The sequence below is a fragment of the Brachyhypopomus gauderio genome, chromosome 20, assembly GCF_052324685.1.
Source record: "Brachyhypopomus gauderio isolate BG-103 chromosome 20, BGAUD_0.2, whole genome shotgun sequence".
In the NCBI taxonomy this organism is placed as follows: Eukaryota; Metazoa; Chordata; class Actinopteri; order Gymnotiformes; family Hypopomidae; genus Brachyhypopomus; species Brachyhypopomus gauderio.
The window spans coordinates 3517825-3662003 of NC_135230.1; the positions used below are offsets into that span (position 1 = coordinate 3517825).

General features: G+C 42.1%; 7 protein-coding genes and 1 long non-coding RNA gene across 19 annotated transcripts in view; 2 read left to right on the plus strand and 6 right to left on the minus strand.

The window, feature by feature from the left end:
* Nucleotides 1-3937, minus strand: part of LOC143484234 (uncharacterized) — a 6079-nt gene extending 2142 nt beyond the window's left edge. For both annotated transcript variants that reach the window (XR_013122581.1, XR_013122582.1), the window contains exons 1-2: nucleotides 3497-3937; nucleotides 1-778 (exon numbers count right to left, since the gene is read on the minus strand). The exon at nucleotides 1-778 is cut by the window's left edge. This is a non-coding gene — a long non-coding RNA (uncharacterized LOC143484234). The remainder of the gene's footprint in view (nucleotides 779-3496) is intronic.
* A 2561-nt stretch (nucleotides 3938-6498) lies between these two features.
* Nucleotides 6499-9648, plus strand: LOC143484609 (uncharacterized). The gene is made up of 3 exons (XM_076983422.1): nucleotides 6499-6990; nucleotides 7377-7974; nucleotides 8867-9648. Exons 1-3 carry the CDS (start codon nucleotides 6793-6795, stop codon nucleotides 9646-9648), a joined length of 1578 nt encoding a protein of 525 aa, XP_076839537.1. The 5' UTR covers nucleotides 6499-6792.
* Nucleotides 9649-10049: 401 nt separating this feature from the next.
* Nucleotides 10050-31054, minus strand: LOC143484610 (uncharacterized). The gene is made up of 9 exons (XM_076983423.1): nucleotides 29842-31054; nucleotides 26695-27262; nucleotides 24969-26158; nucleotides 23435-23704; nucleotides 19232-19799; nucleotides 17718-18695; nucleotides 15520-15773; nucleotides 14748-15351; nucleotides 10050-14377 (listed from the first exon to the last, which is right to left on the minus strand). The coding sequence occupies exons 1-9, from the start codon at nucleotides 30049-30051 to the stop codon at nucleotides 13185-13187; spliced, it is 5835 nt and encodes a 1944-aa protein (XP_076839538.1). The 5' UTR covers nucleotides 30052-31054; the 3' UTR covers nucleotides 10050-13184.
* A 131-nt stretch (nucleotides 31055-31185) lies between these two features.
* LOC143484168 (uncharacterized) lies at nucleotides 31186-35734 on the minus strand. Of its 2 annotated transcripts, XM_076982777.1 has the most exons (4): nucleotides 35584-35734; nucleotides 33849-34102; nucleotides 33032-33704; nucleotides 31186-32493 (listed from the first exon to the last, which is right to left on the minus strand). In XM_076982777.1, the coding sequence occupies exons 2-4, from the start codon at nucleotides 34056-34058 to the stop codon at nucleotides 31301-31303; spliced, it is 2076 nt and encodes a 691-aa protein (XP_076838892.1). In that variant the 5' UTR covers nucleotides 34059-34102; nucleotides 35584-35734; the 3' UTR covers nucleotides 31186-31300. The 2 variants fall into 2 exon arrangements, with proteins under 2 accessions (XP_076838892.1, XP_076838893.1); XM_076982778.1 differs by lacking the exon at nucleotides 35584-35734 and having other exon boundaries at nucleotides 33032-33667; nucleotides 33849-33988.
* A 533-nt stretch (nucleotides 35735-36267) lies between these two features.
* LOC143484611 (uncharacterized) lies at nucleotides 36268-46590 on the minus strand. The gene is made up of 11 exons (XM_076983424.1): nucleotides 46372-46590; nucleotides 45663-46230; nucleotides 43951-45134; nucleotides 42955-43120; nucleotides 42485-42738; nucleotides 41710-42316; nucleotides 40305-41491; nucleotides 39304-39469; nucleotides 38833-39086; nucleotides 38031-38637; nucleotides 36268-37564 (listed from the first exon to the last, which is right to left on the minus strand). Exons 1-11 carry the CDS (start codon nucleotides 46588-46590, stop codon nucleotides 36372-36374), a joined length of 6405 nt encoding a protein of 2134 aa, XP_076839539.1. The 3' UTR covers nucleotides 36268-36371.
* Nucleotides 46591-51102: 4512 nt separating this feature from the next.
* LOC143484147 (integrin alpha-M-like) lies at nucleotides 51103-100422 on the plus strand. 7 transcript variants are annotated; one of them, XM_076982709.1, is made up of 31 exons: nucleotides 51103-51272; nucleotides 59352-59469; nucleotides 59611-59711; nucleotides 60312-60379; nucleotides 60732-60846; nucleotides 66448-66578; nucleotides 74209-74351; nucleotides 74489-74648; nucleotides 74820-74964; nucleotides 75062-75135; nucleotides 75711-75840; nucleotides 75938-76080; nucleotides 76204-76350; nucleotides 79607-79804; nucleotides 83176-83306; nucleotides 83607-83761; nucleotides 83870-84036; nucleotides 84375-84497; nucleotides 84950-85020; nucleotides 85164-85305; nucleotides 87778-87882; nucleotides 89676-89755; nucleotides 90122-90202; nucleotides 90915-90993; nucleotides 91135-91236; nucleotides 91763-91801; nucleotides 92937-93062; nucleotides 96925-97026; nucleotides 97177-97206; nucleotides 97403-97513; nucleotides 97669-100422. In XM_076982709.1, the coding sequence occupies exons 1-31, from the start codon at nucleotides 51269-51271 to the stop codon at nucleotides 97810-97812; spliced, it is 3465 nt and encodes a 1154-aa protein (XP_076838824.1). In that variant the 5' UTR covers nucleotides 51103-51268; the 3' UTR covers nucleotides 97813-100422. The 7 variants fall into 7 exon arrangements, with proteins under 7 accessions (XP_076838824.1, XP_076838823.1, XP_076838822.1 ...); XM_076982707.1 differs by lacking the exon at nucleotides 51103-51272 and adding an exon at nucleotides 58294-58514; XM_076982708.1 differs by lacking the exons at nucleotides 51103-51272; nucleotides 97177-97206 and adding an exon at nucleotides 58293-58514.
* A 10498-nt stretch (nucleotides 100423-110920) lies between these two features.
* LOC143484164 (uncharacterized) lies at nucleotides 110921-121373 on the minus strand. The gene is made up of 9 exons (XM_076982763.1): nucleotides 120955-121373; nucleotides 120561-120621; nucleotides 120314-120420; nucleotides 117209-117253; nucleotides 115058-115181; nucleotides 113859-114061; nucleotides 113353-113420; nucleotides 113032-113222; nucleotides 110921-112656 (listed from the first exon to the last, which is right to left on the minus strand). The coding sequence occupies exons 2-9, from the start codon at nucleotides 120619-120621 to the stop codon at nucleotides 111308-111310; spliced, it is 2148 nt and encodes a 715-aa protein (XP_076838878.1). The 5' UTR covers nucleotides 120955-121373; the 3' UTR covers nucleotides 110921-111307.
* Nucleotides 121374-127472: 6099 nt separating this feature from the next.
* On the minus strand, nucleotides 127473-139727 carry LOC143484167 (uncharacterized). Of its 4 annotated transcripts, XM_076982776.1 has the most exons (9): nucleotides 139434-139727; nucleotides 137507-137577; nucleotides 134279-136962; nucleotides 133619-133658; nucleotides 132725-132848; nucleotides 131427-131629; nucleotides 129878-129945; nucleotides 129554-129744; nucleotides 127473-129307 (listed from the first exon to the last, which is right to left on the minus strand). In XM_076982776.1, exons 5-9 carry the CDS (start codon nucleotides 132774-132776, stop codon nucleotides 127824-127826), a joined length of 1998 nt encoding a protein of 665 aa, XP_076838891.1. In that variant the 5' UTR covers nucleotides 132777-132848; nucleotides 133619-133658; nucleotides 134279-136962; nucleotides 137507-137577; nucleotides 139434-139727; the 3' UTR covers nucleotides 127473-127823. The 4 variants fall into 4 exon arrangements, with proteins under 4 accessions (XP_076838891.1, XP_076838889.1, XP_076838890.1 ...); XM_076982774.1 differs by having other exon boundaries at nucleotides 133619-136962; XM_076982773.1 differs by lacking the exons at nucleotides 133619-133658; nucleotides 134279-136962 and having other exon boundaries at nucleotides 127474-129307; nucleotides 139434-139725.
* Nucleotides 139728-144179: the final 4452 nt, after the last annotated feature.

Here is a 144179-nt window from a genome sequence, read left to right on the forward strand (position 1 = left end):
CGAACTCCGCAAAAGAAATAAAAGTAGCGAACTAGTTACTTCTTGCGTCGCTCGCGTGCTGCACGGGCCCGAGTGCAGAACCAATACTGCTTTGTTCCCGAAGGTGTGCGCACTCTTCGTCTCTAGGTAGCTACTTTGATGCAGCCAGGTAGAGAGACCGAACAAAGGGGGATCCCCCCTTTTAAAGGGGATTCGTCTGATGACGTAGTTCCACATCCGTCCTTACTTGGGCCATGCCCCTAGGGGGAGCACCCCCCCCCCCTCTTTTGTCTGTGGAGGCATGGTACCTACACTGATCTCCTATCATTTCAATAACAAGAAAAATCCAATGGCCTTTTGGGTCACTTTTTGATTCTAAAATGTTTCCCCTGAATCTACCTTTGAGGGTGGTGACCCCAGCAGAGTGATTTGATCCATGTGCCATCCATATATCAAATCAAATAAATTTGTATAGCGCTTTTCACAACACATGTTGTCATAAAGTGCTTTACAGGATTTACAAGGTTAACAATCCTGTTCAAAAGGGAACCCATCCTCCATTGGGCGGCCCGTTAACACACAAATTACACAAAAACAAATTATACAGACGAATACACAAGTTACAAACAAATCACACAATCAGGCTAAGTATAAGGTAACTAGAATGAAAGTTCTATTGATATTGGTGTTGATATTGTCAATGTAAATGTCTTGTGATGAACGCCAGGTTTTCATTCCGTGTCGGAGCGATGATACTGGTATTGTAGGCTCCAACTGCAGTGTTATTCCCCAGGTGAACCTCAGAGAAGAAAGATATGTGATGTGGTAAATGTGTAACAGATTATTCAAAGGCCATACTAAACAGATAAGTCTTTAGTCGAGTTTTAAACATTGAGACTGTGTCTGAGTCCCGAATAAAGGCAGGAAGATTATTCCACAGTTGTGGAGCTTTAAAAGAAAAGGCTCTTCCACCTGCTGTGATCTTTTTGATCCTAGGAACAGTTAATAACCCTGCGTCCTGTGAACGAAGTGAACGTGCTGGGTTGTAATGATCAATAAGTTCACCAAGATACTCTGGAGCTAAGCCATGCAGTGTTTTGTATGTTAATAAAAGTATTTTATAGTCAATACAGAATCTAACTAGCAGCCAGTGTAATGACGATAGTACGGGACTAATGTGATCAAATTTTTTAGTTTTCGTTAAAACTCACACTGCTGCGTTCTGAACCAGCTGGAGTTTGTTTATATGCCTTATCGATTTACCAGAACATCCAGCTAGAAGACTATTGCAATAATCTAGACGAGAGGATATGAATGCATGGATTAGTTTTTCCGCATCAGTAGTATTTAATATGTTTCTAATTTTAGCAATGTTGCGTAAGTGAAAGAATGCTACCCTAGTTAAATTATTAATGTATGAATCGAATGAGAGATCTGGGTCTATTGTGACACCCAAGTTCTTTACCTCTGCGCTGGGGGTTATAGTAAAGTAATGTAGATTCAATGCTACATTACATATCTTGTCTCTCGCTGCTCTAGACCCAACTATTATTAGCTCTGTTTTATCTGGATTTAGTGCTAGAAAGTTACACGCCATCCAATGTTTTATCTCTTCTACACACTTCTCGATTTTACTGTTTACCCCTAAATCATCGGGTTTAGCCAATAGATATAGTTGGGTGTCGTCTGCGTAGGAGTGGAAACTGATGTCGTGCTTATGCATAATCTTGCCTAAGGTACATGTTAAGTGTAAATAGAAGTGGTCCTAGGACTGTCCCTATGGTGTGGGACACCATATTTAACCTGCACAGATTTAGATGTTTAATTATTAACATTTACACATTGGAAGCGGTCGGTCAGATATGATCTCAACCAGGAGAGTGCAACTCCTTTAATACCTACAGTGTTTTCTAGTCGATCCAGCAAAATGTTGTGGTCTCAAGTAAGTGAAAGAACATACACGCCATCCAATGATTTATCTCTTCTACACACTTCTCGATTTTACTGTTTACACCTAAATCATCGGTGGGGTAATGATACAGTATATCATTACCCCACTGATTTTTCCAGAAATTTTGGAGGGATCATTTGGACATGAATGACATTCCTGTGGTAGAACTAGGTCTGCTTTCATTTCTTTGCAAAGAAAAAAGGCTTTCCTCTTTACTGAAGCCTGGTTTATACTTTCGCGAGCGACCGTAGCGCGCGGCTCCGCCCACCTCGCGCGACCCTGTGCGAGCTGTGTAGGCGTTTATACTTTCGCGAGCGTCGCTGCAGTGTTCTCCGAAACGATAGGTGGCGATAGGTGGCAGTGGAGAATAAAAAACCCTTGCAAAACCGGTGAAAGAACATTTTTACCTGACCAGAGACCATATATATACACATCAGGCATCAAACGTAATTATGGATTTGCAGTGTTGTCCGAAACGATACGTTAACAAATACGAACCTCTTGTAATTCCAGGACGAAACATGAGAGAACGTGAAGACGTTAGACGTCTGGGCGTTTTGAAAATAAACAACCATTAAATAATGTGATAAAAAAGCGAATTATTTCGATTCATTTCGAGTATATGTATAAATATTTAACTTAATTAAGTTTAACGTGCTGGGAAATATTGAAATGGACCGTTAAAGTGACGTACATGTAACGCTGGGCGTACAGATCGGTACACACTGCGTTATGAAACGAAGGGGAACGTGAACCCAAATGCCGTATGAAAACCAATCTGCATGCACATAAAAACACACACACACAGAAGCAAAACGAAACTAAAATAGACGCGGAAAACTCAACGCGTAAACGAAACTCAACCGTCTAGGCACGGAAGGAATAAATAACCAAGGCAACAGAAATAACGCGGAAGTATTACAATGCGTGAAAACGCAACAAAGGACTCCAGGGGAAGACTGGACACAGGCAAACGCCGCAACAAAACAAAACCTTTCCCAAAACTAAAAGAGTAACTGACAGGAAGAGATAAAGCTGGAGGAAAACTTGAGAAGGGCCAGAAGTGGTGCAGGAGGTAGATACTCGAATAAGTGACAGGTAAGTAAGAGAGATAAAGGTGATGAGACACCTTGTAACGACACGCAACACTAGAGAGAGAGAGAGAGAGAGAGAGAGAGAGAGAGAGAGAGAGAGAGAGAGAGAGAGAGGGGGGGGGGGGGGGGGGGGGGGGGGAAGAGGCACCCGAAGAGGCACCCGAGTCAGTCCTAGACTAGCTGGGCGCAATCAGCGCTGATCCGTTTCAGCCGTTTCTAAGGCTTCTTTCCTTAAGAAGCCTTAGAAACGGCTGAAACGGATCAGCGCTGATTGCGCCCAGCTAGTCTAGGACTGACTCGGGTGCCTCTTCTGGAGGTAGAAGGTGTGGCATCCGAGCCAGCCCTGACAGTACAAGTGCTTTAATTCCACCTTGTATAGGTGTATGAACCCGGCAAACGTGACTTTGTCCATCGCGCTGAAGCACGGCGCGTGCGCGAAGTTACAAAATTCGAGATATATATATATACCTACCTTTCTTCCTCATTCCGATGCATGGTTTGAACTGTAGCTGATTGTTTTGGCTAGGGGTCTACATGGCCTAAATGCATTGAGTTGCGATAGGAAGATATATACACTGCTCAAAAAAATAAAGGGAACACTTAAACAACACAATATAACTCCAAGTCAACCACACTTCTGTGAAACCAACCTGGGCCCGTATTTATCAAACTTCTTAGAATTACTCCTAAGAATGCTGCTAAGAATTGACTTATGTCTAAAATAATTCTTAGTTAAAAGCTGAGACTAAAAGTTAGTTATCAAGCCTCTCAGTCTCACTTTAAGCGAAGTGTAGGAGCAATTCGTAAGTGTCAGTCTCAGAGCTGATTTACGACACCTGGCTGTACCGCAAAGCTGATCCTGGATGACGTCGTTTCAAAACTCCCTGCAAGAACCAGTCACTGGATCGGATTTCATGTTCAAGAATATTTCCTGAGAAATGTCAAGATAAAATTCAGAAAATGTTGAAATACCTTCACATTTAACTTAATATTGTTGCAGTCATGATTTTTGTAAAATAACACAGCGTATTTACGTAGTTAATAAATAATCTTTATAAAAAAATTGTTTCCTTCTTTCTTTTGTTATTCATATGTTTTCTCTGATTTATTTTGGATACTGCATACATTCTAACTGAATCACATTCAGGCGGAGGACCACCGGGCAAGCCTCTTAGCGCAGTTTGTGAGTTTGTGAGTATTAAAGCTCGTGCTCCCGACCCTGCTGGCTTGAGCGCAGATTCTCCATCTGCCCCTCCCTCTCTGACAGCGCTTCCAAACACCACCAGTCATGAATGGCCGGAGGAAAAGTGAGGGTCTGAAGGAAGTCTGGCAGAGGACTCACTCCCAAATGACATACAATAACTGACAAGGCAGAAGTCAAAGCTTAAAATTAAAGTATGAAAATCGCAGCATGAATATTACACTCTTGCACGAAAAAAAGAAAAAAAATTTAACCCATGCTTATCTTAATGCCTAATTATTGTGCATATTTATATATCTATAAAATTGAAATGTGTACCTAAAATGAAGGTTCGCATGCGTCTCTGTCTTCTCAGTGCCATCTCAGCCCCCTAGTGGCAACTCTTAACGACTTATGAGTCCTCTGGAGCAGTCTTAACTTTTATTTGAGTGTTCCCTTTATTCACAGCATGGATGTGCAGCCGACAAATCTGCAGCAAATGTGTGATGCTATCATGTCAATATGGACCAGACTCTCTGACAATTAGGCCAGAGTACCTGTACCTTGTTGAATCTATGCCACAAAGGCAGTTCTGAAGGCAAAAGGGGGTCCAACCCTGTACTAGCAAGGTGCCTAAAGTGGCCGGTGAGTGTATATAATTATTTTAATATATTAATAATTAATATTAATAATGTCATTTGTAACCAAAATTTTTCCTCCACTGATTACACAATTACACAGTAGCTACTGAAAATTTTGATGAATAAAATATGTGTGTTGCATAATTTACCATTAAAAAGGTTCCATTTTACTAGGCACCAACAACTGGCTCATATTTTCTACAAATGTACCATATTTCATGTTCACACTTGAGTGTTGAATCAGTATTTATCTCAGATGTTTATCTGAGATGTCTTATGGTCTACATTCACACTTAAGTGGACTAATACATTAGTATTTATCTCAGATTGTACATGTAAATGAAACAGTGAAAAAAAGCTTCCCTTATTCTACAAAACTGAGGCAAATGCACTAACCACCACTATACCATGTAGAATACAGGATCTGTAGAGGGCCTTCCATCTGTAGAAGGTCTTTACAGAGATAGGTATTATGACTAGATTATGAAGTCTGTATGCGCTATATTGGCGCCCAAACAAAATTCTCCCTGAAGGTCGTCATCTTGGTTACCTGCTGGGTGGGATTCAGTTGGGGGATTCACCTGAATTTTCAGTAATGCTAGTGAAATGCCAAATTATGCCCTAACCCTTGCAAATATAAATATATCTAGCTTTGGGATTATTAAGGCTAAATTGAGGTAAATGGTTATTGTAACTCTGTTAGTCCTCGATGACGTCTTGATGCTGATTCTAAATCCATGACCAAATGAGGTAAATGTTGTGAAAATATAAAACAGATCAATATCGAATGGTGCTTTTAATGAATAGCGGTCTTTTACTGTGGCAGTGTGACATCATATGCCATATCATATGACATAGGAAAAATGGTGGCCGTAATATGTTCGAGGTTATGAAAACTGCCCAGTCGCCTACTGAAAGAACACACTGCTTTAACAGTTGAGCAGAACATACTGCATTGAAATCTTGTGCCTACTGCTTAAGTACAGCATATTGGACTCAGCCAAGATGATGACAGATGGACAGAGGAGAGGCTAAACAGAACAAAACTACAAGATTGAGAGGTGGAGGCGGAGCTATACATGACAATATGTTTGTCCTTGCTGTGATGTGTATTACACTTATGTATGGCCCTTATGGCTGCATGTGTTCATGTACTGTACAGCTGTCTGTAGCAGATTATTTCATAGTTTATGATTAGTCATGTAGCCCTTGGAGAGCGTGAGAGGTGAATGTACTGTGTGGTAGGCTGAGAGTACCCCGCCAGAATCTTCATTTTGACTGCCAAGTGAGTTAGGTCAGAATTAGCATGATCACTGTACCACTGAAACTGGGATCCACTGTCTTATAAATATAATTTCTGAAATGTTCTTTGTGCAATGTCCACTGTGCTTTCCTTTATGTGTAATTGTCAGCAAAGAAATGGAAGGAGGCATATTGCAGCCTTACTTCACTGGAGGATTTAATTTTAGATAATCTTTCATCACTTTGACGATTGCCACGTATGTCTACTGTAAGATTAATCTATATTAATTTGTTTTAAAGCTTTTTAATTGTTTGCAGCGCTAATGCTTTTATTTTGAAATTTATTTCCAAACGTTACCGGAAGAAAATGGTCTAAAAGTTGATTATGTTCCGGTCGAGGTAAAAAAAAAAAAAAAAAAAAAAAAAAAAAGCAAAACAATTTACAACCCATTTCGAAAACTCTGTATTCCGACTTTGCTTTGCCGTTATATCTCTCCACCCTTTGGCCAGCCCAGGCTACCTGGTAAAACATCTCTAGCCAAAAAAACAGACTAGATTCTTGATTTGGTTGCAGTTGAGTCGGGCTAGCTAGCACAATCTTATTTCTATCAAAGTAATAACAGCGAATGGTTTTAATGTGTGTAATGTTGAAGGGCTCACGATGATGAACTCCGACTTGATCGTTTGAGATAACTCCGCAGCGCCATGTCAGCGACTTTGAGGACACACGACGAAGTAGAGGGTGGAAGCTTAACGCCGTGTAAGAGGTCGGTTAGTCTGGAAACTGATCTTTCTATGGCCGATATTGAAAATCTACAAACAGAAATCATTGAACTGAGAAAGAAAATGGCGTTGCGGCACTCCGAATTTAGACAAATTACCGACGACGATGTTAAAAATGAGGTATGTCACTAAGATAGGACTATTTGCATTCATAATCAAATACGGTTATTAATAAGATACGTTCTGTTGTGGATTAACAGGCAAGTTCTGGTGACAAAATAAAATGGACACTTTTAGCCTTCATTTTGCACTATAGTCAAATTCAAAGTCACATTTATTTATATAGCGTTTTTACATCACGTTGTCACAAAGCAGCTTTACAATCGTATGGAACCTATACCAATTCCTATAGTCAACCCAGCTCCAGAAGTGCTCCTGACACGTGTGTGGTGGAACACTACCTCCGTTAGACTGCTTTTGAGAAGCAGAAACAAAAGGCACGAGATCAAATTACTCTGTGCTTTATGTTAAATATTTTTTTTGTTGTTGTTTCTTGGTTGTTACAGGAATCAGAGAATGTAATCTTGCCAGCATTTGCCTGTAAGAGTCAACTTGATTCCTTAGTAATCACATGGAATCATAGCCATCTAGCTGAAGCCCAACATGTGCTTCCCAAAGTGAAAGAGGAACCTGGTCTAGCCTCTGATCCCATAATAATAACATGGCACCATGGCATCCTGGGTGAAGATGAGCACCATGGCAACCCGGGAGAAGATAAGCACCATGGCAATCTGGGTGAAAACCAACACATGCTACCCAAAGTGAAAGAAGAACCTGTCCTGGATTCTGTTTGTAAAACGGAACTGAACTGTCCACAAACACATTTTGAATCTTATCTTTGTCAGGCAAAGCTGGAGAATGCAGTTAAAACCTACAAAAATGAACCAGCTCCCACAGAACTATCCCTCTCTGTCCATGATGGAGGACACCAGAACACACTGCACTGTTATAGTGACCCAAACCCCACAGAGAGTCTGGACTCTGACTGTAATGGTGGAGACCAGCACACCCTGCAGACTCCATTAAAGACGTGTTCAGTCAGACTGGTGGACTGCAGGAGAATACACGAGCTGAATGAAAACACTACACATGGAGATCTGGAAGGTGAGATGGATGATCACTGAGACTGGGATAAAGATGGTGACATGAATGCTGTTAATAAACCTTTTATTAGTTCATTAGTTGCAGTTGTAACAGAAAAAAAGAGGAATGTTTTAAAATATTTTTGCCTCAATTTTCCTCCTTAATTTAGTCATAGATAATTCCCACCAGTCAGGTCGTTTCCTGTCACACAGCAGTTGCCCACGAGGCCTGTCACATGCTTCCTCTGAGACACCGTCAGCCCAGTCCTTGAGAGTCTCATCTAACGGTTCCAGGTTCCAATCCTAATGTGCTGGGAACATGCACAGAGCAAAGCTGTGTAACAGTCAGGTGGGCCCTGAGGACTGGGTTGAGATCATCTAAAGTCAGGCAGCCAATCACCACTTCTTTTCTAGGTGTAACACACTTGAAGCATAGTGCTGTCTGGCCCCTTCTGATGCTGACGACTATGATTGGCCAGTGTCTTGGTGTTTGACAGTAGATATAGAAAATGCCACCCCTTCCTGGGAACATAGCCAGTCTGACTGTTTTGGGATTCCAACCATGAACACCTATGGCATCGTCTGGGATAGAATCTGCAGAAAATAATTTCATTTGTAGTTTAATAAAAAAAGATCAATGGTACAATCATCAATCCGTTAGCACAAAACTCAGCCTTGCACACCAAGGTCATGAGTTCGATTCCCAGGAAGTGCACACACTGTGATAATTATAAATATTTATATGTTGCTTTGTATAAGAGTTAAATGCTCTAAATGTAATAAAAAAGTGCAGCTTTAGAAATTGCCTTGAAGTAATTTTTGGTGAGTATTTCTTTTTTCTGTCATGCTTTTGTGAAATAACATGCATTTTTTTGGTTATGGTTCATATTAATTTAGAATTCTTGGAATTTCAGGTGAACCCAGTGAGTTGTCACCTGATCCAAGATGCATGCCATCAGGACAGACCAGGCGCAAGAGAAGAGCAAAACATATGAACGACATTAAAGACCTGTCCCTAACAATTGACGTTTCTTTATCAAGACCAAGAAATGCCAAGCACAAGAAACTACACTCTAAAGAAAAACTCTACAGTCCTTCGTACAGAACACAGGTTATGAACTCCTCGGGGCTCAGACCTAACCGGAGTGTTCAGACTGAAGAGATGCCCCACCGGTGCACACACTGTGGGAGGAACTTCACCACTGACTTTAACCTTCACAGACATTTGAAGCTGCATGCTGGGGAGAAGCCCTACCAGTGCTCTCGCTGTGGAAAACGCTTCGCACAGCTTTTCAACCTCAACGCTCATCAGAGAGTTCACACTGGGGAAAAACCCCACCAATGCAGCGTGTGCAAAAAACAGTTCTCGCAAGCATCGAAACTGAAGACCCACAGGAGAATACACACTGGAGAAAAGCCCTACATCTGTCATTCCTGTGGAAAACGCTTCTCTGACTCCTCTACATACCATAAGCACCAAAGAATTCACACTGGAGAGAGACCTTATGCTTGCTCAGTCTGTGGGAAGTGTTTTGGGCAGTCAGCCCACCTGCTTAAACACAACATTTCTCATAATCGTAAGACCCACTGCTGCTCTACCTGTGGGACACGTTTCTCTAAACCATTAAGCCTTATTAAACACACAGCTTTACACTCTGGTGATAGCAACACCAGTCAGCTATCAGCAAACATTTAGTTTAGAGTTTACTTATCACAGAATGTGTTCTGTAAAGTGCCTGACCAATAACTCTAAATGCTCCAATTATAATTCATCTGAAACATAAGCATGAGTCATAAGGTTATCAAAGTTACAAAAAAATTAATCTGCAATTTCCACTCTTTAAAATACTTTAAGAATAAAGTCAATAATTTGTTTTGGCTTTCATGGAAATGTACAATAAAGTTTTTTCCAAAGAAATTTATGTTATGGCTATTTTTTTCTCAAGTTATTATATACATATATAAAATATAACTACCCAGAAAAATTACTTTATTTTATTATGAACACCATATATTTGATGTCACAGTAACAACTGAAATTGCAAAACAAAAATTTTTTTTCTGGGTCAAAAGGTAAGAGGCATCATTTCATATTGTACTACCAGTCAAATGTTTGGACAAACCTACTATGTTTATTTTTATTGTTTTCAACATAAAAAATGAATATATCAAACCAATGAAAGAAGTTATTATGCTAAACAAATATTAAGATTTTTTGAAGTAACTGTCCTATATTTAGATGGCAGCTGTGCACACTCTTGGTGATCTGTTAACCAGCTTCATGAAGAAGCACCTGTGATGCTTTTCGATCAGTCCTGAAGACATTTACACACATGCACAGACCTTGTAGTGTGAGGAACTAAAGTTCTGAAACAAAACTGTTCGCTGAGGGTGCCGCTAAAATTGTGTGTGTGGACAATGAATTCATATATAACACTTTTCCCAAATTATATTTGTAATATAAACAAATTTGAGCATAAACCACTAGAGTGCATTTTTTACTATTAAGAACATGCATTTAGTCCAGTGTGTCCAGCCCTTTGACTGGTAGTGTATATACACACATTGAGCTTTTTAATGAATGGCTTTTGGACACCATTTGTGTCTCATGAGGTCACCAGAGGGGGCTGCTATCTACTAACCACTAAACTCATCCAGAAGCTACCAAATATAAAGTGAGTCCACATCACAATGTATTTTCAATACCTGAATATAGACTACTGGCAAATGTACAAAGAGTGCGTTATTATAAAACTGACTTTTTCAGCCATCCATATCAAGATTTTCAAGATTTTTTCTTGAACATATTTCTCTTCAGTGGGCAGTCATGGTGGTAGCGAACTGGTCTTGTGAACAGATGGTTGTGGGTTTGATTCCCAGGCCTGAGGCCATGACTGAGGTGCCCTTGAGCAAGGCACCTAACCCCAACTGCTCCCCGGGCTCTGGGCTAGGGCTGTCCACCGCTCTGGGCACGTGTGATCCACAGACCCCCTAGTAATCACTAGTGTGTGTGTGTGTGTTCTAACTGCACAGATGGGTAAATGTGGAGGACAAATTTCAATTGCGGTGAAAAATCACAATTGACAAATATAGCACATTTCACATTTTCTTTTTTTCCACATTTTTTTTTACATATAGCTGCAAAATGTGTACATACAGCATCTCTCTGCATTAATGGTGTCATCACAGATATGGAAGCCCCCAATGTCATGGTCACCACCACCACACGGCATGATAGGTGCTGGGCTTGGACCTGATGGGCTTGGACCCCTTTTGAGCCCTGAGAACACATCTGATTTTCAATTATCTATAAATCATTTTCTATGATCATCTCAGATGAGACTAGACCAGGTGAAGCTGTAAGTGCTCGTCCAGGGGTGACAGACAGCTTCATCATTGCATAGTGAAGTCCTCCCTTCCGTCTGCAGATGCAGCTGTGAATGGTGCCATCAATGGTCTACTGCAGTATTCATTAAACACTCCCAACATATAGGCATCACATTTCATTTGACCTAGTTATTACATCCAGCCTTAGCTTTACCCACACAGAGGAGTAGTGAAGACATTAAGCTGTATTCCCAAGGGAATTAAAGCAACTTGAAGCATGTCAAGAGGACGGTAAACATAGAAACCATTCCCGACATCACCTTTAGGACAGACAATATTAAACATATTTTGCCTGGGCCTGCTAATATTAGTTTACTTGTTTAACCTAATTTAAAAGCAGTTTAAATTATCCAGTATATGTTAACTAGCTGTGCCATGTGTCTATATATATATATACACAATACTCCACTGTACAGCTCCAAAACTCCACCATACTCCACTGTACAGCTCCAACACTCCACCATACTACACTGTACAGTTCCACCATCACCATACAGCATGTTCATGAACTTGCCTGATGTCCAATGCGTGAAAGCCTTACTGCAGTATGAGCACCTGTACAGATGTTCTGCTCTTTACAACTGAAAGTTTCATTTTCGCTCAAGTGAGCTTTAAGGCGTGCTGCACTGGCAAAGATCTTGCCACATTCAGGACAGACACAACCACTCCCTCCTGCATGTCTGCTGACAGGCACGGTCAGCTCCATCGATTCTCTCAATGAGCTTCCACTAATGAACTAATTAAAGCAAACCTGAAGCCCATTTCAAAACCTCTTGAAGCTCACTGGGAGAATTCCAAGAGTGCAAAGCAGTAATCAGAGTAAAGGGTGGCTATTTTGAAGAAACTAGAATATAAAACACATTTTCAGTTATTTCACTTTTTTTGTTAAGTACATAACTCCACATGTATTCATTCATAGTTTTGATGCCTTCAGTGAATCTACAATGTAAATAGTCTTGGAAATAAAGAAAACGCATTGAATGAGGAGGTGTGTCCAAATATTTGGCCTGTACTGTACATTCCATTTTAACAAATGTGATGAGATTTGTATTTTAAAGTATTTGTAATACATTTGTGTTTATGACAATTCAGTGAAAAAAAATGTAGTTTATATAATATTTGTAAGGAATTTGTTTTTTTTTTAAATTAATTTCAAGTGTTGTGATCAATAGAAGTCATTGTACTAAATTCCAAATATAACATGTCATTTATGTAACTGAAATATTAAAACACTGATGCAGAATGCCTATGTAATTTATATTTTTAAAACATTAGTTGTATGTGATTTACAGGACAAATGAGCCTGTTAAATACATTTAGGAGGAAACTGTGATATAGTACAAAAATGATTGAGTTTCACACTAACTTCTGTTGAAAGAAAATTTAACAGCAATGCCTTCTGACCCTCTATAAGACATGAAGAGTAGATCAAATATAACATTATACCCAAACACAATGTAATGCAACTACTTTGTTTTCAAACATATTACTGAGAACTTGTATAAAAAACAAACAATAAAAAACAACAGGAGAATTAATACATTTTAAAATAAATCTCAGCTGAACCACGACATTCTGCAAGACTATAGCCATAACACAGAGGCTATGACAGCAAGCTTATCTAATTTACTTAAAGCTGTATCACAGTGGATAAAGTGTACATTTACCACATTTGTGTGTTTGCACTTTGTTTCCAGTTAAACAGGATCTACATCCATCTGTACCATGTGTTGGCTTGTTCACATCATGCAGGTCAACATCTCACCACCACCAAAAGACAGGAGGTCACTTCACAGCTGACCATCATATTCACAAACCACGTCCACATTGTTCACTGCTGCTTATTTAGTCTGCAGGTAAAGGAACCTGCTTTGAGCTGACTGCTGCATCTCTACCATGTTTTTTCTTGTGTGAGTATAAGGAACTTAAAAAAGTAAATTTTTCCTGGCAGATGGAGCACTGGTAAGGCTTCTCTCCAGAGTGAATCCTCTGATGGGCTTTCAGAATGCAAGGCCTAGCAAAACATTTGTCACAGTCAGGACATTTGAAAGGCTTTTCACCTGTATGAGTCTTCTTGTGTCGGATAAAGTTAATATATTTATTGAAACTCTTCCCACACGTAGAGCAATGGTATGGACGTTCTCCTGTATGGATTCTTTTGTGAAAAATGAAGAGTGTTGGATTAGAGAATCTCTTGCCACAGTCAGCACAGAGGTAAGGTTTCTCTCCAGTATGAATTCTTTCATGACATACCAGATTACACATTTGACTAAAACTTTTCCCACAGTGAGAGCATTGGTAAGGCTTCTGTCCACTATGTACCCTTTCGTGAGATTTTAAACTTCCTAAACGAGAAAAAGCTTTTTCACAATGAGAGCATTTATATGGTTTCTCATTGGTATGCACACGTTCATGTATTTTAACAGATGAACTATGACTGAAAGCCTTACTGCAGTAGGAGCACTTGTATGGGCGTTCTCCTGTGTGTACTCTCTGGTGACCCACGAGAGTCCCTTTGGTTCTGAAACTCTTGCCACAATCGTTACAGCTGAAAGACTTTTCTCCGCTATGTAATTTCATGTGAACGTTAAGTCCTGATGCACTTGAAAGAATTTTCCCACACACAGTACAAACAAAACCGCTCACTCCAGTATGTTTGGTCATATGCAGTTTCAGCTCTGTGGATGTAATAAAACTTTTCCCACACACTTCACAGTGAAAGGACTTCTCACTGTGCCTTTTTACATGGATTTTGAGGTATGCTGAAGTAGTAAAACCTTTCCCACATTCTGAACATGTGAAGGACTTCTCTCGAGCATGAAGCTTCTGGTCCAACCTGGAGCCCTCTGGTGGACGCCAGTCTTGCTTGTAGTTTTGGTTCTGATGTGGCGTTTGTTGTCTGTGTGTCCTTATGTGCTTTTTTAGTGATGCTGCTGATCTGAACCTTTTTCTGCAGGTGAGGCAGGGATGTTTTCTTCTTCCAGGACGATGTTGTGGACACACAGGTAACCAGTCTTCATCATCACAAGTCAAATTATCTAAGGAGAAAGGAGAGAGCACTTTATGCAACGCTCAGCTCAATTGATTATAACTGCCCTAAACCACACGATGGTATGGAAAGAGATTTTGAGGAGATCATCATTGAATAATACCATTTCTTGCTTTAAATGCAGCATATTTCTAGTTTATGTTTTGAAGTCCCCAAAATAAACAGCAACGATAATTATAGCTAAAATGAAACCTGATTACATCAGTGTATGAATGTATTTTAGGGATCATAAAATTCTTAGAAAGATGCTTCCATTACTTTGAAAACCGAGAAAGCACAGTAGCTCATAACTACCACCATGACATGAAACTTGGGGTTAAAACGCAAACCAGAATGATCATGTCTTACACTTTACTTACTAGAGGTAACAAAATCATCATCACCATCATCACCACCACGACCATCACCCTCATCATCATGTACATCTTCATCCTCATCACATTCAGCATCATCTCCTCCACTCTGGTCTCCATGTGTTGTGGTGTTTCCATTCAGCTCCTGTATTCTCCTGCAGTCCACCAGTCTGACTGAACACATCTTTAATGGAGTCTGCAGGGTGTGCTGGTCTCCACCATTACAGTCAGAGTCCAGACTCTCTGTGGGGTTTGGGTCACTATAACAGTGTAGTGAGAGGCTGGGTAAATCCTTTTCCAACTCCTGCAGTGTGGAGTGCTTCTCACGGTTACACATAGAATCCAGTGTGGATATATACATCTGTTCAGGTTCAATAATGGGACACAGACTGGGTTCATCCTCCAGGTCCTGTGGTGTGTTCTGGTCCCCAGTGCTACGGTCTGGTTCCAGTGTCTCTATGTGGTTTGGTTCAGGTTTACACACTGGAGACAGACTGGGTTCATCCTCCATATCCTGTGGTGTGTTCTGGTTGACAACACTATGTTCAGAGTCCTGTGTTTCAGTGTCGGTGACATTAGATTTACAAATAGAATAACAAGTGGTGACATTCTGAAAGATAACAGACATAACAACAATAAAAGTATGAACAAATCCACTGAAGAAATGACCACATAGGTTTTGTTAAACAGATTAACAAAATTCACTGAATAACCAAGAAATGTGTAAGTCCTGTATGCAAACCAAATAAGAAAAGTTTAATGAGAAAAGTGAACAAACCTCTTCAGAACATTTGTATTCCTGATTCCTTATTCTTTCCTCCAGCAGTTCAATCACTTTTCTCAATTCACAGACTTCAGTTTGTAGGTTTCCAATGTCCTCCATGGAGAGATCAGTCCCTACTGACTTTGTGCAGGATGTTTCAGAGTCACATAACAGGTGTAACTCCAGCAGAACCTCTCCACCCTCCTCACTGAATAGCGCCGACATCTCCACAGTTGGGTGATACTGAGATTTAACTGCAGTCAGGTTGCCTACATTCACATTTTAAACGAAAATTAAAAACAAAAAGAAAACTTTTTTCTCAGACGTGCGAGCCAAGTTCTTTCTAGGTTCTTAATTTCATGTAAACGGACGTATCCTTGTAATTTACACGTAGTTTTTATGTGTAATTGAAACGCCCAAGTATAAACCAAAACAAAACAAACACGCGGTGAATTGTGGGTAACACATTCATTAAACTCACGCGCCTTTCCGTACGTGCTGTAAATAACGGAAATAATCCCGCGGTTTACGTCCGCGAGACACGGAGTGGATGAAGCAGACCAATATGGATGTAATTCAACTGAAGCAACAATACTGCACTGTGTTTATAACGTGTACTTGTACAATCGTATGTGCATTCGCTCTGTTTCAGCTAAACTGGATCTATTCCCGAATTTGTATCTACCTTTTCCCGATTCGCGGTCGACGTCGTGCACGAAACGTCCGATCACGTGACCACAGAAGAAGAGAAATTGGCACGTGTCTTACACTCTACTGCCCCCGAGGGGTAATCCGAGGATCAGAGCTTTAGGGGTGCTCACATCACCCCGGAGTACTAAAGCTCAACATTAGCTTGCTAGATAAAAACGTCAGGCACACCCCTAATATTCAATCATATATTTTCTATGGTGTTACATTTTTAGCTTATTAGAGACAAACGGCCGTTACAAAAACGACATTTTACTCTTATTTTTAGGAGTGCTGGGACTCAAATATAGGGCTGCTTAAACACCTCTAAAAAGGTGGTTATACATGCCTATGGTACAACCCATCGTATTCACAAACCTAGTCCAAAATATTCATTACTGCACACAATCCACTGAAGAACATCTTAACACACCGGATTAGTGATTCATCATAAATTGAGGCGCAAGTCACACTGTAACAGGGACTTTAGGGGGAATGAAACAGAACGATCAAATACCCTCCATGGTGATTGTTTAATCTTATATTCCTGGTTTCAGTGTTCTTGACATGGGCCAAGACAATGCGGTAAATATTTCTACATCTTTTAACGCTGCCTCCCCATTCCACAGTTCCACAGTTCTTGACATTCACCAAGACAATGATTTCAACGTCTATTTAAGCATCCTCCCCAGGGTGCGAATTATACAATGATAGTTGGGGGGGTCAAGTTTTTTTCAGGGTGTAAATGAAAACCAGTACAGCGCAAGTGCGTGCTTCAGTAAACTGAAGTCTTACCATTCTTACAGTGTCTTGCTTTCTTATTGTAATGTCTACAGCACGTAAATGATAAATCCATTACATCACCTGACCGATAATGAGTCAGGAAGGCAAACGCGAATGGCTATTAACACGGAATGGTATGATCCACTTTAGGGGTGCTTGAAATCGTATCAGAATATTCTTCCAGCCATAGACACTGCATTTTTTTGTAGTATTTAACATTATATGTGAGAAGTACATTTAAATGTTTTGACCCCCCCCCCAAATTATTGGTTTTGCCCCTTTAGGGGGGTTGATGCCTTAAACGGGGGGGTCTGACCCCCCCAATCCCCCCCGTAATTCGAACCCTGATCCTCCCCATTCCACAGTTCCAGCACACCAGATTAAATCTTCATAAAAAACAAAACAATTTAAAAACAAGTTAATTTCATTTACTCATCAACTGTTACAAAACTACTACATGACTAATGATCATGTCATAGAAAACTACAATCATGTTTCCAGCTGTAGTAACAAGCCTTAATAAAGTATTTAGTCTGCAGGTAAAGGAACCTGCTTTGAACTGACTGCTGCATCTCTACCATGTTTTTTCTTATGTGAGTGTAGGGAACTTAAAAAAGAAAATTTTTCCTGGCAGATGGAGCACTGGTAAGGCTTCTCTCCAGAGTGAATCCTCTGATGGGCTTTCAGAATGCAAGTCCTGGCAAAACATTTGTCACAGTCAGGACATTTGAAAGGCTTTTCACCTGTATGAGTCTTCTTGTGTCGGGTAAAGTTAAGAAGTTTCATGAAACTCTTCCCACACGTAGAGCAATGGTATGGACGTTCTCCTGTATGGATTCTTTTGTGAATAATGAAGAGTGCTCCATAAGAGAATGTCTTGCCACAGTCAGGACAGAGGTACGGTTTCTCTCCAGTGTGAATTCTTTCATGACATACCAGATAATTTGCATGACGGAAACTTTTCCCACAGTGAGAGCATTGGTAAGGCTTCTGTTCACTATGTATCATTTCATGAGATTTTAAACTTCCTAAACGAGAAAAATCTTTTTCACAATGAGAGCATTTATATGGTTTCTCGTTGGTATGCACACGTTCATGTAATTTAACATGTGATCGATGACTGAAAGCCTTACTGCAGTAGGAGCACTTGTATGGGCGTTCTCCTGTGTGTACTCTCTGGTGACCCATGAGATTTGCTTTGGTTCTGAACCTCTTCCCACAATCGTTACAGCTGAAAGATTTTTCTTCACTATGTAATTTTATGTGAGCTTTAAGTCCTGATGCACTTGCAAGAATTTTTCCACACACAGTACAAACAAAACTGCTCACTCCAGTATGTTTGGTCATATGCACATTCAGCTCTGTGGATGTTAAAAAACTTTTCCCACACACTTCACAGTGAAAGGACATCTCACTGTGCCTTTTTAAATGGATTTTGAGGTATGCTGAAGTAGTAAAACCTTTCCCACATTCTGAACATGTGAAGGACTTCTCTCGAGCACGAAGCTTCTGGTCTAACTTGGAGACCCCTGGTGGACGTAAGTCTTGCTTGCAGTTTTGGTTCTGATGTGGCGTTTGTTGTGTGTGTCCCCTCAGGTGCTTTTTCAGTGATGCTGCTGATCTGAACCTTTTTCTGCAGGTGAGGCAGGCATGTTTTCTTATTCCAGGACGACGTTGTGGAGACACAGGTGACCAGTCTTCATCATCACCAGACAGATTATCTGAGGAGAAAGGTGAAGGCACTTTTACTGTCTGTTTTCCCACCCTTTTTGTTACTGACTACTGATAATGAATAATAACAATACATACATTAGTAAGAATGTAGTAACTAATTATTTGCTGTAAAGTATCAACAGGATTATACAAAAAGGAAACTGATTTGCACTATGGAGCTTGACTGAGTTGAATCCTAGAGGTGTACAGTATATTAGCAGCCACTATCTTCATTAGTAAGTACAAGTTTGTATATGTTGATAATGGAATTTCAACACACAATTATATAATCTTCATCTTTCGAAGAGATTAAGTCTTCTGTTTAATGTAATGTTTTAATAGTTTAATAATTGTGATATCTGATTTAGATCTAACATGGACAATTAGTCACTGATCAATTTTTTTACAGTTTAGAATTTGAACTTGCTATAAAATTATGGAATATTAATACTGGCCACAAGAAGGTGTCAATACTAGTTATCGCATTTGCCCAACAAATTCAGTATTAGTGCATCCCTCATTTAAAAGCATACATGTTACTTACTAGAGGTAACAAAATCATCATCATGTACATCTTCATCCTCATCACATTCAGCATCATCTCCTCCACTCTGGTCTCCATGTGCTGTGGTGTTTCCATTCAGCTGCTGTATTCTCCTGCAGTCCACCAGTCTGACTGAACACATCTTTAATGGAGTCTGCAGGGTGTGCTGGTCTCCACCATTACAGTCAGAGTCCAGACTCTCTGTGGGGTTTGGGTCACTATAACAGTGTAGAGAGAGGCTGGGTACATCCTCCTCCAACTCCTGCAGTGTGGAGTGCTTCTCACGGTTACACACAGAATCCAGTGTGGATACAGACGTCTGTTCAGGTTCACTAATGGGAGACAGACTGGGTTCATCCTCCAGGTGCTGTGGTGTGTGCCGGTCCCCAGTGCTACGGTCTGATTCCAGTGACTCTATGTGGTTTGGTTCAGATTTACACACTGGAGACAGACTGGGTTCATCCTCTATATCCTGTGGTATGTGCTGGTTGACAACACTATGTTCAGAGTCCTGTGGTTCTGTGTCTGTGACTTTAGATTTACAAATAGAATAACAAGTGGTGACATTCTGAAAGATAATAGAAATGAAAACAATAAAAGTACAAACAAATCCACTTATGAAATGACCACATATGTGTGTTTAACAGAAACTACACTTCAGACATTTCATGGAATTAACAAAATTAACTGAAAAACTAAGAAATTTGTAAGTGTTATATTAGTGCTGGGCGGTATAGCGGTTCGCACCGAAAACCTGTGTTTATTTTTGTTATCATAAGAATTTTTCATATACCTGCCACACTGGTTTAAATAGCCTTCACGTGTCTGGAACACAGCACGATCGTTAATTGTTTCTCAAGGGAAGCTTTTTATTGCTGCGCCGCTAAGCACACATGCAACCGAGTAGTGATGGGATTTTCTGCTCTATTTTGAGATGCGGCTCTAATGGCTCTTCTTACTGTGGAGAGCCGGCTCTTTCAGCTCCCAAACAGCTCCCCATATATATTTTTTACATTATTAATTAATTAATAGCTTAAACCTAGTTTTATAACCTTTTGTTTCATTATTGACATTGTTAAGCACTTGTGATGAGTAAAAATGCTGCATAACAATGCTTTATAAATAAAACTTTTATTATAACCAAATTATCACAAAATAGCACCAAAATAGAACGCAATACAGCTTGGACAATTGCCTGCCTGTTTCCACAAAAAAAGTGGAGGAAACCTTTTTTTTCAGTGTTTTCCCACCACATTATTAACTGAAAGCTGCGTGTGATTGGTCAGATGTGTGAAGCACACGCTTGACATTCTTTGCAGTGTTCTCCGAAACGATATGTGGTAGTATAAAAGAAACACCCTTTAAAAACAGGGGAAGGAACATTTACCTGACGAATTTTAATACTGCATTGTGTTCCAGGTTTGAAAAGTAGGCTAAAAAAAGCACTGAAAATGTAACTGTATTTCGTTTCACAACAAATAACTCTGAGGCAGAGACAGCGAGGCACCGAAGGCCAAATAAAAACGACGTTGGAAAAAAACTGGCACTGTGGCTCTTCCAGAGCACAAGCGCAACGACATGGAGGCGGAGAGACAACGAGATACTGAAGGATTCCTATCGTTCAATTCAAAGAGCCGGCTCTTAGAGCCGGATCGTTCGCGAACGACACATCACTACAACCGAGCGCACATCTAGCTTGCTGAAAAAGAGGGACGTTCTGAACCACAAATTCTACCAAAAATTGAAATAAAGGATGATGCCCCAAAGGAACTCTTGCCAAAGAGGAGCCGTGTCTGTTGTAAGGAAGTACATAGGGTTTTAAAGGTCGGACGTCACCAAATAGTCACTATGCAAATGCTGTCGAGCAAAAGTTGTCGCGGCTGGTGGTAACAAGACAGGCCCGTAGCCAGGGGGGATCGAAGGGTTCGTTCGATCCCCGCCCCCCCCCTCCCCCCCCCCCCCCCCCCCGCACCCGCACCCTCCCTCTGTACACACATGCCCCTCAAGATAGGTAGGCTATTCAATGAATGAATTGTTAATCTCCGGTGAATACAGACAAACAAATAAGGACAGCAACAACAGACTCACAACAAACTTATAACAGTGTTGCCAACTCTCACGCAATGAGCGTGAGACACGCGCATTTGACCGTTTTCACACGCTCACACGCCATACATCTGATTTCTCACGCGTGAAAAAAATCTAGTTTATTTATCTTCGATCTACATCTATGATTCGGGTTTCCATCCAAACCTTTCGAAAAAATAATGCGCAATTTCCAAGTTTCGGCAGAAAAAAATGTGAATTAAGCCTTGTTTCCATTCATTACAGTTATGCGAATAAACTTTAGATCACGTGAGAGGACGCCAAACAATAGTGGTTTTACGTCCATCTGGCAGTTACGCATTTTTGCACGTTGAGGTTGTGAAACATTTTTTTTTTCTTTTCTTTACATGGAGAAGTTAAATTCAATTTTTGCTCTCTCCAGAACTGTTTTTGTATGCATTTGCCATCTTTACATCGCGATCATGTACAGAACCACTTGACTTGAGGCATGATACGTCATCGTTTATGCGAAAAACCCTTTTCCATCCAGTTTTTCCGAATTTTGGCGATGCGATAGTCTAACTTTTCCACCTCCTCCTAGCGTAAACATCTTTTTGCGATATTTGGTCTTTTTCCATCCAGCTTTTTTCATGCGCATTTTCAAAATGCGCAAAAACTCGGTGGATGGAAAACCCACTGAGTTACTAGTTCGCTCTGGCGCCAACCACTGGCGATCGATCGCTATAGGCGCAGCATAGAGGAAACATATAAGACATAACCCCCCCCCCCCCCCCCTCACTCCACTTTTGGGGGGAAAAAGATCCCCCCCATCACAATGCTGGCTACGGGCCTGCAAGATCAATCTGCTGCACCACCCATAAAGCTGCTTTATACTTGGTACATCGCGACTGGCGCAAGGGTCTGCGTGGCAAAAATTACACAATCGCAGTGGCTCCGCTGTTGCGTCGCAAGCTCGTGCACCTCTCGATTTTTGTAACTTCACGCGTTCCGCTCTTCGGTGCTGTGTTTGCGCTAAGTTACGTTTGCAGGGTTCATACACCTTTACAAGGTGGAATTCAAGCACTTGTACGGCACATTCATGGTCTATTTTCAATATTTTTCAGCAGCTTCAGCTTAATATGTTACATATTTATACAAAAACACATATGGTCGAAGTTATTCGAAAAAAATTGCTTTTTATCACATTAAAAGAGATGGTACTGTCTCCCCAGTATTCGACCACTGTTATTATTTATTTGTTTAAATATTATGTTATTTAATTAAATGTAAGACATTTGGGACTTTTCAGTACAATAGCCTACAACCATTGACAAACAGCCCTGTCTACTTTATGTCTAAATACCTCTTATTTGTTATTATTATTATTATAATTATATTATTATTATTATTAATTATTGTATTAATATTAATATTATTGTATTAATATTATTGTGTTATTGTTATTATATTATTATTGTTATTATTATTTGTTTTTGTTTTGTATAGTCTTTGTATTGTTTGTGAATGTCATAAGTTATTGTGAAATTGTTTGTATAGTCTTTGTATTGTTTGTGAATGTCATATAAGTTATTGTGAAAGTGTTTGTGTGTGTCCTTTACTGTGATCTGTTATGGTGTAACTGCTACTGGCTGCTAAATTTCCTTCGGGATCAATAAAGTATGTATGTATGTATGTATGTATCTATCTATCTATCAACAACCTGGTGTGTAATTTATAATATTATGTGTAGCTAGTTCACATAAGTTGTATAAACCTACAGTTTTGATGCTGTCTGAAAAACGTTTTAAATAAAAGGTTTTGCATTTTACTGCAACTGTCATGTGGTATGATTCATTCACTACTTTAGCGCTACCATTTAAAAACTGATCATGTGGGGCCAGGCAAATCTGTATTACATGTAATACTTAGGTGGAGACATTGTTCTAACAGTGGAATAGGGCACTCTTAACCACTCTACTGCAGTAATTCTTTTCGTAATCAATGCAGTTAACATATCATGCATGGGGGGAAAACCGTCAAATACCGTAAAACCGATATCATTTTGAAAAATACCATGATATAGAATTTTGGTCATACCGGCCAGCTATGCTGCATGCATAACAAGTAAGAGAAGTTTAATGAGAAAAGTGAACAAACCTCTTCAAAACATTTGTATTCCTGATTCCTTATTCTTTCCTCCAGCACGTCAATCACTTTTCTCAGTTCACAGACTTCAGTTTGTAGGTTTCCAATGTCCTCCATGGAGAGATCAGTCCCTACTGACTTTGTGCAGGATGTTTCAGAGTCACATAACAGGTGTAACTCCAGCAGAACCTCTCCACCCTCCTCTCCACCCTCCTCACTGCAGAGCGCCGACATCTCCACAGTTAGGTGATTCTGAAATTTAACTGCAGTCAGGTTGCCTACATTCACATTTTAAACGAAAATTAAAAACAAAAAGTAAACTTTTTCTCAGACGTGCGAGCCAAGTTCTTTTTAGGTTCTTAATTTCATGTAAACGGACGTATTCTTGTAATTTACACGTAGTTTTTATGTGTAATTGAAACGCCCAAGTATAAACCAAAACAAAACAAACACGCGGTGAATTGTGGGTAACACATTCATTAAACTCACGCGCCTTTCCGTACGTGCTGTAGCCTAAATAACAGAAATAATCCCGCGGTTTACGTCCGCGAGACACGGAGTGGATGAAGCAGACCAATATGGATGTAATTCAACTGAAGCAACAATACTGCACTGTGTTTATAACGTGTACTTGTACCATCGTATGTGCATTCGCTCTGTTTCAGCTAAACTGGATCTATTCCCGAATTTGTATCTACCTTTTCCCGATTCGCGGTCGACGTCGTGCACGAAACGTCCGATCACGTGACCACAGAAGAAGAGAAATTGGCACGTGTCTTACACTCTACTGCCCCCCAGGGGTGATCCGAGGATCAGAGCTTTAGGGGTGCTCACATCACCCCCGAGTACTAAAGCTCAACATTAGCTTGCTAGATAAAAACGTCAGGCACACCCCTAATATTCAATCATATATTTTCTATGGTGTTACATTTTTAGCTTATTAGAGACAAACGGCCGTTACAAAAACGACATTTTACTCTTATTTTTAGGAGTGCTGGGACTCAAATATAGGGCTCTAAAAAGGTGGTTATACATGCCTATGGTACAACCCATCGTATTCACAAACCTAGTCCAAAATATTCATTACTGCACACAATCCACTGAAGAACATCTTAACACACCGGATTAGTGATTCATCATACATTGAGGCGCAAGTCACACTGTAACAGGGACTTTAGGGGGAATGAAACAGAACGATCAAATACCCTCCATGGTGATTGTTTAATCTTATATTCCTGGTTTCAGTGCTCTTGACATGGGCCAAGACAATGCGGTAAATATTTTTACATCTTTTAACGCTGCCTCCCCATTCCACAGTTCTTGACATGCACCAAGACAATGATTTCAACGTCTATTTAGGCATCCTCCCCATTCCACAGTTCCAGCACACCAGATTCAATCTTCATAAAAAACAAAACAATTTAAAAACAAGTTAATTTCATTTATTCATCAACTGTTACAAGACTACTACAAGACTAATGATCATGTCATAGAAAAACTACAATCATGTTTCCAGCTGTAGTAACAAGCCTTAATAAAGTATTTAGTGTGCAGGTAAAGGAACCTGCTTTGAACTGACTGCTGCATCTCTACCATGTTTTTTCTTGTGTGAGTGTAGGGAACTTAAAAAAGTAAATTTTTCCTGGCAGATGGAGCACTGGTAAGGCTTCTCTCCAGAGTGAATCCTCTGATGGGCTTTCAGAATGCAAGTCCTGGCAAAACATTTGTCACAGTCAGGACATTTGAAAGGCTTTTCACCTGTATGAGTCTTCTTGTGTCGGGTAAAGTTAAGAAGTTTCATGAAACTCTTCCCACACGTAGAGCAATGGTATGGACGTTCTCCTGTATGGATTCTTTTGTGAATAATGAAGAGTGGTCCATAAGAGAATGTCTTGCCACAGTCAGGACAGAGGTACGGTTTCTCTCCAGTGTGAATTCTTTCATGACATACCAGATAATTTGCATGACGGAAACTTTTCCCACAGTGAGAGCATTGGTAAGGCTTCTGTTCACTATGTATCATTTCATGAGATTTTAAACTTCCTAAACGAGAAAAATCTTTTTCACAATGAGAGCATTTATATGGTTTCTCGTTGGTATGCACACGTTCATGTAATTTAACATGTGATCGATGACTGAAAGCCTTACTGCAGTAGGAGCACTTGTATGGGCGTTCTCCTGTGTGTACTCTCTGGTGACCCATGAGATTTGCTTTGGTTCTGAACCTCTTCCCACAATCGTTACAGCTGAAAGGTTTTTCTTCACTATGTAATTTTATGTGAGCTTTAAGTCCTGATGCACTTGCAAGAATTTTTCCACACACAGTACAAACAAAACTGCTCACTCCAGTATGTTTGGTCATATGCACATTCAGCTCTGTGGATGTTAAAAAACTTTTCCCACACACTTCACAGTGAAAGGACATCTCACTGTGCCTTTTTAAATGGATTTTGAGGTATGCTGAAGTAGTAAAACCTTTCCCACATTCTGAACATGTGAAGGACTTCTCTCGAGCACGAAGCTTCTGGTCTAACTTGGAGACCCCTGGTGGACGTAAGTCTTGCTTGCAGTTTTGGTTCTGATGTGGCGTTTGTTGTGTGTGTCCCCTCATGTGCTTTTTCAGTGATGCTGCTGATCTGAACCTTTTTCTGCAGGTGAGGCAGGCATGTTTTCTTTTTCCAGGACGACGTTGTGGAGACACAGGTGACCAGTCTTCATCATCACCAGACAGATTATCTGAGGAGAAAGGTGAATGCACTTTTACTGTCTGTTTTCCCACCCTTTTTGTTACTGACTACTGATAATGAATCATAACAATACATACATTAGTAAGAATGTAGTAACTAATTATTTGCTGTAAAGTATCAACAGGATTATACAAAAAGGAAACTGATTTGCACTATGGAGCTTGACTGAGTTGAATCCTAGAGGTGTACAGTATATTAGCAGCCACTATCTTCATTAGTAAGTACAAGTTTGTATATGTTGATAATGGAATTTCAACACACAATTATATAATCTTCATCTTTCGAAGAGATTAAGTCTTCTGTTTAATGTAATGTTTTAATAGTTTAATAATTGTGATATCTGACTTCGATCTAACATGGACAATTAGTCACTGATCAATTTTTTTACAGTTTAGAATTTGAACTTGCTATAAAATTATGGAATATTAATACTGGCCACAAGAAGGTGTCAATACTAGTTATCGCATTTGCCCAACAAATTCAGTATTAGTGCATCCCTCATTTGAAAGCATACATGTTACTTACTAGAGGTAACAAAATCATCATCATGTTCATCTTCATCCTCATCACATTCAGCATCATCTCCTCCACTCTGGTCTCCATGTGCTGTGGTGTTTCCATTCAGCTCCTGTATTCTCCTGCAGTCCACCAGTCTGACTGAACACATCTTTAATGGAGTCTGCAGGGTGTGCTGGTCTCCACCATTACAGTCAGAGTCCAGACTCTCTGTGGGGTTTGGGTCACTATAACAGTGTAGAGAGAGGCTGGGTACATCCTCCTCCAACTCCTGCAGTGTGGACTGCTTCTCACGGTTGCACACAGAATCCAGTGTGGATACAGACGTCTGTTCAGGTTCACTAATGGGAGACAGACTGGGTTCATCCTCCATGTCCTGTGGTGTGTTCTGGTCCCCAGTGCTACGGTCTGATTCCAGTGTCTCTATGTGGTTTGGTTCAGATTTACACACTGGAGACAGACTGGGTTCATCCTCCATATCCTGTGGTATGTGCTGGTTGACAACACTATGTTCAGAGTCCTGTGGTTCTGTGTCTGTGACTTTAGATTTACAAATAGAATAACAAGTGGTGACATTCTGAAAGATAATAGAAATGAAAACAATAAAAGTACAAACAAATCCACTTATGAAATGACCACATATGTGTGTTAAACAGAAACTACACTTCAGACATTTCATGGAATTAACAAAATTAACTGAAAAACTAAGAAATTTGTAAGTGTTATATTAGTGCTGGGCGGTATAGCGGTTCGCACCGAAAACCTGTGTTTATTTTTGTTATCATAAGAATTTTTCATATACCTGCCACACTGGTTTAAATAGCCTTCACGTGTCTGGAACACAGCACGATCGTTAATTGTTTCTCATGGGAAGCTTTTTATTGCTGCACCACTAAGCACACATGCAACCGAGTAGTGATGGGATTTTCTGCTCTATTTTGAGATGCGGCTCTAATGGCTCTTCTTACTGTGGAGAGCCGGCTCTTTCGGCTCCCAAACAGCTCCCCATATATATTTTTTACATTATTAATTAATTAATAGCTTAAACCTAGTTTTATAACCTTTTGTTTCATTATTGACATTGTTAAGCACTTGTGATGAGTAAAAATGCTGCATAACAATGCTTTATAAATAAAACTTTTATTATAACCAAATTATCACAAAATAGCACCAAAATAGAACGCAATACAGCTTGGACAATTGCCTGCCTGTTTCCACAAAAAAAGTGGAGGAAACCTTTTTTTTCAGTGTTTTCCCACCACATTATTAACTGAAAGCTGCGTGTGATTGGTCAGATGTGTGAAGCACACGCTTGACATGCGGGCAGTGGAGACATTCTTTGCAGTGTTCTCCGAAACGATATGTGGTAGTATAAAAGAAACACCCTTTAAAAACAGGGGAAGGAACATTTACCTGACGAATTTTAATACTGCATTGTGTTCCAGGTTTGAAAAGTAGGCTAAAAAAAGCACTAAAAATGTAACTGTATTTCGTTTCACAACAAATAACTCTGAGGCAGAGACAGCGAGGCACCGAAGGCCAAATAAAAACGACGTTGGAAAAAAACTGGCACTGTGGCTCTTCCAGAGCACAAGCGCAACGACATGGAGGCGGAGAGACAACGAGATACTGAAGGATTCCTATCGTTCAATTCAAAGAGCCGGCTCTTAGAGCCGGATCGTTCGCGAACGACACATCACTACAACCGAGCGCACATCTAGCTTGCTGAAAAAGAGGGACGTTCTGAACCACAAATTCTACCAAAAATTGAAATAAAAGATGATGCCCCAAAGGAACTCTTGCCAAAGAGGAGCCGTGTCTGTTGTAAGGAAGTACATAGGGTTTTAAAGGTCGGACGTCACCAAATAGTCACTATGCAAATGCTGTCGAGCAAAAGTTGTCGCGGCTGGTGGTAACAAGATCAATCTGCTGCACCACCCATAAAGCTGCTTTATACTTGGTACATCGCGACTGGCGCAAGGGTCTGCGTGGCAAAAATTACACAATCGCAGTGGCTCCGCTGTTGCGTCGCAAGCTCGTGCATCTCTCGATTTTTGTAACTTCACGCGTTCCGCTCTTCGGTGCTGTGTTTGCGCTAAGTTACGTTTGCAGGGTTCATACACCTTTACAAGGTGGAATTCAAGCACTTGTACGGCACATTCATGGTCTATTTTCAATATTTTTCAGCAGCTTCAGCTTAATATGTTACATATTTATACAAAAACACATATGGTCGAAGTTATTCGAAAAAAATTGCTTTTTATCACATTAAAAGAGATGGTACTGTCTCCCCAGTATTCGACCACTGTTATTATTTATTTGTTTAAATATTATGTTATTTAATTAAATGTAAGACATTTGGCACTTTTCAGTACAATAGCCTACAACCATTGACAAACAGCCCTGTCTACTTTATGTCTAAATACCTCTTATTTGTTATTATTATTATTATAATTATATTATTATTATTAATTATTGTATTAATATTAATATTATTGCATTAATATTATTGTGTTATTGTTATTATATTGTTATTATTGTTTTTGTTTTGTATAGTCTTTGTATTGTTTGTGAATGTCATATAAGTTATTATGAAAGTGTTTGTGTGTGTCCTTTACTGTGATCTGTTATGGTGTAACTGCTACTGGCTGCTAAATTTCCTTCGGGATCAATAAAGTATGTATGTATGTATGTATGTATCTATCTATCTATCAACAACCTGGTGTGTAATTTATAATATTATGTGTAGCTAGTTCACATAAGTTGTATAAACCTACAGTTTTGATGCTGTCTGAAAAACGTTTTAAATAAAAGGTTTTGCATTTTACTGCAACTGTCATGTGGTATGATTCATTCACTACTTTAGCGCTACCATTTAAAAACTGATCATGTGGGGCCAGGCAAATCTGTATTACATGTAATACTTAGGTGGAGACATTGTTCTAACAGTGGAATAGGGCACTCTTAACCACTCTACTGCAGTAATTCTTTTCGTAATCAATGCAGTTAACATATCATGCATGGGGGGAAAACCGTCAAATACCGTAAAACCGATATCATTTTGAAAAATACCATGATATAGAATTTTGGTCATACCGGCCAGCTATGCTGCATGCATAACAAGTAAGAGAAGTTTAATGAGAAAAGTGAACAAACCTCTTCAAAACATTTGTATTCCTGATTCCTTATTCTTTCCTCCAGCACTTCAATCACTTTTCTCAGTTCACAGACTTCAGTTTGTAGGTTTCCAATGTCCTCCATGGAGAGGTCAGTCCCTACTGACTTTGTGCAGGATGTTTCAGAGTCACATAACAGGTGTAACTCCAGCAGAACCTCTCCACCCTCCTCACTGCAGAGCGCCGACATCTCCACAGTTGGGTGATACTGAGATTTAACTGCAGTCAGGTTGCCTACATTCACATTTTAAACGAAAATTAAAAACAAAAAGTAAACTTTTTCTCAGACGTGCGAGCCAAGTTCTTTTTAGGTTCTTAATTTCATGTAAACGGACGTATTCTTGTAATTTACACGTAGTTTTTATGTGTAATTGAAACGCCCAAGTATAAACCAAAACAAAACAAACACGCGGTGAATTGTGGGTAACACATTCATTAAACTCACGCGCCTTTCCGTACGTGCTGTAGCCTAAATAACGGAAATAATCCCGCGGTTTACGTCCGCGAGACACGGAGTGGATGAAGCAGCCAATATGGATGTAATTCAACTGAAGCAACAATACTGCACTGTGTTTATAACGTGTACTTGTACCATCGTATGTGCATTCGCTCTGTTTCAGCTAAACTGGATCTATTCCCGAATTTGTATCTACCTTTTCCCGATTCGCGGTCGACGTCGTGCACGAAACGTCCGATCACGTGACCACAGAAGAAGAGAAATTGGCACGTGTCTTACACTCTACTGCCCCCCAGGGGTGATCCGAGGATCAGAGCTTTAGGGGTGCTCACATCACCCCCGAGTACTAAAGCTCAACATTAGCTTGCTAGATAAAAACGTCAGGCACACCCCTAATATTCAATCATATATTTTCTATGGTGTTACATTTTTAGCTTATTAGAGACAAACGGCCGTTACAAAAACGACATTTTACTCTTATTTTTAGGAGTGCTGGGACTCAAATATAGGGCTGCTTAAACACCTCTAAAAAGGTGGTTATACATGCCTATGGTACAACCCATCGTATTCACAAACCTAGTCCAAAATATTCATTACTGCACACAATCCACTGAAGAACATCTTAACACACCGGATTAGTGATTCATCATACATTGAGGCGCAAGTCACACTGTAACAGGGACATTAGGGGGAATGAAACAGAACGATCAAATACCCTCCATGGTGATTGTTTAATCTTATATTCCTGGTTTCAGTGTTCTTGACATGCACCAAGACAATGATTTCAACGTGTTTAAGCATCCTCCCCATTCCACAGTTCCAGCACACCAGATACAATCTTCATAATAAAAACAAAACTATTTCAAAACAAGTTAATTTCATTTATTCATCAACTGTTACAAGACTACTACAAGACTAATGATCATGTCATAGAAAACTACAATCATGTTTCCAGTTGTAGTAACAAGCCTTAATAAAGTATTTAATCTGCAGGTAAAGGAACCTGCTTTGAACTGACTGCTGCATCTATACCATGTTTTTTCTTGTGTGAGTGTAAAGAACTTAAAAAAGAAAATTTTTCCTGGCAGATGGAGCACTGGTAAGGCTTCTCTCCAGAGTGAATCCTCTGATGGGCTTTCAGAATGCAAGTCCTGGCAAAACATTTGTCACAGTCAGGACATTTGAAAGGCTTTTCACCTGTATGAGTCTTCTTGTGTCGGGTAAAGTGAATATATTTATTGAAACTCTTCCCACACGTAGAGCAATGGTATGGACGTTCTCCTGTATGTATTCTTTTGTGAAAAATGAAGTGTGATGGATTAGAGAATCTCTTGCCACAGTCAGCACAGAGGTAAGGTTTCTCTCCAGTATGAATTCTTTCATGACATACCAGATTACACAATTGTTTAAAACCTTGACCACAGTGAGAGCATTGGTAAGGCTTCTGTCCACTATGTACCCTTTCGTGACATTTTAAAGTTCCTAAACGAGAAAAAGCTTTTTCACAATGAGAGCATTTATATGGTTTCTCGTTGGTATGCACACGTTCATGTAATTTAACATGTGGTCGATGACTGAAAGCCTTACTGCAGTAGGAGCACTTGTATGGGCGTTCTCCTGTGTGTACTCTCTGGTGACCCAAGAGATTTCCTTTGGTTCTGAAACTCTTGCCACAATCGTTACAGGTGAAAGACTTTTCTCCGCTATGTAATTTCATGTGAACTTTAAGTCCTGATGCACTTGAAAGAATTTTCCCACACACAGTACAAACAAAACCGCTCACTCCAGTGTGTTCGGTCATATGCACATTCAGCTCTGTGAATGTTAAAAAACTTTTCCCACACACTTCACAGTGAAAGGACTTCTCACTGTGCCTTTTTAAATGGTTTTTGAGGTATGCTGAAGTAGCAAAACCTTTCCCACATTCTGAACACGTGAAGGACTTCTCTCGAGCACAAAGCTTCTGGTCCAACTTGGAGCCCCCTGGTGGACGCAAGTCTTGCTTGCAGTTTTGGTTCTGATGTGGCGTTTGTTGTGTGTGTCCCCTCATGTGCTTTTTCAGTGATGCTGCTGATCTGAACCTTTTTCTGCAGGTAAGGCAGGGATGTTTTCTTCTTCCAGGATGACGTTGTGGACACACAGGTGACCAGTCTTCATCATCACCAGACAGATTATCTGAGGAGAAAGGTGAAGGCACTTTTATCGTCTGTTTTCCTACCCTTTTTGTTACTGACTACTGATACTGGACCATAAAAATACATAAATTAGTAAGAATGTAGTAACTAAATTTTTGCTCTGCAGTATCAACAGGATTATACAAAAAGGAAACTGATTTGCACTAGGGAGCTTGATTGAGTTGAGGTGCAGAGGTGTACAGTATATTAGCAGCCACTATCTTCGTTAGTAAGTACAAGTTTGTATATGTTGATAATGGAATTTCAGCACACAATTTTCATATAATTTTCATTTTTCGAAGATATTAAGTCTTCTGTTTAATGTAATGTTTAAATAATTTAATAATTGTGATATCTGATTTAGGTCTAACATGGACAATTAGTCAATGATCATTTTTTTACAGTTTAGAATTTTAACTTGTTATAAAATGATGTGATATTAATACTGGCCACAAGAAGGTGTCAATACTAGTTATCGCATTTGCCCAACAAATTCAGTATTAGTGCATCCCTCATTTAAAAGCATACATGTTACTTACTATAGGTAACAAAATCATCATCATGTTCATCTTCATCCTCATCACATTCAGCATCATCTCCTCCACTCTGGTCTCCATGTGCTGTGGTGTTTCCATTCAGCTCCTGTATTCTCCTGCAGTCCACCAGTCTGACTGAACACATCTTTAATGGAGTCTGCAGGGTGTGCTGGTCTCCACCATTACAGTCAGAGTCCAGACTCTCTGTGGGGTTTGGGTCACTATAACAGTGTAGAGAGAGGCTGGGTACATCCTCCTCCAACTCCTGCAGTGTGGACTGCTTCTCACGGTTACACACAGAATCCAGTGTGGATACAGACGTCTGTTCAGGTTCACTAAAGGGAGACAGACTGGGTTCATCCTCCATGTCCTGTGGTGTGTGCTGGTCCCCAGTGCTATGGTCTGGTTCCAGTGTCTCTATGTGGTTTGGTTCAGATTTACACACTGGAGAAAGACTGGGTTCATCTTCCAGGTCCTGTGGTGTGTTCTGGTCCCCAGTGCTACGGTCTGGTTCCAGTGTCTCTATGTGGTTTGGTTCAGATTTACACACTGGAGAAAGACTGGGTTCATCCTCCATGTCCTGTGGTATGTGCTGGTTGACAACACTATGTTCAGAGTCCTGTGGTTCAGTGTTGGTGACTTTAGATTTACAAACAGAATAACAAATGGTGACATTCTGAAAGATAATAGAAATGACAATAAAAGTACAAACCCACTAATGAAATTATCACATAGGTGTTAAACATATTAACAAAATTAACTGAATAATCAAGAAATGTGTAAGTCCTGTATGCATACCAAATAAGAAAAGTGAACAAACCTCTTCAGAACATTTGTATTCCTGATTCCTTATTCTTTCCTCCAGCACTTCAATCACTTTTCTCAGTTCACAGACTTCAGTTTGTAGGTTTCCAATGTCCTCCATGGAGAGATCAGTCCCTACTGACTTTGTGCAGGATGTTTCAGAGTCACATAACAGGTGTAACTCCAGCAGAACCTCTCCACCCTCCTCACTGCAGAGCGCCGACATCTCCACAGTTGGGTGATTCTGAGATTTCACTGCAGTCAGGTTGCCTACATTCACATTTTAAACGAAAATTAAAAGCAAAAAGAAAACTTTTTTCTCAGACGTGCGAGCCAAGTTCTTTTAAGGTGCTTAATTTCATATATCCTTGTAATTTTCACGTAGTTTTCATGTGTAATTGAAACGCCCAAGGATAAACCAAAACAAAACAAACACGCGGTGAATTGTGGGTAACAGTCATTAAACTCACGCGCCTTTCCGTACGTGCTGTAAATAACGGAAATAATTCCGCGGTTTACGTCCGCGAGACACGGAGTGGATGAAGCAGACCAATATGGATGTAATTCAACTGAAGCAACAATACTGCACTGTGTTTATAACGTGTACTTGTACAATCGTATGCGCATTCGCTCTGTTTCAGCTAAACTGGATCTATTCCCGAATCTTTATCTTTTTTTTATTGAACAAAAAGTGAACATACATAGATGCAATTTACCAACAGTAAGGCGCAAAGACATTACAATTCCACCAAGAAAGAAAGAAGGATAGGTGCACACAAAAAAAAACCCAAAAAAGGAACAAAAGGGGGCTAAATTATTCAAAATTATAATCTTATATTAAAGATCAGAAAAGGCGTGTATAACGACCATGCAGCAAACAGTTTTGCAGTGGAGACTGAAGTAATTGTGGAAATGTACAAAAGTAAGGCTTGACTTTAAGATATTTTGATTTGTGTATGAAGAATTGTTCCAGGATTATGATATTATTAACAAGAAAATCATCCTTATAGTTGTCTATGCACGTTCCATAAATTATGTCATTAACTGAAAATCGTTTGAGAGAAGGTACTTTAGAAGATAACCAAGTAAACATGTCAGACCACAGTGTTTGAACAAACAAGCAGTGAAAAAATAAATGCGCAGTTGTTTCGGTGATATCACAAAAAACACAATCGTTTGTTTCAATTCCAAATCGTTGCTTAATAAAATCACTGGAGGGATAGATTCCATTTAAGGTTTTAAAGTGGACTTCTTTGGCTTTAGGAGCAATTGGATATTTGAGATATCTGGTACGCAACTTTTGAATAGATTGTATTGTGTAAATTTGAAGAATTGAGTTTTTATATGGCAGAGTGGGGTACAAGATGCTATCAAATGTGTGCCGGATTACCTTATTGGAAAATTTAGAGTCCTTAAAGGGACATTTTGCAATCAATAAGTGTGGTAAACTAGGGACAATGGGTGAATAAGTGAGAGCTCCAACAATTAGACATAAAACAGATTTAGGAATGGCATTAACAATGTTCGATTTTAAATTATATTGCTGACATAGAGCATTGTAGGACAACAGACAGCCATTACTATCGACTAAGTGCAACACCGACCAGATACCCTTTTCTATCCAGTCCTCATTAAACAACGATTTGTTCTTAACTGTGATGTAGCGATTATTCCAGATTGGTGAATTATGTGGAGTGAAGTTATGACTGTATATAAGTTTCCAATATATCTATTCCCGAATATTTATCTACCTTTTCCCGATTCGCGGTCCACGTCGTGCACAAAACGTCCGATCACGTGACCACAGAAGAAGAGAAATTGGCACGTGTCTTACACTCTACTGCCCCCGAGGGGTGATCCGAGGATCAGAGCTTTAGGGGTGCTCACATCAACCCCGAGTACTAAAGCTCAACATTAGCTTGCTACATAAAAACGTCAACCACACCCCTAATATCCAATCATATATTTTTTATGGTGTTACATTTTTTAGCTTATTAAAGACAAACAGCCGTTACAAAAACGACATTTTACTCTTATTTTCAGGAGTGCTGTGACTCAAATATAGGGCTGCTTAAACACCTCTAAAAAGGTGGTTATACATGCCTATGGTATAACCCATCGTATTCACAAACCTAGTCCAAAATATTCACTACTGCACACAATCCACTAAAGAAGAACACCTTAACACACAGGATTAGTGATTCAACATACATTGAGGCGCAAGCCACAATGTAACAGGGACTTTAGGGGGAATGAAAACAGAATGATCAAATACCCTCCATGGTGATTGTTTAATCTTATATTCCTGGTTTCAGTGTTCTTGAAATGGGTCAAAACAATGCGGGAAATATTTCAACATCTGTTATAGCAGCCTCCTCATTCCAAAGTTCCCGCACACCAGATTCAATCTTCATAAAAAACAAAACAATTTCAAAACAAGTTAATTTCATTTATTCATCAACTGTTACAAGACTAATGATCATGTCAGAGAAAACTACAATCATGTTTCCAGCTGTAGTAACAAGCCTTAATAAAGTATTTAATCTGAAGGTAAAGGAACCTGCTTTGAACTGACTGCTGCATCTCTACCATGTTTTTTCTTGTGTGAGTGTAGGGAACTTAAAAAAGAAAATTTTTCCTGGCAGATGGAGCACTGGTAAGGCTTCTCTCCAGAGTGAATCCTCTGATGGGCTTTCAGAATGCAAGTCCTGGCAAAACATTTGTCACAGTCAGGACATTTGAAAGGCTTTTCACCTGTATGAGTCTTCTTGTGTCGGATAAAGGTAAGATGTTTCATGAAACTCTTCCCACACGTAGAGCATTGGTATGGACGTTCTCCTGTATGTATTCTTTTGTGAAAAATGAAGTGTGATGGATTAGAGAATCTCTTGCCACAGTCAGCACAGAGGTAAGGTTTATCTCCAGTATGAATTCTTTCATGACATACCAGATTACACATTTGACTAAAACCTTTCCCACAGTGAGAGCATTGGTAAGGCTTCTGTCCGCTATGTACCCTTTCGTGAGATTTTAAACTTCCTAAACGAGAAAAAGCTTTTTCACAATGAGAGCATTTATATGGTTTCTCATTGGTGTGCACACGTTCATGTAATTTAACATCTGATTGATGACTGAAAGCCTTATTGCAGTAGGAGCACTTGTATGGGCGTTCTCCTGTGTGTACTCTCTGGTGACCCACGAGATTTCCTTTGGTTCTGAAACTCTTGCCACAATCGTTACAGCTGAAAGACTTTTCTCCGCTATGTAATTTCATGTGAACGGTAAGTCCTGATGCACTTGAAAGAATTTTCCCACACACAGTACAAACAAAACTGCTCACTCCAGTATGTTTGGTCATATGCAGATTCAGCTCTGTGGATGTAATAAAACTTTTCCCACACACTTCACAGTGAAAGGACTTCTCACTGTGCCTTTTTACATGGATTTTGAGGTATGCTGAAGTAGTAAAACTTTTCCCACATTCTGAACATGTGAAGGACTTCTCTCGAGCATGAAGCTTCTGGTCTAACTTGGAGCCCCCTGGTGGACGCAAGTCTTGCTTGCAGTTTTGGTTCTGATGTGGCGTTTGTTGTGTGTGTCCCCTCATGTGCTTTTTCAGTGATGCTGCTGATCTGAACCTTTTTCTGCAGGTAAGGCAGGCATGTTTTCTTCTTCCAGGACGACGTTGTGGACACACAGGTAACCAGTCTTCATCATCACCAGCCAGATTATCTGAGGAGAAAGAGAGAGCACTAGAGATGAACCATTAACACAAACAAAGAAGAATGTCACAATTATTATTACTGACAGTGACAACAACAGGATTATACAAAAGGAAACTATGTGTGCAATTTATGCAATGCTCAGCTCAATTGATTATAACTGCCCTAAACCACACGATGGTATGGAAAGAGATTTTGGGGAGAACATCATCATTGATTAATACCATTTCTAGCTTTAAATGCAGCACATTTCTAGTTTATGTTTTAAAGTCCTCAAAATAAACAGCAAAGATAATTATAGCTTAAATGAATCTTGATTACACCAGTGTATGAATTTATTTTAGGAGTCATAAAATTCCTAAAAGATGCTTCCATTACTTAGAACACTGAGAATGCAGAGTAGCTCATAACTGCCATTACATGAAACTTGGGGTTAAAACACAAACCAGAATGATCATGTCTTACACTTTACTTACTAGAGGTAACAAAATCATCATCACCATCATCACCACCACGACCATCACCCTCATCATCATCATCTTCATCCTCATCCTCATCACATTCAGCATCATCTCTTCCACTCTGGACTCCATGTGTTGAGGTGTTTCCATTCAGCTCCTGTATTCTCCTGCAGTCCACCAGTCTGACTGAACACATCTTTAATGGAGTCTGCAGGGTGTGCTGGTCTCCACCATTACAGTCAAAGTCCAGACTCTCTGTGGGGTTTGGGTCACTATAACAGTGTAGTGAGAGGCTGGGTACATCCTCCTCCAACTCCTGCAGTGTGGACTGCTTCTCACGGTCACACACACCATCCAGTGTGGATACAGACGTCTGTTCAGGTTCACTAATGGGAGACAGACTGGGTTCATCTTCCAGGTGCTGTGGTGGGTTCTGGTCCCCAGTGCTACGGTCTGGTTCCAGTGTCTCTATGTGGTTTGGTTCAGATTTACACACTGGAGACAGACTGGGTTCGTCCTCCTTGTCCTGTGGTGTTTGCTGGTTGAGAACACTATGTTCAGAGTCCTGTGGTTCTGTGTCTGTGAATTTAGCTTTACCCAAGGAAGAACAAGTGGTGACTTTCTGAAAGATAATAGAAATGACAACAATAAAAGTACAAACAAATCCACTGAAGAAATGACCACATATGTGTGTTAAACAGAAACTACACTTCAGAGACTGTTCATGGAATTAACTAAATTAACTGAAAAACTAAGAAATGTGTAAGTGCTGTATGCATACCAAGTAAGAGAAGTTTAATGAGAAAAGTGAACAAACCTCTTCAGAACATTTGTATTCCCGATTCCTTATTCTTTCCTCTAGCAATTCAATCACTTTTCTCAGTTCACAGACTTCAGTTTGTAGGTTTCCAATATCCTCCATGGAGAGGTCAGTCCCTACTGACTTTGTGCAGGATGTTTCAGAGTCACATAACAGGTGTAACTCCAGCAGAACCTCTCCACCCTCCTCACTGAATAGCGCCGACATCTCCACAGTTGGGTGATAGTGAGATTTAACTGCAGTCAGGTTGCCTACATTCACATTTTAAACGAAAATTAAAAACAAAAAGAAAACTTTTTTTCTCAGACGTGCGAGCTAAGTTCTTTTTAGGTGCTTAATTTCATGTAAACGGACGTATTCTTGTAATTTACACGTAGTTTTTATGTGTAATTGAAACGCCCAAGTATAAACCAAAACAAAACAAACACGCGGTGAATTGTGGGTAACACAGTCATTAAACTCACGCGCCTTTCCGTACGTGCTGTAAATAACGGAAATAATCCCGCGGTTTACGTCCGCGAGACACGGAGTGGATGAAGCAGCCAATATGGATGTAATTCAACTGAAGCAACAATACTGCACTGTGTTTATAACGTGTACTTGTACTATCGCATGTGCATTCGCTCTGTTTCAGCTAAACTGGATCTATTCCCGAATTTGTATCTACCTTTTCCCGATTCGCGGTCGACGTCGTGCACAAAACGTCCGATCACGTGACCACAGATGAAGAGAAATTGGCACGTGTCTTACACTCTACTGCCCCCGAGGGGTGATCCGAGGATCAGAGCTTTAGGGGTGCTCACATCAACCCCGGAGTACTAAAGCTCAACATTAGCTTGCTACATAAAAACGTCAACCACACCCCAAATACCCAATCATATATTTTCTATGGTGTTACATTTTTTAGCTTATTAAAGACAAACGGCCGTTACAAAAACGACATTTTACTCTTACTTTTAGGAGTGCTGTGACTCAAATATAGGGCTGCTTAAACACCTCTAAAAAGGTGGTTATACATGCCTATGGTACAACCCATCGTATTCACAAACCCCGTCTAAAATAATAATTACGGCACACAATCCACTGAAGAACACCTTAACACACAGGATTAGTGATTCATCATACATTGAGGAGCAAGTCACACTGTAACAGGGACTTTAGGGGGAATGAAACAGAACGATCAAATACCCTCCACGGTGATTGTTTAAGCTCATATTCCTGGTTTCAGTGTTCTTGAAATGGGTCAAAACAATGCGGGAAATATTTCAACATCTGTTATAGCAGCCTCCTCATTCCAAAGTTCCCGCACACCAGATTCAATCTTCATAAAAAACAAAACAATTTCAAAACAAGTTAATTTCATTTATTCATCAACTGTTACAAGACTACCACAAGACTAATAATCATGTCAGAGAAAACTACAATCATGTTTCCAGCTGTAGTAACAAGCCTTAATAAAGTATTTAATCTGAAGGTAAAGGAACCTGCTGTGAGCTGACTGCTGCATCTCTACCATGTTTTTTCTTGTGTGAGTGTAGGGAACTTAAAAAAGAAAACTTTTCCTGGCAGATGGAGCACTGGTAAGGCTTCTCTCCAGAGTGAACCCTCTGATGGGCTTTCAGAATGCAGGGCCTGGCAAAACATTTGTCACAGGCAGGACATTTGTAAGGCTTTTCACCTGTATGAGTCTTCTTGTGTCGGTTAAAGGTATTATTTTTTGTGAAACTCTTCCCACATGTAGAGCAATGGTATGGACGTTCTCCTGTATGTATTCGTTTGTGAATAATGAAGTGTGTTCCATTATAGAATCTCTTGCCGCAGTCAGCACAGAGGTAAGGTTTCTCTCCAGTATGAATTCTTTCATGACATACCAGATAACTTAAATGACGGAAACTTTTGTCACAGTGAGAGCATTGGTAAGGCCTCTGTTCACTATGTACCCTTTCATGAGATTTTAAACTGCTTAGTACAGAAAAATCTTTTTCACAATGAGAGCATTTATATGGTTTCTCATTGGTATGTAAACGTTCATGTAATTTAGCATGTGATCCATGACTGAAAGCCTTACTGCAGTAGGAGCACTTGTATGGGCGTTCTCCTGTGTGTACTCTCTGGTGGCCCACGAGAGTCCCTTTGGTTCTGAAACTTTTGCCACAATCATTACAGCTGAAAGACTTTTCTCCGCTATGTAATTTCATGTGAACGTTAAGTCCTGATGAACTTGCAAGAATTTTCCCACACACAGTACAAACAAAACTGCTCACTCCAGTATGTTTGGTCATATGCAGTTTCAGCTCTGTGGATGTAATAAAACTTTTCCCACACACTTCACAGTGAAAGGACTTCTCACTGTGCCTTTTTACATGGTTTTTGAGGCATCTTGAAGCAGCAAAACCTTTCCCACATTCTGAACACGTGAAGGACTTCTCTCGAGCACAAAGCTTCTGGTCCAACTTGGAGCCTCCTGGTGGACGCAAGTCTTGATTTAAGTTTTGGTTCTGATGTGGCGTTTGTTGTGTGTGTGTTCTTATGTGCTTTTTCAGTGATGCTGCTGATCTGAAACTTTTTCTGCAGGTGAGGCAGGCATGTTTTCTTATTCCAGGACGACGTTCTGCACACACAGGTGACCAATCTTCATCATCACCAGCCAGATTATCTGAGGAGAAAGGAGAGAGCACTAGAGATTAACAGTTATTGCATAAACAAAGAGGAAAGTCATGACTATTACTTATTTATTTTAGGGATCATTTAATTCTTAGAATGATGCTTCCATTACTTAGAACACTGAGAAAGCAGAGCGGCTTATAACTGCCATGACATTAAACTTGGGGTTAAAATGCAAACCAGAATGATCATGTCTTACACTTTACTTACTAGAGGTAATAAAATCATCATCACCATCATTACCACCACCATGACCATCACCCTCATCATCATGTACATCTTCATCCTCATCACATTCAGCATCATCTCCTCCACTCTGGTCTCCATGTGTTGTGGTGTTTCCATTCAGCTCCTGTATTCTCCTGCAGTCCACCAGTCTGACTGAACACATCTTTAATGGAGTCTGCAGGGTGTGCTGGTCTCCACCATTACAGTCAGAGTCCAGACTCACTGTGGGGTTTGGGTCACTATAACAGTGTAGTGAGAGGCTGGGTACATCCTCCTCCAACTCCTGCAGTGTGGACTGCTTCTCACGGTTACACACAGAATCCAGTGTGGATACAGACGTCTGTTCAGGTTCACTAAAGGGAGACAGACTGGGTTCATCCTCCAGGTCCTGTGGTGTGTGCTGGTTCCCAGTGCTACGGTCTGGTTCCAGTGTCTCTATGTGGTTTGGTTCAGGTTTACACACTGGAGACAGACTGGGTTCATCCTCCATATCCTGTGGTGTGTTCTGGTTGATAACACTATGTTCAGAGTCCTGTGTTTCAGTGTCGGTGACATTAGATTTACAAATAGAATAACAAGTGGTGACATTCTGAAAGATAACAGACATAACAACAATAAAAGTATGAACAAATCCACTGAAGAAATGACCACATAGGTTTTGTTAAACAGATTAACAAAATTCACTGAATAATCAAGAAATGTGTAAGTCCTGTATGCATACCAAATAAGAAAAGTTTAATGAGAAAAGTGAACAAACCTCTTCAGAACATTTGTATTCCTGATTCCTTATTCTTTCCTCCAGCAGTTCAATCACTTTTCTCAATTCACAGACTTCAGTTTGTAAGTTTCCAATGTCCTCCATGGAGAGGTCAGTCCCTACTGACTTTGTGCAGGATGTTTCAGAGTCACATAGCAGGTGTAACTCCAGCAGAACCTCTCCACCCTCCTCACTGCAGAGCGCCGACATCTCCACAGTTGGGTGATACTGAGATTTAACTGCAGTCAGGTTGCCTACATTCACATTTTAAACGAAAATTAAAAACAAAAAGAAAACGTTTTTCTCATACGTGCGAGCCAAGTTCTTTTTAGGTTCTTAATTTCATGTAAACGGACGTATCATTGTAATTTACACGTAGTTTTTATGTGTAATTGAAAAGCCCAAGAATAAACCAAAACAAAACAAACACGCGGTGAATTGTGGGTAACACATTCATTAAACTCACGCGCCTTTCCGTACGTGCTGTAAATAACGGAAATAATCCCGCGGTTTACGTCCGCGAGACACGGAGTGGATGAAGCAGCCAATATGGATGTAATTCAACTGAAGCAACAATACTGCACTGTGTTTATAACGTGTACTTGTACAATCGTATGTGCATTCGCTCTGTTTCAGCTAAACTGGATCTATTCCCGAATTTGTATCTACCTTTTCCCGATTCGCGGTCGACGTCGTGCACGAAACGTCCGATCACGTGACCACAGAAGAAGAGAAATTGGCACGTGTCTTACACTCTACTGCCCCCGAGGGGTGATCCGAGGATCAGAGCTTTAGGGGTGCTCACATCACCCCGGAGTACTAAAGCTCAACATTAGCTTGCTACATAAAAACGTCAGATAACCACACCCCTAATATTAAATCATATATTTTCTATGGTGTTACATTTTTAGCTTATTAGAGACAAACGGCCGTTACAAAAACGACATTTTACTCTTATTTTTAGGAGTGCTGTGACTCAAATATAGGGCTGCTTAAACACCTCTAAATAGGTGGTTATACATGCCTATGGTACAACCCATCGTATTCACAAACCCCGTCTAAAATAATAATTACGGCACACAATCCACTGAAGAACACCTTAACACACAGGATTAGTGATTCATCATACATTGAGGCGCAAGTCACACTGTAACAGGGACTTTAGGGGGAATGAAAACAGAATGATCAAATACCCTCCATGGTGATTGTTTAATCTTATATTCCTGGTTTCAGTCTTCTTGAAATGGGTCAAAACAATGTGGGAAATATTTCAACATCTGTTAAAGCAGCCTCCCCATTCCACAGTTCCAGCACACCAGATTCAATCCTCATAAAAAACAAAACAATTTCAAAACAAGTTAATTTCATTTATTCATCAACTGTTACAAGACTAATTATCATGTCATAGAAAACTATAATCATGTTTCCAGCTGTAGTGACAAGCCTTAATAAAGTATTTAGTCTGCAAGTAAAGGAACCTGCTTTGAACTGACTGCTGCATCTCTACCATGTTTTTTCTTGTGTGAGTGTAAGGAACTTAAAAAAGTAAATTTTTCCTGGCAGATGGAGCACTGGTAAGGCTTCTCTCCAGAGTGAACCCTCTGATGGGCTTTCAGAATGCAGGGCCTGGCAAAATATTTGTCACAGGCAGGACATTTGAAAGGTCTTTCACCTGTATGAGTCTTCTTGTGTCGGTTAAAGGCATTATTATTTGTGAAACTCTTCCCACACGTAGAGCAATGGTATGGACGTTCTCCTGTATGTATTCGTTTGTGAATAATGAAGTGTGTTCCATTATAGAATCTCTTGCCGCAGTCAGCACAGAGGTAAGGTTTTTCTCCAGTATGAATTCTTTCGTGACGTACCAGATAACTTAAATGACAGAAACTTTTGTCACAGTGAGAGCATTGGTAAGGCTTCTGTCCACTATGTACTCTTTCGTGAGATTTTAAACATCCTATACGAGAAAAAGCTTTTTCACAATGAGAGCATTTATATGGTTTCTCATTGGTATGCACACGTTCATGTAATTTAGCATGTGAACTATGACTGAAAGCCTTACTGCAGTAGGAGCACTTGTATGGGCGTTCTCCTGTGTGTACTCTCTGGTGACCCACAAGATTTCCTTTGATTCTGAAACTCTTGCCACAATCATTACAGGTGAAAGATTTTTCTCCGCTATGTAATTTAATGTGAACTTTAAGTGCTGTTGCACTTGCAAGAATTTTCCCACACACATTACAAACAAAACCGCTCACTCCAGTGTGTTTGGTCATATGCACATGCAGCTCTGTGAATGTTAAAAAATTTTTCCCACACACTTCACAGTGAAAGGACTTCTCACTGTGCCTTTTTAAATGGTTTTTGAGGTATGCTGAAGTAGCAAAACCTTTCCCACATTCTGAACATGTGAAGGACTTCTCTCGAGCACAAAGCTTCTGGTCCAACTTGGAGCCCCCTGGTGGACGTAAGTCTTGCTTGCAGTTTTGGTTCTGATGTGGCGTTTGTTGTGTGTGTCCCCTCATGTGCTTTTTCAGTGATGCTGCTGATCTGAACCTTTTTCTGCAGGTAAGGCAGGCATGTTTTCTTCTTCCAGGATGACGTTGTGGACACACAGGTGACCAGTCTTCATCATCACCAGACAGATTATCTGAGGAGAAAGGTGAAGGCACTTTTACTGTCTGTTTTCCCACCCTTTTTGTTACTGACTACTGAAACTGGACCATAACAATACATAAATTATTAAGAATGTAGTAACTAAATATTTGCTGTATCAACAGGATTATACAAAAGGAAACTGATTTGCACTAGGGAGCTTGATTGAGTTGAGGTGCAGAGGTGTATAGTATATTAGCAGCCACTATCTTCGTTAGTAAGTACAAGTTTGTATATGTTGATAATGGAATTTCAACACACAATTATATAATTTTCATCTTTCAAAGAGATTAAGTCTTCTGTTTAATGTAATGTTATGTAATTAATAAATGTGATATCTGATTTAGATCTAACATGGACAATTAGTCAATGATCAATTTTTTTACAGTTTAGAATTTGAACTTGCTATAAAATTATGGAATATTAATACTGGCCACAAGAAGGTGTCAATACTAGTTATCGCATTTGCCCAACAAATTCAGTATTAGTGCATCCCTCATTTAAAAGCATACATGTTACTTACTAGAGGTAACAAAATCATCATCATGTTCATCTTCATCCTCATCACATTCAGCATCATCTCCTCCAATCTGGTCTCCATGTGCTGTGGTGTTTCCATTCAGCTGCTGTATTCTCCTGCAGTCCACCAGTCTGACTGAACACATCTTTAATGGAGTCTGCAGGGTGTGCTGGTCTCCACCATTACAGTCAGAGTGCAGACTCTCTGTGGGGTTTGGGTCACTGTAACAGTGTAGAGAGAGGCTGGGTACATCCTCCTCCAACTCCTGCAGTGTGGACTGCTTCTCACGATTACACACAGAATCCAGTGTGGATACAGACGTCTGTTCAGGTTCAATAATGGGACACAGACTGGGTTCATCCTCCAGGTCCTGTGGTGTGTGCCGGTCCCCAGTGCTACGGTCTGATTCCAGTGTCTCTATGTGGTTTGGTTCAGATTTACACACTGGAGACAGACTGGGTTCATCCTCCATGTCCTGTGGTATGTGCTGGTTGACAACACTATGTTCAGAGTCCTGTGGTTCAGTGTTGGTGACTTTAGATTTACAAACAGAATAACAAATGGTGACATTCTGAAAGATAATAGAAATGACAATAAAAGTACAAACAAATCAACTAATGAAATTACCACATAGGTTTTAAACATATTAACAAAGTAACTGAATAATCAAGAAATGTCCTGTTTGCATACCAAATAAGAAAAGTGAACAAACCTCTTCAGAACATTTATATTCCTGATTCCTTATTCTTTCCTCCAGCAATTCAATCACTTTTCTCAATTCACAGACTTCAGTTTGTAGGTTTCTAATGTCCTCCATGGAGAGATCAGTCCCTACTGACTTTGTGCAGGATGTTTCAGAGTCACATAACAGGTGTAACTCCAGTAGAACCTCTCCACCCTCCTCTCCACCCTCACTGCTGTCAGCAGACATCTGCAGTGGTGGAACATGAGAAACTGTTTAATTGAATGAAGGAAAAAAAGAACATGCACACAACTACTTGTACAGAACACACTGTTGTAGTTTGATATGTTATTTAAAATGGTGGTTATTCTCAAATAACTGTATAGTAGTTTCCAGTAGGGCCTGGTAGTTCAATAAGTACAGCAAGTGAAGTTATTCTAGCTTTACAGCTGTAGCAGTTACAAAATCAATTGCTTCCTATGGGAGGATGGAGGGATGAATAGAAGGACAGAGATAATGGATGGATGAGTACAGTCAATATGGAATGCATTTTGGTGTTTGGGGTCAGCTACTGTCTACTGTCACCAAGTTTGATCATCATAACTTGAAAATTAAGAGTGATAAAATCAATGTAGGGATGTAGAGATGACAAAGAATGAACGTCTAAAAGAAAATAATGGGCTGTTTAAGACCATATTAGAAAATGTAATCCCATATTTAGCACATGTACAGTTGGGTCAGTACAGCAGATTTAGTTGTACTATCTATACAGCTGAAGGAGTTATAAAGTCAATAGAGTGATGGGTAAAGGACGAATATCCTATAGCCTATATACATAGTAATAACATATACAACATAACATATATATAACACAGGAGCTAAGAGGCAGTGAAAATTACTTGAAGAAAATGCATGAAAAACGAGGAATGAAAAAGAAGGAATCAAAGTGAGAAGAGTTGTGAAAAGTGGACGAGTAATTTATATCCATCCTCGGACTACCATAAAACTGTAGACGAAACAGCATGCTATTATTTGCATCGGAAAAATAATACTAAAAAGTTTCGAGTAAAACAAATCGAAAAACAGTCATCACAGTTCTACCATTAACAGAAGCGACGGTGGACAGCAAATATCATATTCACGTAAATGACCATGGGCAGTCCCTGGTGGTAGGGAACTGGTCTTGTGACCGGAGGGTCGTGGGCACAGGTGCACTAATTAGAAAATCTAGCAAGCTTGAGCAAAATCCTGGTGAGGATTTTTACTTTCTGAACCTGGAATTGACACCTCTGGTCGTGGGTTCGATTCCCAGACCTGAGGCCATGACTGAGGTGCCCCTGAGCAAGGCCCTTAACCCTCAATTGCTCACTTGTATAAAAAAATAAGATAAAAATGTAAGTCGCTCTGGATAAGGGCGTCTGTCAAATGCCATAAATGTAAATGCTTGAAATCAGATCGCAAGGAGGTGAACGAACGCACTGTACACGCTAGGAAATGACTGTACGAGCGAGTAAACTATTAACGACGAGCGATTACTAACCGCACGGAAAACGTCCTCAAGACACTCAGAGAAACAGCACGACTGAGAAGTCAAAGTAACACCGTTAAACGCACCAGAGCTACTGCGGTGTGTGCGACCAACGTCCAGATTGCGCGGCGGGTCGCGTTGGGTCTTTGTGTAGCGCTTCACACTTAATTCAGCAACCCAGGGTCTTTGGTATTAGAAACGTGCATAAAACCCAACGTGAAAACCACATACAAAACACATTTATCCTATATATTCATATAGGATGTTCATCCATGAGACGAACATATGGCTGTGGTCTTTAAATGGTAAAATTCCGTCCCAGTCAGGGTGCAGAGAATTTGTAAAGTTGCTCCGCAAAGTCTTCCGGGTTTATTTGACGCAAGAGGATGTCCGCGAGTTTTCAAAGCATAGTCAATGGATGAAAATGAATTGGGTGAATTGGAGCTAAAACGAATTAAATGAATTAAAATAGTTTCTTGGTCAGGATCTTCCTTTCATTTTCGAATGAAGAGTAAATAATTTAATAATAAAAAAATAATAAAATATACACTAATAAAACAACAATATATTGTAGGGTGACTTTTTTTTAAGTGAGGAAATGTCCTGGGCCCGTATTTATCAAACTTCTTAGAGTGGAATTTTGGACTTAAGTGCTGAAAAATTCTTAGATTTGCTCCTACTCACAGAGTTAAGTGTAAGTGCCAGTTATCAAAACTCTCAAGTATAAGAAGAATAACTATGGAGCTATTATAGTGTCACCAGAACCTGAACCTGAAATAATTATCACTTGAAAAAACAGTCTGTAAAATCCTCGCAGGTATGCAAAAATTCGAGTTAAAATTCAGGTTCAGGTCGAAATTCAGGTTCGGGTCGCAATTCAGGTTCGGGTCGCAATTCAGGTTCGGGTCAAAATTCAGATTCGGGTCGTAATTCAGGTTCGGGTCGTAATTCAGGTTCGGGTCGAAATTCAGGTTCGGGTTGAAATTCAGGTTCAGGTTGAAATGCGGTTCATCCGGGATACGTAGGATGAGCAAACAAACTCAGAGCTAATCGAACTGCATCTGGCCAATCACAAAACATCAGAGGTCATTAAGAGGCGTGTCTTTCTGCTAAATTTCCTGTAAGAGTGCGGTCCCTGTTTGGCGTGTAAGTAGCATGTAAGCAGCACGAAAGTGACCACTGTGCCACCCAGAAATGGCACCTTGTGGCAGCTGCCACATAATCGTGGCACTTAGTGTGACCAGTGCTGCGTGACTGTGGTCTCCGTTGTCCAGAAACGCCGCCTGCCTCTGCTGACAGACATCTAAAGACTCTTGGGTGACTCTGCGTATCGGCCACTCGCTTAAAATCATCCCGACGAGCTCCGAATCGCCATTTGTTGAAATGAAGATGGTTCATAACTTTTGTTTAAAAATTATGTTGAGTGAAATACTAGCCGACATCCAGCTAGACAGCTCTATATTACTAGTTCAGAATACTGTTTAGCGATAACGTCGAATTAAGATTATAGGAGGGTACGTGAATGGTAGACCGTTAACGACAGCACTAAATTTAAAGGGTTTATTATTATAGATGTATGGTTATCAGTGAATGTTCCTACACGCCATCAGCGTCATTTAAACCTCTGCGAGCGAATGGCATCGCATTTAGTATTTATGCAATTTGTAGTATATTTCGCTTTGCATTGGTTTCTATTGTTAGTCTAGATTACGTCTGTTACGACCCCACGATGTCATGGGTCTAGGTTTGGGGTGTGGGGTAGTGGCATGTGCGTAGTGGACAAGATGAAATTAAAGAAGAACGTGAAAACCAGACGGATACGTAAGAAAACTCTTTACTGCAGAGTGGTAATGGGTAGAAGAGCCTTTTCTACGCAGCAAAACACTGAACAGACACGTACGTACAAAAATACACGATTGACCATAAACCAACCAAGGAAAGGAGCAGTAGACGGCACCAAAGAAAAGAAACAAACAAAATATACTACACCAAGTTAACAAAGCAAGACTCACACCTTACTAACATAATTAAAGAAAATATATCTACGACGATAATCTCAAACAAATATACATACACGGTGCCCGCCTCTATACTGGTGTTTCTTATAAAACATCCCTGCATGGGTGTCTATATAATTGTGCACGTGCTACTACGTTCTTACTCCATGGTGGCGATTTTCACAACGCTATTCATGACAATTCATGACAAAAGCTATCGCACAAACCCTCACCTCTCACATGAGAATCATGAGCTACAGTTTCTCAAAAGTCACACACACAACCGTAAAGGCAATAAATGCTCGCGTCGCCTCCTGGCAACTTCCAGCAACTCCGTCATGCAGACTATGAAGCCGAATATCCTCCCCCTCATCCAAATCACGATCTTCGATTGGCCGACAGAATCCATCCGTACCGAGGCAATCCACCTGTTAAACCAAAATTAACCGAAAGAGAAAACAACCTCCCCAAAATCCACAGTTCACGTAACACCGCAGCATCAGCCATCAACCACCGAGCGGCTACTGCCACTCATTGTCTACCACTAATCTAAATTTGACATTATCGTTAAAGAGTATGTGTTCTGTATGAGAGTATGTGGTGTGTGCATGGGCAGTGGCGTGCACAGACATTTTGGGGGGCAAGTGCTAGGGGGAAGGGGGGGCACTTTTTAGCGCACGTGGAACAATTCATTATAAAAAAATTACAAGCGCATGTTGAATGAAATTTGACTTTTATTAGTAACATTCTCTAAACGTGAGTTTTCAATGGAAAAAGTCACACCGCCAAACTGATAAAATCCATATCCAATATTAACTATACAGTCATTGTCCTTCAGTTAACTTCTGTTTACCCTCCACTGTCTGCAGGCATTGTTGCATATATTTTGCAATTAGTAAATCAATATAGGCCTACAATTAAGACAGTAAAAAGACCAAAAAGTACGAGAATGAGTTATAGGCTACTGACTGTTGTCATTACACGAATGCAGATGGACATTTTTCACAGGTAATGGGGAACTTCCCGTTTCTTCTTTCACAAACGAATGTGTTAATTTATGTTGCCTAACAAAACGTATACAACAGAAAACGTTGTATGTGACCTGGCTGGTGGGGACGGGAGAAGAAGTCTATTTGTGAGCGTGTGTGCTGTGCTGAAGACGCTTCCTTCCACTCGCTGAACTGAACTGCTGCTGCAGCGCATCTGGTGTTAAAGGAAGAGAGAGGTCGGGTGTGTGCGAGGTGGTGGCGCATTTCAGGGCATTGTTTTTAATCGCTCAGGTTTTCAAAAGATCATTTCAAACCGACCTCAGTAAAATGATAATAATAAAAAACGAAGTTTCAAAAGGGCACTTTCGTTGATAAAGGGCAGAGTTGGGGTCTAATTGTGCACGCCACTGTGCATGGGTAAGTTTGAGTGTTTTCGTGTTTATCTGTACTCGTTCTCTGGTATGTTCGCTTTAGTCATCCGTGTAGCGGACCACTTGGATTAATCACACAAACAATGCTCGGAGCGTCGACTGGTGTATCTTTATTCTCTCCTCCTTTCGCCACCGACATTTGACACCGTGAAAACTACAAAATGTGGCAAAAAATAAAAAATAAACACAAATGCCCTAGCACCATACCTCACAGATAATGTGTAGAACAGGGTCCAAACTTTAAATGCGTCACTCCTAGCAAACTTGCACATGAACTCAACTTTATGTTATGAGCCGCAGCTCTTACTGAAAACAAAACAACAATCACATCTCCCTTCGTTTTAAATTAAATAAATCACTCTTTTGGATTAATACAATTTTTCTTCCTACCTCCTTCTGCTTCCAAGGGCGCTAAGTTTGAACTTTGTTTTACATTTGACATACAACAACACAAAAAAAACGAAGCCAACTACAGTAAAATATCTTCCACAAGTGTCAACAAGGAATATAACAAGTAATTCGTTTGTTCTTGTGTTTTTTCAAACTCTGAAGCAACGTACATCGAACGCGCACAGAAGAACTCGCGCTGAAGAGCTCGCGCTGAAAGTCTCGTGCCGAAAGTTTAGTTCAGCGATAACAGGAGGTAGCAGAATAATCAAATATTCAATAATAAACAAATAAATAAATATAAGGCTGTCATTTACAATCCGTGTTGTGTCGCTGTAGTGGTTTGTGGTGTCGTCTAGTTTAGTCATGCCTCATCATGATCGTGCTGTCCGTGTGTCTTCTATTATATTAACGTAGTTAAGTTAATGTTAAATGTGAAACCCCTTATATAAAATGCTCTTCTCAGCAAGTGTCCTCCCACTGATAACACTTCACCCCCACGTCCCAACATAAAACAGATTCATCACGCCATCAGCGTCATTTAAACCACTGCGAGCGAGTGGCATCGCATTTGTAGGATTCGTGGAAATGAAGATGGTTTATATTTTTTGTTTGTTAATTTACGTTGGGTGAACGATTCGGAGCTAACCGACAGCTCCAAACTACGAGTTCAGGATGCTGTTTAACGATTATGTCGGGAGCCGCTCGGCTGACAATCTAGACTAACAATATAAACCAATACAAAGCGAAATATACTACAAATTGCACAAACACTAAATGCGATGCCATTCGCTCGCAGAGGTTTAAATGACGCTGATGGCGTGTAGGAACATTCACTGATAACCATACATCCAGGGGCGATTTTAGGATCTGGGGTGGGTTTCCCGATAACGAACGATCTTAGAAAGTTACGAACAACTTTAAGAACGACGTAACTTTAAGAACGCCAAATTTACGAGTGTTTCCCAAAAGCCTTCGTAGTCTCCAAATTTACGAACGAGTTCTAAGTAGTTCTTAGTTGACTCCGCCTCTGCAGCTGCACTGGAAAATCTCCGCTAGTCGAAAACCGAACCACCGATTTACATAAATTTTTTCATAATTACGCCGCAAAAGCATCATTGGCAAAATGACAATCATAAAAACTAACAACTAATAAGTGTTGACATTTCAAGTATAAGGAAAAAATGAGTAGAACATATTATTACCTTTGCAATTGTGACCGATCGTTGGCTTTTATCAAGGCTATAAATAGGGCACACAATTAACCTTTCACACGTTATTCAAAACCCTGGCAAACAAGCAGAGAAAATGAAACTTTCTGTCGAGTGAACTGAGCCAAAAACAAAAGTATAGTCTACTGTTTTCAATAGCTCGAGGAAGTTCATCAAATTCAGAAAAAAACAAAAAAAAACTGTAGTCAAGTCTAAAATAAGGGGGCAGGACTCAGAAAGGAGAGGGCTAAGACTGGTGGAGGTCAAATGTCCACAAGTGCCTTCACTGATGAGGAGGAGAAGGCACTGGGGATAATGGGCCCCACAGCTACTGAAAGGACACCAGGGGATTTGATACAAGCTTCATAGTGGATACCCACTGTCAGCTAGTATATATATATATATATATATATATATATATATATATATATATATTTTTTTTTTTTAAACTATATATATATATATTTTTAAAATATAAATATATTTTAAACTATATATATATATATATATATATATATATATATATATATATATCTTTTTGCTGCATGGCGAAGCAATACTTTAGTAACAGCATGCACACATTTATGTCAGCTTTGCTTAGTCCGTGGGCATCACCAACAGTCTGCAGAACAGTCTGTGGCATAAAATCGGAGGGCGGTCAGTAACTGCGTCGTGGAGCTAAGGGCAAAATTCTGTATTCAGGCGAACTACATGGCTTCGTGGATTACGTCGTCTTCTTAAATTATGTCTTCTATTCAAAGCCAGTACTCTGAAGAGCTGCTATGTTCATCACACAAGCACAATTGCTAGCCTTAATCCAAGTTACTTATATGTGCTACCGATTAATCAATCCATTTTATTGGTTAAGTTAAAACAAGCTTAACAGGCCAACTTGTATCCATTTATTTGCAAAGAATACATTAATTTTGAGTCTGAAACGCTGTTGACTGCACGATGACGAACGGAGAGACTTAATTAAATATTGGGAAGATATAAACTAATGCTAAATAATTCAAAGTAGTACATTTGATTTCTGTTGACACATTGTGGTATATGCGATGTAAATACTTCAAAAGAAAATAGGCTACTAGGCTAATTATAAACATAAACGCAAAGGTAGTAATGCCGTGATTAAAACCCGCGCGAGTGAAATTAGCGCCTCTATCATTTTTGAAGTAGAACTGCACGAGAGCTTCGAGTTAAGAAGTACTTAGTGAGTTACGAATGGGTCCGGAGATTCTTAACTTACGAACGACTCTAAGAACGACGTAAGTTACGAAGAGTTTCGGGAAACACTCGTAAATTTAAGAATATTCGTAAGTACGAGGTTACGAAGTACTTAGAGTTACGAACGTTTCGGGAAACCCACCCCTGGTCTTTAGGGGTGCCCAGCCCCCAGTGCTCACAGAGGCACAATACCAAAGTATTGCGCAGGTGCAGAGCAAGGTTTTTGCATAATATAATATTTAAAAAGCCAGGGGGTGCTGAGCAACTTCCCAGCTAACAAAAAAACGTCCCGAGGACGTCCCGCGAACCAACACTGCGAACGTCCTCTGGACGTTTTTTTGTAGGGTCGCCAAAATGTTTCAGGGGACGTTCAGTGGACGTTACAAAGGACGTTTGTAGGACCACCTGGAAACATCCAGAGGACAATGAGCGGACGTTTAAGGAACGTCCTTTAAACGTCTCTTATGTGTTAAATTGTTTAGGTCTACTTCTTATGTTACTTCTAAAACAACTTAGATTTTATTGATTTAGTAAATCCGGGTATTGCATATGGAATAAAAATGAACACACAAGAAGTGATAGGCTGTAAACAAGTTATTATTTTTTATTTGAAATGCGAAAAAAGTGTCTCGTGTGCGCATTTTGAATGCCATTTCAAGCCTCCTTTTCACACGTTTCTTGGGGTGAAGCCTAAAATAGACAGATACACGTTTGTTAACATTTAATTTTGTGACCTCTAGTTATAATAAAGCGTTCGATAAATGAAGTAATTTGAACGTTTTGCTTGAAGAACATCAGCTACTCAAATCAATGCTAACCCAGCTAGGTAGCTATAGTTGGCATTAACTTGTTAATGTGGCTAGCTACTTATAGCGAATGCTATCGTCAGCTGTTATCTGTGGCTGAGACCATCAAAATCAGTTAACGTTACTTACTATTGAAGTCTTAATGCAGTGATTCATATAACTTTATCATTTGGTAGCGTAGCGTAGTGATAATTTAGCTCTAGCCATGACCATATAGAAATAATGTCCAGCCACAGATGGGCATCCGTTTTTGGTACAACTGTTTGATTTTGCTGATCGGGTTTTATGATTATCCAGAGGGGTTAGCTGAGGGTTTATTAAAATCACCTCATACATTAGCCGCAACTCAGAAGATAAATTTACTAAGATATGTATTTACTAGCTAACCATATTTTAATCAAATGTAGGTGACTCACCTTGAATTTAAAATAACGGCTTCTGTCAGAATATTCATGTTAGCTAACGTTCCTACGTCGCGAGAAGACGGCTCGTGCGTTTATGTTCCCGCTTGCTAATCCTCTAGTGAGTAAAACTCTAAATCAGCTGACTGCCTTTCACGCACGCACCATGACAACGGTCGCGGGACCACGTCCGGACGTTCTCAAACGTTCTCTAAATGTAACAAAAATAACGTTATTTCAACGACTATACGGGGACGTCACCGAACGTCCTGTGAATGTATCTTTGGGAACGTTCCGCCAGGACTTCGAGGGGACCTGCTGGGAACGTCCGTTATGGCCTAGGAACGTCCTATCGCGAACGTTATAAAAAACCTCTAATAAGAACGTCCGCGAACGTCCCCGGGACGTTCACTGTTTGCTGGGTTCACGGTGGTGCTCTAGCACCACTAAAAATACCCTAGCCTCGCCCCTGCATACATCTATAATAATAAACCCTTTAAATTTAGTGCTGTCGTTAACGGTCTACCATTCACGTACCCTCCTATAATCTTAATTCGACGTTATCGCTAAACAGTATTCTGAACTAGTAATATAGAGCTGTCTAGCTGGATGTCGGCTAGTATTTCACTCAACATAATTTTTAAACAAAAGTTATGAACCATCTTCATTTCAACAAATGGCGATTCGGAGCTCGTCGGGATGATTTTAAGCGAGTGGCCGATACGCAGAGTCACCCAAGAGTCTTTAGATGTCTGTCAGCAGAGGCAGGCGGCGTTTCTGGACAACGGAGACCACAGTCACGCAGCACTGGTCACACTAAGTGCCACGATTATGTGGCAGCTGCCACAAGGTGCCATTTCTGGGTGTCACAGTGGTCACTTTCGTGCTGCTTACATGCTACTTACACGCCAAACAGGGACCGCACTCTTACAGGAAATTTAGCAGAAAGACGCGCCTCTTAATGACCTCTGATATGTTTTGTGATTGGCCAGATGCAGTTCGATTAGCTCTGAGTTTGTTTGCTCATCCTACGTATCCCGGATGAACCGCATTTCAACCTGAACCTGAATTTCAACCCGAACCTGAATTTCGACCCGAACCTGAATTACGACCCGAACCTGAATTTCGACCCGAACCTGAATTACGACCCGAACCTGAATTTTGACTCGAACCTGAATTGCGACCCGAACCTGAATTGCGACCCGAACCTGAATTTCAACCTGAACCTGAATTTTAACTCGAATTTTTGCATACCTGCGAGGATTTTACAGACTGTTTTTTCAAGTAATAATGATTTCAGGTTCAGGTTCTGGTGACACTATAATAGCTCCATAAATAACTCTCCCGAAAATTTAAGACTGCTCCAGAAGACTCATAAGTCGTTAAGAGTTGCCACTAGGGGGCTGAGATGGCACTGAGAAGACAGAGACGCGTGCGAACCTTCATTTTAGGTACACATTTCAATTTTATAGATATATAAATATGCACACAAATATGCACAATGCACGAATATGCACAATAATTAGGCATTAAGATAAGCATGGGTTAAATTTTTTTTCTTTTTTTCGTGCAAGAGTGTAATATTCATGCTGCGATTTTCATACTTTAATTTTAAGATTTGACTTGAGTGAGTCCTCTGCCAGACTTCCTTCAGACGCTCACTTTTCCTCCGGCCATTCATGACTGGTGGTGTTTGGAAGCGCTGTCAGAGAGGGAGGGGCAGATGGAGAATCTGCGCTCAAGCCAGCAGGGTCGGGAGCACGAGCTTTAATACTGACAGATGCAATTATTTTATTAGCATCACAGTGTTTGTGTGCAATGTAAAAACATTGTCTTTGAGATATACTTTAGAATTTTATTAATGCAGGATCCATTCCACATATCACCACAGTGTCTTCCCCCATGATACGCTGCACCACCTCACAAACTGCGCTAAGAGGCTTGCCCGGTGGTCCTCCGCCTGAATGTGATTCAGTTAGAATGTATGCAGTATCCAAAATAAATCAGAGAAAACATATGAATAACAAAAGAAAGAAGGAAACAATTTTTTTATAAAGATTATTTATTAACTACGTAAATACGCTGTGTTATTTTACAAAAATCATGACTGCAACATTATTAAGTTAAATGTGAAGGTATTTCAACATTTTCTGAATTTTATCTTGACATTTCTCAGGAAATATTCTTGAACATGAAATCCGATCCAGTGATTGGTTCTTGCAGGGAGTTTTGAAACGACGTCATCCAGGATCAGCTTTGCGGTACAGCCAGGTGTCGTAAATCAGCTCTGAGACTGACACTTACGAATTGCTCCTACACTTCGCTTAAAGTGAGACTGAGAGGCTTGATAACTAACTTTTAGTCTCAACTTTTAACTAAGAATTATTTTAGACATAAGTCAATTCTTAGCAGCATTCTTAGGAGTAATTCTAAGAAGTTTGATAAATACGGGCCCTGATTTCCCTCTGTCTGCCACGCCCGTGCCGTTATCGTCCTCAGCTGTGTCTTGTTAGTTCCATGTTCTTATAGTCCAGTGCAGGGGCGATTTTAGGATCTGGGCCCGTATTTATCAAACTTCTTAGAATTACTCCTAAGAATGCTGCTAAGAATTGACTTATGTCTAAAATAATTCAAATACGCGATGCCAACGGACACGGTAGGAAAATTCGACAAGGTAGGAAAATTCGACAGACTAGTTTATAAATACTCGCTGCCAGCTGATACGGTAGGAAAATTCGACAAAGTAGGAAAATCAGACAGAACACCGTTCCAGAATAACAAGTGAGAAGTATTTAAAAATGTCTAAAGTCATAATGGCTCTTCTAATGTTTTTATTCAGTTCTTTTGTGTAAGAGCGGCATATACTTCTGTTTAAAGAGCTTCTCCGTGCAGTTTCCGCCTTCTTTTGGCAGATCTGACTGATTGACAGATGCTCTGCCCTTTACCCACGCCCACCGGGGCTCCGGCCTGCAGCATTACCCTTCTCCATTTTTCTGTTTCGATGGTAGCCCTAATCACGGCAGCCTATAAGCAATCTAAAGTTTCTTCGTATAACTGTAGTGGATGGACATTTCTGCCAACATTTTGTAAATGCTCGTAATATTATAATAATAATCATAATTATCATATTTGCGAAACGTTTGGATGGATAAACGGAGGTTGAGAGCTCTCGTACTGCTGGGTTACACACTCTGGGGTAGGAAAGGTTTAATTCAGCCAGATCTTAAAACCATAGTTTCCATATTGTCTCCTTTCTAGTTACAGTGTAAAACCTTACTAATTTATCACAGCGTAAAACTACCTGTTTCATTACCCACTTTATCTTTCAGTGTTTTCTGCTTCAGAGTCAATACCTACCTAATGTTTTTTTTTACCTCTCAGTGAAAAAACTTACTAGTTTACACTGAAAACCGTAGTACATGTGTCACTGTAAATGTAACTGCTGAAACAACCTTCTTGTCTGGGTTGTTTTGTGATGTCCTACAGTCTGGTGATTAATGTGGAGCAATTCTGCTGTTCTGTCTCCCTGATGAAATAAACAGATTTTTGTGAAGTGTAAATTGTTGAGGGGGGGGGGGGTGGTTGCGGCTGAGGGGGTGACTCTTTGAATTCCGGGAGATTATATGTGACTTGCGGGCATCAGGGAGCCACTACCGAATTGCGGGAGACTCCCGCAGCTTCAGGGAGACTTGGGATGTCTGGATTAGCGATAGATGAAACGTTGATGCGTAGATAACCGTTATGCTAAGAAGTTTGTGTGTGTGTGTGTGTGTGTTTAAATAGCAGTCTATGTAATCAGTGCCTGCCCACACAGATCACTGGGTTTTAGGACCATTATGTGCTTCAGCCTGTGCAGTTCATGCTGGGCCAGACCGTGATGTGGAGGCAGTAGTTTCTGGCCTGACAGAAATATTTGTCCTGATTATGGTGGTTTCCTGATGTGGGGGAAGGACATGGGAGTGGTTTTCCTGGTATTGAGCAAAGGTCTTTGCTGCAACATGTATTGTTTATCTTTCTCTCCCTGGCATTGTAGCTGCATCACACTCAGATGGGTTTAACATTGATGTAACAAAGCCAGAGGTGTTTGTGGGGACTGGAGAAGATGTTTTTGGTTACAGAGTTCTACAGTATCAGTCTGACCTGAAGAAACAGTGAGTAGATGTTCAGTAAAGAAATTAGCTGTTTGTTATTGTAATTCATCATTAATTTGACCAAGAAAAACTGGTTAAATGCTGACTGTTTCTCAGGGTCATCATTACAGTTAATTGTTAAAATGCTTGACTGTTTCATAGGGTCATAGTTAGTGCTCCATTAAGAGGAGACCAAAGACAATCAGGAGCAGTTTACACCTGCTTACACGAGACAAAAGAATGCAACCTGCTGTACCAACAAGGTACACACACTCATACACACACACATGCACTCACATACATACATACACACACATTCTCTCAAACTCACATACACACACTCCTACACACTCACACATGCACTTTCACACACTCACACACACACCCTCTCTCTCTCTCTCTCCAAACTCTCTAAAACATTAACCAACCCCAAAACACAACACAAACAGCAGCCAAGCTGTGGTGCTATACAGTGAACAAATTACTATACAAGTTTTGACACGAAAGCAATGGTACACAAGTGCAAATACACAAGAATATCAGCAAAAACAGTCAATCTACAAGTAACTAATTCAGTGGTGAAACATGCAAAGAACCAAGCGAATGGCATCCACGATGATCCTTTATGGGAGCTGCTTCTGTAAATGCATCAGGGAGCAAAAGATGTGAACACGTGGGAGGCACAGGGACTGGAGCAAGGTGAAACCAGACACGAAACACACACACACACACACACACACACAACAAAATGTCAATGCACACATTCACATAGTTTCTACATTCCCCTCACACACTGCATTAGATTGAATAGTTGCATAGTTGAATAATCAGATCAGTCTATTCAGACTTTTACTGGTTCACAGATTCAAATGACACCAAGTTCTTTGGGATGTCCTTGGCAGTGAAGACGATGCCCCCTGCAGGCCTGATTGTGAGTTTAGAGCATCATAAATGGTTAAAAACAGGTTTATTATCTGCACACTTCATAAAGACCAAAGGTGCAGATGTTATAGAACTCAGTGCTCTTCATGTTAGCACTGCTGAAACATGGATTAACCCTGATCCCCTGCACGGCTGAAACATGGATTTACCCTGATCCCCTGCACTGCTGAAACATGGATTAATCCTGATCCCCTGCACTGCTGAAACATGGATTAATCCTGATCCCCTGCACTGCTGAAATATGGATTAACCCTGATCCCCTGCCCTGACACAATCATGTAACCCTGGTTGTTGCTGGTAATTTGAAGGAGTAACATTTAGCTGTTTGTGGTGGTGTTTAGAGCTGCAGTCCGAGTGTCACTCATGAATGTGATGGAAACTCGTATCTGAACAGCATCTGCTACGAGTTCAACAGCACACTGGACACTGTAAGCAACAGCAGAGTTGCTTTCCAAGGTACCCACTCTTCCTCTCTCAATCTCTCCTGTTCTGTATGTAACCTTCATGACAGAACATATCAGGGTTTCATCTTGTGAATTTAATTCAGCTGAATTCAGCTTATTAACTTAATACGGTGTCACAAGAAGTCCAGATAGATTTTCTAACAACCTGCTTACTGGATCATGTACTGGACAGCCACCCTAACCCAGACCCGGCGAGTATCGGTGAAACTCGGGGGTGTTACGTGGCGATATTCAGACGTGATTTTGCCGCGAGGATTTTTATGATTAGAGAAACCCAAATGCTTAACCACAAAAATCAAAGAATTAAGACCTCTGCCAAAAGGACCGTGGGAAAAGCACTGAACCAATAAACCACCATGAAACGAGGCACGGGGAAAAAATCGGGGAGAAAACAAAACATTGCGGAATACTCAATGCGGGGAAAACGAACTGAGGATTAAGATAACCCTAACCCTAGACAGGGGAAGTAGTGGTGAGTAACATAAAACCCTTCCCAAAATAACTAACCAAACTCTGGACAGACAACGCATGTCCAGCGCCGCAGGAGTGACAACACTCAAATGACAGCGAGAGAGAAAACGTGGTGATGATGCACTGGACAAATGTTGCTGATAAAAAGAGGCTTACTGCGCGAGCACAACAAAACCACTTAGCAGTGAGACCCTGCAGCTGTCTTCCTTAAGTAGGGAGTAAGAGATAAATCTGTAGCAAATCTTGAGAGCGTGAAGGACCCGATTTGAGAACTTGTAAAACAAAATTTGTACGTGTATTTTAAATTTGAGAACTTGTAAACTAAAAGTTGCACTTGTATTTTTAATTTGAGAACCTGTACAGACCCTCCAGAAAGTTGCGATGTTGCGATTTGCAACTTCAACGCAACTTCAAGCAAACACCGCGAATTCAGGGCGGTGTTGCAACTTCAGCCAATCACCGCAACTTTCCCGCAAATTTGACCAATCACTGATGTCGTCTTGATGTGACGTCGACAAACTCCCGCCTTACTTCCGTATATACATTCAAGAGGAGCAGACTGAAAGCAGCATGAGCGACGAAAATAACGGCAAAAAGATCGGGAAAAGCAGTATCCCGGTACACTACATGAAAGCGGGGATAAACTGTCCAGATCCGACCCGCGAATTGATTATCTATGGCCCCCTGGATGATATTTAATTACTATTAGAACCGGCCCGCAGGCCACAGCCGCCCGATGGTGTTTTGCACGCATAAACACTACATTCCCCACAATGCAACAGTAGCCCGCGAAGTCACTGCAGCGCACGCAAGCGGCGAGGGTCTGAGATAAAGTTTAAACTTTAAACTGAGATAAAGTTTAAAGTCAGAGATAAAGTTTATTCATCTCTGATCCATATCTATGAGTTACTAGTTCGCTCTGACGCCAACCACTGGCGATCGATCTCGATATAATACTTAATTTGTGTCCATTTTACAGGCCGCCCGGTAACAACTTATGTTCGCTAACCCCCCCCCCCCCCCCCCCCCCCCGTCAACAATTAATGTTCGCCACGCCCTCCAGGTTCAAATCTCACTCCAAGCGATCTTGAAAAGTTGCCAACCTTGAATAAATAGGTAAATAGATAATTAAAATGGACTACTAAATAGAGGAAACCATACAACATTTACTCCCTATTGTAATGTACTCACAAAAAAGCCGCAACTTCCATCGCAATTTTTTTGAAAAACACCCGCAACATCAAACATTTTAGCCCGCAACAATCACAAAAAAGGCCCGCGAAATCCTGGTGGGACTGCCTGTAAACTAAAAGTTGCACTTGTATTTTTTATTTGAGAACTTGTAAACTAAAAGTTGCACTTGTAGTTTTGATGTGAGAACTTGTAGAATATGTCACGTTGCGTTCCCCGAACCCTCCCTTTTGGGCGTGTGTTTACATTGTCTGCATCTACTCATCTGCGTCTGTGGATCTCTGTGGGTGCGGTTACATCTTGTGCTGATCCGTCTCAGCTGCGGCTCGTCTCGTCATCACGTGGGGTTTATGCAGTTTGTCTATTTAATGTGTGTTCGCTCAGTGTCCTGTGCTCGTCATTGTTGGAGTTTACATCTTTAAGTGTCACAGTTAAACGTGCGCATCCGCGCTGGTATTAATAAACGTGCGTCAGTGGACAGCCAGAGTGGATTCGTGCCTCGTCCTTCCAGCCGCACTCACCGTCACAGAACGACGAGCTGTCAAGATGCCAGGCTATGCCACCCGGGCAAAGAAGGGGAAGAGACCCAGCAGGCACCACCACGCCTCTTCCCCTGCCCAGCACCGCGGAGCCCGAGTATGCCCCGAGCTGATGGAACAGGACCCTGTATGCGCGCTCATGTTGCGGCAAGCTTGGGAAGCATCCAGCGCGGAGAGAGCGGACTATTACCGTGAGTCCGCGGTGCGGATCTGGAAGGACAGACACCCCTCTCCTTCCCGAGACCTCTCGTCCCTGAGGGTCGGCTCCCTTGAACTCTGCTCCATGGAGAAGACCCCTGAGAGCGAGTTAGAGGGGGAGGAATAAGAGGGCGAGGAGGAAGAGGAGACTGAGGACTATTCCCCCCTCTGTATGCTCCGCACCCACCGAGTACTATGGTGAGGGCGAGGAGAAAGAAGAGGGTGAGGAGGATGAAGATCAGGCTCCCTTGGTTTGTTCCGCCCCCACCATAGACTACGGTGAGGATGAAGGGAAAGAAGAGGAAGACTATCCACCCTCCATATGCTCCACCCCCACCGAGTACTACGGTGAGGGCGAAGAGGAAGACCATCCTCCCTCCGTATGCTCCGCCCCCACCGAGTACTACGGTGAGGGTGAGGAGGAAGAAGAACGTCCACCTTCCGTGTACTCGGTGAAAGCCGAGTGAAGGTGGACGGTCTTCTTCCTCCACCTTCCTCTTCCGGTCTTCCTTCAGCGAGCTTCTTACTGAGGATGAGGAGGAAGGGAGCTCGCTCTACTCGGAGTGCTCTGCCAAGAACGTGAGGGGGAGGAGGAAACCAGAGGAAGGCGTATCCCCCCGAGCACTCTGAGGGAAGTGCCATGAACTGCTCCAGGGGTGAGAGCCTGGAGGAGCCCATGAGCTGGAGCCTGGGCAGTGAGGAGGAGATGGAGGCCGAGGAAGATGCTTCTACTGCCAGGTCCGTAGGGCGAGCGCCAGGAGGAGGTGGAGTTTCCCAAGAGGGGTCGAGGAGAGAGGAGAGTGAGCGTCCTCAGACCCACTTTGCGGCGCGCCCCACAGGGGCTGCCAGAGAGACTGGCCGTGCGCCTAGCGAGAGGGCGGCGAAGGCGTCCACCGAGCGCGCTGCATCCAGCACATCTGCCAGCCACACCACACCCAACGGAGGGTATGCGGCAAGGGCAGGAGCAGGACCGCCTACGGCAGCGTCGGCAGCTCCAGGAGGGTTTCCCTTCCTGACAGCTCTCCTACAGGCGTGGAGCCTGGCTCCGTTTGTTTGTGTAAATGTCCCTGTGATTGTGTCTCTCCCGGTGTTTGTTCCCAATCCCCTTTTCCCTTTCGTACCTCTGTTCGTTAATGTTCCTGTTTGTTTTTGTTAACGTGCCTGTGTGTATGTCTAACGTGTTTTCCCCGGTCTTCCCAGGGAGGGTGTTCTAGGCTGGTCGTGGCGGACTCTCCACCGAGGGCAGTCATCTCCCAGAAGCAGGACTGAGCGCTTCGGATCCGCCCATCGATGTGGGTTCGGTGCACTTGGTCCTGTTGGCACCCCGGGACGGGTAGTGCCCTTGGTGGGGAAGTCTGTCACGTTGCGGTCCCCAAACCCTCCCTTTTGGGCGTGTGTTTACGTTGTCTGCGTCTACGCGTCTGCGTCTGTGGATCTCTGTGTCTCCGGTTACGTCTTGTGCTGATCCGTCTCACCTGTGGCTCATCTCGTCATCACGTGGGGTTTATGTGTTTTGTCTATTTAATGTGCGTTCGCGCAGTGTCCTGTGCTCGTCGTTGTTGGAGTCTACATGTTTACGTCTTTAAGTGTCACAGTTATGTACGGGTATGTCGTATATTCTGGGTTTTCAATATAACTGTGGGTCAATGACTCTAGCGACAACTTGGGTAGCTTTTTAAAACGAGGCCAACTTTATTGAACAACGCCGAGCTTAACCCGCCTCAGCACACCTGCCCCCCATCAACCCTTGCTTGTGGGCGGAGCCTCTAATAACACATAATACCACAAGGTAGACAGTCCGAACAGGAGAAATAAACAGACATGACGAATAACAACAAGGAGGACTCACAGACCAAGCAGGAACAAATGAAGATTGCGGGGGGAACAACGAAGCATAGAAAACAAAAAAAACGATACCGACATGGGAAATACAGTGACTATATATACATGGGACTAAACCAGACACAGGGGAAACCAGGGCAACTGACAAGCTGGGCAGGATCAAGGATCGGGGAACAACAGATTCGAGGGACAGAGACACCGGAGTGACAGCTAGGAAAGAGGGGGGGCTTAGCCCTACGTGACAGCAGTCTTACATGCCTCCCAGAGTTCATCAAAATTCTTTGGTTTTGTCTTCCAAGCTTCCTCTTTCATTCTACCCCAAACATGCTCAATGATGTTCATGTCTGGAGCACCTTCATCTTCTTCGCCTTGAGGAACTTTGATGTAGAGATGGATGTATGAGATGGAGCACCATCCTGCTGCAAAATTTGACCCCTTTTATGTCTGGGAATGTAAGATGTAGCTAATACTTCTTGATATTTTAGGCTATTGATATTGCCTTCCACCTTGCAAATGTTTTGCACACCCCCATACTGAATGTAACCCCAGAACATGATCTTTCCACCACCAAACTTGACTGTTATCTGGGTGAATCTTGGATCTCCTGCAGTATTTGTGGCGGCTGTGGTGCAATTCAACTGAAGATTCATCTGAGAAATCCACCTTCTGCCACTTTTCCAGTGTCCATCCGTTTAGCAGGCTGTGGGCCTTGGCAAATGCCACACGGTTTTTTACCTGCCTTTTGTTTAGTGCTGGCTTCTGGGCACTGATTCGACCATGGAGGCCATTTCGAGACAGAATCCTACAAACTGTTCTATTTGACAGGGACTTGAGGTGACCAGGCCTGGTGGAGCTCTGCTGCAGTGGAAGAGGGACTGGCTTTGGATTTTCTAACCAACAAACGTTCCTCCCGAGCAGTTGTCTTGTGAGGTCTGCTGGACCTGGGCTTGTCAAAAACATCTCCAGTCTCTTCAAATCTTTTTTTAATTCTTTGTACTTGACGCTGAGACACATACAAAGCTCCTTCCTGTGGAGGCAGGCGTGACAACTCTGGAGTTGTCTTTACAAGTGGGACATATCAGTGGTGTAAACTCAGTGGGACATTTCAGTGATATCATTATATTTTGACATGTAATTTGATATAAACTCAGCTTGTAGAATTGGTCTAATGTGTTAGCCTACTTCAGAAAGCTGCTGCATATGATAGTATCCCCAGATCATTTAAGTGCTTTCTGTGTGAATGATGAATATTGTGTTTAGAGGTTTGAAATGTTTACCTATGTCTAAAGCAACATATATACAGTCCAGTTATAACTAGTAATCTGATCTAATTTCCAATCATTTGTTTGCAGAGTGCAAAAAAGGGGTGATGAACCTCGTCTTCCTGTTTGATGGTTCCAGTAGTATGACGAGTGAAGACTTCAAGGCAAATAAGGAGTTTATATCGGATGTCATGACAAACCATAAAAATTCATCCATTCAGGTCAACACACTCTGAAAAATTTACTACTAAATTGCATTTATTTTCAGATATTCTTGATAATGGTAATTTATTTCTAATTGATTGTTCCTTATCACAATGATCAGATAATAATGGTAAATCTTTAAAACACTAATGCATTTGTTTTTCAATAAATATTGATTTTTCCTCTGTAAACTGTGATTTTGTAATGTGAGGGGGAGGCAGGATGTCGAGATGTGAGAATGCTCTTTAAACACTTTTATTTAATGCAAAGAGCAGCGCATGTACCAAATAACACGTAATACACACAGTGGACACAAACAAAGATGAGCAACAAGCACATAAACACACATTAAATACCTTAACTTACCTTAACTACAACTAAGAACCAGCAACACACATTAAATACCTTAACTTACCTTAACATAACTAAGAACCAGCAATACACATTAAATACCTTAACTATAACTAAGAACCAACAACACACATTAAATATCTTAACCAGCCTTAACATAACTAAGAACCATCAACACACATTAAATACCTTAACTTACCTTAACTATAACTAAGAACCAGCAACACACATTAAATACCTTAACTTACCTTAACTATAACTAAGAACCAGCAACACACATTAAATACCTTAACTTGCCTTAACATAACTAAGAACCATCTACACACATTAAATACCTTAACTTACATTAACATAACTAAGAACCAGCAACACACATTAAATACCTTAACTTACCTTAACTATAACTAAGAACCAGCAACACACATTAAATACCTTAACTTGCCTTAACATAACTAAGAACCATCAACACACATTAAATACCTTAACTTACATTAACATAACTAAGAACCAGCAACACACATTAAATGTCACGTTGTGGGGGGGCCCCGTACCGGTCGCCCCCGGTTACAGCGGCAGCGGTCCTGTTTTTGGTCACGTGATGTTCGTCCCTCAGGTGGGCGGGACCCGTGATCCGTCTCACCTGAGGGTCGTTTGTTCGTCTATATACGTCTTGTCTTTGTACCAGTTGACTGCTGGTTATTATTTCCTTCATTTGGAACCATGCACGGGCTTTTGGTTTGCACACTTACTATTAAACCATCCTCTTTCCCTGAGACTTGGCGTGATCGCTTCCTTTTTGAGTTGCTCACCCTGCCCGTCACAGAATAATCAGCCACCCTTCGGAAGCCGCCAGTCTCCTTTGCTTTCTCCTTCGTTCGTGGTCATGTCTCGTGGTAAGTGTTTGTCTACGTGCTATGTGTTTGTCGTGTATTGTCTGAGAGAGTGTTGAGTCTGTCCCCACTCGTCCCGCCGTGTTTAAATGTTTGTGTTTAAACCCGTAAGTCACACGGCGGTGACTAGAGCTGGGGACCGGTAGACTCCGCTCTCGCCCAGCGAAACTACCGGTGCCTCACATTGCGCACGTCCGTTGTCCGTTATCATCTGTATGTGTGTGTGTGTGTGTATGTACGTTGTAGTGTTTTGTTTTAATAACGACGCGGACGTGAGCGAGTGTGTGAGTGTGCCGTGGTGTGTGTGTTTCGCTGGTGGTGTTCGTGTGTGTATGTAGTCGGGTCCACCGGTGCGTGCCGCGCGCTAGAACGCGTGAGACACATCTCTGCTCCTTTCGCCTCGCTCACCCGATATCCCGCGGTGACGGGGGTGAGCGACTGCGAGCCAGAGGGACGCGTCGCTGTGGGCGTGGCGCGCAAGCCGCTCGCGCATAGCTCTCTCTCTCCAAAGATCTACGGATCCCGTGGTGAAAACGGTGAGAGAGAGAGCTGGAGTGGGCGCGTCACGCTCCGCAGAGCGCGCGCATCGGTGGGTCCTGTCCGTTTGTTTGTGTTCTGTCTTTGCGTGTTCGTTTTTGTCCTAGAGTGTAGCGTGCTTTGTTTTATGTAATTCCTCTCTTGCACCCCTCTTCACTGTGTGTGGGGAGGGGCCCATTAGAGGTCCCATGCCACTGGATGTGGCACGGAGGGCACCTTGGGTGCGTATATGTTAAATGTTGTGTCTGTGTTTTTTGTTTTGTTGTTCCCCGGAGGGGCTCCCCCTAAATATGTTTTTGGGGGGAGCTATGGGGTTCCTGAGCCACGACATGTGGCTCAGAAGGCACTGCTCCATCAGAAGACCTGACCGGTTGGGAGGGACCCCTGAGCAAAGAGGAGCCCCTGTACCCCTTTGTAGGCGGAGGATGCCTGGGGTGTGAGGACAGGGTGTCTCCTCATGCCAAGAAGGGGTCCCTTCCCCCCTGTGTAAAAGGGGGGTTAGTGGTCGGAGCAGTGCGCGTTTTGTGTTATGTGTTGTCTGTGTGTGTGTGATGTGTTGCAGGTCGCTCCTGGTGGTGGACTGCGGTACTCCCGGACCTAGTGGGGTCTCCAGGAGGAGACCCTCTCCTTCGAACTCGGGGTGACCAGCGTGTCCCTGTTGCGGATTGCCAGGGCCCTGGTCTCTGGCGCTCCTGGGTTGGGTGGAGAAGTCCACCTTGAGATGAGGGGCCCCGGGGAGGGGTTCACTCCCCAGGAGTCTGGGGTGACCCCTAGCGAAAGGGCAGGGGTCAGCTCCGAGCGAGGAGGTAGGTTCGCGAGGTGGTTGGTGGAAGCCGTGGCCGCACCCCAGTGTTGCGGCCTGCACACATCCACACCTGTGACGTGTGTTGGGCCATGTGCTCCTGGTCCGCACACAGCAGTGGGGCTTAAGCGGCCTAAGGCCGGTTAGGGCGCGAGGGCCCTGTGACCGACCGGGGCGTGGTTATCGTCTTGTTGACGGCCCGGTCGGTCCAGGGTCCCGCCCAGGAGGCGAGCTAACCTGTATGTGTTTTTATGTTTCAGCTCCATGACTGCAGGGAACGGGTCCCTGCCTTGTCTGCGTCCTGTGACGAGGAGCTTATGTGTTTTGTGTTTCAGCTCAGGACGGCAGGGAACGGGTCCCTGTCTTGTCTCCGCCCTCCCGCCCCTTTGTTGTGTTTTGTGTGCTGCCGCTGTAAGCCGCACATCCAGAGGGGAGTGCGGCTTTGTTGGGGGGGTCTGTCACGTTGTGGGGGGGCCCCCTACCGGTCGCCCCCGGTTACAGCGGCAGCGGTCCTGTTTTTGGTCACGTGATGTTCGTCCCTCAGGTGGGCGGGACCCGTGATCCGTCTCACCTGAGGGTCGTTTGTTCGTCTATATACGTCTTGTCTTTGTACCAGTTAACTGCTGGTTATTATTTCCTTCATTTGGAACCATGCACGGGCTTTTGGTTTGCACACTTACTATTAAACCATCCTCTTTCCCTGAGACTTGGCGTGATCGCTTCCTTTTTGAGTTGCTCACCCTGCCCGTCACATTACATACCTTAACTTACCTTAACATAACTAAGAACCAGCAACACACATTAAATACCTTAACTATAACTAAGAACCAACAACACACATTAAATACCTTAACTTACCTTAACATAACAAAGAACCAGCAACACACATTAAATACCTTAACTTACCTTAACATAACTAAGAACCAGCAACACACATTAAATACCTTAACATAACTAAGAACCAGCTACACACATTAAATACCTTAATTTACCTTAACTATAACTAAGAACCAGCTACACACATTAAATACCTTAACTTACCTTAACATAACTAAGAACCATCAACACACATTAAATACCTTAACATAACTAAGAAGCATCAACACACATTAAATACTTTAACTATAACTAAGAACCAGCAACACACATTAAATACCTTAACTTACCTTAACATAACTAAGAAGCATCAACACACATTAAATACCTTAACATAACTAAGAACCAGCTACACACATTAAATACCTTAATTTACCTTAACATAACTAAGAATCAGCAACACACATTAAATACCTTAACTTACCTTAACATAACTAAGAAGCATCAACACACATTAAATACCTTAACATAACTAAGAACCAGCTACACACATTAAATACCTTAATTTACCTTAACATAACTAAGAATCAGCAACACACATTAAATACCTTAACTTACCTTAACATAACTAAGAAGCATCAACACACATTAAATACCTTAACATAACTAAGAACCAGCTACACACATTAAATACCTTAACTTACCTTAACATAACTAAGAATCAGCAACACACATTAAATACCTTAACTTACCTTAACATAACTAAGAACCAGCAACACAACTTTGACAAATGACATTAAATGGATGAACCTGCGCACAGAAAACCATGTGAAGTAAATACAATAATGGACTAATTCTTACTAATTTGCAATCCTGAAATTGTGCCGAGCATTTAGTGTTTGTCAGACATTGTTATAAATTTTACTACTAACAATCATTAGTGATCACATTATTATTATTTTTATAGTTTATTACATCTACTCTGTAGTTGTTCCTGATAGACGTCTGTACATTCTACAGTAAATTGGTAGAGGTAACCCAGCACTGTGGTCATAAGTGCTATACAGTTGAAGCTGTACAGCATAAAATATGAACACAGATACACAAATTCCCAGATGTCATATGCCTTGTTTCAAAAAGGATATTCATGAAAAGGCCTCAGGAGACATGGCACAACAAAAGACAATTTACCAACATTTAGACAACGTCTAAGTAACTCTTTGAAAAAGGAGTGTTATATTAATAAATACAACTATAATGTAGATATATCTAATAAAGTGATGTTATATTAATAAGTACAACTATAAAGCAGATGTATCTAATAAAGTGATGTTATTGTGACGTTCGGACGCAGCCAAGGACGAGACACAGAATCCTCGGGTTGCGGAGCAAACGTAACTTTAATTGACAGGTATTGCGCAATCGCGCACGAGCAACACGGAGCAAGCACACACACAACGTGTAGACTTAGACAACGACGAGCACAGGACACTGTGCGAGCGCACATTAAATAGACAAACCACATTAGCCCCACGTGATCACAAGACGATTCACAGGTGAGACTTATTAATCACAATACAAAACCCTAACCACGAATATCCACAGACGCAGACAAAGCACGTAGACAACGTTGACACACGCCCAAAAGGGAGGGGCCGGGGTCCTCAACGTGACAGACGCCCCCTCCAAGGGCACTACCCGTCCCGGGGTGCCAACAGGACCGAGTGCCCCGAACCCACGACGAAGGGCGGATCCGACGCGCTCAGTCCTGCGTCTGGGAGGTGACTGCCCTTGGCGAAGCGTCCGCTACGAATCGCCTAGCACACCCTCCCTGGGAAGACGGGGGAAAAGACGTTAGACACACCAAACGGAACATTCACAAACACACACACAGGCACGCTTACACATAGTGGCACAAGAGGGAAAAACGGGTTAGGCACACACACGGGAAGACTAACAAACACTGGAACACACACACACGACATGGGCGCCAGGCTGCGCGCCAGGAGGAGAGCGAGTAGGGGAGAGAGATCCGGTGCTGCTGGTGCTGCGTTGGGCAATCCCCCTCCTGCCTTCGCTGCGAACCCTCCGCTGGGCGCAGCGCGGCGGGCGGACGCGTTAGGTGCAGCGCGGCGGGCGGACGCGTCAGGTGCAGCGTGGCTGGCGGGCTTGCCAGGCGCAGCGCGAGAGAGCTCCTCCTCGCCCTCCAGGACCCCTTCCATGGACTCAGCCGGGCTCTCACCCCGGGAATAGTCCATGGGGCTGGCCCTGGAAGGTCCGGAGGACGCGGTCTTCCCAGGAGTGCACCTCCCTTTTACAGTTCCCACGGAGGAGGGAAGGCTCTCCTCCTCGTCCTCCGTATAGGGGTCGCTCTCATACACCCCTGAACCCATGGACAGGGAATAGTCCTCCGCCCCGTAGTCCACAGTGGACCTGTCATCCTCCGAAGGAGGGTACTGGTCCCGCTCCTCCTCCTCCTCCTGCACCGTGGGAGAGAGACCCACAGGCGGAGGTAGGTAGTCCTCCTCCTCCGACCCTGACTCCTCCTCCTCTTCACCGTAGTCTACGGTGGTGTCCTCGTAGACGGAGGGAGGGTACTCCTCTTCCTCCTCCCCCTCCCCAACATAGTCCACGGTGGGAGCGGAGTAAATGGATGGAGGGTAATCCTCCTCCCCCTCGGACTCCTCCTCGGAGTCTTCCTCCCCGAATTCCGTCTCCGGGGTCGACTCCGTGACGCCGATCACGCTGGGACCCTTCTCCGGAGGCGAGAGAGCGCGGGATGGAGGGGAGTGTCGCTCCCTCCAAATCCGAACCGCGCCCTGGCGGAAGATCTCCGCCAGCTCGGGGTCTCTCTCCTCCATCTTCTGGGCTGTGACCAGCTGGAGGGCGCACACCGGGTCCGACATCAGCTCTTCCCGTGTCGGTGGGTTCTCCTCCTCTCCGAGCTCGCCCTCTGGTGGCGAAGCCTCAAAGAGCTCCGGGACGCTCACCCGTATGGGCGAGCCTTCCCGGGAAGGAGTGGGGTGCTTCTCCTCCCACACCCGCGCCGCTGTCCGGCGGTACTCCTCCGCCAACTCTGGTATGGAGGTTTCCCGTGCCGCGCACAGCAGGTACGAACACTCAGGGTCCTTCATCAGCTGCGCCAGAGTTGGCGGAGTTCTGCGGCGCGGGGGAGAGGAGGATGAGCGGTGGTGCCACTTGCTGGGGCGAAGTGCCTTCTTAGGCTGGGTGGCGTAGCCTGGCATCTCCTCTTGGTGTCTCAGACGGCTCGTCGTTCTGTGACGTTCGGGCGCAGCCAAGGGCGAGACACAGAATCCTCGGGTTGCGGAGCAAACGTAACTTTAATTGACAGGTATTGCGCAATCGCGCACGAGCAACACGGAGCAAGCACACACACACAACGTGTAGACTTAGACAACGACGAGCACAGGACACTGCGCGAGCGCACATTAAATAGACAAACCACATTAGCCCCACGTGATCACGAGACGATTCACAGGTGAGACTTATTAATCACAATGCAAAACCCTAACCACGAATATCCACAGACCCAGACAAAGCACGTAGACAACGTTGACACACGCCCAAAAGGGAGGGGCCGGGGTCCTCAACGTGACAAATATATTAATAAGTACAACTATAAAGCAGATGTATCTAATAAAGTGATGTTATATTAATAAGTACAACTATAATGTAGATATATCTAATAAAGTGATGTTATATTAATAAGTACAACTATAAAGCAGATGTATCTAATAAAGTGATGTTATATTAATAAGTACAACTATAATGTAGATATATCTAATAAAGTGATGTTATATTAATAAGTACAACTATAAAGCAGATGTATCTAATAAAGTGATGTTATATTAATAAGTACAACTATAATTTAGATATATCTAATAAAGTGATGTTATATTAATAAGTACAACTATAATGTAGATATATCTAATAAAGTGATGTTATATTAATAAGTACAACTATAATGTAGATATATATAATAAAGTGATGTTATATTAATAAGTACAACTATAAAGCAGATGTATCTAATAAAGTGATGTTATATTAATAAGTACAACTATAATTTAGATATATCTAATAAAGTGATGTTAGATTAATAAGTACAACTATAAAGTAAATTGTACAATCATATTATACTACTATAAACAAAGTGATGTTGTATGTGGAGTGTTGTGTTTCTGAATTTGGCTGCATGTTTGATGAATCCAAATGTCTTCTGTTTGCATTTAGTTTGCTGCAGCCCAGTTTTCTCTATTTACCCGGACAGTTTTCACATTTAAAGATTACGAGGATGGTACAGCTAAAAAAAATCTTCATGATGAGGAACATATGAAGGATATCACAAACACACACCATGCTATCGACCATGCACTGTGAGCAACCCAAGTTTCTCTTAATGTAGAAGTTGTTTGGTCAGACTGTGTAAATGTGAAACCTAGAACATAGACTGCTGGGTCATTCATTAATTATCTTTAATAAGGGTTTATTAAGGAGTCTGTTTATTTTCCAGACAATATCTATTTAATAATGTGACGTCAGGGGCGAATCCTGAGGCTACAAAAGCACTAGTCATCATTACTGATGGGAGCCCCAGTGATGCAGACTGGGGCAAATATTACAAAATTATAGAGAAATGTGAGGATCAAAGAATTCAACGTTATATCATAGGGGTGAGCTCACTTAAGAGGACCAACCATGTAATGCACACATTAATCCATCTATCCATCCGTTCATCCACCTTTCCACATCCACACAATCCACCTTTTACACATCCACACATCCACCTTTTACACATCCACACAATGATCCCCTGATACAGTCAAGATGTTTTTGATTGACAGGTTGGGGAATTGAATAAAGACCAGTTTGCCAAACTTGTCACACTTGCCTCAGAGCCCAAAAAAGAGAACACATTTAAGATTGAAAACTATAAAGGACTAAAGGGACTTTTGTTTAACTTGCAAAACAAGATCTACATCATAGAAGGTATTATTTAAAACCTAATTCAACTTTTAAGTATTAGGAACTTTAAGAATATCCTAATTCAAATCTAATAAATCATGCCATGTTTTTCTGGGTTCAGGAGAGCAGAGAGGCGTTAGCAGGAGCTGGAGCAAGGAGTTGTCTCAAAGCGGATTCAGCGCAGCCTACCATGAAGTACTTTAACATCACAAACTGCCTGAGAAATCAATCAACCATTCTGTTAAAATTGTGTCTCTATCACATTGGGGGAATTTGTATTTTTGGATGGTGTAATTAGACTGTTAAATGTGTGACTACCAGTCAGTGCGGTCTGTGCCTAGACATTCATAGACAGTGGTGGGGGTAGATACTATTACAAAATGTCTGAGTTGCCCCTGGGTGAAACACTACTGAACTTCTGAACAGTTACTGTGGCTTCTACTGAGCTAGTGCTAATTTGTGCTTCTTGGCAAACATCTAACTTCCAAAACACTAGGTAATGACATTGACTCCTGTAGCTTAGTAGTAGTCTGACTCAATGGTATCTTGAATTCTGGCCTATCCGTACTATTTCCTAGGATGTATTCTGTGATGTATTCCACTTTGTAAGTTGCTCTGGATAAGAGCGTCTGCTAAATGCTGTAAATGTAAATGTAGATTCTGCTACTACTAATATAGACAGGATCAGATGTGGCTATCTAGAGCTACTGCTACAGACTTGATCATAAAGTAAATGTCTTTCACACATACTTGTGTGATGTGAATTTCAGGACCTGCTGGTTTTGGGAGCGGTTGGCTCTAATAACTGGCGTGGAATACTCTACGGAGTTATGGGATCTGGAGCTGCAACCAGAGAGATAGAAATCACAGACCCAGAGCTGAATGAAGACTCCTACCTGGGTACATTAGACACCATACCCTGATATGACACCATACTCTGATATGACACCATACCCTGATATGACACCATACTCTGTTGTAATACTGTTGTGTTTAGGTTATTCTCTAGCGGTTGGACAGAGAGGTGGAGTTTCTTTGCTGTTTTCTGGGGCTCCTAGAGCCAATCACAGAGGTCAGGTGACTCTCTTCAGTAAACAGAATGACACGTGGGCTGTCAAAACCAGAGTCACTGGAGAACAGGCCAGTAATATTTCCCAAACAACATATTCAAACTTCACCTTTCAATTACTCAACTTTATGTACAACTCCAGACTCCAGAAGTCTAACGCTCAGTCCGGCTGACTGTACGTCATCTCTCTGCAGATCGGCTCGTACTTCGGGTCTTCTCTGTGTTTGATAGATGTGGACTGGAACGGTGACTCGGAGTTCCTCGTGGTTGGAGCTCCTCTGTACTACCAGGCTCAGCCTCGGAGAGAAGGCAGGGTGAACATCTACAGCATCACACAACAGGTACAGGACTACACACACACTGTCTCTACAGCAGGACTACACACACTGTCTCTACAGCAGGACTACAGCACACACTGCCTCTACAGCAGGACTACAGCACACACTGTCTCTACAGCAGGACTACGCACACACTGCCTCTACAGCAGGACTACACACACACTGCCTCTACAGCAGGACTACACACACACTGTCTCTACAGCAGGACTACACACACACACTGCCTCTACAGCAGGACTACACACACACTGTCTCTACAGCAGGACTACAGCACACACTGCCTCTACAGCAGGACTACACACACACTGTCTCTACAGCAGGACTACGCACACACTGTCTCTACAGCAGGACTACGCACACACTGTCTCTACAGCAGGACTACACACACACACTGCCTCTACAGCAGGACTACGCACACACTGTCTCTACAGCAGGACTACACACACACACTGCCTCTACAGCAGGACTACACACACACACTGCCTCTACAGCAGGACTACACACACACGCTGCCTCTATAGCAGGACTACACACACACTGCCTCTACAGCAGGACTACACACACACGCTGCCTCTACAGCAGGACTACACACACACACTGCCTCTACAGCAGGACTACACACACACACTGCCTCTACAGCAGGACTACACACACACTGTCTCTACAGCTGGACTACACACACGCTGCCTCTACAGCAGGACTACACACACACGCTGCCTCTACAGCAGGACTACACACACACTGTCTCTACAGCAGGACTACACACACACTGTCTCTACAGCAGGACTACACACACACACTGCCTCTACAGCAGGACTACAGCACACACACTGTCTCTACAGCAGGACTACACACACACACTGCCTCTACAGCAGGACTACACACACACACTGCCTCTACAGCAGGACTACAGCACACGCTGTCTCTACAGCAGGACTACACACACACGCTGTCTCTACAGCAGGACTACACACACACACTGCCTCTACAGCAGGACTACACACACACTGTCTCTACAGCGGGACTACAGCACACACTGTCTCTACAGCAGGACTACACACACACACAGTTTAGTGAATCAGTCCCAATTCATTTGAACAGTACTATGAATGAAACAGGCAGCTTGTAACGCTTCAGTTGAGGCTCATTTGCATACCTGTCAAGTTTTTTATTAAAAAATAAGGGAAATTTTCCACTGGTTGCTGCAAGCATTTTCACCAGCCCAACCAACGTCCAGGACCCTGTAGCTATCTTACACTAAGTCACTTTTTCACTTTTTTCACTTTTTTGGTAGAAACGCCTTCTCTCTCGTTACATTCATCCATCTCTGATTTGTTTGTCGTGTTTGTTGTTCCGCTGTCAGCACTAACCTTGCGAGAACTGACACTCGGGCTCTCGCGAGGCTTGCGACATAATTCATTTTGGAGGGGCACTTGAATGCTTAAAAATATTCTTATATTATAATACGGGAAATTTATGAGAAAATATTAATACGGGAGGACGACGGGAAAGAGGGCTAAATGGCCAAAACGGGAGACTTGACAGGTATGCATTTGGCTTAATTACCTCATCAGCGCCCTCTTGTGGTTGACGGAGGTCCAATCCTGGAGCCAACTCAAAATTCCAGGGTTGAACCCTAGATAGTCAGCACTAGATAGACAGTCAACTAATCAGATAGTCAGTTAAACAGTGAATCAGACAGACCGTCAGACAAACTATCAGTGAATTAGAATCAGTCAGTGAGTCCATTACAGCCAGTATACCTACCAGTTGTAGATATTGTGTAATAATGTAAATGGAAAGCGAAAAATGTATTGACAATGTTGTTCTGAGGAGTCTTGCCTAAACCCTAACCCTAAACCCTAACCCTAAAGCTTAACCCTAACCTAAGTCCTAAACCTCAACCCTAACCCTAACCCTAAACCTTAAACCCTAAACCTGCGGCCCCTCCAGGAGCAGTGGAGTCCCAGGGCCGCACTTCCCAGTGACCCCCGCATGCCCACCCCAGCAGCTCGGAGAGGGAGACCCCGGACAGCACCCTCCCAACCATGGACCCAGGGGAAGCAGAGGAAACAGAGCCACCCTCCAGGATGGCCTCCCCCATCACAGGCCTGCAGCAAGGCCCCAGTGTCGCATGCACCTGAGAACCACCCATCACCCGGCAGGGCCCCCCTCCCGCCGAGGAGCCCCGAGGCGCCCCGGACCACAACCGCCCAGGGGAGCGGGCCAACCGCCACGCCGGAGCGCCAACCCGGGCCCGGGAACCCCAAGACGGGAGAGGACGGGCACGACAAACCCCAGAACCAGAACCAGCTGTCCTCACACATATACTCAACCTCATATATACATTCACCCCCATATATACACCCACACACCTTTGTTCACACCCATATACACTCCTACATACATATACACACCCCCTTATATACATTCTCATTATACACACACCGTCACCTATATATACACCTACATCCACACAAACATACATACACTCCCATACACATTCACCCACACCCATATACACTCTTACACACATGTACACCCACAAATATACGTACACATTCACCCAAATATATACACATTCACTCATGTATAAACCACCCCCACCCCCCAACACGTACACATTCACCCACCTATACAAAAAGAGACAAGGACAAAGACACACATTCATCCACATTCACTCACCCTCTGAGGAGGGTCAGCATCAGCATCAGCCCCAGGTCGCCACCAGCCCAGCCCCCGCACCAGCGTCCAATTCCTGCTACTACCCCTAACCCTAACACTAAACTTATCCTAACCCTAACACTACCCCTAACCTAATCCTAAACCCCTAACCTAACCCCAACCCTGAACCCTAATCCAAACCCTAACCCCTAAACAAAGAAGCTAATTTCCCATACAGAAAAGATCAAAGGAAAACATAATGGAGAAATGGACAGACTGGTCTTTTGAATTTTTCAAGCATTATTAGAATAGAAGAAGGGAAGTGAATTAACATGATCTATAATGGTCGAGTACCAGTAAATATTTCCCTCCTTCCTCGTTTCCTCCGTGTTCCACATTCTGGGACTTTTTGGTTTTGATTTTTTTGCTTTGTTAACTATGTCTGGGTGTTGGACCACTTTGGAACTGATTGATTTGAAGGACCATTTTGCCTGTTTTGATTAAAAAAAGGTTTACCTCAATTAAATTAGTGCCAGGTGCGTTCTGTGTGATCATGACTCACAGTGCCCCGTGTGGCCTTTCTGTGTGTGTGCAGCTGCAGTTGGTGATGGTGCTGGAGGTGTGCGAGTGTGTTCAGGGACGGTTTGGGGCATCTGTGGCACCTATAGCAGATCTGAATGGAGATGAACTACAAGATTTAGCTGTTGGAGCTCCACTGGAGGACGAGGGCAGAGGAGCTGTGTACATCTACCTGGGCAACCACACACATGGCATACGACCCCAGTACAGCCAGGTACACACACACACACACACACACACACACACACACACACACACACACACACACACACACACACACACACACGTGCAGCCAGGTAAACCCTAACACCAGTACAGCTAACAACTCAGATAACAAAAGACAAGAGAATATAATCAATACAAGAACAAGGAAAAAGGGACAGAAAACAGGCATAGAATCACAGGAAGAACTTGTAGATCAGGAATACAATAAACCAGGGATTACTAACACATTGACTTACAAAGAGGGACTGAAATACAGGGAGTATAAATATCAAACAAACTTAAACCAGAAACACCAGAGAGCATAGCAAGAGGGGAGGGACAGACATGACAAGAAGGGGAGGAAAAACGGAAGACATGGACAGGACTGACAGAAAGAGTGGCTCCATTCATGACAGCGCCTAACCACAAAATAAAGACAACTGAAACCAAAATGATGCGGGAAAATAGAATAATGAGAATGTTGTAACTGATACAGAAGAAGACAGCAAAATACTGAAAGAGCGTGGAAGACTCAACGTGACCAAACACAACCCAAAAAACAAACTCAGGACGCCAGGGGAAGTAGCTGGCTCTCTTAAGTGAGAAAAACTACAAACAAGAAACCTTTCCAAAATAACCAGATAACTAGATAGCTGAATAAATAGTGATGGAAAACTTGAGAAGCACCAGAGAGTCACACCAGTGAAAACTAGTGATGGGACATCTGAAGCGAGGCTTTGAGACGTGTATCGAGTAAAAAGGGGGCATGTCCGATGAAGCCCTGCTTCGGAGCTTGTGTCATATTGAGCAAAATCACGTGATCAGCAACAAACGAGGCCTCGCATTACATCGGCCACGTCATTGCTTCATTTTGCGTATCGTTTTTCTAAATAAAAGTGCTATGAACCCTGTTGCTTCGTGGGTTGTAGTAGGTGGTTAAATTTAAAATCTGCAACGTTCTAAATTCTTTTTGTTTGATCAGGATGTACATCAGATTCACACATCAAAAACAGACTAAAAACCATTGGAAGAGGCAAACCTTATTTGTAATGTTAAAATCATTTTACATTTGGCAGACGCCCTTATCCAGAACGACTTACATTTTATCTCATTTTTATATAAGTGAGCAATTGAGGGTTAAGGGGCACCTCAGTCATGGCCTCAGGTCTGGGGATTGAACCCACGACCCTCCGGATACAAGACCAGTTCCCTAACCACTTCCCTTCCCTAACCACCAGGCCATGACTGCCAAACCAGATCTAGAACCCCCAAGAAGCAATTATTTTAAACACATTCTGTTTTTTTTTACCAGTTTCTAACTCATAATATTCAGTCTGCCACAACAATCACTCAATTCCCAATATAGTAAAGTACAACATAACTTCATTGTCAAATAAGTCCATGACATACAAGAAAACCCAACAACCACTCTAGGATTAGATTGGCTAAAAATCATTTTAATAATTAAAACATGATTTAATTGATTCTCCTGTTACTAAACATGAGTTTGATTGAAACTTTGTGACAATATTGCATTTACAAATTTTTGAAAGTATGATTGAACTGAATGACGAGGCTGTTACAGTTTCACCAGCAGATGTCACTAGTGAGTGATGAATGAAGCCTCGAGTAATGAACCTTTTTGCAAAACAAAGGGTTGGAAAGCGTCATTGCTTCAAGAGGCTTCATTTGCCCATCACTAGTGAAAACACTCGAAAAGACAAGGAAAAAAGTCCCAACAGAGATGTGGGCAAGACACGCAACGCAACACATTACTGACAGAGGCTGACTGAGAGAGCACAGCATAGGGCTACAGACAACTCAGCAGTGAGACATTGCATCTGTCTCCTTTAAGTAAGGGGAGAGACAGGTGCAGGTCATCACTGCTGATTACGCTGATTTCTCTGATGAGAGCTGGCTTGTGAACTTCCCCTAGTGGCAGGAGATGTAACAACCCTGGAGCCAGCCCTGACTGTTATGTCAGTAACACAGCCTTCAATTTAGTGTAGCTGTGTGGCTGAGGACTATTTTTTAGAACTAATAATGTGTATTATGTGTATAAATGTATTCATTGGTGTAAAAATTAAACCAAGCATGTTTGCAAAAACAGAAACGTAAGGTATTGTACTCTTAAGGTATTGTATTTGAAAAAGCCACAATTGGAGATGCTGATCTATATGGAGATCTGTGAAGTAGGATGACACCAGAAAAGGTCTTTTTAGGCCTGTCCATGAAAATGTAATGATCAGCAGTACCAGAGGGAGTACATATACACCCGTGTGTTTGTGCAGAACCAGAGGGAGCACATATACACCTGTGTGTTTGTGTAGTACCAGAGCGAGTACATATACACCTGTGTGTTTGTGTAGTACCAGAGTGAGCACATATACACCCGTGTGTTTGTGTAGTACCAGAGTGAGCACATATACACCCGTGTGTTTGTGCTGTACCAGAGAGAGAACATATACACCCGTGTGTTTGTGTAGTACCAGAGCGAGTACATATACACCTGTGTGTTTGTGTAGTACCAGAGGGAGCACATATACACCTGTGTGTTTGTGTAGTACCAGAGTGAGCACATATACACCCGTGTGTTTGTGCTGTACCAGAGAGAGAACATATACACCCGTGTGTTTGTGTAGTACCAGAGCGAGTACATATACACCTGTGTGTTTGTGTAGTACCAGAGGGAGCACATATACACCCGTGTGTTTGTGTAGTACCAGAGTGAGCACATATACACCCGTGTGTTTGTGCTGTACCAGAGAGAGAACATATACACCCGTGTGTTTGTGTAGTACCAGAGCGAGAACATATACACCTGTGTGTTTGTGTAGTACCAGAGTGAGCACATATACACCCGTGTGTTTGTGTAGTACCAGAGGGAGCACATATACACCTGTGTGTTTGTGTAGTACCAGAGTGAGCACATATACACCTGTGTGTTTGTGTAGTACCAGAGCGAGCACATATACACCCGTGTGTTTGTGCTGTACCAGAGCGAGCACATATACACCCGTGTGTTTGTGCAGTACCAGAGAGAGAACATATACACCTGTGTGTTTGTGCTGTACCAGAGAGAGAACATATACACCTGTGTGTTTGTGCTGTACCAGAGAGAGAACATATACACCTGTGTGTTTGTGCTATACCAGAGAGAGAACATATACACCTGTGTGTTTGTGCTGTACCAGAGAGAGAACATATACACCTGTGTGTTTGTGCTATACCAGAGAGAGAACATATACACCTGTGTGTTTGTGCTGTACCAGAGAGAGAACATATACACCTGTGTGTTTGTGCTGTACCAGAGAGAGAACATATACACCTGTGTGTTTGTGCAGAACCAGAGGGAGAACATATATGTGTTTGTATGTCAAGCGCATTGCAGCACGGAGCATCTCTGAGCAGCTGCAGCAGTTTGGTGTGGCGATCGATGGAGTCATGGACATGGGAGAAGATGGACTGACAGACATCGCCGTGGGAGCACGAGGGGCCGTGGTGCTCTTGAAGTACTCCCCAACAACACTGCACAAACCTCTATAACTATTATTTATTCTAAACTAACTACTAGAATTAGCTAACTAGCCAGTTAACTAGCCACTAGTGAACTAACCACCTATCCAAACAGTTCTCTAAACAACCAAGTAGCTCTGCTGAGCAAGCTAAGGCCAGAGAATCTAGGAGATTAGAATAGAATAGAATTACTCTATTTGTTTATTTATTTTGTCACTTTTAGTTCCTTGAGAGCTGTTTCTGTTCTGTTAACTGTTATTAGTTAGTTATGCCTGTGATGTATATGGATTTTTCAGGGCTCGGCCAGTTCTGTCTGTTTCTGCAAAGCTCAGTTTCTCCCCCTCTGAAATCAGCCTCAACAACTTTGACTGCCTACTCACTACTGAAACTACATTTCCCATAATTACCCTCATCACCTGCTTCAGCATGGATGAGAGTACCAACAGCACAGGTGCAGTCCCCCACAATACAGGAGAGGGACCTGGGACACATGTAAATAATGTCTAAGCTCAGTATTGTGTGTTTTCAAAAGTAAAAGTGTGTTTATGTTTTCCCTCAGGTGCAGAAAACCCTAGTCTGAATGTGTCATTTAAGATCACTGCAGATGCTGTTAAACATGAGAGTCGAGCATTTTTTGAACAGCCCATTAAAACGTCCAGGAATCTCCTGCAGTCTATCCTGCTGGTCTCACAGGATTCCTGCTTCAACAATACAGTCTACATGACAGTATGTTACAACCTCACCTAACACAGGAGTTCCTAAACAGATTAGTCTACATGACAGTATGTTACAACCTCATCTAACACAGGAGTTCCTAAACAGATTAGTCTACATGACAGTATGTTACAACTTCATCTAACACAGGAGTTCCTAAACAGATTAGTCTACATTACAATCTCATGTAACAGTGGAGTTCCTAAACAATATGGTTCATTTACCAGTTACAGTCTCATCTAACACAGCAGTCTAAGCTGTGGTGGTAAATCTTGTTGACCAATACTACATTCAGGCCAACAGAGACCTGCTGTATCTCCTACATGATCTACACTGTCTTTGTGTTTCAGAACTGTGTGAAGGACACTTTGTCTCCGTTATTGATCCGGATGAACTTCTCCCAGGCTGAAGAGCAGCCAGGAAACTCCAGTGCTGTTCTCAACATGGACAGCAGGACAATGGCTTATGTGGAGGTGAGGATTTCTTCTGTCAGGCAGGGAGGTGATTGGCTGAGATGGGACACTCCATAAGGTCAATGAGTTATGAAGGCTCAAACTGGTGAGGACTTAGAATCTGTGGAGTCTCTGGATAAATCCATAATCCATTGATCCATAATCTCTGGATGAAGTACTACCTTACTGACCCATAATCTCTAGTTAAAGTAGTAATTTAGTGAGCCATAATCTCTGGATGAAGTACTACCTTGGTGACCCAGTTAGGGTTAAGCTTAATCTTACCCTAGTGGTAGAAGATTTCAGTAATGGATAGGATCAGAATGAACCTAACTTACCCCTTTGGATTAACCTAATTTACCCCTTTGGATTAACCTAACCCTAATCTGACTTTACCTGTAGTAGTTAGTAGTTCAGTAGTAGTTAGATTTCAGTTCTGTCTCTGTTTGACTTGTTCAATCTTGTGATACCAGGTTCCCTTTCAAAGAAACTGCCATGATAAAGTGAAATGTGAAGCAGATCTAGAGCTGGACTTTAAATTCATGTAAGATTCACAATCAACCACACACACACAAACACACACACAAACACACACACACACACACACACACACACACACACACACACACACACACACACACACACACACACACAGTACAGCATGTTGATACAATGTGTTTGTTTCAGGAACAGCTCACTGCTGGTCGTGGATCAGGCTTATTTCATCATCACCGTGTCTCTGCTCAATAAAGGAGACGACTCCTTCAACACCAGCATTGTGCTGCACTTTCCCCCTGGGCTCTCTCTCTCCAAGTTTGAGACCATTAAGGTACAGCTGTTCCCAGATCAGAATTACCAGTACAATGTCTGCTCAGTGAGAATACAGTTACTGAACTGACTCCAGATCAGAACCAGTACAATAATGAGACCAGTAGGACCAGTTCAGCTTTCTCCCGATTGAGGAAATTGAGTAACTATTGAAAAATCAGGAAAGCCTAAAACAATAAATAAATACAGTAAATTACTTTTCATTAAGGTAATTCCCACAGTCTGATTACGTCATTCCTACTCTCTGATTAGGTCATTCTCACTCTGATTACATCATTCCCACTCTCTGATTAGGTCATTCCCACTCTCTGATTACATCATTCCCACTCTCTGATTACATCATTCCCACTCTCTGATTACATCATTTCCACTCTCTGTTTAGGTCATTCCCACTCTCTGATTACATCATTCCCACTCTCTGATTATATCATTTCCACTCTCTGTTTAGGTCATTCCCACTCTCTGATTACATCATTCCCACTCTCTGATTATATCATTCCCACTCTCTGATTACATCATTCCCACTCTCTGATTACATCATTCCCACTCTCTGATTAGGTCATTCCCACTCTCTGATTACATCATTCCCACTCTCTGATTACATCATTCCCACTCTCTGATTACATCATTTCCACTCTCTGTTTAGGTCATTCCCACTCTCTGATTACATCATTCCCACTCTCTGATTAGGTCATTCCCACTCTCTGATTACATCATTCCCACTCTCTGATTACATCATTTCCACTCTCTGTTTAGGTCATTCCCACTCTCTGATTATATCATTCCCACTCTCTAATTATATCATTTCCACTCTCTGTTTAGGTCATTCCCACTCTCTGATTACATCATTCCCACTCTCTGATTACATCATTTCCACTCTCTGTTTAGGTCATTCCCACTCTCTGATTACATCATTCCCACTCTCTGATTATATCATTCCCACTCTCTGATTACATCATTCCCACTCTCTGATTACATCATTCCCAGTCTCTGATTAGGTCATTCCCACTCTCTGATTACATCATTCCCACTCTCTGATTACATCATTCCCACTCTCTGATTACATCATTTCCACTCTCTGTGTAGGTCATTCCCACTCTCTGATTATATCATTCCCACTCTCTAATTATATCATTTCCACTCTCTGTTTAGGTCATTCCCACTCTCTGATTACATCATTCCCACTCTCTGATTATATCATTCCCACTCTCTGATTACATCATTCCCACTCTCTGATTACATCATTCCCACTCTCTGATTACATCATTCCCACTCTCTGATTACATCATTCCCACTCTCTGATCAGGTAGCTCTCTCATTATATGACTAATTTTTGGTGTTTGTAAATGGGCATCTACCTGTAGAACTCATATTCTTCAAGCACATTTTGACCCTACCGGTCGCCTCTGTCCACAGAGGCTGTTGTTGTTGTTGTTTTGTTACGTCATGTGCGTCCCTCAGGTGGGCGGAGCCCGTGATCCGTCTCACCTGAGGGTTGTTTGTTTGCCTATATATGTCTTGTCTTTGTACCAGCTGACCGCTGGTCATTATATCCTTAATTTGGAGCTATTGCACGGGTTTTTGGTTTGCGCACTTTCTATTAAACCATCCTTTTTCCCTGAGACTTGGCGTGATCGCTTCCTTTTTAGTCGCTCACCCTGTCCGTCACAGCATTAGACCAGGGGCTCATCTCCTGTTTCCAAAATGCATCAATGACTACTTGAGAAAGCTGTTCTACTTTGATACTTGAAGAAAAAAAACATGCTCAATAAAATGTAGGCTACTCGTGTTCAACGGTTTATTCAGTTAAACATGAATTTGTAAGCCTACATACTGTACATTAAAAGGGTTTGATAACATGTTTATTCAGCTAAACGTGAGATTTGAAATGTAAGCCAACATTTAGTACATTTAACCTGATTTCGGCGGCGGCGACTCTTCCCCTGGGCTGCATCAGTACTTGACCCAGTGTCAGCAGCGTCTTGTCAATGTCTCCATTAGGAAGTTTCTTAAAAATAATTTTTCCATGAAGTAAACCTGGCGGCTTCGTGGCTGCATCCATGTAAGCACGCGTGAGGTTTCTTGTGGTTGCTAGTCTTTGTAATTCACAGGTTTGAAAACTCGTTCTCGCCCCCTACTGTGCAATTTGGTTAGGAATACACCCCAGCTAAACTACCAAGGTGAAAATCATCAGAGTTTGCTTACCTATTTTGACCCAGCTCCCAACCCAACTTTAAGAATAGATTAATGGCGATATTTTTTATATCGCCCGATAAGAGTATCACATTATCAAACGCCGATAACGGCCCACCACTAATTTTGTCTTTATTGCTTATAAAGTTCACATTCAGTAAATGCATATGTGACTATTACAGACTCCAGAAGTACCTGGCTGTACATTCATTAGTCTGTAGTTGGTGATTAATCCTCGGTGTCCAAGCACTGGAACCAGAACATGTAATGTGTCTTCCAGGCCAGTAGGAGAACTCTGTTGTGGAGTTGTGGAGATCGAGACGATGGAGCACTGAATAAAACCACCTGCAGTATCAGTCGACCAGTGTACCGCAGCAAGACCAACGTAAGCCACGCCTCCTTTATTCTCAGTGCACTGAAAAACCTTTCAGCTCCCATATTCTAATTCAACAGACATTCAAATTACACAAATTCATTCAAGTCCCACATTGTTATACAACTAACTGATTTGAATTCAACTAACAGATACTTGACAATGTAACTTCACAAACAGATACTTGAAATGTATATTTTGTATGCATGTCATAGAAATATAAACCTTTAATCACCAAAATAATGAACCCTATATATGCAGCTTCCTCTGCATACACTTAGGTACAACTTAGTGTGGTGTAGCATATCACACTTTTATTAATATTTTGCCTTTAATTAGCATATCATGCATTTATAATATAGCTTCCCTTAAATTATGGAATGAAATTATTAGATAATTAAATAATTTTTTAAGATAATTAAATAAGAATTGTTATTCTTTGTAACGTAGCGTATGCTGCGGAGCTAGGATGCGGACACAAATGCTGAGGAGAGCTAGACTTTTTAAGGGGAATTCCATAGTCGTAGTCGTAACAACAGGCAGGAGTCATAACAGGAGAGACATCCAGGTTAGACAAATACAGGACACAGAACGATAACAAAACCAGGCAGGGTAACAAGAACAGAGAGAGAACAACGGAGATAGTAAATACCAGGAGCAGCGATGACAAAACACAAATCCACAAAACAACCGACAACGGGCTAGGAAAACACAGGGATATAAATACACAGGACTGAACTAGATACAGCAGGAGACACTGACGACACGGGCGGGGCAGACGGGGAGGAAACCATAGAAACAGACAACAAGACGGGATCAATGAGCAAGCAACAACACAGACACGAGGAGCTAGGGAAACCGGAGTGACAGCTAGAAGAGGGGGGTTGTAGCCCTACGTGACGTTCTTAAATTAGGATGTCACACTTTTATTAATTTATCTTCCTTTTAATTAGACTACAACACTTAATTAATATATCTTCCCTTTAATTTACATAACATTCTATTTTTGGAATAGTTTATGTTTTTTAGCTACAGCTAAATCATGATAACAACACAAGATAAGATTGAACTGTCAGGGCTGACTCGGGTGCCACTCCTTTGGCTACCACAGGAGGGGGCTCCCGAGTCAGTACCAAACGGAATCAGCAATGATCTGTCACCCCTGTTATCCTTGTTATTTAAGGAGGTTTGTTGTGATCACTGCTGAATCGTTCACCTGCTGCCAGTTACTTCCCCTGGCATCCTTAGTTCTATTTTTACGCGTTGAGTTTTCCGCGTCCTTTGAGTTACCTTTATTGTTTTCTCCCGTCCCTTTATGGTTGTCTTTTGATTTTCCGCATTGCTTGTGTTTGCTTTCTTTGTGTTTGCTTCCTTTCTTCTTTCGGTTTATTATTTTTACACATGTTGAGTATTCCGTGTCATTATTTGTGTGTGGTGTTTTTGCTGTGTGTGCGCATCCCACTCTCTCTGATTATTGGCTTGACCAATCTCATTGTCAGTATGAGCCGGCACTTGGGTCCACCTCGCTCTGTGTTTTTATACGCAGTGTGTACACGCCTGTACCCACCGCGTTACAATGACACAATGACATGTGACATCATGCCCTTAAATAAAAAAATATGTAAAAGAATATTCAAAAAATTATGCCCCACTAAAAATTTGTTTGTTAAAAAGTGGATACAGTGCTAACGCATAAAGCAAGTTGTGCTATAACCACTGTGATGCACAAAGGCACAAAGCTGTGAAAATTACAACATTCAGGGAAGGTTAATAAATTCTTAGCAAGTCTGTCAACTCTGTTCCAGGCCACGTTCCAAGGCATTTTTCATATCTCTCAACACTACGACTGGAGTGATACGATGGAAATGACCCTCGTGGCCAGCAGGTAGATCATCCCATCATAAGTTATTCAATAACTGTTCTGGCTTCAGTTTGCCAAAACGTGTTAATATATTATTATTCATATCATATATATCAATGAAGTGTTAATATCATAGTAAATGAGAGAACATTCCATGTAACCATAACCCTGACATGCCAAAAGGGTTGAGATTGGCTGCTCACTGTCACACTGCAACAGTTTCTTTACAGTGGTATACGTGTCGTTTACGTGTCGATGAGTTGTTTACAGTGGTATATGTGTAAGTCGGATGAATTGTTTGTTTACAGTGGTATATGTGTTAGTGGGATGAAATGTTTGTATACAGTTGTATGTCTCAGTGAATTGTTTGTTGTTTTTGTGTGCTTACAGTGATAATAATGCTAACATCAGCTTTGGAACAGTGAGGAAAACTCTGCCAGTTCAATATGCTGTGGACATGAGTGTTAGCTTGTAAGTAAATGTATTTCATTTTTAGAATTATTATTATTGGTGGGGTAGTCATGGTCCTGTGGTAGGGAACTGGTCTTGTGACCGGAGTGTCGTGGGTTCGATTCCAAGGCCTGAGGCCATGACTGATGTGCCCTTGAGCAAGGCACCTAACCCCAACTGCAATCATAACACGACAAGAACAAAATGAGGCATGGAAACACCAAACAGGCAGGAACAAATACTAGACTGAACGTACTCACAACGATGACGAAACAGAAACGACGAAATCCACAAGGGCATGAAAGAGCAATAGAACAAAACAACCGATAACTGACTAGGGGAACACAGGGACTATAAATACATGGATCTAAACTAGACACAGGTGAAGACACGGGTGTGACAGACGGGGGGAAACCATGGAGAGACACACGCAGGAAACAACACAGACATGCAGGACAGCTAGACAGCTAGAGAGGGGGCCATAGCCCTACATGACAAATTTCGATTGCGGTGAAAAATCACAATTGACAAAATATGGCACATTTCATTATTACTATTACTAATTGTAATTCTAATAAGTTAATCATTTTCTCATAAGCATGAAAACCTTTTTAACCTGTTTATTTATGAAGTATTTTGTCTCTTTATCTGTTAATCTGGGGCTTCGTACTGTTAATAAATTGAGTTTATACCAACATCTATTCCTCCCTTGTCTGTGTCTTACACCTTCCAGTGTGCCAGAACTCTCTGAAATATATCTACATTTCTCTCTGGAAGACAGGGGCCCAAAGCCTCTCATTATCATTTACAGAGTGAGTGTCTCATTTAGACATTAGCAGTAAAATACAGTCCCTTCTACTGTACTATAGAAACCCCACACTACCCATCTCTCTCTCTCTCTCTCTCTGTGTGTCTGTGTGTGTGTGTGTGTGTGTGTGTGTGTGTGTGTGTAGGTGAAGAATCTTGGACAGAAGGATGTACCTGTTTCACTAAGTTTCTTAATGCAGATCAGTCATAACTTCACAATACACAATCACACCATCACTGTGTCACAGGTACTACTTGTTAAGAATTATATACTTTTGGAGTCATCTTTCAGACATAGACCAAAACCATCAGGGTTCATAATTTGGATTTTAAACTTGTACAAGCCCTCAGAGTTCCGTAGCTGAGAACAGATTCACAACACACGGGTGTCAGGAAAGAGTTCCAAAGTTTAATAATAATACATGTAGTTAAATACAGAACAAAGATGTGTCTAAACACAATTGGGTAAGAATAATAAAACATGTATGATTGGTGTTCTCTGTATCAGGAGAGGATGCACAGTAGACTGGATCTAGGGGTAGTGGAAAGGTACAGTGGGAGTGAGAGGTAGAGAGAGAGAGAGAGAGAGATTCTAACTGAGGAGCAGACACACAGATAAGGGAGTGAACTGAATGTCATAGTGTTTTGTCTGAGGGTCACAGACAGTACATCACAAATTCCCTTACACTACTCATTCATATTTATTTCTCTGTATTTGCCTGTAGTTCAGATAACTCACAATAATACTTGAGTTTTAATAATGTTTCTCTACAGAACATGAAAGACTGTAGCATCACAGTGGAACCTCCCTCTGTAAGTCAATATTCACATTCATTTACTCTGTGTGATGAACTGCAGGTCATCGTGGTTAGATATTCTGAGGTAGAGTGTGGGGTAGAGGTGCAGGTGTGTGGGGTAGAGGTGCAGGTGTGTGGGGTAGAGGTGCTGGAGTGTGGGGTAGAGGTGCAGGTGTGTGAGGTAGAAGTGCAGATGTGTGAGGTAGAAGTGCAGGTGTTTGGGGTAGAAGTGCAGGAGTGTGAGGTAGAGGTGCAGGAGTGTGGGGTAGAAGTGCTGGTGTGTGGGGTAGAAGTGCTGGTGTGTGGGGTGGAAGTGCAGGTGTGTGAGGTAGAGGTGCAGGTGTGTGGGGTAGAAGTGCTGGTGTGTGGGGTAGAAGTGCAGGTGTGTGGGGTAGAAGTGCAGGTGTGTGGGGTAGAAGTGCTGGAGTGTGGGGTAGAAGTGCAGGTGTGTGAGGGAGAAGTGCAGGTGTGTGGGGTAGAGGTGCTGGTGTATGGGGTAAAAGTGCTGGTATGGGGTAAAAGTGCTGGTGTGTGAGAGAGAAGTGTTGGTGTGTTGGGTAGAGGTGCTGGTGTGTGGGGTAGAGGTGCTGGTGTATGGGGTAAAAGTGCTGGTATGGGGTAGAAGTGCCGGTGTGTGAGAGAGAAGTGTTGGTGTGTGGGGTAGAAGTGCTGGTGTGTGGGGTAGAAGTATTGGTGTGTGAGGTAAAAGTGCTGGTGTGTGGGATAGAAGTGTTGGTGTGTGGGGTAGAAGTGTTGGAGTGTGGGGTAGAAGTGCAGGTGTGTGAGGGAGAAGTGCTGGTGTGTGGGGTAGAGGTGCTGGTGTATGGGGTAAAAGTGCTGGTGTATGGGGTAGAAGTGCCGGTGTGTGAGAGAGAAGTGTTGGTGTGTGGGGTAGAAGTGTTGGTGTGTGGGGTAGAAGTGTTGGAGTGTGGGGTAGAAGTGCTGGTGTGTGGGGTAGAAGTGTTGGTGTGTGAGGTAAAAGTGTTGGTGTGTGGGGTAGATGTGTTGGTGTGTGGGGTAGAAGTGTTGGTGTGTGGGGTAGAAGTGCTGGTGTGTGGGGTAGATGTGCTGGAGTGTGGGGTAGAAGACTGCAGGACTCTGTTCTTTACTGCAGAGTTCCTAATGTAGTGTGTCTGCTCCGTCTCCTCCAGAATTGTCCAGTGTTGATGCGCTGTGTAAGATTCCAGTGTCCTGTCTTCTCTCTGGACCCAGAACGTGACGTTGAGTTTAAGCTGAGAGCTGACCTTACCTTCCCAAACCTGCAGCAGTACACTGGGGTGAGACACACACACACACACACAACCTGCAGCAGTACACTGGGGTGAGACACACACACACACACACACACACACACACACACACACACACACACAACCTGCAGTGGTACACTGGGGTGAGACACACACACACACACACACAACCTGCAGCAGTACACTGGGGTGAGCCACACACACACACACACACAAACACACACACACACACACACACACACACACACACACACACACACAAAAGTTTCAAAAACGAAAGAAGGAGGTCACTGTTATAGGGACCAAATGGCATTTGTGAAGGACCAAACGAGCATTTGTGTGTAAAATGTTAGTGTGCTTGGGGGGGGTTGCGTGTGTAAGTTGATGGGGCGGGGGTGTAATATGGACACATTAAGTATTATGAGTAATTAAGTGAGTAATTAAAAAACCAAACCTTGGTCCTGCAGAGCTTAAAAACTATAGACCAATATCTAAACTACCATTTTTGTCAAAAATCTTAGAGAAGGTTGTAGCCAATCAACTCACTGCTGCTCTGGAAAAATATAATATATATGATAAGTACCAGTCTGGCTTTCGTAAACATCATTCTACAGAAACAGCTCTACTAAGGGTTTCTAATGACTTGCTTATGTCTTCTGACATAGGTGATTGTTCAGTTTTAGTATTGCTTGACCTCAGTTTTGCATTTGATACTGTAGACCCCCCATACTCAAATAGCGGAAAGTTTTTTTTTTATGATTGTTTCTTCCATTTGAGAAACATTGGCAAACTTAAGATCTGTAGTCTCAAATTCAGAGCTCGAGATGCTTATTCATGCTTTCATTTCATCTCGCATTGATTACTGCAATTCCCTATTTACTTCACTTAGTGTGTCTGCTTTGAATTGCTTGCAGGTGTAACTGTTCTGCGTTGTGTTGAAAATGATGAGGACGCTCAATCGGATGAAGTCATTTATTCCCTGCACATGGGTTGATAAAATGATATTTAGGGTGGGATAAAATGTGGAGTCTGCCTGCAGCAATGTAATTCTCTTCCCGCTGCTTCTCACACAAAACATTTCTTCATCCATTTTTTAAATAGTGGCCACCACCGGTACTGCACGTGGAATGCAGCCATAACGTTCCAGGATAGTCACGCTTTGGATCGCACATGCTAGCGGGACCACAAGGTGCACATAGAACATACAAAATGCATACAAAAAACAACTTAAAATACAAATGTAATAAATTACCTGCACATGGGTTGATAAAATGATATTTAGGGTGGAATAAAATGTGGAGTCCGCCTAAACAAAACAAATGCCGTATTATAATTTGGACTTTCCAATACGAATACATTAAGGTCAACAAAAAAAATACAAAACGAGAAAACATCACACAAATCCGATTTATAGATCACCTTACATACTAGGTTAAATTGATGTTGAATCTAAGACATACAAAATAGTACAAATATGGATTTTAATAACTTATCTCAAGCCGGGTTTCCATCCAAACCTTTCGAAAAAATAATGCGCAATTTCCAAGTTTCGGCAGAAAAAAATGCGAATTAAGCCTTGTTTCCATTCATTACAGTTATGCGAATAAACTTTAGATCACGTGAGAGGACGCCAAACAATAGTGGTTTTTACATCCATCTGGCAGTTACGCATATTTGCACGTTGAGGTTATGAAACATTTTTTTCTTTTTCTTTTCTATACATGGAGAAGTTAAATTAAATTTTTGCTCTCTCCAGAACTGTTTTTGTATGCATTTGCCATCTTTACATCGCGATCATGTACAGAACCACATGACTTGAGGCATGATACGTCATCAATTATGCGAAAAACCCTTCCATCCAGTTTTTCCGAATTTTGGCGATGCGATAGTCTAACTTTTCCACCTCCTCCTAGCGTAAAAATCTTTTTGCGATATTTGGGGCTTTTTTCGAATTTTTGACTTTTTCCATCCAGCTTTTTTCATGCGCATTTTCAAAATGCGCAAAAACTCGGTGGATGGAAAACCCTCTTCTGACCCACGATTATCCCACCCACCTGCAGCAATCCCACAATGCAAAACGGTATAGACCGATTACAAAATAAAAGTCTCAACCCATTTATGCAGGATTTAACAATTTAACACCGTTACACAGGCAATACAAAATGCTGCCGCTAGACTGCTTACTCGATCAAATAAACAATCCCATATTACTCCACTATTATCATCCCTGCATTGGCTTCCGATCAAACAACATATACATTTTAAAATTCTCACTCTGTGACTGCTGTCTAAGATAAGTGCTAAGATAAGTGCTATATAAATAAATTTTACTTACTTACTTATTATATCGCGATCGATCGCCAGTGGTTGGTGCCTGAGTGAACTAGTAACTCATTGAATCATAGATGTAGATCAGAGATAAATAAACTAAATTTTTTCAGCGTGAGAAATCGGATGTATGGCATGTGAGCGTATGAATACAGTCAAATGCGTGTGTCTCACGCTCATTGCGTGAGAGTTGGCAACTCTGATCTAACCCAGCTAGTTTGTTTACGGTTTGAACCACTTAACGGATCAGTACAAAAATCCATTACTACATTAGTAAAACTTGTCATAGGTATTATGTGTTAAGTGTTAAAACTGTCTATTAAATTATATTCATAAGTTAGATCAATCCAAATTTAACTTTTAGCCTGGATAGGTAGCTAACTCATCTGTCTACATTCTGAAAAGACTATTGTCAGTCACAAAACCAGGAGCCATCAGCCAATTGCATTCACTGAAAGAAACTCCCATGACCCCCATCCCCAAAGTGCCAAAAATGTCCCTTGTCAATACCCGAGCAAATGTGCTTTTTCACTTAAGAACCGTCATAAAATCAAGAAGGAAAAGCACACCCTGTGCAGTGCGTGTTTTTGCGCCCCTTGGTTTTGGCATGGAAATGACACCATACTACTGGTGTTTCCTTGTTATGGGGCTGGTGGTGCTGATCCAGGTGAGATCCTCAGCTATGTGTACACCAAGGAATCTGATGAACTTAACTATCTCCACAGTGAAGCCATCAGTGCTTAGCAGAGAATGACAGCAATTTGTCCTTCTGAAGTTTATCTCTTTTGTCGTGTCTATGTTCAGACAGGTTGTTGGTTCTACACCAGACCTTTTGTGTGCACACTTCACCTGCTTTGAAGGTGGAGTCTCTGACCCTCAGTGGAACACGTACCTCTGCAGTCATCCGCAGCTTCTGGTTGGAGCATGAAATGATGGTCTTGGAGACAGTGACATTATCTATGAACTGGCTGGTTTAGCCGTTTACTCCTCCAGATGACATGAACTCCTCTATTTGCCTGTCATTGTGCTCAAAACAGTCCTGCTGGCCAAGCTTTCAAATGCTTCATGACCATCTTGTAACTCCTGATGAGTGGTTCTGTATGCTGGGACTATCATAACAGAGATGTGGTCTGAATATCTGAGATGGTCTGTATGCTGGGATTATCATAACAGAAATGTGGTCTGAGTATCTGAGATCAGGGTTGGGTTCTGCACAATATGTGTAATCAAGATCCAGCTTGTTCATCCCTCTCTTCATAAAGTTCACATTTTGGTGCAATTTTGGGAGGACTGAGATTTGCATGGTTGAAATCTCTAGCAACAATGAAAGTCCATCATGATGTACATTTTGCATCTCTCATATAGCCCCATAGAGAACTAAGAGTGCCTCCTTAGCATTCACACTAAGTGGAAGGTCAAAAATTCATAAATTCTCCTAGTGAAGATCAATAACAAGAGACTATTTCAACACAATCATATTTTCTTTCTTTTTGTCTCATTGTTTTCCTTTCTGCTATATTCTCTCTTTGTCATTCTTATGTATCTGTTCCTCACTCTGCAGAGATGGTCTTTCCATGAGTTGAGGGTCGAGGATGTGTTTTCTACCTTCGCTCAGATGGATTTTGATAAAACACGCTATGTACAGACATCCAGTGGTCCAGCGGTGAGAGCACTGATCAAATAGCTGAGTTTATCTGTGTAATCCTAACCCAGATTAGTTTCTGTTTAATCCTAATCCAGATTATCTTCTGTTTAATCATAATGCAGCTGAGTTTACCTGGTTATTGCTTCTCATCTTTCTTTTATATAACAGGATTATCCTACCAAAGACCTCAGAGCAGAGGTAATCTAGTAATGGATTTATTATCATGACCTCTGCCAGTCACTGAGGTCTTGTTCTTCATATAAATATTTCTTCTATTTGTTACTCTTTCTCTGTCTGATGCTGTTTGTAAGTCTTCCTCTGTGTCTAATGTTAATTCTAAGTCTTTCTCTGTGTCTGGTGCTGTTTGTAAGTCTTTCTCTGTTTGTGCTATCAGATCAATGTGAGAGCTGAGCTGGTTGTTCCACCTGATATGATTATGATCTATAGCTGTGGGGTAGGGGGAGGACTCCTCCTGCTCATCATCACCACAGTTCTGCTGCTGAAGGTAACGGACCATCAGTGTGTTCTTCACTTGTGATGCCGTTATCCAACAGTGAACCTTCACTCCAGTTGGTCTCTCTGTCTCTCTCTGTCTCACTTTCTGTGTGTGTGTGTGTGTCTCTCTCTCTCTGTTGGTTTTCTGTTTATTGTCCTTTTTAGTGTGGGTTCTTCAAACACACTGGAACATACACAATCTACAAAGGAGATGGGCCACAGGGATGTGGAGAAGACGAGAGTGGGTCAAGTGTGATACAGGCTGGTCTCGAAGTGGGGCATGATGGGAACAAAGATGTGTGCAACTGACCCCAATGGAACGACGAATGATCAGTCTTCAACACATGAAGGAAAACCTCTGATGACTTATGGTGAAACAGACAAAAACAGAGATGTAGAAAAAAACAGCAGAGTAAAGGAGCATAAAGGGAAAAGCGTGTATGTGTTACTTTGTGCAGTTTATCTTACTTATTGTCTTATTGTCTTTTTTAATTACTTAATTTACAGTTGAATCTGAGTATTATGAACAGTGTTGGGAACGTTACTTTAAAAAAGTAATTAGTTATAGTTACTCACTACTTGTTCAAAAAGGTAACTGAGTTAGTAACTGAATTACTCTATAATAAAAGTAACTCGTTACCAGAGAAAGTAACTATTTGCGTTACAGTTTTAAAAAGTTATATGCCAATGAATAAGGATTTTTTTTTTAAAAAGCAGTTTTTACAGTCAGTTGAAATGAGTAGATTAGAAAGGTGTTTAACTTTTGATATTTATTGCACATCCACAGACCAGTGCAGGATAAAATCCTTTAAAATCCCAAATCTTTGTTAAAAAAATTAAAAATTAAAAATAGTAAACAGTTACACTATATAAAGTGCATTTACATCTATCAAATAAAATTAAATTCTCTCAATCTGAGACAACTGTTTGTTCACAACAGAAGTAAACTTAATACAACCTCTATTCTTAATTAAATAATTCAAATACCCAGTCTGGTAGACATTCAGGAACTTCAAGTATTTTCTTAAATAATGTTTATATCGCCACCTTGAAAATGCTCATTTTTCTTCGGCTTGCTCCTGACTCGCTATTTCTGCCTCTTCTCCGTTTGTGTCGCGTGCTTCGGCACGTGTGTAAAAACACTGGCTCTGATTGGCTACCATAACGCTGCCTTAGCCAATCGCTTACTGACTTGTTAAGTTAACAGGTGTTACACCGAGAACCGTGATCTATCGAGATCTGTTACTTCTCACTAGTCTGGGCAGCGGTCCGCTCGCATTACTGTTAGTATATCAATATATAGTAACGCACTGCTTTTAATGACCAGTAACGTCAACGGCGTTGTAACGACAGGAAAAGTAATTAATTATATTATCCCGTTACTAACAAAATGACACCGTTACCTAACGCCGTTATTTTTAACGGCGTTATTCGCAACACTGATTATGAATTATATAAACAGAATATTATTTAGATTATGTTTGTGTCATTTTTCCTTGGTGTGCCCCAGTTTTGTTGTAGTTTGTTTTATTTAGTCTGCTGCTGTTTGGTCTCCTGCATCGTTGGTTGATTTGTGACACACACATATATATACACACACGTATGTATTCATACACACACATGCATATACACCTCTAGTGAAGACTAGGTTTAGGGTGTATTACAGGGCATGGATATGAATGTGGGGTAAATATCAGTATGGCTGTGTGCTATTTCATGTGTGGTCTGAAACCCAAATAGAAATATAATGATGAACATCATCTCCCATTACAGATAACATGCACAATATCAGAAAACACATACATGCTTATTAAGGATGTATATCTTCACCACTAAGGTAGATTCGATACACATCTCGATACACTGTCACCGAAACGATATAACTGCGATAATCTGAAACCCCTTGTCGATACGATGTGATACAAATCACTCCTGTTCACGATATGATGCGATTCAAAATGATTTGATAACGATATGACTTATTATATGAGGATTTGGTTTGATAAGTGATCATTCGATACAGTTAGTTGAGGTTTGAGGATGTATTGGCCTAACCCATCAGTTTTCTTAACTCAATAGCACAACTCTACTTTACTCTCTAACAGTTTAAGGCAGGCGTACTCAACTAAATTTGTCCGCGGTCCAATTTTGGCAGATACCTGTGACCTGAGGTCCTTTGCAGCGAGGGTAGCGAACGTAAGTTGTTGAGCGGGGAGGGTCGAACGTAAGTTGTTGTTGAGCGGGGGGGGGGCTAACGTAACACTCGTGACGGAGTGTTTTTTCAATAGCCCTGAAATAAATGCTACGGTTTTGTTTTGGTCCGTATCCAGTTAATCAGGAATGAGATTGGGTCCGGACAGGACTGCGTTCGGGTCCGGATCCGGACCACGGTCCGCCACTTGAGTACCCCTGGTTTAAGGGATGTATTAATTCCAGCGTCCACGAAGAGTGACGCTGGAATGAATGCAGCCAAATACTAATTCAAGCAATGACGTGTCCAGCTAGCTAGAAATCTCACACCAATATAGTTTAAGGGATGTATGCATCTGGTTGCTTTCAATGGAGCAAAACCAATACATAATATAAAAAAATGCATAATTCAGTATATTCAGACAGAACATTAATTTATTCAAGTGAATTATTCAGTTATTGTCTCCATCTATATTTATACAAAACGTTTAAAACATAAAATGAACAGTTTTTAAAAGTACTGTATTAACAATGTGCATAGTGAAAACTATGATCTTCAACACTACTGTCTGCTAGACTTACAAGTGGGTAGCGGACGCAGAGATGTCCACACCGTGCCGTCTTTTCATGTGTGTCGCCAGGTTCGTTGTGCTACTAACGTATTTGATAGCCCCACGGCATTGTTTGCAGATTGCGTGCATCCCAGAATAAACCCAAAATATTGCCACACGTTTGATTTGTGTGTCTTTTTTGGTGCATTAAATATCTCTTTGTCGTTGCTAACTCGTTTCCCTGTTGTGTACATCTGCGTGCTTGCGTCAGTACCTGATGTGCATTTATGTTGCCTTGAAAAAAAAGAAATCAATAAAAATAAAAAGTATGTTGCCTCTGTAAATACTTTAAAATAAGGAATAGATACTGGAAAACAAAACACCCGATTTAACCATGGTATTTGCCGATGCAAAAAGGCTAGATGAGATGTACCGTAAATTCGCCTGCAAATTAAACCCGATGCACATTGAATCTACCGGTGCAGTCGAATCACAGACATGTGTGCCGAATCACCGATGTGAATCGGTGAATCTCCCCATCCCTAATGCTTATGTATAACTGGTGCTTTTGCACCATCTAGTGGCAGATGTCCATAATTGTCTCGTGGAACCCTTAACTAATCAACTAGGAAATCATTTGCTGCCAGTGGGGAACCATCAGGGCCCTCTACGCCAGAGGTGGGGACTCGAGTCACATGACTTAGACTCGAGTCAGACTCGAGTCATTAATATTAAGACTTTTGACTTGACTTGAAAAAATATTCTTAGAGTATTAGACTTAGACTTGACTTGGACTTTTACACCAATAACTTGGGACTTGAATTGGACTTGAACCTGTTTACTTGCAAAGACTTGATTTTTTTTTTTTACCCCAAATCTAAATTTTAAAACGCATATTAATATTTATAAAGTGCACCCCATTAATTTCATTTCCGTCCTTCTGACGCAGACCGGTGTTACACCAGATTCTGTGACCGTCGAGTTTTGTGACCACAGGGGGCGCTATTTCACAGTTTCTGTTCAGAGGCACAAACGCTTTACGAATGGTACGTAAACTACGCTGATGCACTTTCTTTACTCGTTTTGTTGGTGTCCACGAGCCAAAATATGACAGATGTTTATATTTACATTTTATCGTCTCTTAATTACATAAATGTACTTAAACAAGATTTACCATCCCCTCACCATTGCAGCCAACAAAGAAATCATGAATGGGATGTACAGGTGAGCCTTTTTAACTGGGGTCACCAATTCTGACGGCAGCCATCAGAATATGTGACCCCACTGAATCTCCAGGTAACAATAGTACACCGTGACCCCACAATAACAGAAAACAATGAAAAAATAACCCTAACCTTTTATTAGTCTATATTTAAACATTTTATCCAAATGTTTAGAATAACCATTCGTAATGACAGCATCTTGCTTACGATGAAGCTTACTATTTTTGTGTAAAATGATGTAACGAAACTGTCACGGTACGGAGGGCCCCCTACTGGTCGCCCCCGTCTACAGCAGCAGCTTGTCCTGTGGGTGTGGTGTTGTGTTCGTCCCTCAAGTGGGCGGAGCCCGCGATCCGTCTCACCTGAGGGTCATTTGTTCGTCTATATCTGTCTTGTCTTTGTACCAGTTGACCGCTGGTTATTATATCCTTAAGTTGGATCAGTTCATGGGTTTTGGTTTGTGCACTTTACATATTAAACCATCCTATTTCCCTGAGACTTGGCGTGATCGCTTCCATTTATTTTCGCTCACCCTACCCATCACAGAATAACCAGCCACCTTCGGAAGCCGCCAGTCTCCTTTTCTTTCTCCTTCGTTCGTGGTCATGTCTCGTGGTAAGTGTTTGTCTGCGTGGTGTTTTGTTTGAAGAGCTCCACCGTGCTTTTGTGTTGTGTTTTGTGTGTGTAGCACGGCGAGGACCAGGGCAGTCTGCCCTGAGACAGCTCTTCATGTCCGTTGTTTGTCTCTCTGAAAAATTTCGCCGTGCGTTTGTTTTGTGTGTTGCATGGCGAGGACCAGGGCGTCTTCCCTGTTATACTCTTCATGTTTTGTGTGGGTGAAGTGTACGTGTGAATGGGCGTGTGGACCAGTGTGCGTGCTCGTGGTGTTATATGTTTAGTGTTTCGTGTGTGACGCGGGTGCCGTTCGTCACTGTCGCCTCGCTCCCCTGTTGTCTTGTGTTTTGTGTGGGGGAGCGACTGCGAACCTGAGAGGCACGTCACAATACTACCGAGCGCGCATGTAAGAGTCCCGTTCGTTCATTGTTTGTACACTGTTTTTGTTTGTCTAGTTTTTGCGTCTGTGTGTTGTTCTCACGTGCCTGTGATATGTTGTATGTAATTCCACACATGCTCCTCCCCCTTGAGTGTGTGTTGGGGGTGGACCAGTGAGGGTCCCGTGCCACGGGGAGTGGCACGGAGGGCGTCGCTCCTGAGGGAGGTCCTGACCAGGAACGTGGGGGGTTCTCCTGAGCAGGTGGAAGACCCCTGCTGAGAAGGAGACCCCTCCCCCCTGGTAAGGGGGATCAGGGCAGTGCGCGTCTGTGTTTTGTGTTGGTGTGTGTGGGTGTGTGTGTGCATTTTGTGTTTTATGTGCAGGTGCCTTCTCCCTGGCGGTGGATCGTGGCATTCCTGGACCTTGTGGGGGTCTCCAGCTGGCAGGAGCCCCCTTATATTGTGGGGTGACCGGAGCCCGGTCGGAAAGAGCCCCTCCCTAGAGGGCTGGGGCCCCCGGATGTTTGGGGACCAGGGGGCTCCGGTCTGAAGAGCTCCTGCACAAGACAGAGACCCTTCCACGGGGTCCAGGAGGTGACGTAGCCACGCCCCAGGGAGGTAACCTGCACACATACACCCCGGACGGACAAGGAGCCGTGGCCCGTCGTCCTTGCACCTGTGGGGCTAAGCGGCTTAATGCCGGTTAGGGCGTGAGGGCCCTGTGACCGACCGGGGCGTGGTTTTGTCTTGCTGACGGCCCAGTCAGTCCAGAGTCCCGCCCAGGTAGGTGAGCTAACCTGTGTTTGTGTTGTGTGTTACAGCTCCGGGACTACAGGGGGTGTCCCTTGTCCCTGCTTGCCTGTCCCTTTGTTTTGTGTGCTGCCGCTGTAGGCCGCACAGCCGGTGGAGGGGAGTGCGGCTTGGAGGGCGGATCTGTCACGGTACGGAGGGCCCCCTACTGGTCGCCCCCGTCTACAGCAGCAGCTTGTCCTGTGGGTGTGGTGTTGTGTTCGTCCCTCAAGTGGGCAGAGCCCGTGATCCGTCTCACCTGAGGGTCGTTTGTTCATCTATATCTGTCTTGTCTTTGTACCAGTTGACCGCTGGTTATTATATCCTTAATTTGGATCAGTTCACGGGTTTTGGTTTGCGCACTTTACATATTAAACCATCCTATTTCCCTGAGACTTGGCGTGATCGCTTCCATTTATTTTCGCTCACCCTACCCATCACAGAAACATTCTTGTTTAAGTACATTTATGTAATTAAGAGAAGATAAAATGTAAATGATCTGTCATCTTTTGGCTGGCGGACACCAACAAAACGAGTAAAGAAACGCATCAGCGTAGCATTCGTAAAGCGCTGGTGCCTGTAAAAAAAAGACTCGAAAGTTTCAGACTTGGGACTTGACTTGACGGTTGCCTGTCTTGACTCGAGACTTGACTTGAGTTGACTGACTTTGCTTGACACTTGACTCGGGACTTGAGGATAAAGACTTGGACTTACTTGAGACATGCAAAACACTGACTTGGTCCCACCTCTGCTCTACGCCCTCTCAGAGGGCCTAAAATATTCTTAAAACATAAATATATATAATATAATTTATCCAATTATAATATAATTATCCAATTTTATTTTATCTACTTACACTTTGACAATCGACATCTAAACAATTACAAAAATATAAGCAAATAAATTATTCACCCGTGTCTATTCAATCTGTGTTGGAAGGTAAGGGGTTAAGTGGAAGCCTGTGAACCTGTGTCTCCCCCTATCAGGACTGTGATGTCCGCTGTTCGTTTACAGAGGGCCTGGCAGTTATAATTCAGCACAATACCAGTTTCAAATGACAGCAAAATTGACCAATCATTTCTTCCCTCTTAGTGGGCGGGCTTAACTGTATGATAATTTCCACCCACTGTGGCGATGCTAGCTGTCGTTAGCGTACCACCGCTAGCTAGTTTCGATTCAGTCCTTTGATGCCCTTGTGCGCGTTGTTTACATATTCCGCTCCCTAGGAACACGGAGCTGTGAAGTTACCTAGTACAGATATTATTGGTTATTGCGTTTCTAAAGCTGTACTGTCGTCTCAATTATTTATTTATTAATTATTATTTTCTTTATTGCAGTTAATTAGGAGTGGAATATTTTTTTTGGGGGGAGGGGGGGGTGGGAGCGGGCCCAGGTTTAATGGTCACGGTTCGCTAGTGTTTGCAACAGATAGCTGTGCAGTAATTGAACATTCCTAGTAGCGAAGGAATATCTATGAACAAGCTACCCGTTACCTCATGAGTTATCCATGCATTGAGCACACAAAGTGACGATTCAAACACAAATGTGATTATTATACACATCTACATTGCATCCTCCTCCATTACTAACAACAACGTATATTTCGTCATTGACGCACAGTCTATGCGCTATACACATCCAATTTCCACTCGAGGAATAATTCACTGCTCCCCACGAAGAGTGACGCTGGAATGAATGCAGCCAAATACTAATGCAAGCAATGACGTGTCCAGCTAGCTAGAAATCTCACACCAATATAGTGCCTTTTGTACATTAATCTTCACCAACATCAGTGTACTGTACAGTAACTTCCACCAACATTAGCAAACTCACACTCAGGAGAGAAACCCTTATATTTTTTTCAGAATGTCCAAAGACTCCAGCGCACTCAAACAAGAAAAAAGCAATATCACTGCTCAGAGCGTAGAAAGAGTTTCACTGTACAGAGTAGTGTAGACCACCACCAGTGCACCCACACCAGCCCCGGTTCTGGACTGCTTTGCTTGGGGGGGCAGTAAAACATAATGAGGGGGCATGTTGATAGTTGATGATGATTCAAGGCTTGATTTGTGCATGAATGATGACAGCCAAATTATTGATACTGGCGTAAAGTGATGTATTAGGTCAGTGGTTCCCAAACTTTTTCTGCCATGTCCCCCTTTAGTAGATGAGAATATTTTTGCGCCCCCCGCTACACACTCCCCCCCATATTGACACATGTGCACATGTTTTACTTCCAAGCTCCGCGCCCCACCTAGGGGGCGTGCCCCCCACTTTGGGAACCACTGTATTAGGTAAAGAAATAAAAATGCATGTTTTCGAACTTAAACTTAAAACCCAATGATTAAAAAACACGTTGATTATGTAAATGGTGAAAAAAGATTATCCTATTGTATTTCATTTCAATACGCCCCCTTAATTAAATTGCCATTACTAATAGAACAACTCTATTTCTTGAAAGGCTTTAATACAAATTTAAGTCAAAGCTGACAAATGTACCTACACACAGACTGAGAATATTCAAACGTGGAAATAGGAATGAGTGAGAATATTTATATTATTGGGAAATTTAAATATAAAGAAAACAAAAGAATACAAATTCTGTAAAAAAAAACGGGGGGGATATATTCGTTATTTCTATTTTGAAAAAGAAAAAAATATGAAAGAACATAAAATAAGGAAAATTTTCCTATCTACTGCACTTTTAATGATAAAACATCTGGTAAAGTTTTTATTGATGTTATGAAACGTACTGCTACAATGTAGTATTTATGCACAGTATAACAATACTGGCTGTGATGGCAAGGAATCATTTAAACCAGTGGTTCCCAAAGTGGGGGGCGCACCCCCTAGGTGGGGCGCGGAGCTATTGCAAGGGGGGCGCGGAGCTTGAAAGTAAAACGTGCACATGTGTCAATATTAGGGATGCACCGATTCCGATATTAATATCTGAAAAAATTATAGATCGGGTATCGGGGACAATGTGACCGATCCATAAAAACAGATCTATTCAGTCTAATTCTATGCTTGTATTGCTTGCTTTTCGGAGTTAGTTCAACCTTAATACTCGCGCTGGTGGTATTCCACTTAGTCCGTTTATTTGCTGGTTGACCAAAATAAACCTGGGCTCCAGCAATACTTCACTGTTCATACATGAACTGGTGAGTTGTCCAAAGCTCATTTAATGCGTTACTTACAGAAATAAAATAAAGAGCAGTGTGACTCGGTCTACGGCAGAAAGCTAAAAAAAACAATATTCCATACGCGCGCTCAACTCGGTCCCTTAAAGAGACAGTACACATATTTCTAGCCGTTACATGCTTTGTGCTCTGCGTGATGTCTGCGCTTGCAAACTAGCCGCATATGTATTGCTGTTTCTCTTATTTCATCTCCTTATTTATTTTAAATTATATTTAGAATTCTTGAACCATTTAAAAGGTTTCTTGCAGTTTATTTGTTTCATGTTTGACCAAAGTTGTGAACCTATTGTTTTTGTAAGTTTTCAACACATCCCTAGTCAATAGGGGGGGGGGGGGGGTGTAGGGGGGCGCAAAAATATTCTCATCTACTAAAGGGGGGCACGGCAGAAAAAGTTTGGGAACCACTGATTTAAACCATGAGCTGCGACAGCTTGCGCGGGGGAAAGAGCACAAGCCTGGTTTACGTGTCGTGAGGGTCCACGCAGCGAAAATAATGTCATCGCGGTGGCTCTGCCCGTGCATGAGGGTCTCGTGCGCTGTCGATTTGCGAGGTCTTGCACCTCTCGAATTTTGTAACTTTACATTTACATTTACATTCATGGCATTTAGCAGACACTCTTATCCAGAGCAACTTACAAAGTGCTTTGCATCCGATCACAGAATTCATCCTAGAAAATAGTATGGATAGGCCAGAATTCAAGATACCATTGAGTCAGACTACTACTAAACTACAGGAGTCAATGTCATTACCTAGTGTTTTGCAAGTTAGACATTTGCCAAGAAGCACAAATAACCATACCCAGCAGGCATTTCAACGTTGAATCAACGTTTCAACCCAGCCTATGCTCAAGGGCGACCAGCTCGCTGCAAAGACACTGTTTATGCCTACAGAGGCCTACCAGACTACCCGAGAGACTCTGAGTCATTCTGAGCCCCATACAGGTTTGAACCCAAGGACAAACCCTATTTTCCCATCACCCATTCCAGGTTTTGTATTGGTCCCGGTTAGTTTTGCAATACCAGTATCTGTGTGTGTTCCTATGCCTGTCCCAGTGGCTGGTGTCTTCATCTCTGTTCCGGTGGTTATGTCTCTTGCTCGTTATGTAACCCATCTTGTTCCTGTGCCCATTCATATTATGTGTCACATAATCACCTCAGTGTTTTCTGCCTTTCATGTTGCCAGTCCTGTTCTCCAGTCTGGTTCTAGTCCTGAGTCACACCCTGGTCAGGCCCGTTTCTTCCTGCCCATCTGTGTTTTCGGTTTCGGTCCCTGGTTCATCAGCTACTGTCTTCCCACGTCTGTTGTTCATATCTGGTCCTGCCCCCAAAACTTCAGTGTCTGCATTCCCTTGTCTGGTTGATCCTGTGTCCTAGTGTATGGTTCCCCTCAATGATATTCCTTGTTCTGTTGCCTGGTTGTGTATTTGTTTTTGTGTGACTTCATTCCTGTTTTGGTTTCTGGTCGTTGGTGGGTTGTTTTTTTTTACCCTGGTGTAGTGCGCCTTTGTGGGGGGGTTCTGTCACGTCTGGCTCTGCCCCCTTTCTTGTAACTCGTTTTTACGTTGTGTTTGTTGTCACGCCCCTCTGTTCAGCTGTGCCGTGTTAGCTCATCTTAGTTTTCAGTGTGTGTGTATATATTTATAGCCTATGTCAAGACTTACCTTCGGGCATCATTATCCGTTTGTTAGTTCCTGGTTATTTCTGTGTTTTGTTGGTTTTGCATAACTTCGAGTTTATGCCTGTCTCCCATTTCAGGTTCGTGGTGTTTTGGGTTTGCAGTATGTTTTGGTCTCTGTGTTCTATAACATGGTTTATGTTACGGGTTTGTTTGAGTGCGTGTTTCTTGTTCATGTACGGTCCCTTGTGCTTTAGTACATTCTCTTAGTTCTGTTTGGTATTTAGTCTTCGTGTTCGTTTATGGTTGTATCTTGCTTCACGTGTGCCTGTTCATGTTGGTGTATGTAACTGTTAGTTATACTCTTGTGTTTGGTCCAGTCTGGTGCCTTTGTTGTTTCTGCTGCCTTAGAGTTTAAGTGTGTTCTCTGTTCATCATGCCTCGTCGTTCGCATTCCACTTGCGTGTCCTCAGGCAATGTAGAACACGTAATAAACTCGAATAATGCTCTGCTTCGCATTACAGCAATGTTGAGTCTTATTTATAAGATTTTCTACATGTTTGGTGGACAGAAGGTTATATTCAGTTTGAAGCAGTAGTCTCTTCTTGTACAGTTGAGGAGAGGGAGTAAGCATCATCTCTCTGTCAATATTCTGGATGTCATTTGCTAAATTCTTAAACATTTCCATTTGAGCTTTTTTTCCTGTGTGCACAATATGAGATAATTTGTCCCTTAAGGTACGCTTTCATAGACTCCCATATAACCGAGACAGACATTCCTGGAATTCTGTTTATTTCTAAAAAGGTGGCAATCTCCCTTGTAATCATTTTAACAAATGCATCATCCGATAGTAGCAGTGTGTTTAAATGCCAGGGGTGATACTTGACCTGGTCAGTAGGAAATCAAATGTTCATTAGTAAAGGGGCATGATCCGATATTAATATAGCCTGATATTTACAATTGTCCACTAAAGGAAGAAGCCTATTATGTAAAAAAATTTATCAATTCGGGAGAATGTTTTATGTACTGGAGAGAAAAAAGAATAGCTTCTGGAATTTGGGTTCCGAAATCGCCAAATATCAGACACCCCAAATGATTCAAGAATTAATTTGATTGCGTGCGCTGACTTAAATGGGGTAACAGTTTTAGACGAGCTGCGGTCTAATGAGGGTTCCAGAACGCAGTTCATATCTCCTCCCCAAATAAGATGATACGAGTCTATACTCGGTATTTTGGAGAAGTTTGTAAAAAAAAGCACTATCATCCCAGTTTGGAGCATAAACATTTGCCAGTATAACTGGGATATTATTTAATCTGCCCACCACAATAATATAATGACCTGCTGAATCTGCAACAGTCTGTGTCATGATAAAAGGGATGTTTTTAATAATTATTGCTGTTCCTCTGGTTTTAGGATGAAAGTCTGAATGATATACCTGGCCGATGCAGGTATATCAATACCGATACGGATATTATTTCTCCGCATCCTGCCCTCCATGTCCACGCACTTTTCCTGCAGTTCAGTCACCTGGGTCTGAAGTTTGCAACTCACGACGGCTGTGATATTTCAATTGAAGTTTGAATTGGTGCCACTTGTAGTAAATAAATGGGTGTACTTTGTATAAAAGTTTGAGAAGTCTAGCTAAAAAATTCAGTGAGTTACAGGTGCTGAAGCAAAAAGTGTTACAACCATACCCGGTCTCCCCACATACATACATATATAATATATACACACGATCAGTCTGAGTGGTGTTTTATTTTGGAAAAAAAAAATTGGGATTTTCTTCCCAATTACATCCATCAGTGCGTCTGCTGAGTTATTTTTTAAGCACTTTATATTTGTTTTTATGCCAATCTAATCATTTTATTTTGTCGTATTTACCCTCCATACTTTAAAGATCGGGCCGTGAAAATATTGTCCGACATGTAACCGGTCCATGGCGCAAAAAAGGTTAGGGACCGCCGATATAAACCACTATCCTTCAAACCCCAATTACAATGACAATATTTACTGTTTACGTCATAGACATCACTTTCTGTGACAGATACATAGATATCTTTACCCATGATAAACAGCTGTTACGTGCATCAGGGTACCCATGCTGTTTCCTTCTCTACTTGTTGTCTAATTGATGTCTAATTGATGTCTTAGGATTAGTAATTCTCCTTGTTTAACGCACGCCAATGGCTGTGTGGCCTAACACACAAAAGTGGCGTGGCTTTAAATCGGGAGTAGCGCACAATGAGAAGACTCGCAGACATGCTTTAACCTGCATGTAACGAGCAGGGAGATTTTGGTAGATTGTTGAGCAGCGCGCAAAGAGTAGTAACACTGGCAGAGAGATGAGCAGGGGTGCGTACCTGACAAATGCCGTTAATATATAATAACACTGTTGAGATATTGGAATGGGACACTTTGGGTTTGGTTTAGTTTGGTTCTTGTGTTGGTCTTTTTTTTGGTTATGTTTATTGTTCCTTTGTTCCTATAAGTGGACAATTTAGGTGGGCCCTCTGACTCTCTTACATCCATGTAGGAATACTGCCTGGTTAATACACCAGTTTAGAAGCATGTGCCATCTTTGTATTTATGGATAGGGAATTAGTTTGAGTTAGGTAGGTTAGTTTCTTTTCTTTATTTCTTTCCTTTGGCACAGTCTACAGTGCACTACAGTCCACCAGGAAGTTTGTTTTGTCTATTGTGTTGCACTCCAGTAAAAACTAAGTCTGGCAAACCGTTATATCTGTCTCCTAGTTTTCCCAATTCACTTACACTCCACTGTGTCTTTGTTCGGCCGCCTCTACCCTAGACAGGGGCAGGTCGTAACAACAGTAAATCAAAACATATTCATCATTGAGTACTTCACATTTTTACATTTACGGCATTTAGCAGACGCTCTTATCCAGAGCGACTTACAAATGTGCTTTGCATACAATTTTTCACCAATGGTTTACAATTTCATAGTGTTAAAGACATATTTTGAACTTCAGCTGACAAAAAAAGCATGTGGTGTGGTTTGAAGGTCTTGATGCAATGTGGTTTTGACTGCTACCCAATTGTATCCCATATGAATGCGCTTGTGTCTTTGCAAATTTCTCTGCAGAGTAAGTCTTTCCACACTGTGTGCAGATATACGGCTTCTCTCCTGTGTGCGTGCGCTGGTGTTTGTGAAGATAACTGTTGTTTGAAGCTCTTCATCTGGTGTGGTTTTGACTGCCACCTAGCCAATAGATTTTTACGCTGAATCATGTATGAATGCACTGGTGTCGTTGGAAGCTTTTCTGCAGAGTAAAACTCTTCCCACACTCTGAACAAAAATAGGGCTTCTGTCCTGTGTGAGTGCGCTCGTGTGTGAGGAGAGTACCCTGTTGGGTAAAACTCTTCCCACACTCTGAGCATTGATATGGCTTCTCTCCTCTGTGAATACGGTGGTGTCGTTCGAGATCACATTTTAGAGTAAAACTCTTCCCACACTCTGAGCAGTGAAACGGCTTCTCTCCTGTATGAATGCGTTGGTGTCTGAGGAGAGTACTCCGTTTGTTGAAATTCTTCCCACACTCTGAGCAGTGAAACGGCTTCTCTCCTGTATGAATGCGCTCGTGTGTGAGGAGAGTATCCTGTTGGGCGAAACTCTTCCCACACTTTGAGCAGTGATACGGCTTCTCTCCTGTGTGAGTGCGCTGGTGTCTTCTGAGATTAGTCAACATAGTAAAAAACTTCCCACACTCAAAGCAGTAATACGGCTTCACTCCTGTGTGAATCCGCTGGTGTTGATTGAGATTGCTCTTTTGATTAAAACTCTTCCCACACTCTGAGCAACAATACGGCTTCTCTCCTGTGTGAATGTGTTGGTGTTGGTAGAGATGACTGTGGTTACTAAAACTCTTTCCACACTCTGAGCAATTATACAGCTTCTTTCCTGTGTGAGTCAACTGGTGTTGGTAGACATGACTCTGTTGACTAAAACTTTTCCCACACTCTGAGCAGTGATATGGCTTCACTCCTGTGTGAATGCGCTGATGTTGTTTTAAACTGTTAGGTTCATTAAAACTCTTCCCACACTCTGAGCAGTGATACGGCCTCTCTCCTGTGTGAATGCGCTGATGTTGTTTGAAAGAATTCTGTCTACTAAAACTCTTCCCACACTCTGAGCAAAAATACGGCTTCACTCCTGTATGAATGCGCTGATGTTGTTTAAAACAACCCTGTCTACTAAAACTCTTCCCACACTCTGAGCAGTGATATGGCTTCTCTCCTGTGTGAATACGCTGGTGTTGTTTGAGAACACACTGTACAATAAAACTCTTCCCACACTCTGAGCATTGATACGGCTTCTCTCCTGTGTGAATGCGCTGGTGTATGAGGAGATTACTCAGTTTGGTGAAACTCTTCGCACACTCTGAGCAGTGATATGGCCTCTCTCCTGTGTGAATGCGCTGGTGTTGTTGGAGATCATTCTGTTGAGTGAAACTTTTCCCACACTCTGAGCAGTAAATTCTCTCCTTTTCCATGTCTCTTTGCAATCGTCTAAGAGATGTGTTAGAGGATATTTGTGGAGTAATTTTGAGATCAAGATTTTCATCTTCAATTTCTCCTGATTGAAAAAAGACATCAATGTGAAATGCATTATAATTGTGACAAATTTTAGGAGCAGAATATAATGTAAACAATATTCATACTATTTAATGTCAAACTAAATTAAAATAATGAAACAACACAAACTCAAACCAGCCTGTAAATGTCTTAAATTCAGCTACTTTTCAATCCCGTTTATCCTGATAACACAATGACCTACACAGCTTTCATAGGTCAAGTGCTCCAAACTCACATCCTGAACTTGCTATCTCAATTAAGAATGTTGAGCAAAATAAAAATGTGCTAAGGTATGGCAAACTTGTACCTGACATGATAAATCTTTAGTTTTTAAAACATAATGTAAGATTAAATGAGCAAAATAAAAAATCACAACCTTCTGCAGAGCACTGTTTGTTCCAGAGGAAGTCAAATGTGAAGTTGATATCTTCAGCGTTCTTGTCTCCGTACCACACCAGGAGCTCCTGTCCTGATTCAATGGGTTGACAACAACGGTAGAAAATTTCCCCATAATACTGAAAGGCTGCCAGATTCTGCTCATCATCATTACGAGCACAATTCACATATCTGAGAGAAAACACAAACACCATGATGAGAGGGATGCATAAGATTGCAGGAGGATTTATAACCAACTCAGTTATTTATAACAGACAATCAACAGCCAATGAACTGCAGACTTCAGTACTGCATCCTCTACCTCATCCAATTAGAGTGCGTCTCTCTCTTCACACCTATGTACTCATCACACTGGTTGATCTTGGATAGCTGCAAAAACAAAATTAAATTCATGTTGAAATACAAAGAAAGAACAAAAAATATTATAAATGCAAAACCAATTAATAAAAAAAAATGTTATATTATTGCTTGGCATCCATCATTGTAACTAAATTAAAGGAGCTACATAAGAACACTTTATTCAATCTGAATATTGTACTGTATTAAGATCACATACTTAATTCAGTGTGAATATTGTACTACTACAGTATGACAAAGTTAATTGCCTGTCTCTTGCCCCTGACAACAGTACTAAAATGTGTTGGTTACAACATAACAAGCTTGCAGCATTTAGATAAAAATCAGGAAATTAAGCATTTAAAAATGGAACTCTGATCACAAAACTGGTTAATGTTTCCATTAAATTCTTATTGATATTTTTCAAATAAAATTAAATAATTAATACATAATATTGTGAAATAATCTCACCACACAGGAGAATCTGCTGTTCATTGCCTCCTCTTTGTCCTTCAGTTCTCTCTGGTAGGGCCCAAAGTGTGTACCGACCGCAATAGTCTGACCCTTGTTAAACACTCCCAGTCCAACATCAGGAACACTGGACTTCCGAACCTCCAGACCAGAAGGAAAAGTCTCTCTGGCTCGATCTGTGAGCCCCACAGGAACAGGTGTACCTGGGAAGATGACAGGTGAACCATGAACCTCACATGTATCGTTGAAATAAGATCTCTGGTCGTGAGAGTCTGGAATAGCAGGAGACAAGAAAGAAAATAACTGATACCCAGAGAGACCTCATTAAAAATATAACAGGTACACAGCTAATGCTTTAACATTAGGGCACTACAATGCACAATAACAGTACAGTTAAACTGAAAATGTGATGTGCTAACATTAATTGGAAAATCGTACATGACTATCAAGAGAACAAATTGATGTTGAATATGGACAAAAAAAATGCATTCGTCAAATAGTTTTCAGTGCAGGACATCATACAGGATAATGAGATGGAAATGTCTGCTTTGATGCACCACTCCTTTAGTGAGGAGTGAGAGTTACACCCTCAAACACTTTTTGATATTTGATGCATCAGTTTTAAAATGCACAAACTGAAGCAGATATTTTATTTTCATAGTCAAACTGAAATTATGATACTACTGTACAAGAAATTAAGAAAAACAAGAGTGTAAGATGGCCACGTAACATTCAGTGATGATGATTCCAAAAAGGCCTATGAAGAGTAGACCAATCAGAGAGCAACGAACGGCCAATCGGGACTAAATATAATTGGACAAATGGGGTGAACATATAATTTCATAGGTCAAATAAGAAAGAAAACTGACATGTGATGTTTTCTTTTTCCTAGAATCTTGTGGTGTGTTTATCGTGCTTGTTCATATCATGATGAATGTACAACTTATCAGTCAGAACTAGTGGAAGATTGATCAGTCCACTGAACTTCAGCATGTATAACTGGATGCGTGTGTGTGTGTGTGTGTGTGTGTGTGTGTGTGTGTGTGTGTGTGTGTGTGGGTGAGAGAGAGAGAAGACGGTTCCATAAGATACCTCTTGCAATATACACTCATCAGTGAAAGTATAACAGAGCCCAAGATTGGAGTTACACTATACACACAAAGATTCAATACTCACACCCGCCACATTTATATGCTAACCTGACGTATGGGATCTGGGCATCTTCTGGACAGTTCCATTCTGGTGGTCCATAGGGGTGCTGAGGTGCACAGAGACTGATGTCCCTCCCTCATCTACAGTGGTACAGGCCTCTGTCTTCACATCCTTATAGACGTAATGATCAAGGAACAAAACTCATGAAACAAACTCAGAGGGAGTTGAATTATGCTGTTTGCACACTGTAAAACCCAATAAGCTCTGGAAACTTGTAAAATAAATAAATAAAACAAATACATTAAATAACATTTCATGACCACCTTCTTAATCTACACTTACTGTTCATTTTATTGTTTGTTTACCATGTAAGAGCTCTTTGTAGTTCTATGATTAAACACTGTAGCCATTTGTTTCTCTACATACTTCATCCTCATTTCACCTCATTTCTTCAATTGTCAGGACACCCTAAGGACCACCACAGACAGGTATTATTTGGGTGGCGGATCATTCTCATCACTTCAGCGACATTAACATGGTGGTGATGTATTAGTGTATGTGGTGCTGGTGTGAGTGGATCAGATAGCAGTGCAGCTGTGTCACAGATGGACTGAGAGAAGTTCACCACCCAAAAACATGCAGTCCAGAGTAGGGGTGCACGATATGGACTAGAATTGCGATGTGCGATAACATTGTTGGATATCCCGATATCGTCGTGAACCACGATAAATTAAGATTAAAATACAGAAATGTAGTCTCTCTCTGAACAGCAGCACGTTAATTTGTTTTGTTTTTTACTGTGTAATGAATCCAGAATAATTCCAAATATTTTGCAGGTTTATTCGGCACACCTCACGTGAACCTCCACGAATGGTGGAAGCGTTTAATCTTGCTGTGTCACATTCTTTGCAGTGTTGTCCGAAACGATATGTAGGCCTAGTACAGGAGTGGCCAACCTGCAGCTCGTGAGCCACATGCGGCTATTTGCCTGGTTTCATGCGGCTCCCCAGCCGGTCCACTCTCACCTGCACTAATGGTGTGTGTCGTGGCCCGGTTACCTCATCAGCTCTCAGGGCGACACATTGATACATCTTCGTGCTGCGCGGTTTGTTTACAAGCCTAGCAAGCCGCTTAACACTAGACCTCCTAGAGAAGCGAAAAATTTCATAGGGCTTGGTAAGGTCCATGTAGCCCACTCCCCTGCTGTGAAGGGATTAACGCCCATTGTCTTGGTAATGCGGTGGAAGCGGCTCACTCCAAGCTCATACGCCTGCCAAAGCACAAGCTGGCTCACCCCCAAGCTCATATGACCAAAACACCAAACATGATACTTCACGAAAAAGTTGAAGTTACAAGCAGACTGTTACCGATCCTACAACAAACGGCGGAAAATTTGTAGACTCGTGTTTCAAAAGTTACAATTCAATCGCACGTAGAGACGACAGTTTCTCTAATGAGTCCTGGTTTATACTTTCGCGAGTGACAGTGATTCCGCACACCTCGCGCGAACGGTGGAAGCGTTTATACTGTAGCGTCGGTCCAATGGGGGACGACGCTAGCTACCCATGAGCCTCTGCGGCTTCGAGATTGTCATGTAATGTCAATGCTCATGTGATTATTGATTATGTATGTGAATATCTGTGCTGTTTAGTGTAAGTTGACCCATGTCTGTTTATGTAGTTGTAGTTCTATGATTAAACACTGTAGCCATTTGTTTCTCTACATACTTCATCCTCTTTTCACACCATTTCTTCAATAGTCAGGACACACTAGGACCACCACAGACAGGTATTATTTGGGTGGCGGATCATTCTCATCACTTCAGCGACATTAACATGGTGGTGATGTATTAGTGTATGTGGTGCAGGTGTGAGTGGATCAGATAGCAGTGCAGCTGTGTTACAGATGGACAGAGAGAAGTTCACCACCCAAAAACATGCAGTCCAGAGTGACCAACACATACTGTACAGCAACAGACGAGCCATCATCTCTGACTATAACTACAACAATTTTGCCCTGGCATTTAAAGACACAGAACATAAATTGCATTTCCACACCATTTAATGATCTAGTGATATGTAGCTAATACATAACTGGAATCACTTCTGACCTAAATAGCCCAAACTATTGCTCAATACAATAGAGTTGATAAGGAGTTGACAAATGTGTACAAAAACTGACAAAGACTGTTCTTTTACCTCAGACAGCCGTTGTGGAAACTGTTGGCAGAAATCAACATGAACCTGCAGAAGATTAAAAAAATAATTAATAATAGTTTCAGTGATTCCAGTTGGTAACGTCCCATAAAATGAATGCCATCTCCTTATTAAAAACAACACTCAAAAATATAGACGCAAGCGGTGATTGCGAGTTCACGCAGGAATAGGCCCTACAGGCCTAAGCAGCCCAAGAGGACCAATAAGTTGTTTTGATCAAATGAGTGACCTTTGATATGAATGCATGAACTGTTCTTTTTAATGTCAGGCTTACTAAAGGCCCAAAAGACCAAAAGAAATTGTATTGGCAAAATGATTCAGATCATTGAACTAGATCACATGCTGAGATTTGCTTTGTGTGTATATTTGTGTGGTGTTTTATGTAAGCAATACTTTTCAGTCAGTTCCAGTCATTGGTCAGTAGACTGAGCCCAAGTACCATTATAAGACATCTTGGAGAATTAAATGGGTCATTTCTGGTCAGGCAGTGTACCTTTTTATTATAAGATGCAAATACAAAGTTATTTATCTCATTGATCTGAATAATACAAGACCCATTACTTGTTAATTCTTCATAACAGGATTACATCGTGGGTTTTGATGATTTTAGAGGTTTTTGTAGACTGTAGCGCCCCTGAAAGGTCTATTTGAACCAAGCATGATATACCTCACAAGAACCTCAAAGTGTTTCAGATTAGGAGTTGATCACTTACATGGTTTATGAGTTATATTAACAGTCATAATATGGCATGGCCACAATGATTTAATGGAAAAACTGACCAACCTGAAAATGTAAAAATCTATCATTTTTGATAATTATTTACCTGCAGAGGACAGCGATTGTGGCTCTACCAATTTGGCCATCATTGGATGGCCTAGTTCAAAAAGAGCCATTTTATTCAATTGATGCATGTGACAAAAATATTTATTTCTTAATAGCACTTGTATTCATAGAGTTGCTATATGTACTGTAAGGAATCAAAAGAATCAAGTTGCATGTTCCCAAGTGAAAATTTTATAGAGTTATGCATGATTTTCAAAAATAGCACCACCTAGTAGCCAAATAATTTGAAACTTCACACAATGACACAGAGTCTAGTTATTTGCATAACGTTCAGGTTTCATGTCGATTGGCCAATGTGGAGACTGTCAAATGGCCAAGACCAATTAATTGGCTGGTAGCTGATTAATTGGCTGACCAATTTTTTGATTGATGACATCACTAAGTGTCCTGATACCACTTGACCCCACAATGTCACATATAAAGTTCTGGCTCTATTTGACCACATGTTGATGAGTTTTTATTATTATTATTATTATTATTATTATTATTATTATTATTATTATTATTATTATTAATAAACACATTATAGCGCCCCTATTGGAAAAACTTGGCCAATTTTGATATTTGACCTCAGAGTCATGTGATCAGCCTATTAAGCTTCATGAAGGTCATTCAAAGCATTGTTGAGATGTAGCTGTTGAAGTAAATTAGGTCCCACCTCAGAGCTACTGATTGACATTTGACAGCCAGACTATGGGCAAATGTCACAATTCCGTTGATGATTATTGATAATGAGATCCATGTGAATAGTTTGTCACCATGACTGTGGTGATCATATGAAAAACCAAATTAGCAAAAAATCTAAGTGGGCGGAGTTTAGGTGCCCAAGAGGCCTTTTTGTTTTGTTTGGCCAAGGAATACGCCAGAAAAGAATTTGGTTTCTAGGACCTACGGTGAGGGATATATGGCCCAAAATGGAAAATCCTGCTCAGGAACATGCTCATGAACCTGCTGAAAATCTCTAGCACGCTCATTTGTCTTTATGCCGAATTACAATAGAGACAGAGACAAACATCTAACTTAAACCGGTAGTTCAACCAAACGGATGCCTGTAGAATGCTGATGTTGAGACTCCATTCTGTTTTAGCACCATTCTGATTATTTGTTACAGTTTTGTGTACCATGTAATGTACTGGCATCTGAAAAGAATGACGGCTGGATCTCTGGTAATACAAGCTGAGCCAATCCTGTGTGTGGAGCTTCAAAAACCTCCTATTAGGACAGGAATGTCCAAACACCTTTCTAAGACAGTAATGTCTAGTTTGTACACCTGCCCAAATGCAACATGTGGACAAATTTTTACTGTTTCTAAATCACATTACTGTTGATCAACAGACCCACATTATGGTGGAGGTTTGTGAAAACCTGTTTGTAACTGCTTTGAATGTCAGATTTAAAGAGGATGAGCTACAGTAGGACAGTCAGGCTGATCCAGAATCATTCAATGAGGAACAAAACAGACTTAAGTCAAAGCATCAGACCAATAGCTTCAACCTTTAGCTAATAGATCAATCCTGCTTTTTAAAAGCACATGAGAATGCTTTTTAAAAACCCACTGTCTTCCACAACCAATCCCTACTCAGTTGATGTGTCATGGTTTTTCTGGCCTACCTGTGCAGTGGCTATTACGTTACACATTACATTACACAGGAACATTCATTTACTTAATGGATTGAAACTACTGCATAATGCTTATTGCATAATGAAAACTACAATTTCAACTCATTAACAAATGTAAAGAAAATGTACTGCTAATGTTCCAAATAGCACATAGAGATTAGCAAAATTAAAGGTTGTGTTTAAAATCAGAGTTTGTATGCAAATATCTTTTAGGTTGTATTACACCGATGTCTAATGTGGTCTATATTTACTCAGTTAGTTTTATAGTCAGTGAGCTTTACATGTACCAAAAGTAAATAGGCAATTTACTTTCTTCGAGAATATTTAATGAAAGAAATTTTGCCTGTAGACTAAGATCATTTAATTTAATTTAATAATGCAAATGCATATTGTCTTAATAAGAATTGTGTACCAATATCTGAATAGCACTTTGTTTGTATCCTGTCAATTCATTAAATTATATTCTAAACAGTAACACAATGATGGGAATTGAAACGTATAGCAGTGCTAAGGACTGCACATGTCTGTACCAATATTTATCTTCACAAACAGTATTATTCAAATGTCAGATGCACGTAAAACTCCTACAGCCCTGAGTGAAAGTAAAATCACAAATGTTTTACCTGTGATGGAACAGTACTCTCCCCCTGAGGTTCAGAGAAAGAGCTGGGGTGTTTGATGGGTTTGACTTCTACTGGTTTCCCTGGGACACAGCCCAAGCCTATTGCTGCTAGAACATAGAACCATAATAATAATATAATTCACAAACTGTCCATGATCAGATGTTTGCCTGTCACTCAAGAATTGATCACCAATGCCAACCATGGCCTGATCATTTCTCTTCATTTTCTAGATACCAATTTTTCTCACATTTCTCCAGTTGCTGTCCCTCCATCTTTGAGAAGTGCGCTTTTATCTCACTGCAATCCATCTGATAAAAAAAGAGACAATAAACTAGCCTATTTCTGAAATAACATTTATCTAAACAAGTACATACATCAAAACAACTCAACTTCCATTATTGTTCTGAGGAAACTGCAGCTACTGACAAAACAGCTGTGACTCGGCTAACCGCGCTAGGAGAGCCAGCTCGCTAACTTCAGATTAATGTTCTTGGTGCTTTAAGCAGAACCCATCTCCAACAAAACACGACTAGTTCCTGATACTCCGCTCATGTCTGTTTGAACATCCTTTCAGGACAGTGTTGTGTAAAGACGGCTAGCCAGGTAGATGAGCTGAATTATCTAACTAGCTACCTACCTACCAGGTCCGCTAGATCTTGGTCAGGAAAACTGAGGTGACTGGTGCTGGCGGCGAGATTTAAGGTGCGTTTATATTCGCAGTTCGGTTCCCTCCGGACCAAAGCAGCACATTAAACACCGTGGCGTTTTAGTCCGGGTTGGTTTAGCGTTCACACTCGCGTATGAACCCAACAGTGAACCAAATGTTCAACTCTGACTGATCAGCGTTGATGCTGCTTCCCAAAACCAACACAGATAAAACAGCTCTAGATCCGTTGGGCTAAATGCGCATGCGGGAGATTCGGGATGTTGCTCCAGATCTCGCGAGAGAAACAAATAAACCCGCTCTGTCAAATACTCTAAACAAAGATCACTGTGAAATGTTCTTGTAATCCATGCAAACATGCAGGAGAATAGAAAATATAGCAAATAAATAGAGGAGAGTCTGGCTGCGTGTGTGGGGACGGAAATGACGTTCACACTACGTATGCGTGTTTACGGAAGCACAGGTGTGCGCCTCCTCGTGAGAAGAGGTCGCTTAGATACGTGTATGTTGTACTCGAAACGAATGACATATATTGTAGCTGACGCTCAAAATACAGCAATGTGGCAATGCCAGATGTTGTATATTTTATTTCTGATTGTTGTCTTTTATGTTACATAAAATCAGGGCCGTGCCCCCCCCCACAACATTTTTGTTCATATATAAAATAATTTATATGTGAAAAAATCACACATATTAATCTAGCAACATTTTACTGTTTTATTTAAACGAACATTTAATTTTCATGTATGTTCTGAAACAGGCAAAAATAAAAAAACGAGCCTCTAACGAACGGTCTCCAACGGTCTTGCTTATATAACAATCTTGCACACACAACAAAACATTGGAAGCCATGCCAAGTGTCCTGATCGCGATGAAACTTGCTTTAACATTTGGTGCTTCCACAGCCATGTGTGAGAATTCATTTTCAGTCTTGAAAAATGTTTTTACGGTCCACAGACGTGCTATGCACCATATTCGCAAGGCACAGCTTGTGCAGCTAGCGTTCGAGCGAGATCTTACAAGGAAATGTACAAATGAATGGAAAGATATAAAGTCCTGAGGCGGTTCTGCTCGGACTCTCGTCGTCTACAACTTTTCTAATGGTGAGTCAACATTTGTTTTTTACGGCATATTAGTCATTTTGAATGTTCATATGAGCTACCCTGTGGTGGTCTGAGTTACCGTTAGGCTACTGGCTGTGCAGTTCATGAGGTGACTTTCTGTGGAGCGGATGTGGTATAGGGTGTGATTAGTTCATAACACACATTTTAGTCCTATTTTATTTTTATAGGCTTTGTAACTACTGCTAATGATTGCTTTATATCGGCGCTTAAATCTGCCCCCCAGGTAAACCCATATGCCCACCCAATTCTGGCGATGGCCCTGCATAAAAGTGAAGAAATTTGCAATGCAATTCATAGATCATATTGAAATTATAAATTTGCGGAGAGACGTCATTTCCTGTCTGGTTAACACGCGCTGGAAATTGTGAGCGGAAAACTTAGGTGAAAGAGAAAAGGATGAGAGATGACTGTCTACTACTGGCTAAACAGGCGCACACGGTAACTATTGAAAAATTGGAATTTGTTTACCTTTGTGAAAGAAAATGTTTTCTGAAAATGATGTTATATACGAAACCACACAGAGTCGTACGGCTCGTCCACGCTTGTTTATTCACACACACTGCACAAGACAAGACGGGCTTCCCGCAAATCTGTGACCCTTAACCCTAGATGACGTAATGGCTTTTAAAGACATAACATTTTCCCCCCTCCCCAAAGGAACCCCCAAAGCACATCCTACATAAACTGTATCCATATAGACACCAGCACCTATATGAACTATAGTCAGGCGTTCAAAACTTTGTCCACAGACATAACCGTATGAGAACATTAATTAAGGCTTATACTATAGCAGGTTGACCTGAAACATGACAGATTAAATGATATTAATTATTTAAATTCAGTCATATAGTCCCTTAAGTAGCCGTGTTCGGGTCCCTCACCTGGTAGGATTGTCTGTGCCGGCCATATCAGTTTTTGACTCCTGGTTGAATTCTGAGTCTGTTGCAGTAGGTGGCCGCACCCTGCGGAGGCATGCCACCTCGTTCCGTCCGACAGGCGGAAAGTGGCCGGACCTAGCTGCTTTGTCACTTGGAGAGGCTCGGACCAGAAGGACATTAATTTATGGCCCCGTGTTGGCCTCCAAACCCAGTCCAGGGTCGCAAAGGCTGGGGTTTTGGCCCTATTGGAATGGTCAAAGTGCTGTTTCATCCCACACTGCCGTGTAGAGACTCTGTCACGGAGCCGGCTAGTGGACTGTCACCGTGCATTGTGTTTTGTTTTTGGTACCAGGTCGAATGGGGCCCGAAGTCGATCCAAAGGCAAAGACAGCTCCCGTCCCAACATGAGGTGTGCAGGTGAGCTCTCTGTAGTGGAGTGTTGAGTAGCTCGATAGTGCAGCAGAGTTCGCCGTAGTGCCACAGGGAACTGGAACCCTTCTGCCAGGTGAGCTCTAATGCCATTTTTGAGTGTCTGGTTCAGGCGCTCCACTCCCCCGTTTGCCTGTGGGTTATAGAGTGCGGTGCGGATGTGTCTTATCCCCCGCTCCTTGAGAAACGTGGAGAACTCTGCAGAAATGAATTGTGGCCCATTGTCAGTGGTTATCGTTAATGGCATGCCCCAGCGGGTGAACAGTGTCTCCAAAAATTCGATGACCACATGTGTGGTAATAGTACCTGTTGGGTGAACCTCTGGCCACTTTGAGTAGAGGTCATAAACTGTAACTAAGAAGCGCTGGTGATGTGGGATACCTTGAAGCTCGCCACAAATGTCCATTTGAACATGCTGCCATGGTCCAGCTGGCCACTGCAGTGGCTGGAGGGGCGGAACTGTTGGAGGGCCAGTCTTTCCGCTCGCCAGGCATGCTGTACAGTCTTTAACCATAGTCTCAACGTCCTCGTCGATGCCCGGCCACCAGACTACTTCCTGGCACCACTGTTTGACCTTGACAATGCCCAGGTGGCCTTCATGGGCCATAGCCAGTACCTGAGCCCGTAGGGCTGTCGGGATAATTGTGCGGTGGCCAAGAGCCACACAGTTAGTATTCCAGCAGAAAAGCTCATCCTGGAAGCGGTGAAAAGGTGTCAGACTGTCTGGCAGGCCAGAAGGTAGAGGCCACCCTGAGTGAATGAAAGAACGGAGCTGTGTCAGGTCTGGGTCATGCTCCGAAGCCTGCTGGAGCTCCTGCAAGGACACCGTCTTCTCCAGGGGAGAGTGAAGGAGCTGGATATGGTCGTGGTCAGTATAGTCATCCTGTAGGTCTGTGACTGAGAGATGCGAAGTGGAGAGGTGTGCGGAGCGTGACAGTAAGTCCGCCACCACATTTTCACGCCCCGGTGTATACTGCAGGCTGTAGTTATATTGGTGGAGCCGTTCATACCTGCGGTGTATGCGCAGGGGTCTATGCCCGCATCCTGAAGTTGCCAGTAATGCCGTGAGTGCTTGGTGGTCCGTCCGTAGTGTAAATGAGCAGCCATACAGATACACATGCCACCGCTCACACGCCCAGACGCATGCCAGGGCCTCTCGTTCTCCCACTGAATACTTCTGCTCTGCCAGATTAAGGGCCCGTGAAGCAAAAGCAATGGGTCGCTCTGTGTTGTCCTGGAGCTGAGACAGCACAGCACCGACTGCAAAGTTCGAGGCATCACAGGTGAGGAATGTCGGACTGGATGGGTCAAAGTGAGCCAAGACAGGTGGTCCAATGAGTTGGGCCTTCAGCTGTGTGATGGCATCTGCACAGGCTGGAGTCCAGGCCCATGGGGCACCCTTCTTAAGGAGCTGACGGAGAGGGGCAGTGGTGGCTGAGTACTGTGGGAGGAACCGTAGGTAATATGCTGTCATGCCCAGGAAAGAGGCAAGGTGAGCGGGGCTGGACGGCATGGGCAACCTTTGGATGGCTTCCACATTCGAATGTATTGGATTAAGCCCACCTGCAGTCAGACGAAAGCCCACAAACTCTACTTCAGATGCTGAAAAAATGCATTTCTCCCCATTCAGCGTCAAGTTATGGGAGGCCAGAGTGTCCAGCACTTGCGCGAGGCGTTGGTCGTGGATGGTGGACGTTGGTCCATGTACCACAATGTCATCCAGGAAAACAACTACTCCAGGAATGCCGGAAAAAATAGTTGACATTATTTTCTGGAAACAGCTAGGGGCGGAGCAAAGACCAAACGGTACCCTCGTGTAGCGAAAAACACCTGCGTGTGTGACGAATGCAGTGAGGTTGCGACTATCTGTGTGCAGAGGAACCTGCAGGTAGCCCTGGCGGAGATCCAGCTTGGTGAATAATTTTGAGCCGTAAAACTGGCATGTCAGCTCTTCCGCCGTAGGCAATGGGTATTTGTCTGGGACCACAGCCTTGTTCACGGCTCTCAGGTCCACACACACACGCAAACCTCCCGATTTCTTTTTTGCGATCACCAGGTTTGAGATCCATGGGGAAGCATTGACTGGTTCAATAATGTCTGCTTCTAACAACTTAATAAGCTCCCCTTTGACGTCCTCACGTAAAGCTAGGGGAATGCGGCGAAGAGGCTGTATGACTGGGTGCACGTCGGAGCGCAGGAGTGGTTGGTGTGTAAAGTCTGAAATACAGCCCAGGCCCGAAAACAGCTGGGGCCACCGCTGCTCCCATGGTGAGCTGACCTGAAGGATTGCTGCCCCACAGTTGTCCAGGAACCTGAAACCCAGGCTTGTGATTAGATCTAACCCCATAAGATTAGCACCATGCTGTGCCACCTGGAAAGTGAATGTTGGGACCCATTTGTTTCCGTGGCGCACTGCATAGCTCAAGGAGCCAACTAAGTTGATCAGTGTATTGCCATAGCCATGCAGCACTGCAGATGGCGTCCTCAGCGTTTTGTGGGGCAGGAAGTGCTTAACAGTGGACCAGTTGAGAAGAGATACGGCTGCAACCGTTTCTACTAGCAATGACACACAGACCCCATCTAGTTCCACTGTGCACATCTTGAACGGTACCTGGGCAGAGCTGACAGAGTGTATGGGGGCAGGCCGTAAGCCAGCCCGCAATGCACCCGTAGGCGGTATGGAGCGGCTGACCCTGGCAAAATGGTTGCTCTTCCCACAGCGCTGACACACTTGGCCCCTAGCAGGGCACACTGCGGCTTTACTAGCATGCGAAGAAGAGCCACAGTCACCACAAGCACGGCGCGAATGATTATTCTCATGTTTTCTATGATTGTTGTACTGATACTAATGAGTGATTCATGTATATTCTTTATGTGCATAGCAGGGCCTTGAGTGAATGCAGAAATGTACACTTAGACAGCAGTCTCAGACAGGGACCTGAAAATAACTTGCTAAAAACATAAGGTGTTGTTTTATTAGTTACTAATTCATGATTTAGTTCTTTATCAGTTCTACGAATAACACTAACATCAGGGAAACTGAAGGTCAGGGGCAGTGTTAACACCTACCTTCTCGAATGTACTAACACGAATAAAAGTTCAGCTCAGGGACTGCGAGCCCAGAGCTGCCATGTATGCTGGATATACTGTGAAATTCTTAATAAATTGCTACTCAGTGCATTAATAATTCTCAATTTGGCTCAAATGTTATCTATTTTTCCACCACACTGTTTAAAAAAAACTAGCATCACATCAAATTACATAGCTGCAGCTCCTTCATCATGTCCGTCAAGTTTTTCCTTACCCCACATATATAGATCAGTAACTGGGCTGTATCACCACTCTCCACATATATAGATCAGTAACTGGGCTGTATCACCACAGCTCCACATATACAGATCAGTAACTGGGCTGTATCACCACAGCTCTCGCCCCGAGCCATTATAGTAAATATCTGCTTTGATTTGCAGCTGAATGTCCAAATTATCTAGGATCTGTTTTGTTGTGGTTCACCTTAAGAGGGACACGCATCCTTTTTATCACTGCAAAGACCACCAAGCATCCTTAGACAAACTCCCCATCTGAGAATGTCTTACTGTTTCTTGCAGTGTTGTGGGATTACACAGCTGGTCCTGACTGCTGCATCCCTGGATGCATCGCTGTTAAACATCCTACTGCCTTTGCAGTTTCCCTAGCAAATTTTTAGATGTCTGTACCGCTCTGCATCAGTCAAGTTATTGTGTTTCGCTCCGTGTTTACTCTCATAATAGCGAGTAAAACTGTAATCCTTAAACATTGCTAACTGTTCTCTGCAAACGAAGCAGACAGCTTTACATTTTACTTCAGAAAATAAATATTTAGAAGTCCATGCCTCATTAAAAACTGCATTCTGTATCAATCATTCTTTTGTACTGTTAGTTGACATAAGATCTCATTTCTTGAAAGCTCTCCAACACATTCGGCGACACATTTAAGAGAAGGTCCATTAACCAGACAAAAATTTAAAAACAAAAAAGCAGTGACGTTTTTTATATTTAAAATAAAATGCCTCGGCTTCGGCATCCCTCCGAATCTCCTCACCACAGTAACCCATTAAAATATGAACAAGCATGTTATGTATTTTTCAAAATGCTTAGTTTACATCATATAGACCACTATCATTCAAACCCCAATTACAATGTCAATATTTACTTTTTACGTCATAGACATCACTTTCTGTGGCAGTGATACATAGATATGTTTACCCATGTTAAACAGTAACTAAAAACAAATTCATCATTGACTACTTCACATTTTTTTTTGGTTTACAATGGTTTACAATTTCATAGTGCAAAACAAATATTTTGGACTTCAGCAGACAAAAAAAGCATGCCGTGTGGTTTAAGGTCTTCATGCAATGTGGTTGTGACTGCTACCTAATTGCATCCCATATGAATGTGCTGGTGTCTTTGTAAACTTCTCTGCAGAGTAAAGGTCTTTCCACACTGTGCGCAGAAATATGGCTTTTCTCCTATATGAATGCGCTGATGTTGGTAAAGATTTTGATGTGCCGAAAAACTCTTTCCACACTCTGAGCAATGATACGGCTTCTCTCCTGTGTGAGTGCGCTGGTGCTGTCGAAGATGACTCCGTTGACTGAAACTTTTTCCACACTCTAAGCAGTGAAATGGCTTTTCTCCTGTGTGAATTCGCTGATGTTCTTTTAAAGTACTCTGTTTAGAAAAACTCTTCCCACAATCTGAGCACTGATACGGCTTCTCTCCTGTGTGAATGCGCTGATGTTGTTTGAAACTTCTCTGTTCAGTAAAATTCTTCCCACAATCTGAGCAGTGATACGGCTTCTCTCCTGTGTGAATGCGCTGATGTTGTTTAAAATTTCTCTGTTCAGTAAAACTCTTCCCACACTCTGAGCAGAGATACGGCTTCTCTCCTGTATGAATGCGCTGGTGTCGTTGGAGACTACCTGGTTGAGTGAAACTCTTCCCACACTCTGAGCAGTGAAAAGGCTCCTCTTCCATGTGAATGCGCTGGTGTGAGTGGAGATTACTCTGTCTAGTAAATCTCTTCCCACACTCTGAGCAACAATACGGCTTCTCTCCTGTGTGAGTGTGCTGGTGCCTGTGGAGATGACCACTTTGAGTGAACCTCTTCCCACACTCTAAGCAGTTATACGGCTTCTCTCCTGTGTGAATGCGATTATGTCTTTCAAGATCAATCTGTTGGACAAAACCCTTTTCACACACTAAGCACTGAAAAGGCTTCTCTCCTGTATGAATTAGCTGGTGTTGGTAAAAAATACTCTTTTGAGTAAAACCTTTCCCACATTCTGAGCAGTAATACGGCTTCACTCCTGTGTGAATGCGCTGGTGTTGTTGGAGATTACTCTGTTCAGTAAAACTCTTCCCACACTCTAAGCACTGATACGGCTTCTCTCCTGTGTGAATGCGCTGGTGTCGGTGGAAACTACCCTGTTGAATGAAACTCTTCCCACACTCTGAGCACTGAAATGGCTTTTCTCCTGTGTGAATGCGCTGATGTTGTTTGAAATTGCTCTGTTGAGTAAAACACATCCCACACTCTGAGCAGTGAAATGGCTTCTCTCCTGTGTGAATTCGCTGATGTGCTTGGAGAGTACTCTGTTGAGTGAAACTCTTCCCACACTCTGAGCAGTGAAATCTCTGCTTTTCCATGTCTCTCTGCAATCGTCTGAGAGTTGTGTTAGAGGATGTTTGTGGAGTACTTTTGAGGTCCAGATTTTCATATTCCATTTCTCCTGATTTCTGCATTCTGACATAATCCTCATGGTGGCAATTCCTGATGTGCTTGTGGAGGTAAACTTCAGCTGTGTAGGAAAATGGACACACAGGGCAGGAGAAGACCTGCGAATGATCATTCGTTTCTGGAGGAAAAAAAGACATCAGTGTGAAATGCATTATAATTATGAGAAGGTTTAGGAGCGTAATGATAAACATTTATACTATTTCATGTCAAATAAAATTTAAATGCAATAATGAAACACAAACTCAAAACTGCCTGTAAATGTCTTAACCTCTTAATGTTGCGCTAAATCAAATGTGCTAAAGTAGGGCAAACTCACACCTGATATCATACATTTAAGATTAAATTACCAAAATAAAATCACAACCTTCAGCACAGCATTGTTTGCTCCAGAGGAAGTCAAATGTGAAGTTGATATCTTCAGCGTTCTTGTCTCCGTACCACACCAGGAGCTCCTGTCCTGATTCAATGGGTTGACAGCAACGGTAGAAAATCTCCCCACAATACTGGAAGGCTGCCAGATTCTGCTCATCATCATTACGAGCACAATTCACATATCTGAGAGAAAACACAAACACCATGATGAGAGGGATGCATAAGATTGCAGGAGAAGGTTGTATAATCAACTCAGTTATTTATAACAGACAATCAACAGCCAACGAACTGCAGACTTCAGTACTGCATCCTCTACCTCATCCAATTAGAGTGAGTCTCTCTCTTCACATCGATGTGCTCATCGCACTGCTTGCTCTTGAATATCTGCAAAAACAAAATTAAATTCATGTGGAAATAAATAAATAGAAATAAGAACATACTATATTGTAAAAGCAACTGATGCACTCAAATTAAAGGAGCTCAAAACACACACTTTATTCAGTGTGAATGTAGTACTACATAAGAACACACACTTGTCCTAGCTGGTTAATACTGTCCTAGCTGGTTAATGTTTCTATACATGACATGCTAATTTATATTTTTCAAAGAAACTTCTGAATTAATTAATCATTATTCATTATAAATAATTAAATAATTAATAAATCTATTATGAAACACCATCAAGGCCAGCGGAGAAGTCCTTTGTACAGGATGTATTGATCAAAACTTCTCCTTCCACCAATTGACTGAAGAAAGAACACGATGTGGCCAACGAACAGTCCTCTGCATCATTGACTTCAAGTCTGCGTTCGACTGCATACATTGGCCAGCGCTATGTAGAATTTTGGAGGCCAAGCACATCCCGCCGAAAGTCATCTCTCTCCTCCAAAAAGCGTATGATGGTTTGACTAGCTAGGTGCAAATCCGAAACGAACTGTCGGTTTACCATCAGAACCGGCGTCCACCAAGGAGACATCGTCTTACCGCTCCTCTTCGACATTGTGGTCGATACAATCATACAGAAAGTCTCCCAAGAAAGAAGCTAAACAACCTGATGTTTGCTGACGACCGAAGACGTCAGAAAGACGTAGAAGCCACTGACATCCTTTATGACATCGCCCGCACTGCCGTGCCATACGGTCTCAAGATCAATGCGGCCAAGATGAAGGTACTGACGACAGATGGATCACCCACCCATGTACACCTTGACTGAGAGCAGCTAGAGCAAGTTGTAGTCTTCAAAGATCTCAGATCTCTCGTCCAAGAGAAGAAAGTGGCCTCTTCAGCTGACAGCCAGGCCAGAATTGGGCAGGCGGCTCAGCATTTGCTTCGCTCAGGTGGTGTCTCTGGAGGAAAGACAACATTGCAACGGCAACAAAGATCCTCCTTTTATGTACACTCATCCTGCCAATCCTGCTCTATGGATCTGAAGCATGGACTTTACTCAAGACGGACACAAACAAGCTTTAGGCTTTTCAAATGCGATGCGTCAGACAAAGTCTCAAAGTCTCCCTCTGGGACCATCTTACCGACGACATTATTCGATTAAGGTGTCTGGAGCAACGAGGATGAGGGAGTGCCGGTTACCACAAAAACTGCTTTGGAGAGACCGGCCTGACCACTGGAAAATTCAAAGCTCTGCGCCAAAGAAAAGCTGGATAAACCAGATAGAAGTGGATCTACAGAACCAATGCCTGAATCCAACCCAAGGGAAAGCTGCAGCAATGAACTGAATGGAATGGAGGAGCATCGTGAAGAAAGTTCTGGAACCATTAGCAGGGTATTGGCTGCGGAATCGCCCGCAGCAGATCACCAGCTAAGGACCAAAGAAGAAGAAGAAAGAAGAAGAAAGATGGAACACTCACCATGCAGTAGAATCCACTGTTCATGGTCTCCTCTTTGTCCTTCAGTTCTCTCTGGTAGGGCCCAAAGTGTGTACCGACTGGAATAGTCTGACCCATGTTAAACACTCCCAATCCAGCATCAGGAATACTGGACTTCCGAACCTCCAGACCAGAGTGAAGTGTCTTTCTGGTTTGATCTGTGACCCCCCCAGGAGCAGGCATATCTGGGAAGATGACAGGTAAACTGTGAACCTCACAGGTATCATTGTGCAGGAGACAAGAAAGAAAATAACTGATACCCAGAGAGACCTCATTTAAAGATATAATAGGTAGACTGCTAAAGCTTTAACAATATGGCACTACAATACAGAATAATAGTACAATTATAGAGTTATAATGTGATGTGCTAACATTAATTGGAAAATCATACAAGACTGTCAAGAGAACAAATTTATGTTGAATATGGACAAAATAAATGCATTTGTCAAATAGTTTTCAGTGCAGGACACCAGATAGGAGAATGAGATGGAAATATCCATTTGATATTTGATGCACCAGATATTTATATTTTCATAGTCAAACTGAAATTATGATACAACTGTACAAGAAATGTAGAAAAACAAAAGAGTGGAAAATGGCCACAAAACATTCAGTGATGATGATTCTAAAAAGGCATATGAAGAGTAGACCAATCAGAAGGCAGCGAACAGCCAGTTGGGGATTAATACTTTAACTTTCAACTTTATTTATTTATATAGCCCTTTACCAAACAGCCTCAGTTGTGTCAAAGTGCTTTACAGAGCAAAAATAAATATAAAACAGAAAACATTTTACGCTAAAAGAACAGCAATTGTAAGAATAGAAATACTGATAAAATTACTAAAGACAGTAAAACAATAAGAACAATAAAATAGTTAAAATATATAATAAAAATAAAACAAAACAAGTCTCATGCTGGGCTAAAAGCCAAGGAATAAAAGTAGGTTTTAAGATGTGCCTTAAAAATAGATATAGATAAAAAAAATATGATTGGACAAATGGGGTGAACATTTCATTTCATAGGTCAAATAAGAAATAAAAGGACATGTGAATTTTTCTTATTCATCGAGTCTTGTGATGCGTTTATTGGGCTTGTTTATATCACGATGACGATGAATGTCTAACTTAGTGGTCAGAACTAGTGGAAGATTGCTTAGTCCACTGAACTTGTGTGGAACAGTGTGGAAAACTGAGCATATATAACTGCATGCGTGCATGTGTGTGTGACAGAGAGAAGTCGGTTCCATAAGATACCTCTGAAATCATTTCTATATGCTAACCTGACGTATGGGATCTGGGCATCTTCTGGACAGTTCCATTCTGGTGGTCCATAGGGGTGCTGAGGTGCACAGAGACTGATGTCCCTCCCTCATCTGCAGTGGTACAGGCCTCTGTCTTCACATCCTTAAGTAATGATCAACGAACAAAATTGCTCATTTACCAAAAATCATTAAACAAACTCAGACAGAGTTGAATTATGTTGTGTGCACACTGTAAAAAACAATAAGTTGAGAAAACTTGCAAAACAATTAAAAATAAATAAACAAGCATATAAATAAAAATAAATACATTAAATAACATTTTATGACCACCTTCTTAATCTACACTTACACTCACGTTCATTTTATTGGTTTTTTACCATGTAAGAGCTCTTTGTAGTTCTATAATTAAACACTGTAGACATTTGTTTCTCTACATAGTTTATCTTCCTTTCACACCATTTCTTCAATGGTCAGGACACACTAGGACCACCACAGACAGGTATTATTTGGGTGGCGGATAATTCTCAGCACTTCAATGAGTCGACTTTAGCATGTTGCACAGTGAATGTTAAAGAAATATGTGGTCAGCAAGAGTTTTCAGTTAATTAAATAACTGAAAACTACAATCACAATCATACATACATGGCAGAGGACTAACTCTTGAAAAATGTCTATGCTGCAAATAATATTGCATAAACAATTTTGCCCTGGCATTTAAAGACACAGAACATAACTAGCCTTTTCATTCCATTTTACCTAGAACTACCAACCCCTCATCCTTTGGACATAAATACATTTCACTTCCAAAGTATTGTCAAATGACAGGTGTTGACAGGTGTGAATAGCCCTTCTTGCCTCCAGTGTTATGTAAATGAGGTGTGTGTCAGGTGTGGGTGGTCGCTGCTTACACACCTTTCCTTTCACACCTTGCCAGCCACATGAGACTCCTCATCTACAGGACCATATGTTTGAGATTTGATTTGTGAAAGGTTGAAATCATGTGAAATTGACACAAACAATGTTTGAATTATTGTGGCATATAAGTGGCATCTTGATTATTCAAAATGGCTCTGTCTTTTGAAAAACTGCCAATAGGTAAAGATATTTTTACATAAATTTATACAAAAACCCTCAGCTACTTGAAATAGAATAATATATTTTAACTTATTTAATATTTTAACTTATCAAGATGGTACTTTTTGCAGTGTGTCTCTTCCAAAAACACAACACCCCCATCTTTGGAGGACAACTTTATTTTTATGTAAGGATCAAAAGAAAACAATTCTGTATAATACAGTACAATAGTGATAAAAATAATTGGGGTTAGGTGGACCATACAGGACAGGAGAGAAAAGAGGAGGAGAGAAAAGAGGGGGAGAGAAAGTAAAAAGGGAAAAGACAAGGGCAGAAAAAACACAGCTGAAATGACCACTGCAATGGTTCACCAACTGCTGCTACTAAAAGAAGAGCAGAAAGTGTACCTAAGACATACAGCACAAATGATGTGATGTATGTGTGAGTGTGTGTGTTTATGTAAGTGCAACATAGGATAAATGTACAGAATGTACTTACTAGCAAGGGTAGAAAGTTGTGACAACATTCCCCCAGAGGCCAGAGGCAGGCAGAGAAAGACCAGAGAATCCCACCCGCCCGCGGCCCCTCCAGGAGCAGTGGAGTCCCAGGGCTGCATTTCCCAGTGACCCAAGCATGCCCGCCCCAGCGGGGTTGTGTGTAGGTGTTGGTGATACTATGGTACAGTTAAAACTGAGGGGACAGGTGCTGGGACAAACGTGGGCAAAGCCCCGGGCCACTGGTTGACCCGGGGAGACCAGGGAGACGCCACAGACGCCGCCACCGCATCCAAGCCCAGACCCCCACCACCCCCACCACCGCAGAGAGTAGCCTGTTCAGCCATACCATTCATACAACATTGGACATCCATCTCAATATTCAATGCCATCTCTACTTATTAAAAACAACACTCAAAAATATAGACGCAAGCGGTGATTGTGAGTTCACACAGGAATAGGCCCTACAGGCCTAAGCAGCCCAAGAGGACCAATAAGTTGTTTTGAGCAAATGATTGACCTTTGATATGAATGCATGAACTGTTCTTTTTAAAGTCAAGCTTACTTATGAGGCACTAAAGGCCCAAAAGACCAAATGAAATTGTATTGGCAATTGAATTCTTCATAACTGGATTGCAGCGTGTTTTGATGATTTTAGAGATTTTTGTGTACTGTAGCACCCTGCAAGGTCAATGTGGAACAAACATGGCATACCTCACAAGAACCTCAATCTCTAAAAGTGTTTCAGATTAGGAGTTGATCACTTACATGGTTTTTGAGTTATAGTAATATAGGTCATAATATGGCATGGACACAATGATTTAATGTAAAAATGGACTAAACTGAAAATGTACAAATCCATCATATTTTTGATCATCATTTTCCAGCAGAGTCCAGCGATTGTGGCTGTACCAATTTGGCCATCATTGGATCAAATTCCTAGGCCTAGTTCGAAAAGAGCTATTTTTATTCAATTGATGCATGTGACAAGATGATGACAAGGGGGTGACAATCTACGTACAGACTACTTAAACTTCTGCATGGCAGGGTTGCCAACTCTCACGCATTGAGCGTGAGACACACGCATTTGACCGTTTTCACACGCTCTCACGCCACACTTCCGATATCTCACGCCGAAAACAAAATCTAGTTTATTTACCTCTGATCCACATCTATGATTCAATGAGTTACTAGTTCGCTCTGGCGCCAACCTCCGGCGATCGATAGATCCCCCCCCGACAACTTGCGTTTGCCAACTTGCGTTCTAACCTACGCAAGCACCCACACTACGCGAAGCACTTGTACGTCACGTTCAAGGTCCAGTTCAATATTTCCCAGCACGATAAACTTAAATAAGTTAAATATTTATACATATACTCGAAATGATTTGAAATAATCGCTTTTTATCACATTATTTAATGGTTGTTTATTTTCAAAACGCCCAATCTTAACGTCTTCACGTTCTCTCATGTTTCGTCCTGGAATTTTTAACGTAACACAAGAGAACTGTTCAGTCAGACAGATATTTGTTGTGAAACAAAGTAGTTACAATTTCAAGCATTTTAAAGTACTGTGATGAATGTAGAGAAAGAGGGTGCGCTAATTGGGGGGGAGGGGTTTAGCGGGATTAAAAACGGAAGAGATGCGGCGGGGGTTGGGTTGGTGCATGGCAACGCTTTGTTTGAAACTGGACTAGTCTCTGTGAATCTGCATTGTGTGGGTGCATTCTGAGGGACTTTTTGGGACTAAAGAGAACGCGAACACGAACTGGAGACTTTGGAAGTGTTCGCAACATACCAAAGGATCTCTGAGAGACTGCTGAGTGTTACACGATGCGTTTTGGTTAACATGCTGAACTATGACATTTGACTCCACAGCTACATGGGGGGGTCTTGACGGCCACCCAAACGAGGGAAGTCTGTTATTTTAAAATTAAACTTACGTGTACGTGTGTTAGTTAAGAAATGGGGATAGGGTGGGAGTAGATAAACCGTTTCATGAATTAGTATAGGCCTCCCAGCATTAATGAATTAAGTGTGATTATCGTGTGTGTGTGAAGTGGTAGTAAGTGACGTGCCTTAATCAATGTGTGCTGGTGGTGTGATTTCAGGTTTTATAAAGTAGCACGTGATTGTGTGATCAGAAATGCTGGTAGAGACTTCTATTTTTAACATTGAATGAGTTGGGGTAGGCGGCTGTGGGAAGAGAGTACCGACTGGTGTATACGGTGAGGATAGCCGACGAGTTTTCCTTAAATAGCCCGTGGGGGTGTGCAGTGATACACAGTGCCTGTAATTGAGAGTGTTTTGACGAAGGGGTTTTTTTCCCCGTGATATTTTAAAGAGGTATTACTTTAACAGGGGTGGGGGAATGTGTGTGTGCAATGATGTCATGGGTCTATTGGAGGGAAAATCAGTCGTGCTGTAGGTAATTAAATTGTGACCATGAATAAATATTGTTATATGGCTTAAACCAGTGTTGATGGTGTATTTTGGACGGGGGAAGATTGATCAGACTCATCCGGACCGTACCGGAGAAACAAAGGTGGTGGCAGCTATTTAAATGGTCCAGTGGCTTAGAGCCCTCTAGTGGCAGTAAGCATGAACATTACGTAACAGGCTACATAGAGAGAAGGATAAATAGGGGGTCCGTTACTGTACTTCAGCCTAAATTCCAGCACTTTCAAACCTGAAACACAAAGCAACATTAAAATTCATTAGGTAAATGTTCCTTCCCCTGTTTTTGATGGGTGTTTCTTTACTACCACATATCGTTTCAGAGAACACTGCAAGAATGTGATGCGCCTGCCTCTGCCGTTCGTGCAGGTTCGCACAAGGTGTGCGGAGTCGTGGGGGCAGTGTAAGTTGTCAACGGGGGGGTGGGGGGTGGCGAGTGTAAAATGGACACAAATTAAGTATTATGTCGCGATCGACCGGTCGCCAGTGGTTAAAGTTACCATTTCCAGTGGGGTGGCACTAGGGGTGGCACAGGCTCTGTTGGGGGGGCATTGCCCCCCGGCCCCCCCTTTGGCTCCGCCACTGCAGGTACCCTCTGTGACCTATCTATCTAATATCCAAACACCTTCAATAATATCCAAACACCTTCTATAAAGAGTAATATTTTGACTCCAGTGAGTACAAACAGGCCTATAGGATAGCAGAATGGAGGTTGGGTGATATTTTATACTGATAAATCCATCAACACACACGGACTCCTTTACCTACTAACTCACCTCTTCACAAGAGCACATCCTGCCAAGTGTCAGACAAGTAAGCCACCTTCTTTATCCAAGGTTATTTGGAACTGAAAATGATTATAGATAAATCATCTGTACAAATAATTTCAAAATATGTAGAACCAACACATACATTCTATTTTAAACTCATATTCCATTAACATAGTACTAAATGCTATTATTCTATTTGTAATTTAAGATCTGTACCAATTATGTCAGCACTAAATACACAGTTACACACTTGTGAAAAGAACAAACATAGTGACATGCAAACATCTACACTGTACTGATCATAAGAGGAGCAGATTTCTAAAAGGCATCAAATTAAGATGAAACATTTTGTACAGCATTTAAACAAGATTACTGTATTACAGTACTATGACTATGGCTAGGTCAGTAATTGTTAAGAAAGGTCAAATGATTTAAATTTCATAGCTTTATAATCACTTTGACTCCACACACCCGTTCACAAAAATGAGTAGTCCTTTAGACAGTTGCACAGTGCATTTAACTTTAAAATAACTGATGGCCACACAGCAGGAGATCACTGTAAGGTGTCAGCAGTGTTCTCAGGAACCTCTTTCTGCAGGTCCTAATATGATTAACAAATGTCAGTACACATGGAACAACAGAGCCATCAGAAGAAACCCTTTTAGGCATCCTCACCACAGAAAACATTTCACCAGTGTTGGCAATTTAGCAACTTTGTCACTATATTTAGTGACTCTTTAGACCCTCTAATAACTTTTTGTGGTGTTATTGGAGACTTTTGGAGACTCTGAGATGAACACTTGTGCTCTTCAGTTACTGTCCACAGCGAGCAGCGGGTGCTGCCGTGAGCCCTGTCCTACAACACTCACAGTGCAATCTCAGTCAGAGTAGACCCACACCGCCCCACGTCCATACTGCAAATGCGGCCGCTGACTGACCCCGCCCCAAATTTACAGAACTGGATGAAAATATAAATGCGTCTTAAGTATGACACGAAAATAAATCGCTGCGTTTAACTCACACAGTCTCATTCACTCACCTCGTCCACAGTGTGCGAATAAAGGAGGGTTGCACGTACAAAAGCAGTTCCTGATAAATGCTACTCTTATGCTAACATTTAACAACACAGCAAAAAATTATTATGTAATTTATTAAAGTCATGAAGTTATTTTGAGAAGTGACTGCCTAACAACAGAAGTTGTTAATTGTTCAGAGTTCATTAGTGATTTTTACTCAGTTTTTTTTCTCCCACGTTATTGCTTTACAGCTTCAAAAACATGTATTGTGCAAATTATGCGATGGCGTCATTTAGCGACTTCTAGGACCGCCAATAGCGACTCTCCTTACTGAAGAGTTGGCAACACTGCATTTCACAGACCAAGAATATTCACGCAGCTACAAGCCGTCTGAAAGAAACAATTAGTAAAGAATCTCTCAAATAAATGTTTACAAGCTGTGATGACAAAGGTGGGGTTCAGTGCTGACCATGCAGGATGCCTGAACACAGTAATAAAATAATAAACGTCATCTTTAACTTTATGCCTTTTGGAAATCTGGTCATCTACTCACATAAATATTCACAGGAATACACATTTTAACTATGGAAGCCCAAACATTTTCATGTTGCTGTATGAAATACATTACTGTATATGTAAACGATGTATGATAACCATGTTAAATGATTTCATGGTTTCATAATCATAACGTATAACTGTATAACCAATACATGTTGTCAATCAGCAGTTCAGTTAGAGTAACTAGTGACATTTATTCAGTATCTCGCTAGTTCGTTCACCATTAACATATACCGTACAAATAAGGCAGAATCCTAAAGAAAACGTTTAACATCTAAGGTAAAAGAAACGAGCTGAGTGGCTAGATACCTTAATTATGTAGTCAACTGTTTTACTGAATTATCTAACTAGCTACCTACCAGGTCCGCTAAATCTTGGTCAGGAAAACTGAGGTGACTGGTGCTGGCGGCGAGATTTAAGGTGCGTTTATATTCGCAGTTCGGTTCCCTCCGGACCAAAGCAGCACATTAAACACCGTGGCGTTTTAGTCCGGGTTGGTTTAGCGTTCACACTCGCGTATGAACCCAACAGTGAACCAAATGTTCAACTCTGACTGATCAGCGTTGATGCTGCTTCCCAACACCAACACAGATAAAACAGCTCTAGATCCGTTGGGCTAAATGCGCGTGCGGGAGATTCGGGATGTTGCTCCAGATCTCGCGAGAGGAACAAATAAACCCGCTCTGTCAAATACTCTAAACAAAGATATTGTATGGTCTTGTATTCAAAGGAAACATAGGAGATTAGAAAATATAGCAAATAAACAGGACATGCAGACACAGTGAGAGTAAAATATTCATTTTAATGGAAGTGATGACTTTGTACTTCACATGTTGCCTTTTGTAGCAGTTGTAATGTAATCAAAGTCAGATTTTTATTGTCAGTACTGCAGTAGAAAAATACGGGATGGGAAAAAGGACGACGACGTGTACAGAACATGGGAAACAAATTAAATAGAAATCTACACTGGAAAAATTATGCTATATTACTTTATGTAATTAATTAATATTATTACTATTAATATAGTCGTGGTGGCGAAAAAAGGAGTTTCACGGGAAAGCTCATGTCAACAAGAAATGCACTTTATTAAAACCTCATAGGTTATTAATCTCCTCACTGCTCTTGACGGCAACTACCCCACTCAGCTGCACTCACTTCACGGTGAGGGTGCTCCCGGTTTTCCCCACAGAACAAACACATATGCATTCCCAAATTACTATAACTAAAAACATCAAAATAACTGTTTCAAACTCACTTATTTAAACTAACTATTTATAATCCCCAGTCTCTCCCTCATCTCCCAGCCTCCTCTGCTGACGCGTGGGCGGGGATTGTCAGCGTGTGCCCAGCGCCACAATATTATTACTGTGACGGGCAGGTGTGAGCAACAAAAAGGAAGCGATCACGCCAAGTCTCAGGGAAAAAGGGTGGTTTAATATAAAGTGTGCAAACCTAAAACCCGTGCAATAGATCCAAATCAAGGATATAATGACCAGCGGTCAACTGGTACAAAGACAAGGCATATATAGACAGACAAACGACCATCAGGTGGGAACGGATCACGGGCTCCGCCCACCTGAGGGGCGTACACGACGTCACAAAACAACAACAACACAGCCGCTGTGGACAGAGGCGGCCGGTAGGGGGCCGCCTCACCGTGACAGACCCCCCCACCAAGCCGCACTCCCCTCCACTGGGTGTGTGGCACACAGCGGCTGCACACAAAACATGAAGGGGCAGGAAGGCAGAGACAGGCAGGAACACACCTCCTGCCGTCCAGGAGCTGAAACATAAAACACAACACATTACACAGCTCACCTCCCCGGGCGGGACCCTGGACCGGCCGGGCCGTTAACAACACAAAACCACGCCCCGGTCGGTCACAGGGCCCTCACGCCCTAACCGGCATTCAGCTGGTAAGCCCCATGGTGTGAGGACGAGGGGCTACGGCTCCTCTCGTCCCTCGTGTGTGTGTGGGTGTGCAGGCTACCTCTCCAAGGCGTGGCTACTTCACCTCCTGGACCTACCTCCTCCCAGAGCTGACCCCTGCCTTCTGCTAGGGGTCACCCCAGCCTCCTGGGGAGCCAACCCCTCCCGGGGCCTCTCATCTCAAGGTGGACTCCTCCACCCAACCCAGGAGCGCCAGAGACCGAGGCCCAGAGCACCCCCGACGCGGGCTAGGGAGCAGCCCCAAGGGCCTCCTGGTCACCCCGGGCAGGAGGGAGGATCTCCATCCCCAGCAGGAGCTTTTCAGACCGGAGCCCCATGGTCCCCAAACATCCGGGGGCCCCAGCCCTCTAGGGAGGGGCTCTTCACGACCAGGCTCCGGTCACCCCACAACACAAGGGGGCTCCTGCCAGGTGGAGACCCCCACAAGGTCCAGGAACACTGCCAAGGAGAAGCACCTGCACAAAGAACACAACCTCACACACACACACACACACACACACCACACACATACATATATACAAACACGAAACACAAACGCGCCCTACCCTATTCAGGGCCTCCCTCGGGAGAGACGCCCTCCGTGCCACACCCCATGGCACGGGACCACAGCCGGTCCCCCCCCCCCAAACACACATTTAAGGGGAGGAGCATGTGTGGAATTACATTTAACAGTTGACATTACGCTAGGACAAAACACACACGCAAATACTAGACAAACAAAAAACGGTGTACAAACAGACAGACGGAACCCATCACATGCGCGCTCTGCTTACACACACACAGTGACGCGCGCTGCTCAGAGCCGCAGTCGCTCCCCACATTAAACACACGACACACGGGGAGCGAGGCGACAGTGACGAGCAGCAACCGCGTCACACATAAAACATTCAACATAGAACAGAACGAGCACGCACACTGGTCCACACGTCCGTCACCCGTACACACATACAAAACACACACGAGAGTCCACCAGGCAGACACCCTGGTGTTCGCCGTGCCACATACACACAAGCGCACGGCGAAACTCCCGCAACATACAACGGACACGAAGAGCTGTCTCAGGGCAGACTGCCCTGGTCCTCGCCGTGCTACACACACACACACACACACAAAACACAAAAGCACGGCGGAGCTCTTCAAACAAAACACCACGCAGACAAACACTTACCACGAGACATGACCACGAACGAAGGAGAAAGAAAAAGAGACTCGGCGGCTTCCGAAGGGTGGCTGGTCATTCTGTGACGGGCAGGTGTGAGCAACAAAAAGGAAGCGATCACGCCAAGTCTCAGGGAAAAAGGGTGGTTTAATATAAAGTGTGCAAACCTAAAACCCGTGCAATAGATCCAAATCAAGGATATAATGACCAGCGGTCAACTGGTACAAAGACAAGGCATATATAGACAGACAAACGACCATCAGGTGGGAACGGATCACGGGCTCCGCCCACCTGAGGGGCGTACACGACGTCACAAAACAACAACAACACAGCCGCTGTGGACAGAGGCGGCCGGTAGGGGGCCGCCTCACCGTGACAATTACCCTAAAACAAAATGAAGTGAAAGGGATTTTCCTTTAACATGTATATTTAACAGAAAATCAACAATAGAATAAAGAATGCAACAAACGTGTAATTAACAAATTAAAAATGAGCGTCTTGCTGGTGCCAGGCGGAGGTAGTCCTTAGGGCAGGGGTACTCAACTGGCGGACCGTGGTCCGGATCCGGACCCGAACGCAGTCCTGTCCGGACCCAATCCCAATTCCTGATTAACTGGATACGGACCAAAACAAAACCGTAGCATTCATTTCAGGGCTATTGAAAAAACACTCCGTCACGAGTGTTACGTTTGCCCCCCCCCCCCCCGCTCAACAACCCGCTCAACAACTTAGGGCGTACTCACACTAGGCTCTGTGATCCGGGCCCGGGCACGGTTGCCTGCCGAAGCACGGTTCGTTTGGCTAGTGTGAGCGCTCCAACCGTGCCCGGGCCCGGATCAGTTAACCGTGCTCGGGCCCGCTTTGAAGAGGTGGGCCAGGGCACGATTCATGTGGACTCGGGCACGGTTCGCTTCTAGTGTGAGCGCTATCCGTGCCCGGGCCCGCTTGGTGCCTCGTCTGATTCATTTCGCTGGAACTCAAACATGACATCAGTGATGCGACGCTCACGTTAAACAGTCATAGCGGCAAAGCGATTAGCAGACAATCGTTGTGTTAAATTATCGATAAATCTGTGCTTGCACCGTGTTTCTGCACTCCCAAAACGACTCCAAAAATACAATAAAAAGAGAATCGTGAACTCTATAGTGTTGTGCGAGCGCGCTTTTTTCCAAATAAAGCGGCGTTGTGATGACGTAAGCGTGCTCGGGCCGGGTTGCTGAAGCGAGTGTGAGTGCAGGCCAGCGGGGGAGTGGGGAGGGGGGATAACCGGGCCCCAGCACGGAACGAGCAAACCGTGCCTAGTGTGAGTACGCCCTTACTTTCACCACCCCCCACTGCCTGGTTGACGCTTCGCGAGCGGCGCGAGGGTCCGCGCGCTGTCGGTTCGCGAGGTCGTGCACCTCTCGAATTTTGTAACTTTGCGCCACGCTTCAGCGCAATGAACAAAGTTACGTTTTCAGGGTTCATACACCTTTATAAGGTGGAATTAAAGCACTTGTACGTCACTTTCAAGGTCCATTTCAATATTTCCCAGCATGTTAAACATAATTAAGTTAAATATTTATACATATACCCGAAATAATTCGCTTTTTATCACATTATTTAATGGTTGTTTAAAAATGTTAAATGTTTTTTAAATAATGTTTATTTAAAAAACGCCCAATCTTCACGTCTTCACGTTCTCCGTACACACATGCCCCTCAAGATAGGTAGGCTATTCAATGAATGAATTGTTAATCTCCGGTGAATATACAGACAAACAAGTAAGGACAGCAACAACAAACTCACAACAAACTTATAACAGTGTTGCCAACTCTCACGCAATGAGCGTGAGACACGCGCATTTGACCGTTTTCGCATGCTCTCACGCCATACATCCGATTTCTCACGCTGAAAAAAATCTAGTTTATTTATCTTCGATCTACATCTATGATTCGGGTTTCCATCCAAACCTTTCGAAAAAATAATGCGCAATTTCCAAGTTTCGGCAGAAAAA

Bases quoted from the DNA above. Each gene is read 5' to 3' on its own strand.
- LOC143484164 (XM_076982763.1), bottom strand. From the start codon at position 120,621: ATGGATTGCAGTGAGATAAAAGCGCACTTCTCAAAGATGGAGGGACAG. The intron at 117,254-120,313 runs GTAAAACATTTG...AATCTTCTGCAG, and splicing joins AGAGTACTGTTCCATCACAG to GTTCATGTTGATTTCTGCCA. The intron at 114,062-115,057 runs GTTAGCATATAA...TCATCTTCCCAG, and splicing joins GCCCAGATCCCATACGTCAG to GTACACCTGTTCCTGTGGGG.
- LOC143484167 (XM_076982773.1), bottom strand. The intron at 129,745-129,877 runs GTAGAGGATGCA...GTTTTCTCTCAG, and splicing joins ACTCACTCTAATTGGATGAG to ATATGTGAATTGTGCTCGTA. The intron at 129,308-129,553 runs GTTGTGATTTTA...TTTTTCCTCCAG, and splicing joins CAAACAATGCTGTGCTGAAG to AAACGAATGATCATTCGCAG.
- LOC143484610 (XM_076983423.1), bottom strand. From the start codon at position 30,051: ATGTCGGCGCTCTGCAGTGAGGAGGGTGGAGAGGTTCTGCTGGAGTTA. The intron at 27,263-29,841 runs GTTTGTTCACTT...ATTATCTTTCAG, and splicing joins AATACAAATGTTTTGAAGAG to AATGTCACCACTTGTTATTC. The intron at 15,352-15,519 runs GTTTGTTCACTT...GTTATCTTTCAG, and splicing joins AATACAAATGTTCTGAAGAG to AATGTCACCACTTGTTATTC.
- LOC143484611 (XM_076983424.1), bottom strand. From the start codon at position 46,590: ATGTCTGCTGACAGCAGTGAGGGTGGAGAGGAGGGTGGAGAGGTTCTA. The intron at 43,121-43,950 runs GCAGACTAAATA...GATCCAGTTTAG, and splicing joins CAAAGCAGGTTCCTTTACTT to CTGAAACAGAGCGAATGCAC. The intron at 41,492-41,709 runs GTAAGTAAAGTG...CTTTCTCCTCAG, and splicing joins TGATGATTTTATTACCTCTA to ATAATCTGGCTGGTGATGAT.
- LOC143484168 (XM_076982777.1), bottom strand. From the start codon at position 34,058: ATGTCGGCGCTCTGCAGTGAGGAGGGTGGAGAGGTTCTGCTGGAGTTA. The intron at 33,705-33,848 runs GTTTGTTCACTT...ATTATCTTTCAG, and splicing joins AATACAAATGTTCTGAAGAG to AATGTCACCATTTGTTATTC. The intron at 32,494-33,031 runs GTAAGTAACATG...CTTTCTCCTCAG, and splicing joins TGATGATTTTGTTACCTATA to ATAATCTGTCTGGTGATGAT.
- LOC143484147 (XM_076982707.1), top strand. From the start codon at position 58,463: ATGGATAAACGGAGGTTGAGAGCTCTCGTACTGCTGGGTTACACACTC. The intron at 74,649-74,819 runs GTGAGCTCACTT...TTTGATTGACAG, and splicing joins TTCAACGTTATATCATAGGG to GTTGGGGAATTGAATAAAGA. The intron at 83,307-83,606 runs GTACTCCCCAAC...TGGATTTTTCAG, and splicing joins GGGGCCGTGGTGCTCTTGAA to GGCTCGGCCAGTTCTGTCTG.
- LOC143484609 (XM_076983422.1), top strand. From the start codon at position 6,793: ATGTCAGCGACTTTGAGGACACACGACGAAGTAGAGGGTGGAAGCTTA. The intron at 6,991-7,376 runs GTATGTCACTAA...TGGTTGTTACAG, and splicing joins ACGACGATGTTAAAAATGAG to GAATCAGAGAATGTAATCTT. The intron at 7,975-8,866 runs GTGAGATGGATG...TTGGAATTTCAG, and splicing joins TACACATGGAGATCTGGAAG to GTGAACCCAGTGAGTTGTCA.